This window comes from Onychomys torridus, chromosome 18, assembly GCF_903995425.1.
Source record: "Onychomys torridus chromosome 18, mOncTor1.1, whole genome shotgun sequence".
NCBI lineage: Eukaryota > Metazoa > Chordata > Mammalia > Rodentia > Cricetidae > Onychomys > Onychomys torridus.
In genome coordinates, this window is record NC_050460.1 from 57,326,666 (window position 1) to 57,459,339 (window position 132,674).

At 45.6% G+C, this 132,674-nt stretch overlaps 6 protein-coding genes across 10 annotated transcripts; 4 read left to right on the top strand and 2 right to left on the bottom strand.

Moving 5' to 3' along the window:
• Positions 1–1,234: 1,234 nt before the first annotated feature.
• Mmp11 (matrix metallopeptidase 11) lies at positions 1,235–10,587 on the bottom strand. Of its 2 annotated transcripts, XM_036168435.1 has the most exons (8): positions 10,430–10,587; positions 6,520–6,749; positions 5,294–5,437; positions 5,073–5,206; positions 4,707–4,948; positions 4,391–4,607; positions 3,401–3,658; positions 1,235–2,142 (listed from the first exon to the last, which is right to left on the bottom strand). In XM_036168435.1, the coding sequence occupies exons 1-8, from the start codon at positions 10,550–10,552 to the stop codon at positions 2,009–2,011; spliced, it is 1,482 nt and encodes a 493-aa protein (XP_036024328.1). In that variant the 5' UTR covers positions 10,553–10,587; the 3' UTR covers positions 1,235–2,008. The 2 variants fall into 2 exon arrangements, with proteins under 2 accessions (XP_036024328.1, XP_036024329.1); XM_036168436.1 differs by lacking the exon at positions 5,294–5,437.
• Positions 10,588–14,522: 3,935 nt separating this feature from the next.
• Chchd10 (coiled-coil-helix-coiled-coil-helix domain containing 10) lies at positions 14,523–16,311 on the top strand. The gene is made up of 4 exons (XM_036167998.1): positions 14,523–14,673; positions 14,871–15,078; positions 15,923–16,070; positions 16,169–16,311. The coding sequence occupies exons 1-4, from the start codon at positions 14,633–14,635 to the stop codon at positions 16,186–16,188; spliced, it is 417 nt and encodes a 138-aa protein (XP_036023891.1). The 5' UTR covers positions 14,523–14,632; the 3' UTR covers positions 16,189–16,311.
• Positions 16,312–16,496: 185 nt separating this feature from the next.
• C18H22orf15 (chromosome 18 C22orf15 homolog) lies at positions 16,497–18,783 on the bottom strand. Of its 2 annotated transcripts, XM_036168464.1 has the most exons (7): positions 18,681–18,783; positions 18,509–18,535; positions 18,033–18,119; positions 17,819–17,944; positions 17,522–17,596; positions 17,289–17,444; positions 16,497–16,963 (listed from the first exon to the last, which is right to left on the bottom strand). In XM_036168464.1, exons 2-6 carry the CDS (start codon positions 18,531–18,533, stop codon positions 17,305–17,307), a joined length of 453 nt encoding a protein of 150 aa, XP_036024357.1. In that variant the 5' UTR covers positions 18,534–18,535; positions 18,681–18,783; the 3' UTR covers positions 16,497–16,963; positions 17,289–17,304. The 2 variants fall into 2 exon arrangements, with proteins under 2 accessions (XP_036024357.1, XP_036024358.1); XM_036168465.1 differs by lacking the exon at positions 18,681–18,783 and having other exon boundaries at positions 16,497–16,960; positions 18,509–18,619.
• Positions 18,784–23,466: 4,683 nt separating this feature from the next.
• Vpreb3 (V-set pre-B cell surrogate light chain 3) lies at positions 23,467–24,365 on the top strand. Of its 2 annotated transcripts, none has more exons than XM_036167271.1 (2): positions 23,467–23,518; positions 24,046–24,365. In XM_036167271.1, exons 1-2 carry the CDS (start codon positions 23,467–23,469, stop codon positions 24,363–24,365), a joined length of 372 nt encoding a protein of 123 aa, XP_036023164.1. The 2 variants fall into 2 exon arrangements, with proteins under 2 accessions (XP_036023164.1, XP_036023165.1); XM_036167272.1 differs by having other exon boundaries at positions 23,467–23,516; positions 24,083–24,365.
• Positions 24,366–34,692: 10,327 nt separating this feature from the next.
• LOC118569447 (sodium/glucose cotransporter 1-like) lies at positions 34,693–88,375 on the top strand. Its single transcript, XM_036167194.1, has 14 exons — positions 34,693–34,821; positions 40,433–40,537; positions 41,022–41,081; positions 47,954–48,055; positions 49,259–49,364; positions 50,521–50,601; positions 57,462–57,682; positions 66,318–66,453; positions 68,449–68,556; positions 72,001–72,151; positions 77,978–78,146; positions 82,805–83,020; positions 84,858–84,960; positions 88,050–88,375. The coding sequence occupies exons 1-14, from the start codon at positions 34,693–34,695 to the stop codon at positions 88,373–88,375; spliced, it is 2,013 nt and encodes a 670-aa protein (XP_036023087.1).
• A 24,673-nt stretch (positions 88,376–113,048) lies between these two features.
• Positions 113,049–129,363, top strand: LOC118569714 (zinc finger protein 280B-like). Of its 2 annotated transcripts, XM_036167908.1 has the most exons (3): positions 113,049–113,167; positions 114,110–114,169; positions 127,559–129,363. In XM_036167908.1, the coding sequence occupies exon 3, from the start codon at positions 127,626–127,628 to the stop codon at positions 129,216–129,218; it is 1,593 nt and encodes a 530-aa protein (XP_036023801.1). In that variant the 5' UTR covers positions 113,049–113,167; positions 114,110–114,169; positions 127,559–127,625; the 3' UTR covers positions 129,219–129,363. The 2 variants fall into 2 exon arrangements, with proteins under 2 accessions (XP_036023801.1, XP_036023802.1); XM_036167909.1 differs by lacking the exon at positions 114,110–114,169.
• The last annotated feature ends 3,311 nt before the right edge of the window (positions 129,364–132,674 follow it).

The window sequence follows — 132,674 nt, forward strand, 5'->3', positions numbered from 1 at the left end:
CCAGCCCTGCTCGGTGCCTGCCTCTGTCCCTTGGGCCTTAACAGCCCTGAGGGAAGACAGTTCCGCTGGAAGATAGCCATGCAATCCAGCATCTGTTGAGCAGAGCAGTGACTCGAATTTGTTTGAGCAATGTTTATTGTAGCACATTACAAGAGCTAAGTTATAGCCCAGCCTAGGTAGCTATTCAGCAATAGAAGAATGGAAAAGAGAATGTGGTATAGGCCAGGCGTGGTGGTACAGGCCTTTTAGGCCCAGCACTTGGGAGGCAGAGGCAGGTCTACATAGTGAGCTCCAAGGACAGCCAGGACTATGTAGAGAAACAGTGTCTCAGAAAACAAAACAAAATAAACAAACAAAAACAGAAAAAGAAAGTGATACGTGGTGTGGACACGATGGAATTTTTTTTTTTCAGCCACAGAAACGAAATTATATTGCTTGCAGGAAAATGGACGCAACTGGAGATAATCATATTAAACAAATTAAGCCAATCTCAGAAAGACAAGTATGTTTTCCCTCACTTGCGGTTTCTAGATTTTATATAGAGCTGTAAATGATGTATTCCACAGAACATGAAAGTAAAAGTGACTGTGTAGGCGAGCAAAGGGGCCGAGAGGAGCTGGAGGGGAGGTCAGGGGAGGTCGGGAGCTTGGGGGAGTGTGCAAAACATAAATGCTTCTATGAACGTTGAAAAACCAACAGTGGCCAGTTGTCACACTAGTGACTGTTTCATAAGGGTCAGTCTGACGAGATTGCAGTTGTGACCGATCACTATGAAGGAGATGCCAAAGAGCTGGGAAGGGCCATGGCAACCATGAGTTTTGGCCACTGTCCCCACAGCCATGGGAACCAGAGTTTTAAGTTAAGGGCCAGGCCTGGTGGCTCCCACCTTTAATCCTAACACTCCAAAATTCCAGAGTCATAGGCAGATCTCTGAGCTCTTGGACAGCCAGGGATATATATATGAGATCATGCTCCCACTCCCCCCAAAAAAGGTGGGAGTAGTTAGGCGTGATCAGATAAAATGGCCACTGCTTTGAGGATGACGTAAGGAGCAACTGAGAACACAGGCAGCCAGCTGAAAAGCCACTGCAGATGCCCTCCCTCTCTACTTGTGCACCAGTGGAGTAGGAGAAATCCTCAACATTGGGCCTAGCCCCAGGAAACAGTCCTGGGTGAAGAAGGCTTTGACTTTAGCTCCCAAATCCTGACTACAATTGCAAAGAGAAACCAGACAGACGCGTAGAAAACACTCACGTTTAATGACAGGCTTTTTAAAAAAGGCTTTATACACTGTATACACATTTACATGGCTTTGGAAGGTACCTGTGCTAGGAAGAGCCCCACCCCGCCCCACCCCAAGAAGAAATGGCCCGAGGCAAGGCTGTGAGGTATGTGGGGCCTCTGAGGTTCAGTGTCTTCGGGAGGAAGCAACTGCCTCCCTGGCTGGCTGGCTGGCTGGCTGGCTGTGTACCTTTTGGCCAGGAAACACATCTCTGACTCACCTACCAGAAGATAATCAGTCCCACATCTCCCCAGAGCTGTCTTATCAGGAAGATACTGCCCCGAGGCCCAGTTGCTTGGCTGGTGCAGAATGGTACCCTGGGCATCTCATCACTAACACCACTACCCACAGGAACCCCTTACAAGAATCGAATAATGACACTGTGGGTCCCGAATTCGTGTGGGGGTTCTGCTTTGAGGGTCAGAGATAGAGGCGTTGGGCAGTCAGGTAGACTGTAATCTACGTAAGTGGGATAATGTTGGCCCAAGACCTCCCTTATTTTTAAGTAATGCCAAAGCCTTGGCCCAGTTTGAGGCAGTTGCTGACAGGTGACCATGACCAGCATGGCCCTCCCTGCAAATGGTGCCATACCCCAACTCACTCCCCTGAGGAGACATAGGCTCTATCTGTCCCATGCCTGAAGCCCAGAGCCACAAAGATGGCTGTGGGTCTCTTTAATAAGTGGCCTGGCAGGGGTCAGTACCCCTGAACGCTTCCAAGGTGTTGTCAGCGGAAAGTATTAGCAGGCTCTGCACAGTCAAAGAAGTCAGGACCTATAAGGCGAGGGAAGCCCTCCAGAACCTTCACCTTCACAGGGTCAAACTTCCAGTAGAGATGGCCACGCAGGAAGTAGGCATAGCCTGAAGAGAGAAGGAAGTCAGGTTGGGTAAGCGGACAGTGGCCTCTGCACCTGCCTATCAGGCTAGGTCTAAGGACATACACTGCTGAGTGAGCAGGCCAGGGCCACTGCTGAATTCTTCGAAGTCTGCACAGCTGGATCCAGTGGCTTTCATGTCTGTACTTACTGCACTCAGGAGGTACAGGCAGGAGGATAGAGTTCAAAGGCATCCTTGGCTACGTAGCAAGTTTGAAGCCAGCCTGGGCTAAGCTACATTTATTTACTTCTTTTGCCTTCAAAATAAGTAAATCTGCAGATTCCAGAGCTGGCTTACCAGAACCTCCTTTCCCTTCAGGGAACCCTTCTGCCTGCCCCCAGGGTCTGGTTCAGTGGGTACTGGGAACCTCAGCTTGTCTGACCTTTCAGGAAAGCAAGTACTGCCATGTTACCAAGCTCCCCCTTACTTCCACACCTACCCACTGACCACAGAAGGCAATACCAGAGGTCTAAAGCTTGAAGCTACTCAAAGTAATCCTCCTAGTGAGTCCCAGTGTGGGCGGGCACAACCTCTAAGGAGAGGAGTGAGCAACCACTGGTCTTGGCTCCACTTCTCGGCACTTAGGGGGAAGCCCCGGGATCCAGTGGTTACAAGCAGTGGCTGATGGGAGTTCTGGTATGGTTCGTGACCTCACTGCCCGTTCCTCTGTTTGCCCCTCTGGCACTATGCTAGTAAGAACTGTTATGGTCAGACATGGTGGGGCACTCTCTATATACCGGCATTTGGAGGCAGCGGCAGGCAGACTTCTGTGAGTTCAAGCCCAGCCTGGTCTATAAGGCAAGTCCCAGGTTAGCCCAGGATACATAGTAGGACCCTGCCTCAAAACCAACCCACCAACAGCTGTTGTGATGTCAGAAGGCTGTTCCAAGGGTCGTTTGAGACATATAAGGACTTGATGCTGTGCCTAAAGCATTGTCTGCCCTTGGTAAGTACCGGCTGTGGCCAAGGGACCTGGGCAAGTCCTTGTACCTCTCTGGCCTTCTATCTCATTTGCAACATGGGGCGTAACACTGGTTGGCCACGAGGAGGGGAGATGACGCTAGACAAAGGACCTGTGAGGATGAGCTGGGCCTCATGAAGTTGGGGTGTGTATGTGTGTACGGGGGAGGAGGGGAACGACACGTGATGTCAACACACAGGATGACAACCACTGCTGTGTAGAAGTGTGAGGGCTACTACACTCGCCCCACCCCCACCCCCAGCTACCTCACCCACAGCTCACCCTCAGCGTCCTGGAAGGCAGCATCGATCTCAGAAGGTACCCCTCGCCAGTCAGTGGCACGTCGGGGCACAGGATTGTCCACACGTTGGGTTCTGGGGTGGAAACGCCAATAGTCTCCACCTCGGAAGAAGTAGATCTTGTTCTTCTCAGGACCCCAGACCAGGGCAGCATGGACCGGAGACCCCTGCAGGCCCAGCTCGGAAAGTGGTGCAGGGCCTAGGACTGGCTTCTCACCATCATATACCCAGTACTGAGCACCTGCCAGAGAGGAGATGGTGCCAGGAGCTGGCAAGCCACCACAGCCATGCCCAGCCACTGTGGATCTGCTTGGCCACCGTCAGGGACTCTCCCAGCCTGTTTCTTTTGATTGCAAAACACTGCTGGCCAATAGTGCCTTCTCAGCAACCCTGCCCCACAAGGGATGTTAGAACCAGCTGGGATGAGTTGAGTTGAGAAGAAAGATAAGCTTGGGTTCAATAAGCCCAAGTTAAGGTTATTCTGGTCAACAGAGGGCTGCCCATTTCAGATGTTTGTTGACCACCCTGGGTCCCAGCCCACCTTGGCTACCTTGAAATGCACCTACAGGGTTCCCATGCCTCACCTGTGTTTATGAAGTCCTGCCACCTGGAACGTTCTAGGTTGTCATCTCTGCTAGATGAGAGTTGAAATCACAGGCTCCAGGGTCACTATGCCTAGATCAGTTTCCTGCTCTGCTTTTTTTCCAAGCTTTAGAACCTTATGTGAGTCTTTCTGCCTCATCTCTAAAGCCCCACCCAACATGGTGGCTTTGGGGGTCGAATATATCAGCCCCACAGCTGCAGAATGCAAGACCTTCAGTGCTATTTGGATCTTAAGAGCTGCCACCTCTGGGAGACTCAGCCGTAAGCCCTGCTCTCCCTTGACTCTAAGTCCTCAGGGCACTGTCTCCCTGCCCACTGTGTCCCTGAGCCCTCTGTCACTACTCCTGGCCGACTTCCAATCCCCACTCACCTTGGAAGAACCAAATATGACCCTGGGCATCCTCAAAAGCTGCATCCACAGGGCTCGGCAATCCTTGCCAGTGCCGAGAGGCCAGAGCAGGATACCCGGGCTGCAGCTGCCCACTGCGCAGCCTCCACACAAAGCCTGCCTTGAAGAAGAAGAGCTCGCCTCGGATGGTGGAAACTGCATCAAAGGAAGTCTCACAGACATCCGGCGGGGTTTCCGGCTGGGGTGGGATAGAAGAGGCAGAAAAGGGCACATACTGGAGCCGCCGTAAGGCTAGCAGAGGTCTTAACCTCTGTCTTCCCACCCACCTCATTCTTACCTCCAGAAATGCAATCTCGTTGGTATCTATCCCAGCCTGGGAGCCCAAGGCTGGGGCGTGGGAGGTAGGGGCCAGCCGGGGCCGGCCATAGAGGTGCTGGATGCCTCTTTGGTCATCTGGGCTGAGGCTCAGTGGGTATCGGAAGGTGTAGAAAGGGGACATAAGGGCCTTAGCCGCTGTGGTGTGCTGCAGCCCCAGAACATGGCCAAATTCATGAGCTGCCACTTGTAGCAGGTCTGTGCCTGGAAAGGGGGGTGGTGAGTTAGCAACACTCACCTCCTGCGGCCAGTTGCCAAATTCATCTCTAGATCCCAGCTTAAGTGCTTCCTAGCTGCGTCATCTGGGAGATGGGTCTCTAGCACATACCCTGGTTGTCCCCAATAGTCCAAGTTTCATCATAGTCAAAGTGTACATCTCCTTCTCGGTGGGTCTTAGGGAAGAAAGCATGGGCCAGGATGCCCCCAGGCCCATCAAATGGTAAGTTGTCCCCATGCCAGTACCTGGGGGTGGGGGGTGGGGAAGAACACAGTTAGAGATTGCTGACGGTGGGCTGTGTTCCCAGAAAGGTCCCAGGCCACAGGTTTCACCTGGTGAAGTCAATCATGATGTCAGCGCGTCCCTCATGCACCTCGGTGAAAGTGAGTGGTGTCACCTCACTCCATACCTGGAGGGCCTCTGCCACCGTCTGCCGCACCTGCTCCCTTACAAGCTGCCATGGGAACCGGAGGATCCTGGGGGGAGGCGGAGGGGCCTGGGCATGGGGCAAGGAAGCCCCTGAGGACTGAGGAGTCAAGCTTCCCCTAGAGCTGAGTGTGGTGACTCACGCCTTTCTTCCCAGCACTGAAGAAGCTGAGGCAGGAGGATTTCTGTGAGTTTAGGGCTATGTGGGCGATAATGAGAGATCCTGTCTCACCACCTCCCCACAAGAAAGAAGTGTTTCCTTTGGATAGTTGATAGGCGGTTGCGCTCAGGGCTGCAGTCAGGAGTGTCCTGGGTCTCAGGGTTAGGGAACTGTTTCTGACGTGGGTTCACCTTTCTATGGGTTATGTATATTTAGATATACACACTGAGTGGAAAGGATACAAGATGAGGTGTCCCAAGACCTGTCAGTACAACTCACTGTGAGGAGCCTTGTGCTGGAACTTGGTTCCCCAGCCAGGAAATTCTGTGTCCCTATCCCAGCTCCAATGCCATATGACCCTAGACCATTGTCTCTCAGGCTAAGTCTCGGCTTGCTCACCACCTGCTAAGGGACCTCCTGCATCACTAACAAGTACTTCACCATTACTTGCGTCCACCTACAAAAGGCCTAAGTTGTTATGATAGATTTGAACAATCTACCAGGGCTGTGGCTCTGTCCCATTCACTACCGGTCCCAGGCCTGAGCCTTGTAGGTATCTAATAAAGCTGTCTGAAAGCAGTCAGTGGTGGTGCATGCCTTTAATCCCAGCACTCGGGAGGCCGAGCCAGGCAGATCGCTGTGAGTTCGAGGCCAGCCTGGTCTACAGAGCGAGATCCAGGACAGGCACCAAAACTACATGGAGAAACCCTTTCTTGAAAAACAAAACAAAACAAAAAAGCCTGTCTGAGTGTCAGAAATCTTCCCCCAGGTGCACTGAGATTCTTCTAGACTGCAAGAGGGCACAATCTGCGTGTCTAGACCAAAGTTCCAGGTTATTGGTCCATGAATGGCTGGGGGAGGAAGATCAATGGGCATGCAGGTCTGTGTACTGTGTGAATGTGACCTTGGGCATCTCAGGATGAAGGTATAAGGATAACATGCAATCCTGCTCCCCTGCCCTCTGGTCCCTACCTATAGGTGAGGTCTGTCTTCTCCCAGCGCCCTCCTGACAGTACGAAGCGCTTCTGTCGGTTTCGGGCATTCAGCACATCAGGTGGGTCAGGCACACCACATCGTGGAGGTCTGGAGCTACTAGCAGGACTAGGGGCCCAATGGGAGGCAGGGGCAGATGTCAAGCTATTAGGCAGAGCTGCATGTGGGAGCTGCTGCCCTCTCTTCCCGGGGTGGTGACGATGGCTATCCTGGGCGAGAAAAATGACGCAAGAACCAAGTCAGCTCAGATCCCCAGAGCCTAAGGTTTTAGATGTAGTTCTTTAATGCAGCATGTTTAGCCTACTGAACTGCTGTGCAAATGGAAGAGCTGGAAGGTATGCTGGCGCAGGGCTGGGTCCATTGGCCTTAGGTTGAGCCTCTCATTTCCTGATACTTGCCCAAGGCATCAGGCTCTCTCCTCTTGCTCCTGCCCTGCTGGAAGGCCCTGGGCTATCTGTCACCAGCTCCTATCAACCAGGCTAAGGAGGTCTATATGGGAACACATTGAGACTAGGGGAACATGAGGTTCCCCTAAGCCCTGAGTTCTCCAAACGTACCCAGGAAGTTCCTGAGGACGCTCCTAAGACCCTCCTCCAGCATGGAGGGGCTAAAGCCTGCAGTGTAGTCCTGGGCTTGCTTGCCTAACAAATGAGGATGAGACCCCAATAAGTGTTGCTCGGAGAACACAAGGTGAGGCACATTGAGCACTTAGCACAGGCCTTGGGCATCGGGTAGCTGAGGTCAGAGTTCCCTTTTTGTGGCCTACATGGGGGTGCTGGTAATTAAATTCAGGGCTGACTGTACTTGTGCTCTGCTCCTGAGAGACACCCCATCCCTGCGAGATCCCAGTCTCAGTAGAGACACATTTGCCCACACCCTGCCAGATTTGTGATCACCTGCCCCTTTGATGCAGAAAGGGTAGGACAATCAGTTCCCACTCTGTCAGGGTCTCAGGACACAGATGGTAATTGTGACCAGAGCTGCGTTTCCCCACATTCTTCTTGTATTCTCCCCCGGGGGACGAGATCACAATGATTTTCTTTGGGAAAGTTACAAAGCATCTGCGGGCCTCCCAGGTAATTTGCACAGGTAGTCAATGAAACTCCACCTGGGGACCCCAAAATGTCACAGTGAAGATGGGGTTCTATATGACCAGCCACAAGGGCCTGTCTAACCAGGCTGCGGGAGAGGCAGGTTCCCCTAGCCAGCTCTAACAAGGCGAGCCTAATGACCCTATCAAAGACTGATAGGGTGCTGGCATCCCCCAGGAGGCCCTCCTAGCTCAAAGTCTAGGCTGTCTGCTTGGCCTCTCTTCTTGGCCACCCAGGGAGGCTGGTAGAGCAGCCATGAAAGAACAAAAGGTAAAGGGGACTCACAACCTTCCCGTATCCACCACCTTCAACACCTCCCTCCTCCCTGTGAGGCACCAAGGTCATGGCCAGAAGCTGCGAGCTTCTGAAAGCCAAATTCTACGCACTGGAGACCCCGGCAAGTCACTGGCTTCGCTGAAATTCCACTTCTCTGAAGAAGAAGGAGTGGAGAGGCACCCTGTAAGTCCCGCAGCAGCATCTCACCCGGGAAGGTAGAGCCTTCCCAGACTCTACCCGCTCTGGCCTCTTGCTCCCACAATCTTCTCTTCCCAAATTCTCAGCCCTCCCAGGACTACTGGGATCCAGTGAGCTAGACTGGTAAGCTCAGAGAACCCCTGGCCTCACCTACAGCTCTGGAGAGTTTGGGGAGCAGTCATTAATTTTATCCTAAATGCCCAACATCACAGAGCATGGAACAGAGTCCAGAGAGGTTAAAGACTTGGCCCAAGGTCACACAGCAAGCCAGACAAGAGCTGGGCTCAGACCTGGGGCTTATGCCTCTCCTCAGAACTCACCCGCTCCCCACCAGCTTGGCTCATCTCCAAGACCCACATTCCTAAGAAGAAACATTTCTGTTTCTAGTGTGCTCCTTTCTCAGCTAGCAGCCTTCCTTTGGGCTGCCCTGACTCACTCTGCCCCACCCTCCCCTGGCCTGGCAGCTGCCAATCCACAGCCTCAGACACACTCAAGGGACTCTTGGGTGAGCCAGTCTCCTGGCATAGCTCAGACAATCAAGGTCAGCCCTAGGAGTACGGTCCAATCCAGACCATGAAGGAACCTAGTGGAAAGTAAATAAGACAAGTCCCCAGACTAGGAAGCCACAGGGAAGACCAGGCTGGTGGTGTCCCTTCCCGAATCTCAGTCCGAATTTGAGTTAAGGCGGATGATGCTGGTCAGTAGTAGGCACCCTTGAGAGGAAATCACTTGGTTAGGCTGGGATGAGGCAGGGCAGCATCAGAGAAGGCAAGGGAAGAGCCCCAAGTCATACACTCAGCTGGTACACAGACCTGGGCTTCTGCCTAATCACCCCCTTCCCACCCCTCCCCCGCTGGCTCCAGAAGGGAAGGCAGCTTCCCTGGCCACTAGGTTGTGGGGCTTTCACCAGCTCAGCAAGTTGGGGGCTGGGCTGAATAAATATTTACAGAACTCTTTCGGCCCTGCTGATGGCAGTCTAGGGATTAAAAACACCCGAGGTGATCCTCTCTGTGCATCTATAGAATGACGGATCCTTAGCTCGGATCCCACCCCAGGCTTGCCCCCAGGCGCCTGTACGAGCATCTCAGAGTGAGTACAGCTACAGGGGCACAAGGCTCCTCCAGTGTGCCTGGCCTTGCTTCGTTTTATCCTAAGTGCCCAACAGTAGGTACTGGCGCGCCTGCCTGCTTTGTCCTCTTTAGATCAAGGAGTTTGGGGTGCATTCACTCAAGGTTTCATGGTTCAGACTCAGGCCTCTCCAACTCCCAAATGCATGAGCTCAACCCATGGCGGTGGGGATGGGGTGGGGGTTGTTAGCGACTGTGCTCCAAGTTCTAGAGCGGGAAAACTCCATACTCTGCCTGAGGAGCTCCTGGTCCACGATACCCACCCCCCTTTCCAAACCCTTTTGCTCCGAGGCCAGTGTGGGGGCAAAACTGGCTGATGGACCAGTGCGGCTAGACCGAGGGACCAGTCCCAGGACACCTGCCTGTCACCCCTTTCTCCCATCATTCCTTGAGCTCAGATGGCAGCTGAGGGCAGGGTACCCGGTGGGCATTGTAGATCTCTAGTGGTCCCCGCTCCAGCCCCATTCCACCTTAACTGCTACTGTGACAGGTACCTCAAAGGCCAGCCTGGAAGGATGCAGCCAGTGGAACACGCAGGCTGTGAGCCCCTCAATCCCTCTTCTCGCTCTTTACCTCTTTCTCTGCGCCCCCTTTCCTTTCCTGTGTTTTTGTACCCTGAGTGTCTACAGCACCCAGTTTCAGTGCCCCCTTTTATTCTGACTGCCACCCGATGCTCATATGCACTGTCTCCCAGGTTCAATCTCAATTGGCTCCAAGTCTCCCAAACTTGCCTCCTGCAGGTTGAGGCACCTCTCTCAACGTGAGCCCCATTTTCTCCTTCCCTGGCTCTTCCTTTACTCTTCCTCCACAGTACACACCTTGCCGGGGTGCTCACCGGAGGCTGCCACCCCCGACCCTCGCCTAGACTTGCTTTGCTTCCTTCCTGTGATGAACAAGGGGCCCTGGTACCCACTCCCTCTGCTACCTCTACCAACACGCACTCCAGCATCCCTAGCTGGAGCTGGAGAAGCCGGTCCCCAAGCTGAGTCCAGCGCACAGTCGCGCTTAACCAGCCTCATCGGCTCCACTAGCACACCGCCAGCGACGGGACGCTCATTATCACGGCCAGAGAAACCCAAAAGGCGTTTCAGGGACCGATTGCGCTAGGGTAGCCGGGGCGCTCGGTGGGTCAAGCTCAGCCAGTGGGCCCAGCCCGCGTGCCCAGCCCTCCCTGGGGGAGGAGCGGCGGGCACTCACCGGTGGCCTGGCCCGGGCCATCAGCGGCGGCGGCAGGAGCAGCAGGAGCAGCAGCAGCAGCAGAGGCGGCTGGAGCAGGAGGGCGCGCGAGATCGCGCGGAGGAGACAGGCGGCCCGTGCCATCCGCCCCGGGGCTGCTGGGCCTGCTGGGCCGCGCAGGGCTGCCGCCCCTTATAGCATTCGCCCCGCCCCCCGCCGGCGCCGGGACCGCACCCCCCACCGCCCCGCCTTCCCCTGCCTTTTGTTCTAAACTCAGCCGACGGTCTGCAACCCCGGCCTGGGTTAGGGTGGAGTGCCTGGAGGGGCTGGACCCCTTAGACTGATGATAGCTGGGGAGAGATTATTCCCCTTGCTCTCCAACCCCACCCACTTTCAGAAGTCTCATCCTCTGCCAGTCTCCATAGTGGCTTGACCTCTGTCTGACTTCTTTCAGCCTGGGACAGGTGGTCAAATCCTCCATCCTCACAGCCCTAGCCAATGCACTAGGGATGCGGTACAATAGTTTCTGCAAGAAACCCGTTATTGAAATATGACTTCTGGGGAAACGAAGGTTTATGGCAGAAGGTGGCCAGCCCCTCCCCTTAAACCAGAGACGGGTCTGGAGAGATGGATCAGCCGTTGAGAACACTTGTTGCTCTTTTTTTTTTTTTTTTTTTTGGTTTTTCGAGACAGGGTTTCTCTGTGTAGCTTTGCGCCTTTCCTGGATCTCGCTCTGTAGACCAGGCTGGCCTCGAACTCACAGAGATTCGCCTGGCTCTGCCTCCCGAGTGCTGGGATTACATGCATGCACTAAGGCACTTGTTGCTCTTGCAGAGAACCGGGGTCCCATTCCTAGCACTCCCCACGGTGGCTATCCTAGAACCCGATGCCTTCTTCTGCTCTCCAAGGACACTAGGCACACACTGATGCACATATGTACATACATACACCGACTTCAGACCAGAGACAGTTGCCCAGGATCTTGGAGGGAGGGACCGGACTTCTTGTACTAGCAGACAAATGGGCCAGATGCCTGGGAGGAGAGGAGCATTAAGAGATGTCTGAGTGGGGCACTGGAGCCCAGGTTGTTCCCTGGCTCAGGCCCTGGCCAACGGGCTTTTCTTGACCAGTCAGGCCCAGTCATCTGAGATGTGAAGGAGAGAATCAAAGGTGAGAGTGAGGTCCATATGCTGGAGAGGTTCATCCATTCTCATCTCTGCAGGGTGTGCCCAGCTGTGTAGACAGACTTTCCTTTGGGCCAGCAGCTCACAACTAATGACATGGAGACTTACTATTAATTATGAAAGCTTGCCCTATAGCTTAGGCTTGTTCCTAACTCGCTCTTATAACTTAAATTAACCCATTTGTATTAATCTACGTTCTATTACATCGCGTTACCTCTTCATCTCACACCTCCTGTTTCCTTTCTGTTTTTCCTGGCGACTCCTGTTCACCTAGATTCCTCCTCTTCTTCTTTTCTCTCCCCAGAAATTCCAGCTACACCTCCTGCCTAGCTATTGGCCATTCAACTTCTTATTACACCAATCACAGCAATACACCTTCACACAAATATCCCACAACACAACTGTGCTGTGTACTCTCTTTGATGAGATGTACTCTCTACACTGGAAAATCTCCAAAGCTAAGAATCAGGCAGGCAGACAGGCAGGACCCTGAACTGATGCACGGTTGGGGCCAGAGAGCAGTGCGTTTTACTTGGCTATCTGCGGTCTTTTAAAAAGCCTCACCTTTTAATGGCTGGCACTTTTCATTCTTCCCTCCTCCCTTCCTGTCTGCCCCCCCCCCTCTTTTCTTCCTTCCTTTCTGTCTGTCTGTCTTTCATGATAGAGTCTCCTAAGCATACACAAAGTCCAGGCAGGCCTCCAGCTTCAGATTCTAGTCTTAGCCTATCTGAATACTGGGATTACAAGCACATATCATCATGTCTAGAATTTCAAGGTCTGGTTCAGTCTCATTGTAGCAATGTTGAAATGGCCAGGCGGTGGTGGCTCACGCCTTTAATCCCAGCACTTGGGAGGCAGAAGCAGGTTCATCGCTGTGAATTCGAGGCCAGCCTGGCCTACAGAGTGAGTTCCTGGACACCCAGAGCTACACAAAGAAACCCTGTCTCAAAACAAACAAACAAACAAAACCAAAGCAAAACAAAGAAAGAAATGAAATGGATGAGATATTCATACATTTTCTGATGCATATGAAAGTATAGCACTTTAAAAATAAACTGTTCTCAGGCTGGAGAGATGGCTCAGAAGTTAAGAGCACCAACTGACTGCTCTTCCAGAGGTCCTGAGTTCAATTCCCAGCAACCGCATGGTGGCTCACAACCATCTGTAAGGAGATCTGGTGCCCTCTTCTGGCCTGCAAGGACACATGCAGGCAGAATACTGTATACAAAAAATAAATAAATAAATAAATAAATAAATAAATAAATAAATAAATGAATCTTAAAAAAAAAACTTTTCTCTGGGCGTGGTGATGCACACCTTTAATCCTAATACTTGGGAGACAGAGGCAGGTGGATCTCTGTAAGTCTGAGGCCAGCAGAGTGGGCTTCCAGGATAGCAAGGCTATAGAGGGACCCTGCCTCAACAAAACAGAGCAACCCCCCAAACCCTAAAACATTCATTTGTGCATCACATAAACAGTCGTCGGTGTTGCCAGGGGATGCATGGCCATGTTTAGAGGGACCTACAGCTTATCAGCCAAGGGCTAAGGCATTAACCACCCCTGGAACCGGATCTGGAAGGGCAGATGGGTGCATTTATACAGGTGGACTAGCCACAGATGCCTGCAGAAGAAGTTGAACCTGGAAAGATGTTACCACTTGCCCACTGGATACCAGGTAGGCAGAGACCAGACCTATAAGCCAGTGGTCTGGAGCAGAGCCTGGCATTTCTTTGCGGAAAGAGTGGTTCATCTTTAGCGTCTTGCTTCACTGGGAAAATCCACCCTGCATATAGGTGGGAACCCTACTGAAGAGGGCCGCCTACAGAGACTGTTGATAGAAACAAGGTTTGGGACACAGGAATGGGCATGGACTTCATGTCCAGTGTGCAGTCCTGAATAGTTTTGACTCCCTGTTCCTGAGACTTTTGCTTTTATAGAATGTTTGGTGCCAGGTGATCTCTTCTGTTACAGTAAACACTGACAGAAGAAGGGGAAGAAATTATGGTCCCTCTGTGTCCACCCTACTTTGGCCAGAGGTTACTTTATTATTATTGTGGTGGTGGTGGTGGTTATTACTGTTTTGTGGGCTTTTTTTTTTTTTTTCCTTGATACATGGTTTCCTTGTGTAGCTCTGGCTGTCCTGGAACTCGCTCTATAGGCCAGACCAACCTCAAACCCACCTGCTTCTACCTCCCAAGTGTTGGGATTAAAGCGTGCACCAGCTCTTTTAACTTTTTTTTTTTTTCCCTAGCCAAAAGTCTCTGAGGAAAGACCATAAAAGCCATAAAAAAAGATTTGGCTTGACTTCGGCTGGCAAACACCTCTAGGCACTCAGGTCACCTCTGGGACGGCTTGAATGTTTCCAAAAACACTACCAGTTTCTGGAGCTGTGTCCCAGGATGCCGGGAGCCCCAGTGCCTGTGATATGGTGGTCTCAGGGTTAAGGGCCCTGGGCACACTTGGGACAGGCATAGATCAAGGATGCCAGCGTGCTGTGAGAATTGAAGAAGGAACAGAAAGATCGAGACACCTCCTAGCTCAGATTCTGATAATGCGCCACTGAAGGCCTTTGGGATCTAGTCCTTCGGTGATCCTGGAACTGTTACTGTCAAACCCTATCTTGTGACAGGAGTCAGGGAGAAGAGCCCGGCCTGGAATCTCCCGTTCCCTGTTCCGCTGATGGCCTATGCGTCCCTTCTTCCCTCCAGGGCTCGTGACAAACCCCTTGGGTTCTAGATAGTCGTAACAGAAAGGACTACTTTCGCTGCTCTTGCTTAAGCCTTCGGGTTTATAACTCCGACGCGCGTCTCCTGGACCCTCATAGCTCTTCCCTGCACTAGGATGGCTGGGGGCTTTAATCCAGGAGTTTACTGGAAGGGGGAGGCTTGCCCCGCCCACTCGTGGGCGTGTCCCCCAGGCCCCGCCTCGGATCCCACCCATTTCACCTGACTCGCCGCACGCTGCAGCGTTTGTTCCCGCACGCAGCGGCTGCTACGGTCCTCGCTTCTGACTCTGCTCCTCCTTGGTCCTACCACTGTCATGCCTCGGGGAAGCCGCAGCGCGGCTGCCAGGCCGGCCAGGTGTGAAGGGGACGGGGACCCCGTGGGAAGGGGTGAGGGAAGCGTGGGAACTCTCCCAAGGGCGTCCGCAGAATGACCTTGGAAGCCGCTGCGCCATGTTGGCTTGGGGGAGGACCGGGGGCGCAGAAACACGAGTCTAAGACGAGGGTCGCCCTGGTTCTCGGAGCATTAACCTTGCCTCCCTTTGCTTCCTGCAGCCGCCCAGCCCACCCTCCTGCTCACCCACCACCCTCAGCGCCCGCCCCGGCACCTGCCGCTTCGGGCCAGCCGGGCCTTATGGCTCAGATGGCATCCACCGCTGCTGGCGTGGCTGTGGGCTCAGCTGTAGGGCATGTCATGGGTAATGCCCTGACCAGCGCCTTCAGTGGGGGAAGCTCGGAGCCTGCCCAGCCTGCCGTCCAGCAGGTGAGCAAGAGGATTTAAGAGAAACGGAGGCAGGATTCGCTCAAGGAGACAAAAGGAACCGCTTAAGCGGCCAGCAAGGGGTGACCCAGTGTGTTCAGAGTTTCCCTAGGCCCAGGGCTTTAACCAAAAGAGGGTCCTAACCCTCGTGGTTGTTAAGCCTACTGTCTGTCCCCTAGCTGGAAAGCTCGTCTCAGCCCTCATTTGCGGGCAAAATGTCTGACTGCCAGAGACTGACACCCACTAGTCCTTGAAAGACAGAGGAAAACCCAAGTTCAGATGAGCGCCAAGACTTCTCCAACGACACCTAACCCTAGTGGAGCAGGGAGACATGCAGTATTTTCCAAGCCCTTGTTCTCACCAAAGCCCATCATGGCATCTGTTTCCTGGTGACCTGTGCCCCACTGGGGTTCTTCCACTTGAACCAAATCCAGACGCTAGTTAGCAGCGTGATTCCTGAGTCATGAGATTCAATGTGACTGAGCCAGGAAGGTGCTGTATCTTGGAGTAGGGCATATACTCTGTGTACACATGTAGTGTACAGCTTTTTCTAGAACCTTCCCTTCTCCTTTCTGCATTTGCCCATCGTGTCCATTTTGAGGCAGAGAGAAAACTCTATCTGTCGGGTGACCTATAGAAGGCCGCTGGTTCACCCTGCGCCAGGGATGCCACTGAGGCTGGACTGGGGGCCAGTCTCGTCCTGCTGTCACTCAGCCTGCCTTGAACCATTCTTGGGGGACCAGGGCTAGGGATGTGGGGAGAGGCAGTGAGCCTCTATTTAGCTCTGGTACTTAATTTTGAGCACCCACCTTGGGCTGGCAGTGTTGACTCTTATACTCTCCCCCAGGCCCCTGCCCGTCCTGCCTCTCACCCCCTACAGATGGGGCCCTGCTCCTATGAGATCAAACAGTTCCTGGATTGCTCAACCACTCAGAGTGACCTAACCCTGTGCGAGGGCTTCAGCGAGGCCCTGAAGCAATGTAAATACAATCACGGTGAGCGAGCGGTTGGGCTGAGACGGGTGGGGTCGGGAGGGGCAGACCTCTGGTACCCTGCTGATCACCACCACTCTGTGCTGCGGTTCCTCCCACAGGTCTGAGCTCTCTGCCCTGAGGAGGCCATGGGCCTGCTCTTACCATAACCCCTCACCGACAGCTTGACCAAGACGAGATTGTACCTCGAGACAGATTAACAAAAGACATAAATGTTCAATTAAAGCATTCACTTTAGACCACAGCCTGCAGTGTCCTCACTGACTGCCTTGTCTGCTGGGAGGTGGGATCGGGGGAGGTAGGTGGATGGAGGCATAGTGTGCCAAGTCTCCTTTCTTGCTCCCTCCCTCCCTCCCTTTCCCTCTCCGTGTGTGTGTGTGTGTGTGTGTGTGTGTGTGTGTGTGTGTGTGTGTCTGTGTGTGTAGGGAGAAAGAATATCTCCTGCTGTGTAACCCTGGGCTGTCCTTGAATCTCTAGGGTGGGGTGGGAGGAACCCAGTTATTATCTGCATTGTAACTAGCCAAGGACAGATTCCTCTAGGGATCTCTAAGTAGGGGGAGAGGGCTGAGGCCTTAGTCCCTGGGACCTGAAACCTTGAGAGGATCCTGCTGTCTGCCCCACAGGAACATCGGCCCCTCCTCTCTTCTTGTTTTTGTCCTTGGATCCTTTTCTCTGCGCTCAAATGGGGGGAGCGGAGGGGCTCTCACATCCTGTCTGTGACCTTTCCCTTCTTGCTGATGCAACTTCTTAGTAATGCCAGATTCTGAAAGAGGAGAGTCCTGCTGGACTGCGGTCTGGGTGCAGTTGATCATCATAATGCAGAGGTCAGGGCCAGTCCCTTTGGATCCAAGTCCAGCTGGGCCACTTGACTGTGGGGCGCCAGGTCATAGGACCTGCTAGAACGGAAGCAGACCCTTCAGACCCCAGTGCAGACCGCTTGCTTCATCACACACTTGCTGCTTTCACTGGGTTCAGTCAGCAGCTGTGTGTTGAGCACTTGCGGTGTGCCAGGCTAGAGAAGTGTGTACCAGCCTCCTAAACTCATAGCATGTCTGCCTTTAGGATGTTTATACTCCAGCAGTATAGTGAGACTTATCTCTAGGTACAGTGTGTACTGTCCTGGGTGTGTATATGTGTGAAACCTGTACCCCTCAGCACACGCATCTCTCAGGAAGGGCTCCCCCTTTTGGATCTTCCTGAGTTTCCATAACTCTTCTGTACCTGGCTCAGGCTCCAGCTAGCGGTTTCTAGATGGTAGGGAGGCCACCCTTCGAGACCTTGAAGAAGGGCCTTGTTCCCGGTGGCCACGCCGAATGCCTGGGCGTCTTCTCTGGCTATTGCTTGTAGCTGGAAAGCCGGAGAGCCAGCAGAGCTCCTCTGGAAAGCCCAGGAAATCTTGTTGCTGGGAGCTGGATAGATGCCCTGCCCCCACTCCCACTTATCTTGATACTTACCTGCTAACTCTGGAAACTGGTCATCTAAGTTGTCCAGTAGGGACTCATAGTGGGTGGGAGTCCCATCTTTCCCTCCTGCAGAGTATAGAGAGGGCAAAGGACCCCATCCTACATTTTATTCTGTATCTGTTTCCTGGCCCAGGCAGGGGGTGAGGACAGGCATTGGATAGGGATGATTGGGTATAGGCCCCAGCCCAGGTTGAGGCTGAACAGGATCTTAGCTGATCTGTGGCCTGCTGTCTGTCTGTCCCTTAGAGTCTAACATAGCTGCAAAGGAGAGTCTTGGGCCCCACTTACCAGTGATCTGTACCAGGACATAGGTCCCTTGCTCCTGTAGCAGGGAACAGGCCATGGAGGGGGCCTGGGCGATCCCCTCTTCCAGCTTCACCAGATGCCCATCTTCAGCCAGAAGAGCAATGGTTACTGGGCAGAAATGGGAATAAACTGGGCAGCCAGCACCCTGGCATGGGACCCCCAGTCCTTCCTCCCCAGGCCCCCTACGTCGTCTTACCTTCTGGGGGGACCTGAACTTTCTGTTTCAGATGCGTAATGAAGGTCACCAGGCTGCACCAGGTGTTCACCAGCACCTGACAACCAGCTAAGGGAGGGTATAGCTGAGTGAGTAGGACGTCACAGCCTCCCCCAACTAGGAGCATTTTCACTGGGATACCTAGAGATGCCACTGGGATTATGGGGCTAGTACTGTGCTTCAGGCCTAATACCCTAGGCAAATGCTGCTCGGACTGCACCGGAGACCGTTCCATCCGTCTCTTGCTCTATAGAGGATTGGGGACCACAGCTGAAATCCTCCCAGACTCTGGTTCTGCCCCTTGTCCTGGCATTGCTTTGCCTCCCCCATAAGAACAGCGTTCTCAAATTCCCATTCCCCCCTCCTAGCCTGTGTCTCTCCTTCCTAGGTCTCTAGGGTAGAGGGACGAACAACTCTTAAGTATGGCCCTATGTTCCGGGACAGAGGACCCTGCTTACCTCCAAACATCACAGTGATAAACATGGCTGAAGAAGGAAGGAGACAGACAGATCATGGATCTTTGAACCCTCTCCTCCTGCTTCCTTCCACAGCTCCCACCTGGGAACCGTGTGTATGAGGAATGCTGAGGAGGTGGGCTTGGCTCCTGGCTCGGGTCTGGCCCCTGCTCACCCACTTGCTCAGCTAGTTCAAGACCACTGGTTTCCTTTCTCCTGTGCTGCTTTCTGGGTGTCTGCAGCTCCTTCAGCTCCCCATGGTCACCATGGCAGTGGGAGCTGCCAAGACATCGAGGCAGGAAATGCTTTATCCCCAGTATCCTAGTAACTGGACCTACTAGGGCGGGCCTTCAGGTAGAGCTTCGGTCAGGCCCACAGTGGAGGCTCCAGACTGAGGTCCCTAGGATGCCAGGATACTGTTTCAGAGACCAGGTCTCCTACCAGGGAGAGAGAGTGTGTGCAGGCCACAGGGATGTGAGCACCCTCCCACACTAATCTCTGCAGTCCCCACTAACCCAATGACCTCTTCCTGTGTGGCTTTCTTTTCCTCTCTGCCAGCCTGCCAATTATTTTCTTCTGTTCTTGTTTCCTCTTGTCTTCTGTTAGGCACGTTTATGGAGGTACAATTTATTTCCCCTTTGGAAGGCTTTCAAGTTAGAAAACATTACTTACACTTATTTATTTTGTGTGTGTTTTTGCATGTACCACAGTGAATATGCGTGGTAGTCAGAGGATAACTTGTTCTCTCCTTCCACCTTGTGGGTCCTGGGCATTGAACTCAGGTCGTCCTTACTGACCCATCACTGTTTTGACAAATCTCTGATTACCACAACCAGGATACACCCCTTTCCATAGGTGACTCTTTGGAATGGTGAGGCTAAAAATAGTTCTTAACCGTTGGGCGGTGGTGGCGCACGCCTTTTATCCCAGCACCTGGAAGGCAGAGGCAGATAGATCTCTGAGTTCGAGGCCAGCCTGCTCTACAGAGTGAGATCCAAGGACAGTTGGGGGCTACACAGAGAAACCTTGTCTCGAAAAACCAGAGAGAGAGAGAGAGACACCTTAGCCTCCATCCTCCTACTTCAAGTAACTAAAGCTGCATGACTACTGTTGGGGATTTCATGCATGTATGTCTAATGACAAGAACTAACCACAAAAGACAGCCACAACCACAACTTTGCACAAAGGCCACCACAACCTTACACAGAAACACTCCCGCAAGGCCATCCCGTCCACCCAGCAACTGTGTGTTTAGTCCTGGACTCGGGCCACCCTTGTTATTGATCCTTGTAGCCAAGGATTAGTGTTTCCAAATACCTTACGTAATCCACTTCACCTCTAAACACTTCCCCTTGCTTCAGGCCTCCTCCAGTGGCTCCTAGTGGGCTACAGCATGCTATAGCCCTCCTGCAATGTTGGCCGCTTCATCTTTAGAGGCTTTCTGTCTGTTGTTGAGGTTCCTATCATCAGCCCGAGTCCCTGCCGTCCACGGCTATTTCCTGCACATCTTGTCCATGGTGTCTTGTAAGTGGCCTCAGAGCACACGGCCTGTGGTCTCTTCACTCAACATGACCCAGGCTGTGGGGATCAATAGTTGTTTCCCTCTTAATGCTGAAGAGTGTTCTTGTCATTTGCGTGTCCCGGAGTGGACTCCCTCGCTCACCGGCTGTTGCTTTGGAATTTGGGGAGATGATGAATAAAGCCAGTAGAAACTTCTGGCTACTTGTTCTTGTGGGGGCAGTTCTCATTGCTCTGGTCTAGTGAGTACCACAGGAGGAAATGCAGGTGAATGGTGTTCAACTTTACACGGGCGTGCTTGCGTATTTTCCAATGTGTACTCAGTTTGCGTTACGTCTTGCTTTCTGTCCTTTGGGCCCTGGGCCTCCTAGAACTATAGCAGGCCAGAAGCACCTGCTTGTTATTTCTCCTACTAGTTAGTGTCCCTGCTCACCCCTCCCCACCCCCGCCCCAACACACACTTCTTCTGTATCCAGGGACACAAACGCTAAGTGCTCCACGCTGAGCTATAATCCCGGTTCTCTGAGCAGCTCTGGCTTCCACTCCGCAGGCCTACCTTTGCCTGGCTCTCCTTCTCTTCCTCCTCCCCGTCTCTCTCCTGGGTTCTACATTCTCACACATAGTGTTTGGTTTTGGTTTCCATCTCTGAGGTTATCCTTCAATTGATTTTTTTTTCTTCGAGACAGGGTTTCTCTGTGTAGCTTTGGTGTCTGTCCTGGATCTTGTTCTGTAGACCAGGCTGGCCTCGAACTCACAAAGATCTGCCTGGCTCTGCTTCCTGAGTGCTGGCATTAAAGGCGTGCGCCACCACTGCCCGGCTTGATTTAAAAAAAAAATTATTTATTTAGTATACAGAAGAGGGTACCAGATCTTATTATAGATGGTTGTGAGCCACCATGTGGGTGCTGGGAATTGAACTCAGGACCTCTGGTAGAGCAGTCGGTGCTCTTAACCTCTGAGCCATTTCTCCAGCCCTTAATTGATTTAAAAAAAAAAACAAACTATTCCTCATTCTTTCTTTTTCTTTCTCTCACATGGCTTTCCATCTCTCTGCTTTGGCATGGTGTTCTCTCTCTGAGCCTCCACTAGGACCCTCCAAGCATAGCGTCAGAAGGGTACCTACATGGTCAGGCTGTTTGCTCTGCCTTCTGCAGGCACATTTCTCGATAGGTAAGTTGGGAGAAATCTGGGTCCTCCATCTAGCTCACCACTGACCCATTTTTCCTCTAGACAAACACTTTTCTTTTGTATTAGCCTTACTGTTTCCATTTGTAAAATACACATCAGGACTGAGCAGGCTTGTTGTGACTCTGTGGTTACTGTGGCTTTCACGGTCCTTTTTTGTTGTTATTGTTATTTGAGACAGGGTTTTGTATGTAGCCCAGATGGTCTTGATTCATGATGTTACAGAATTAATCCGCCTTCCCGGTGAGAAATCACTCTACAACTTAGAAATAAATGATGGAAAAACTCTTTAATAATAGTGCACGGCTGGTTCCAGGTAATGCACAAAAGGGAATGAGCCTTGTACAGAAATCCCTTTCTACTTCTATAGTTTCATGGCCCTGAGTTACACTTGGAGCAATTAAACATCTTTTACAGAGACAGAAATCCTAAGGTTTGGTTGTTTGGATGAATGGGGAGATTTCCAATGTAAAATTATTGCCAGAGTTATCACGAGGCAGACCACAGCTGCATTTCCTGGGCATCTGTTAACAAGGATCATCCTGTCTGGCTGGCAGAATGATGCTCTTTCTGATAGAGACACAGGGTTTAATTGATGTTGTCAGCCAGGGTTGTCTCTTACAACTGCCTGGCAGAGGCATGCTCCTTTAGCTAAATTTTAGCTTGATATATAACTTAGTATTTTTGAAGCAAGTTTATTGGTAAATCCCAAGTATAGACATCAATCAGTTTCTTTCTTTCCTCCTTCAGAGTTCTTGCTTCAGCCTGAAAGGTGCTTGGATTAGAGGTGGGTGCCACTGTGCCCATCTTAAATGTTACAACACTTTAAAAGCCATCTCAGGCCTCGGAACAGTACTGTGGAAGCAAGTGGTATTTCCAAAGCTTACTCGCGCATAGGCTCCTTTGTGAGGACTTACGTCCTACAGAACACAACTGAAATGTATATTACCTGTGAAGATGGTGGCACCTAGAGCCACACTCCAGAAGGAAAGGCAGTGTAAGCCTTAAGCTCTGAGAGGTTGCCTTTTTGCCTGTACTGTCGTTTAGGTCTCCTCCCTGTCTCAGAGTCACGTGGCCAACCGATTAAAGGCATGCATCACTGTGCCCTGTCCACGTGGTTGGACAAAAGAAGCGAACATGCAGGCTGGAGAGATGGCTCAGAGGTTAAGAGCACCGACTGCTCTTCCAGAGGACCTGAGTTCAATTCCCAGCAACCACATGATGGCTCACAACCATCTGTAATGAGATCTGGTGCCCGCTTCTGTATACATAATAAATAAATAAATCTTTTAAAAAAAAAAAAGAAGCAAACATGCATACATACATACATACATACTCTACTTAAAGTAGAATTTCTACAGCAAACAAAATGAATCTAATGTCGTAGGAACCAGAACAACTGTTCCTTGGGAGGTTGTATTAATTTCCCATCCCTGTAACAACTATCTGAGATAATCAACTTAGAGAGGAAAGGTTAGTTTTAGCTCATAGGTTTGGAGTTTCAGTCCACAGCACATTGCTTCTGGGCCTGTCATGGTAAGGCAGCATGCCATGGAAGCATCATGGCAGAGGGTGTGGGGTAGAGCAAGGTCATGGCAGGCCCAGTAGCAAGGGAGAAGAATCTTTGGTCCCTCTATACCCTTTAAGGGCATAGTCTTCTTGATCTAAAGACGTCCCACTAGGCCTTTACCCTTAACAGTGTCAAGCTGGGGACATCTGGGCCTTTCTGAGGACACTCTAGAGCAGTGGTCCTCAACCTTCCTAATGCTGCGACCCTTTAACACAGTTCCTCATATTGTGCTGACCCTCAACCATAAAATCATTCCACTGCTACTTCATAACTGTCATTTTGCTACTGTTATGAATCATAATGTAAATATCTGTGTTTTCCGATGGTCTTAGGTGACCTCTGTGAAGGGTAGTTTAACACTCCCAAAGGGGTTCGGACCCACAGGTTGAGAACCCCTGTCCTAGTGGATAGCCACTGTTAAGGACTAGAAAAGAGTATGAGGGGGCTCTCTGGGGAATTCTGACTTGCTGGAACTGGATGTGAAGAACTTCTGATCTCCCACTGGCTCTGTTGTCAGGACATTTGGAAGACAGGGCCTGACACTGGCCCAGACACACACTTCCCTCTTCAATCAGTGGGCTGATTTGCATGCTCTGTTGTGGGCCAGAGGCTTCCCCATCCCTGTGACCACAAGCACCCAGAGCACAGCTCAGCAGAACAACTCTCGGTCAGCCTTCTGCCTCTGGCCATGGCCTGCCCTGGTTGCCTGCCTCTCCTTCTGACCGGAGCCTTCTTGGCAGGTAAGACTCCTCTGGGAGTGAGGTGGGGGTTGGCACTAGCTCAAGAAAACCCACGCAAAGAAGCAAATCAATAGGGTCAGTGGGGTGGATCCTAGGAGGGGCATAGAGGTGGAGAGTGGAGCCTAGGCTCCAGGCAGCTCTGTCCGGGACCAGGGACAACTGTCCTGTGTGGACCTTCATTTCTCCATTTGTGGGTCTCCTGAAAGAGACAACAACTAGTCACCTTGGTTTCTCACAGGGGAAGCAAATATGGACGGTCCCCTTCTCCATAGATCCTTTAAGATCATCCTCGGTGGCCAGAAGCTTGAAACTACAGATGATGGTTATGCATCCTGGAAGGCTCCTGTGGGCAGTTAGCCTGTGGGCAGGGTTTAGAAGAGCTATTAGACCGAGGGGCAAGGGTCCACAGAGTAGGGGTGAGTAGGTACTAGGGGAGCATAGAAGGTTCCATTTCATGCTTGAATACTAGGCTCTCAGCAAGGCAGGAAGGGGCCCAGGCTAGCCCTCAGTGGGTCTGTATCTTTCAGTCTTCCAGCCAATCCTGACCCATCCTGACGCACTGCTGGTCTTCCCGGGCCAAGTGGCTCAACTCGGCTGTACCATCAATTCCCAGCATGCCACCATTGGGGACTTTGGTGTGTCTTGGTATCAGCAGCGCCCAGGCAGTGCTCCCCATCTGCTCTACTACTGCTCAGAAGAGGAACACTATCGGCCCGATGACATTCCGGACAGGTTCTCAGCTACCACGGACGTGGCCCACAATGTCTGTGTGCTGACCATCAGCCCCGTGCAGCCGGAGGACGATGCGGACTACTTTTGTTCCATTGCCTATAACTTCGATCCCTAGGGCTGGGGTATGGGATGAACGTCGTCTGTTCGCCCCCTACTTCTGCCCCTGACCTCCGACCTCTCGTTTTTTTCCTCTCAGTCTTGCTTCCTCCCTTCCTCTGCAATATGAGTTAATTAACATTCAACCCGCCAACCACAGTCACGATGGCCACGAGATCCTGGGAGAAAAAGTGACAAATCAGAGGACGTGGGAGATGAGGTTCTGGGGATTGCTGTCAAGAGGAAACACCTGTGACTCTTAGGGAACAGGCCCAGCCTTGTCCCGATCCCCAGGGGTTTTAGCTTGGTGCCTGACCTTCCAGTGAGCTCAAGAACTGAAGGTAGAGAAAAAGGAACTAATCTTTACCACGGGTCCCCCTTCACCCCCTCATTCCCCCCCGCCTCCAGCTCCGCATGGCTGATTGTGGTCCAACGCTCATTGTTCTTGGGTGGCTGGTCCCCACGGAGTTCCTGCTGGTGGCTTGGGGGAGGGGCAGCCCCTGCTTCTCCCCCTGAAGTCTCTGGACAAGTCTTCCCTGATCCTTGATGGTCAGTGGCAGGTGTTCTCTGAAGGGCCCTGAGGGCCAGGGATGAAGACACTGAAAGCAGGTAACAGATCCTGCAGCATCCCCCCCCACCCGCTCAGAGACAGTGTGTTCTACTGCTTTCCCACAGATGGGTAACCACACCTGAGTAGTCATGGGCCAAGGGGTGGTACAATTAACTGCAGGGCAAATCTTTTTTTTTTTTGAGACAGGGTTTCTCTGTGTAGCTTTGTTGCCTTTCCTGGAACTCGCTCTGTAGACCAGGCTGGCCTCAAACTCACAGAGATCCACCTGGCTCTGCCTCTTGCTGTTAGAAGCTGAACTGAGTGGGATAGGAGCCTTCAAAAAGATTCCTGAGCCAGTGTGGTGGCACGTGGATTTCTGTGACTTAAAGGCCAGCCTGGTCTACATAGGGAGTTCCAGACAGCCAAGGGTAGATATGTGGTGAGACCTTATCTCAAACCAAATTAAAATTCCTGGGCTGGAGGACATATCCAACTTCTTTCCTGTTCCTTGTGTCTCTAAGAAGTGCGCCCCGCCCCCCACGCAGAAGGCATGCAGTTATGGTGCACACCTTTAATCCTTGCACTGGGGAGGCAGTGGCAGGTGGATCTCTGGGAGTTCGAGGCCAGCTTGGTCTTCAGAGAGTTCCAGGACAGCCAGGGGTACACAGAGAAACCCTGTCTCAAAAAACAAAGAAAGAAAGAAGTGCCTCATTTCTGGAGGTGAGCACCTAGATGCAGCGTTTGGGGGCTCCAGAGTCCTAGGAGGGTGCAGTTTACAGTCTTGACTATCTTTGGGCCCTTCAACCTTTAATCTCCCTTCCTCTCATTGCGGTTTTATGTGGGCAGCGAGCGCACCCTCCCGGTGGGTGGGGGGACGACGGGACAAGGCAAGGGTTACCCTTGAAACAAAGGAGCTTCAATCCTAGCCTCAGGGAAGGTGCAGCAGTTAGTTATCTGAGGCTCTAGACGTGCAAAGTTTCCCAACCTCACCGTTTCCTTGTGCAGAACACGGGCTCCACTCTACTCTCCCCACCGCCAGGACGCGGGGACACCCTGCCAACCAGCAGCCTGGCTCAGCAGGAGCACAGATGCTGAGACCTCCGTGAGGCCTAGAGTGGTCCCGGAAGTGCCCACGGGCTCGAGGGAGGATGGGAAGAGGGGCAAAGGGGCAGAGGGGAGGGAGGAGGGGGGAGAAAGAGGAGGAGAGGGAGAAGGAGGGCGGAGGGGAGAGCGAAGGGCGGGTGCAGGGCAGCTGGGTGCAGTTTCACCCCAACCCGGATGCCCCACCCCTCACCCCATCCCAGTCCAGCGGACCCACCTGTCGCTCCGCTGGACCAGGGTGTGGATGCCCCAGTTGGCTTAAAGTCTATGGGGAGCAGTGTCGCCGCCTGGTTTGCGGATGTGTGTCCAACCCTGACCACGCCGAACGTTTGTCCTGTGCCCAGGCCCTGGTGGGCTATGGATTCTCGAGAGAGTTAGAAAGTCTGGGATTCCAAATCTTTGGATTTTTCAGTCTGGCAACATTTAACACATTTGTTGGGGGGACAGGTAAAACACCTTTTGATCATATCAGCCCTCCTTACTTACTCTCCACCAGTTTACCATCTCCAAACTCTCTCATTAAGTGTGGCACGGCCGGGCCTCACTTTCTCAGTATTACTAAATGGTCATTATGACTGGTGGTGCACTGGTGTGTTTAACATCCAACTCAGAGCGTTTGCAGGGCATGGGGAGCCCTAAGCATTTGGGAGGCTGAGACAGGAGGACTGCCACTTGTCCACGAAAGGTAATTTTGGGTAGGGTGTGGTGGTGCTGCCCCAGCAATAGGTAGGCAGAGGCAGGTAGATCTGAGTTCGAGAACATCCTGGTCTAAATAGCAAATTCCAAGCCAGCCAAAGCTACACCGTGAGACCCTATCTAAAAATCCAAATAAATAAATTGATTAAAAATAAAAAGGCAATCTTAGTCTTTTTTTTTCTTTTTATGAGTAGACAGCGCTCCCTGGTGGGGAAACCAAGCAAATTCAGACATGTCCTAGGACGTGGGAAGAGAAAAAGGAATCCCTTATCTCTGCGGGTGTTTCGCTCTTTAAATGTGCCCCTCTTTAAATGTGAAGACTCAGTGCTTGGAGAGAGCCCACAGGTCTCCCTCTACATCAGTGTGGAGTGACCTGGCTCCTGGGTTAGAGTAGGAACCTATATCCTGGAGCAATATTGTCCTTGGCGACTCCCAGGCCGAGTTTCCATAGAGAGCCTCAATCTGAAGCAGTCAGAGACATTTGTTCCATTTGTTCGTGGTCTACTTCTAGGGTCTTGGAAGTTGGCCCCATACTTCAGGGCCTTTCTTTGGAAGGAAGGTTCCCTCCGAGTTCCCACAGAACCTTGGTTTTCCATATCTCAGCCTTTCATATCCCAACCTACCATAAGATAGCTGGGGACTCCATAAAAGCAAAACTATTTCTCTGAGCCCTTGGGTACCAGAATTTCTTTTGGGGCACCAACAGGTTGTGACTTCCAAACATTCTCCCTCCCTTTGAAGGTGTTCACAGAGAAGGCTCCTTCCTCGCCTGGGACTGTTTCCCAGGCCCGGAGGAGGCAGACCTGGGAGAGAGTTAGCGGTTGCTTCCCCAGTACAGCTCCACTGAACCCCCAGGCACCACCTCCCCACACTACAAGCTGCCCTGACATACCTGCTCCAGGCACCCCACCTGTCAGCCGTAAAAGACTACTCTGTGGACCCACCTTCTGGCAATAACCAGCTAGTCCTGTGGATCAGCTCTTTGCTCCCTTCAGCCTGCATGACATCATCAGCTTGACAGAGCCATGTTCTCTCAGTAAAGGCCTGGATCTCAGCTTTGAGGAGCATCCCCCAAGGGGCTTAGTCCTTCACTGGGCAATCTTTCCTCATCATAGGGACTTCTCTTTCAGCTGGCCACTTGTGAGCGTCTTAGAACCTCTTTTATGCTTTTTATACGTGGAAAGCTTTTCACATTTCCCACAAGTTAATAATCCTGAAAAGTTTCCATTTAAGTTGCTGATGGGATTTGTTTCCTGACTGGACTCGGGCTAACATAACAGGGCATCAAAGTGGCCTAGAATAAAGGGGGTGGGGGTTGGGAACAACGCCATACTGCTGCTGTGACTGAGCTAAAACCCAAACCAAAATGAAAACACCTTCTTTTAGAAATGAGTGGGAGATGGGGAATGGGAGGTACCATCGAGGAGGTGTGTCAACATATGGCAGTGCGCTGTGACCCTTTGTAGCCAGATGGGACTTAAATAAGAGAATGGAGGAAAGCAGGGAGAAAATACACATTCATGATATGCCCCTGGTACAAGTAGATATCAATCACCATTAGCTAAACAGGGATTGTTGCATTAAAGTTTCTCTCTCTCCTCTCTTTCTGTTTTTTTGTTTTTGTTTTTTTTTGAGACAGGGTTTCTCTGTGTAGCTTTGCGCTTTTCCTGGATCTCGCTCTGTAGACCAGGCTGGCCCCAAACTCACAGAGATCCGTCTGTCTCTGCCTCCCTAGCTGGGCTTCAAGGCATATGCCACCACCGCCTGGCTCCCACTGCTCTTTATCAAAGATGAAGGAAACTGCCTTCTTGTGGGAATGGAGTGTCCTGCAGTGCTTTGCATCTGGCTTTCTGGGGGCCTTGGGGTTTGCCTTCCCCACTCCATTCCATTTTCTCTAGGTTCTAATAAAAGGGGGCTCCGGGAACTGGTCTTATGGAACACAAACGGGCAGATGTCATGAGTGTTGCTGTCAAATTCCCTAATGCTGGACAGCCCAATGTCAGTGAGAGATAAAACTGAATGATAGCTATCAGCTCGTGTGAACTCGGAGCTCAGGCATATTGATTTGGGTGGAATGCTCTCTCTCTGTCTCTCCCTGTGTCTCCCTCTCTCTGTCTCTGACTCTGTCTCTCTCTCTCTGTCTGCCTGTCTCTCTCTCTGTTTCTGTCTCTGTCTCCGACTCTCTCTGTCTCTCTCTCTGTCTCTCTCTCTCTCTCTCTCTCTCTGTGTGTGTGTGTGTGTGTGTGTGTGTGTGTGTGTGTGTGTGTGTCTCGCTTTCTCCTCTCTTGAAGAAGTGAAACAGAGGACAAAGTCTACTAGGATTAGGAAGATTTAGTCAGGATAGCTGTGTCATAGAAGGCTATTCAGCGGTGTATGGCAGAAACCAAAGATTTCTGGTGGCCATTTAGGATCCAACAAAGACAAATTTGCAAATGCTTCGGATGCAGCTCTAGTAATCCTTGCTGGGCCAAGCACATGCTCGAGAACTGCATAGACTGTGTAGGTTGCTCCGGCTGCATGCTCCAGCTGCATGCTCCGGCTGCATGCTCAGGCTGCATGCTCAGGCTGCACATGGTGCTCAGGCTGCATGCTCAGGCTGCACACGCTGCACATGGTGCTCAGGCTGCCCAGGCTTCACAGGCTGCAAAATAAAGAGTAAAGCTGGAAGCTCAGCTCTCTATCTTTCCAGATAAAAAAAGGAAGAAACCATCACGCCAGCCTGCCATCTTCCCACCCCCTCACGGTGTCCTAGAGAGGCTAGTTTCTGATTTCAGGTGGAGCCCCATACAGATGAGTGCAGACTCTCATCCTCACAGGCCACAAAGCTGTCCTTTTCAAACGTGACCACCATCCCTCATATGTTCTAGGATTTTCACAATCGCACAGAAGATGACAAGGTGGTGGAAGTGTGAGCCTTAGTGATCAAACCAACATTTTAGATAAAACTACTTTTGGGAACATTAAGGAAGTTGGGTACTGTGGACTGGTCATCCAGCTTATTATAATGGACCACTGAGTCCAAGATCACAACCTTCTGACTGACCACCAAGTCAATTATTCTCTCAGATATTGGGCCACAAATCCTGGCAATCTAACCCAGCGACCACTAGCTAGCTAAGTTGTCGGACATCTGCAAGTGGATTGGCCCAACCATTAGATCTGTAGATTGCTTTTGGGAGGATGGTCATTTTCACAGTATTAATCCGAAGGATCCATGAGCAGGTGAGGCATTTCTACCTTCTGGTATCCATTTCAGTTTCTTCAATACTTTAACATTTGTGTGTGTCGTAGGGGGGAGGGGGTTGAGATAGGGTTTGTCTGTGTAGCCCTGGCTGTCCTGGAATTCACTCTACAGACCAAACTGTCCTTAAACTCAGAGATCTGCCGGCCTCTACCTCCTGAATACTGTAATTAAAGGCTCTTAACATTTTCATTGTACAGTCTTTGTTCATTTCCTTGGTTAGATTATTCCAAAAATATTTTTGAGCCTATTGTGAAGGGCATGGTTTCCTTGATTTCCTCTCTGAGACAGGAACTCAATCCTTTTGGCTGAAAACTCAGGGGCATTCAGTCTGAGGATTTGTGGAGACAGGATCTTCCCCTTTCAGCTGAGGAGTTGGTGAGGTGAGACGTGGCTGTGGCTTGTCTCTCTGCTCTTTCAGCATTTACCCCAATATCTGGCTCTGCATTTTTATTATAAGACCAATCAGGATCTCTCTCTCTCTCTCTCTCTCTCTCTCTCTCTCTCTCTCTCTTTCTTCCTGGAAATTTTTGTTGAGAATATTATACATGCATGGCATATATTTTCATCAAATCCAACTCCCAAACTCTTCATCCAATTCTATACCCCCAGCACTAAAAATTCCTAATTTAAGCCGGGCGGTGGTGGCGCACGCCTTTAATCCCAGCACTTGGGAGGCATTGGCAGGCAGATCTCTGTGAGTTTGAGGCCAGCCTAGTCTACAAAGTGAGTTCCAGGAGAGGCATAAAGCTACAGAGAGAAACCCTGTCTCCAGGGGAAAAAAAAATCCCAATTTAATATCGAATCTGGGGTTTGGGGATTTAGCTCAGTGGTAGAGCGCTTGCCTAGCAAGTGCAAGGCCCTGGGTTTGATCCTCAGCTAAAAAATAAAAAATAAATAAATAAAATCTAATTTGTGATTAAAAAACACAATTAAGTAGATTTTTTTTCTTCCAGTATGATCCACTACACAGGTACTCCTGAAAATTTGAAAACATAGTTTATGCTTAGCCAGAAAAAAAAAAAAAAAAGAAATTTTGGGAAAAAGATGCATCCAAGAAATCCCAGAGGCCAGGAAGGAAAAGGCCTTTCCAGGGACCTTTTTACTTGGTGCTGTGGTAGATTGAGATGGCAAGTCATCCAGACACTGCAGACACCAGGTCAGGAATTTATCTTCATTAAGGGTGTCAGGTAGTGTCCTACCAAAGAAAGTCATAGTGAAGCTTCCTGTGGCCAGAGAGCCCAGGTATCCCAGAGCACAAGAGAAAAGAGTGATTGAGACCTTGATGCACAGAATGATGATGTGACCAGGTTGAGGAGGTACATCTGTGTCAACAAAAGAAGGAGCTCTCCTAACATCACAGAGAAGTTAAGTTGGACTACCACACAGATGGGAAGGATGAATTTAGGGTCTCCTGACACCTGTGCATTCCTCATCTTTCTTCTGGAACCAGTGAGCTTGAAAGCCAGAAACACAGCAATGGTTTGGCCAACACGCTGGAAAGAACCACAAAAAACAGAATTTCAAAAGAAGTATTCTGTAAGACACAGGTGACCATGTTGTGATATCCAATATACAGGAGCAGGAGAGAAAGCAGAATGTGAGGGAGAAGAGCAGGATGTAGTTGAGAGTTGTATAATTGGCCTTCATAGCTGGAGTGTCTTTGTGCTTCAACACCCCAGGAACGAGTCCTGTTGCTGAAGAGAAGGACAGGGTCATGCAGCTTAGACCCACCCCAAGGCATTGTCATAAACCAGAAGAGTCACGGTATTGGAAGGCAGTGGTTTTGATCTAACTTGACATACTGGTCCTCTGGATGTTCACACAATCATTTATATCTGATACAGAGAACAAAACAATTATGAGATGTTAGCAGGTGAGAATTTTATTTTATATGAGAATTATGAGAATTTTAACAGAAGACTGAAAAGAGGAAAATGATAAGAATATTTGCCTTCTTACAGCAATACATAACTATCAAATTGTGTTGCAATGTTTTTGTCTTTCATAGATTTTCTCATTTTCTCATGCACTATATCCTGATTACAATTTCCCCTCCCTCTACTCCTCCCACTTTGTCCCCACCTCCCTGCCCATCCGGATCCACTCCCTTTCTGGAGGAGAGACTGTTTCACTGCAGACTTCCTGGTGTTCTGGCTCTTAAAATCTTAATATTTCTAATTACTACCATGTATATAGAAACCCTTGCCATTTGCGCAGTCCTGCGCTTACAGTCTCTGGCTGATGTCTACTGGCCTTGACTAAACAAGTATTCTGTTATTATACATATTAGATACATTTGTACATCATGTGATGGCTAATCGTGGTTGTCAGCTTGGCCACATCTGGAATCAACTAAAACCCAAGCAGCTGGGCACTCCTGTGAGGGATTGTTCTTGATTAGATCATTTGGAATATCTAACCTTAAAACTGGATCTTTTGCGGTATGAAGACTGGTCCTAAATCTAGGTTACAACTTTTGGTGGCAGCCTACTAAACTAAAAGGACATGGAAGAAAGCTTTGCTTTTTTGCCTGCTTGCCCTCACTATCCCTGGCAAGTTCATCCATACTGCTGTGGAGGCATTCCTTCACTGGTATTAGAACCTACTTCTTTAGGATCCCAACATACACTGAAGATCAGCTGAGACATCCAGTCTTGTGGACTAAGCGACTATTGGGTTCTTGGCACTTCTGTTGGGAGAAAACCATTGTTGGACTACCCAGGACACAGCCTATAAGTCACTCTAATACATGCCCCTTTAATATGTGTATAGATATTTGTTCTATAAGTTCTGTTTCTCTTGAGAACCCTGACTCATAAGATGAGTCTGTTCATGGCCCCTTGCACTATTCCCTAATTTTAAGAAGAGGTTGGGGGCTGTTATTTTTGTAGGCCTATGATTGAGGCAAAGACTTTACATTTTGCTTTTATGTTGGTTAGTTTGTGCAGCTCGATGCACACTGGAGTTATCTTGGAGTCTTCATCTCTCTAGGTAGCCAAGGATGACCTTGAATTTCTGATCCTGCTGCATCCACCTCTGGAGTGCTGGGGTTGTACATGTGTGCCAACAGTTCGAGTTTCTGTGGTGCTGGGGACTGAAACCAGGGCTTTGTGTATGCTAAGCAAGCACTCTATCAGTTGAACCACAGCCTGCTCCCACCTTCCCAGTACTTGTCTTGGCCATGCTGAACAAAAGGGGACAATGGAATTCTGCCCAGGATTTTGAAGTAACAGGTTTCTGGTGGCTTTAAAAAGACCTCCCTTACCGCGTCATAGACTCAGACTATTTGATTATTGTGAAAACCAAGGGGATTATTACAGAAAAACTCATAGAAAGGGGTCTGGCACCCAATAATAGATCTATGTCTTAGACATTCTTAGAGTCATTATTATTACTGGTAAGGATTTACTAAAATACATTTTTTTTTTCAATTTTATTAGTTCTTTGAGTTTCATACAATTTGTTTTGTTCCTGTTCACTTCCCTAACTCCTCCCAGGTCTACCTTCCTTTCCTACCCATTCACTTTGTGTCCTCTTCCCCGATCCACTCATCAAGGCTAAAATAACATTTGACAAAGAAATGTACCAAGAAAAATAAAACTGGGCATATTGCTTTGGGATATAGGTTGTGGTAGAGCCCTTGCTTAGCACATACCAGGTCCAGGGTTCCATCCAGTATCCACACACACACAGCATGCACCAGATCTGAGGTTCCATCCCAGTACCTACCCACACAAGCAAAGAAAGAAAAAAATTTTTAAATTGATTCACAAGGGCTGGAGAGGTAGCTCAGTGGTTAAGAGCATTGGCTAATCTTCCAGAGAGCCTCGGTTCCATTCCCAGCACTCACGGGGTGGTTTACAACCGTCTATAATTCCAGCTCTAGGGGATCTGAAGACCATCTCCTGGCCTCTGAGGACACCAGGCATGCCTGTGGTACGAAGGACATAAATGTAGGCAAGATACCCATACAGAGAAAACAATAATTTAAAAATGTTGAATTGTACAAAAAAAACGAGAAGCTGGGATCAACACTACCACCCAGAGCTGTGACCGCAATAAAGGGAAGAATTGCCTTGGCACACAGTTTAGGGAAGTGCCAAAAATAAAATAAAAAAATAAAAAGAAAACCTTGGAAATTAAGGTAGATACCATTTTGATACACCATTTTAATAAAAACTAATGAAAAAAACTACTGTGATCAAAACAGAAACACTGTTTTTGTTTTTTTAAGATAGTGATGCTACTGGTGTCAGTCTCTGCCCCAGAATCCTATATAGCTTGTAAAGACACCATTAATGACCCTCCTTCGGTTGTCCTTGGTTAATCCCACCTGCGCCCAAATTTAGCTGAGGATGATCACGTGTGGCTAATGGAGAGTCGGCACTGGGACCGAGCTGGCAGTCAAAAGGGGTGGGTATCGGTGTTGGTGTCTGTCTGTCTGTTTCTGTCTCTGTTTCTCCTCTTTCTCTCCCTCCTCCTCTTTGTGTGTGTGTGTGTGTGTGTGTGTGTGTGTGTGTGTGTGTGTGTGTGTGTGCGCGTGCGCGTGTGCATGTGTGTGTGTTTATTCAGACCAAGAATAAAAGAAAGGGAAGAAGTCTATGCTTGGGAAGAATTAGGCCCCAGTGACTACTGGGAACCACCAAGGCTGTTTCGTGGCTCTTCCCAGGATGCCTTGCGAACCAGAGCAGAACTGGGTCCAGGACCGTTGCAGTGTTCTGGCTGCAAGAGCTTACCTGGCTCAGAAATGCTGCCATGGACTCCCTGAAAAGCTACCATGGCTTCACCGGGGATCCCCGCACCCTGGACTTAAGTATCCACAGCACCATGGACACACTGGTGATGACTTCGTACTTCTTCTTGGTTCTGTTCTTCGGGATGTGGGTATGACGCGACCCCTGGGCTGGCGTAAACCACTTCCTTCCCGCAGAGACCTGGCCTCCACCTAGCTAGCATCCTGGCGCTTCAGAGTTTATGGCCCTGCCCACCCTTTGCCTAGCCCCTCCCCACCCTTCCTACCAAACCTCAGCTACTTCCGTCAAGAAAACCATTCTGGACCCTTATCCCTTCCTATGTCTTATACCCCCACCCCCCCCCCCACGCCCTCGAAATAATAGTCAAGTAAGTCAAATATGCCTGCCTCTGCTGCCTAGAACCCCAGACCTGAATGGTGTTTTTGAAAGACCTAGTTAGAGTCATGATGATGTCAGCAACTGACACAAATACGCGGCTCTAACACTCGGAACTCTCAGCCAGGCGGTGGTGGCGCACGCCTTTAATCCCAGCACTCTGGAGGCAGAGGCAGGCAGATCTCTGTGAGTTCGAGACCAGCCTTGTCTACAGAGTGAGTTCCAGGAAAGGAGCAAAGCTACATAGAGAAACCCTGTCTCAGAAAACAAAAAACAACAAAACAGCAACAACAACAAGAAAACCACTCTGAACTCTCTCTCCAGGAGTTCCCCATCTGCGGATCTGCCCAATCATGCTGAAAGTATTTGAGATTGTCTTTCATTTGTATTGGATATTTAGGATTATTTACAGTAATTAAGTATTATAACACCTAACCTAGAGGCAATGTAAATCATACAAAAGCATGTACTGAAGGTTGTATCCAAATGTTATATGACTGTTATAAAAAAGATTTGAGCTGAAAGAGCCTCCACACCCAGGCAGGACTCCACTTTGACTTGAACTGAGACACGGAAAGGTTAAGAAAGAAGCAGAAGATGGTGGAGCTCAGATGCAAACCTAGAGCTGCCTGACATGTGATGGACATGAGCATCCTCAAATGTCCTTTTTTTTTTTTTTTTTTTTTTTTTTCCAGACAGGGTTTCTCTGTAGCTTTGGAGCCTGTCCTGGACGAGCTCTGTAGACCAGGCTGACCTCTAACTCACAGAGATCCACCTGCCTCTGCCTCTCGAGTGCTGGGATACAGGCATGTGCCACCACCGCCGGCTGTCGTATTTTTATTTAAAGATTTATTTATTTGTTATGTTTACAGTGTTCTGTCTGCATATATTCCTTCAAGCTAGAAGAGGGCACCAGATCTCATTACAGATGGTTGTGAGCCACCATGTGGTTGGTGGGAATTGAACTCAGGACCTCTGGAAGAGCAGTCAGTGCTCTTAACCTCTGAGCCATCTCTCCAGGCCCAAATGTTATATTCACAAGGGCTCCTTGAACTAATTCTCCACCAACACCAAGGGATGAGAGCACAGGGTCTATTCCAAACAGGAAGGGAAGTCCTGAATGCATATCCATAACACTCAAACAATATCTGTCTTCGCTGGCTTCAGTCATGGACAGTCTGTTTCCAGGGGGCAGGGATTCTTAGTCTTTGAGCATCAATTCTGGGGTTCTTCCTCCAGAGCTATTATTAGGAATCCTCCCTGCAACCCAGATGACTCTTGGCCTAACCCGGGCCCATGTCTGGCCAAGATTTGAGAACCGGGTAACCTATTGTTCCTACTTCTGGGAGATGTAAAACATGTATGGACGTCTGACATGTTTTGACCCCTTCTTTATATTATCTTCATTTTTCTAGACAGGGTCTCACTCTGTAGCTCTGGCTGGCCTGGAACTCACTATGTAGACCAGGTTGGCCTCAAACCCACAGAAATCCACCTGCCTCTGCCCCTAAGTGTTAGGATTAAAGGTGTGTGCCACTACATCCGGCTTTTATTTGTTTTAAATTAAAAAGTCATATACTGTTGTTAATTACCAAATGCTTTACCCTTCAGCGTAACAAGCAAAATGTACATGAAGATTTACATAATAACCCATTTTCTTCCCTCCTCCATCTCATCTTTCTGAGGTAACCAGAGATTGCATCTTTTCTCCATTTTCTCAGTGCTTGGGCAAACATACAGACACATAATGTATATTCTATATGCTCTTTTCATAAAACATGGTCAAATTGCACAGTAGTCTGCAGCGTGCTGTCTTTCCCTACTAAGGTATTTGGAGAGTCCTACACACCAGCTCTTAGCAATCTAGCTTGAAGTTAATTAGCTGCAGACCAGCATATACCATCGGACTCTTCTCTATGAATCGTATCCCACCAGAGTATTTCCGTTTCAGGCTGTACTGTCACAACGACGTGGGACAGTAGAAGACTTCTTCCTGGCTGGCCAAAACCTGCCATGGTGGTTGGTGAGTAAACTTGTATGTGGCTGTTTGCTGGGCTTGTTTTGTTTGTTTTTCAAGACAGGGTTTCTCTGTGTAACAGCCCTGGATGTCCTGGAACTCATTCTTTAGACCAGAGATCCACCTGCCTCTGCCTCTCCAGTGCTAGGACTAAAGGTGTGCACCACCACTACCCAGCCTGTGTTGGCTTGTTTATTATTTTAACTTATATGTCTTAAATCCAAAATAATTTGAAGTTGCTAAATCAGGAATTTCTTTTTTTCTCCCCCCCCCCCTTTTTTAACAGGCACAATTTTGCTATGTAGCCCAGGCTGGCCTTGAACTCACAATCTTCCCACTTTAGCCTCCTGAGTGTTGGGGTAACAATCGGTGTAATAAACCACCAATTACATTTAGTTGATGATTTATTTAATGTCTAAGTATTCTCTTTCCTAACTCTGCCACATGAAAGTGCAGAATGGAAGGTAGGCTGCATCTTAAACATTCTAATGGTGTGTGCACATGTGTGTGCAGGTGTGTAAGTACCTGTGCATGAACATAGGCTGGAGAAGGACCTTAAGTGTCCTGCGTTCTTACTCTTCGCTTTCCTCCCTTGACACAAGGTCTCTCACTGAACCTGGAGCTAGGCTGGCAGCTACTGAGCCCCCAGTAATTCTCCTGTCTCTGCTCCCCGCAGTGCTGGGGGTAGAGATGCACAGCGGCCGTACCTGTTTTTCTAGGCAGGTGGTAAGGTTTGAACTCAGGCCCTCACTTTCGCAGCAAGCACTCTTACCCACTGAGCCACCACCAGTCCGATATTCGTATTTAGACTAGTTATAGTGCATTATAGAAAATAAGTCTTTTGCGAAGTACCCAGGCCAAACAGAGACAAAGCTAAACTTGAACTTATTGGGTATAGCAACACAGAAAAGATCTTTCAGAGGCAGAGTCATGCAAGCGGGATTTGAGGTGGAATATGCCTTTTCCCGGTAGATGGCGTGGGAGGTGTTCTGAGCAGAGGGGACAGCATGTACTGCAGCTTTTGGTGTAGAATAGCTTGGAGCCGGAAGGAAGGAAGAGAGGTAGAAGGTAGAATCATGGTCTGCATCCTAAATAGTGTTTTGCTCACTGTATTTGTTAAGGTTCTCTCTCCAGAAGAACAGAACTGATGATATGCGTGTATGTGTGGTTTATTAGCTAGGCTGACATGAGGTAGCCCAGCAATGGCTGTCTCACTCTGGAGAGGCTGAGAATCCAGGAGCATCTCAGTCCATGAAGCTGGAGGTCTCAGCAGTCCCACTCTGGTGCTGAAGGACAGGAGGACTCCCCGAGAGCTCCTGGTCTTCCGCCTGTGTTGGAATCCCAATGAAGCTGGTTCTAACATCAGTGAAGGAAGGAAGGAAGGCTGTAGCAACAGGCTAGAACTTGCCAGAGTGGGGGAGGGGGAGCAGGCGGTTTCCCTCCAGGTCCTCCTACCTGAGCTGCCACCAAAAGGTGTGTCTCACACTTCCTGCTTTAAATAATCTGATCAAGAAACTCCCTCACAGGAGCGACCAGCTGCTTTCATTTTTGTTGACTCCAGGTTGTCCTAGGGCTCCTATTGTTGTGATGAAATGCCATGACCAAAAGTAAGTTGGGGAGGAAAGGGTTTATTTGGCTGAGACTTCCACATTGTAGTTCATCACTGAAGGACGTCAGGACAGGAACTAAAAGAGGGCAGGAACCTGGAGGCAGGAGCTGGTGCAGAAAGCTTTCTTTTTCTTTTTCAAGACAGGATTTCTCTGTGTAGTTTTGGTGCCTATCCTGGATCTTGTTCTGTAGGCCAGGCTGGCCTCAAGCTCAGAGATCTGCCTGGCTCTGCCTCCTGAGTGCTGGGATTAAAGGTGTGGGCCACCACCGCCTGGTCTCAGTTTGCTTTCTTTTTTTCTTTTCTTTTTTTCTTTTCTTTTTTTTTTTTTTTGAGCTGAGGATCGGACCCAGGGCCTTGCGCTTGCTAGGCAAACGCTCTACCACTGAGCTAAATCCCCAACCCAGTAAAGAACAATTTTTTTTTTTTTTCTAGACAGGGTTTCTCTGTGTAGCTTTTTGCCTTTCTTGGAACTCACTCGGTAGCCCAGGCTGGCCTCAAACTCACAGAGATCTGCCTGGCTCTGCCTCCTGAGTGCTGGGATTAAAGGCGTGCGCCACCACCGCCTGGCCCTCAGTTTGCTTTCTTATAGAACCCAGGGTCACCAGCCCAGGGATGGCACCACCCATAATGAAGTGGGTCCTCAACCATTGATCACTAATTGAAAAATGCCTTACAGCTGGATCTCATGGAAGTCTTTCCTCAACTGAGACTCCTTCCTCTGATGACTCTAGCTTGTGTCAAGTTGACACACAAAACCAGCCAGCACACCTAGCCTGTGCAAACCCAGGTTCTACCCCTACCATCCCATAAAACCTGTGATTTGAGCACTTGGAAGGGGGAAGCAAGAGGATCAGAAGTTCAAGGTCATCCCCAGCTACATAGTAAGTTTGGGTGTAGAAATTCTGCCTAAGGGATATCCCCTCTGCAGAAAATGTCAAAGTCGGTGGATTGCATGTTTTGAACATTACTTATTTGTCTTGAGACAAGGTACCCCATATCCCAGGACGTCCCCAAACTCACTGTGATGCTGGTCTTATTTAACACAGCTGATTTTTCAGCTTCAGCTCACCAGCATCAAGCATCCCAGTAATGCAACCATTTCCCCTCAGTGGGGCTAGTCTGTTGTTCATCCCAGCTGACTCTTCGGCCCCCATTAACCAGACACCACAGACTCTTGGTTCAAAATATCACACACCTGGCTGACTAGACCCCTCAAGGGACACTCTCAAACTTCCCTCTGACACTTCGCAAGCTAGAGTCGTCAGAGAGGCCACAGCCTCAGTTGAGATACTGTCTTTATAAAATCGGGCTTTAAGCAAGCTGGTAGAGCATTTTCTGAATTAGTAATTGATAAGGAAGGACCCAACCTATTGTGGTGGGGCCATGCCTGGGTTGGAAACCCTGGGTTCTATAAGAAAGCAGGCTGAGCAAGCCACGAGGAGCAAGTCAGTAAGCAGCACTCCTCCATGGCCTCTGCACCAGCTCCTGCTCCCAGGTTCCTGCCCTCTTTTAGTTCCTGTCCTGACTTCCTTCAGTGATGAACTACAACGTGGAAGTGTAAGCCAAATAAACCCTCTCCTCCCCAACTTGCTTTGGGTCCTGGTGTTCGGTTGTAGCAATAGAAACCCTAAGACCGTAGGCCAGTGCTCTATGACTGAGTTGCACTCTCAGCCTGTGAACACAAATTTTTGTTACATATGACAATGGTCCCGACACACAGTCTCGTCTTCTGATTTTCAGATGGGCATTTCCATTTATTCTTCTAATACTGGCAGTGGCCACTATATGGGCCTGGCTGGAATCGGTGCAGCTTCAGGAATTGCTGTTGGGGCCCTTGAGTGGAACGTGAGTAGTAACTTCTGAGCAACTGACCACTTGATCATTGTCCGAAGGAGACTCACAAACACGAAAACCAGCTTTTAACCTCGAGTGACTTTTACAGATGTCTTGGAAAGTATAGATGAAAGGAGTCAGGTCTTTGGTTCTTCAAAAGGATTATGCTGGTTTTCATTCCCCTTAGTAAGTCAGGAGACAGAATGCATATATGCTGTGGACCATAGGGAACACAGTGAACCAAGACCTGTTAGATCAGTCAGGTGGTGAGAAGATCATATTACCATTTAAATGTGCATGTGTGCGTGTGTGAGTGTGTGCGTGTGTGCGTGTGTGCGTGCGTGTGTGTGCATGTGTGCGTGTGTGCGTGTGTGTGTGTGCGTGTGTGTGTGTGTGTGTGTGTGTCTATTGACATCTGCAGACAGTAACTGAACCTGCATCTCTTTTAAGTGCTTGACCTACATGGGCCCTGACTTCTGCTTTTTCTTGGTTTCAGACTATATTTATGCTCTTTGTTCTTGGTTGGATATTTGTTCCTATGTATAGCAAGGCTAAGGTAAGTGTCCATTACCGATTATAGTTTATGATATTTAAATAAATATTGCATGTGTAGTAAAAACACCCTGAAGGACAGATTATACTGTCTGTCTTTTGTTCCTGGCACTGACTTTCCTAATCTGACTTTCCTAAAATATACCATTCTCTCTTGGGTAGACAGATCAAGGAGCTATCTGCTTACTTGGGAATTTACAGAAAATATTTCAGAACATTATAAAAATAAGATATAAAGAAATGAAGAGAACAGACATGTTAGTGACTAGACGACTTAGTACCCTAAATGCTATTTCTTCCTAGTTGGCTAAGGAGGGCTCTGTGAGAAACTTGACATGCTTATTCTAAAGTCAAAAGTGTAAGAACAGTGAAGGCCTTGTCAAAGAAAGGCAGAACTGTCTGACTAAACTGACATTTATTAGAAAGCATTAGCAATACCGTATTATATTGATCTAGGGATAAACGTGTTGCTGTGGTTGAGCTCAGTGTCTCCCAGAGATCCAATAAAGGTTTAGTCACCATCTCATGGTGCTACTGGGAGGTGCTAGAAACTTTGAGACAGATGTAGTAGGGAGTCTTTGACCTTGGATGGAACGTTAGGAACCCCAATTCATTCTTCCTTCTCTTTCTTCTGCCCACGAGGTGAATAGCTTCCTCTACTGCACTCTCTTGCTATGATGCTACCACAGGGCCAAAGGAATTGGCCCAACTGGCCCTGGACTATGAGCCAAAATAAGTATAGAGAGTATTTGTTACAGCGGCAGAAAGGTGACTGTAATGCACACACTGACAAGCAGGAAAGGTCAGACACCCAGATCCAATCCCATTTATGGACACTTGACTTAGGACATTGGTGGCACTGTAGATCACTAAGGGAAGACAGACAAGTTGACCATCATGTGAAAAATAAAAATGGATCCACACGCTACACGAAGTGATTTGAGATTGGTTAAAGGCTCAATTGGGAGGTGGGCTGGAGAGATGGCTCTGAGGTTAAGAGCACCCACTGCTCTTCCAGAGGTTCTGAGTTCAATTCCTAGCACCCACATGGTGGCTCACAACCATCTGTAATGAGATCTGGCACCTTCTTCTGTATACATAATACATAAATAAATAAATCTTAAAAAAAAGACTCAATTGGGGAATGCAAACTTGGATAGGAAGGCATAGGATATCTTTATGTCCTTGTAGTAGAGAATGATTTTTAAGTAAGAAAGATGTTAAAGCCTTCAGTCCCTGGCTGATCATTAAGTACACTTGCAGACAAGAGACTCCCTGGAGCCCATCCGGAAAAGGAAAGAGCTCAATCCTGGAAGGACAGGACAGAGCCTGATATGGTGTTTACATTTATTGTTTCACCTCCAACTGAGTATCTTCCTAAACCAGTAGGCAGTAGAAAGCAGAAGTTTTACCAGTTCAAGGTGTCCGAAGATGGTACAGATGACACAAAGAACTTGAAAATGTTGGTAGAAAGCTAAAAAAAAAAAAAAAAAAAAAAAAAAAAAAAAAAAAAAAAAGGCACCAATGATAGGGTTAAATTCCAAATAAGAGTATGAACTACCCAACTCCTTGACTAACTGCTAACTGCACAGGTATGGGGGAAACCTTTAGAAGGTTGGCTAAAAGAACAAAGAAATTTGAGCTGCTGCATGTCACAGGGCAGAGTTGGTGTGTGTGTGTGTGTGTGTGTGTGTGTGTGTGTGTGTGTGTGTTGAATGGTTTTACACCTTGAGCTGAGGGTAGTTAATTGCCTGTGAAAATAAGACACAACAATCCCCAGGACAGTAGGGATTCTAGAGTAGGACATTGCACTATACGCTATAGCCAGTTTTCCTTTAGTAAACATATACTAGATGTACAAATAAGTGGGAAGACAAATGTAAACCACATGCCCGGTAAAATTCCAGTGACTACTTGAGTTGGAATTTTGATGGGGATCGCATTAAATCTGTGGATTGCTTTTGGTAGGATGGTCATTTTCACTGTATTAATCCTATTGATCCATGAGCATGGGAGAGCGTTCCACCTTCTGATGTCTTTTTCTTTCTTCACTGTCTTAAAGTTCTTTTTGTAATACAAGTCTTTTACTTGTTTGGTTAATGTTACTCCAACATAGTTTATTTATTTATTTGAGGTTATTGTGAAAGGTATTATTTCCCTGATTTCTTCCCCAGTCCACTTATCATCTGTGTATAGAAAGGCTATTGATTTTTGTATTCTGATACTTTGCTGAAAGTGTTTATCAGCTGTAGAAGTTTCCTGGTGTAGTTTTGAGGGTTATTTATATTGTATAAAATCACACCATCTGCAGATAAAGAAACCCTGACTCCTTCCTATTTGTATCCCTTGATCTCCTTCAGTTGTCTTACTGCTCTAGCTAAGACTTCCAGTATTATATTAAACAGGTATGGAGAGAGTGGACAACCTTATCTTGTTCCTGGTTTAGTGGAAGTGCTTTGAGTTTCTCTCTGTTTAGGTTGATGTTGGCTGTGGGCTTGCTGTAAATCACCTTTGTTATGTTGGGGTATGTCCCATATATACCTAATCTCTCCAATACTTGTATCATGAAGGGATACTGGATTTTGTCTAAGATCTTTTCTACATCTAATGAGATGATCATGTGGTTTTATTTATTTCAGTCTATTTATGTTGTGGGTTACATTTATTGATTTTTTTCTTTTCTTTTTTCTTTTTCTGTCAGAGCTGAGGATCGAACCCAGGGCCTTATGCTTGCTAGGCAAGCGCTCTACCACTGAGCTAAACCCCCAACCCCCATTTATTGATTTTTGTATGTTGATCCATCCCTGCATCTCTGGGATGAAGCCAACTTGATTGTGTTACATAATTTTTCTTTTTAAAAGTGTTCCTGGGGCTGGAGAGATGGCTCAGCCACTAAAGGCTAGGCTCACAACCAAAATATAAAAGTGTTCCTGGATTTGGTTTGCAAGTATTTATTGAGAAATTTTGCATCTGTGTATTCATAATGGAAATTGCTCTGCAATTTTCTTTCTTTGTTGGGTCTTTGTGTGGCTTAGGTATCAGGGTAACTGTGACCTCATAAAAGAGGCAATGTTCCTTGTGTTTTGCAGAGTAATTTGAGGAGCATTGGTATTAGTTCTCTGAAGATCGGGTAGAATTCTGCACTGAATCCGTTTGGGGTGTTTCGGTGGGGAGACTTTTAATTACCGCTACTGTTTCACGAAAGGTTTGGGGTCTGTTTAAGTTGCTTATATCTGACCTTGATTTAACTTAGGTAAGTCATATATATCAAGATATGTATGCTTTTCTTTTAGGTTTTCCAGTTAGGTGGAGTTCAGATTTTTAAAGTATGTCCTTATGTGTCTCTGGATTCCCTCAGTGTCTGTTGTGATGTCCCCCCTTTCATCTGTAATTTTATTAATTTAGATTTATTAATTTGGATCTTCTCTTTCCATTTTTTTAGTTAATTTGGCTAAGAGCTTGCCAATCTTATTGATTTTTCACAGAGAACTAACTCATCACTTCCTTGATTCTTTGCCTTTTTAAAAAAATTCCATTTTATTGATTTAAGCGCTGAGTTTGATTATTTCTTGCTGTCTACTCCTTTGGGGTTACTCTTTGTGATCTAGAGCTTTCAAATGTGCTGTTAAGTTTCTAATATGAGGTCTCGTCAATTTATATTTTTATTTTTTATATGTAGACGCACTATAAACTTACCTTTAGAAACTCCTTCATTGTGTCCCATAGGTTTGAGTATGTTGTGTGTTCATTTTCTTTTCTTTTTTTATTACATATATGTATGGGTGTTTTGGCTGCATGTATCTATGTGCACCGTGTGTGCTGTGCCCACGGGGGTGAGAAAAAGGTTTAGGGGAGTCACCAAGACTGGAGGTAATGAGGAGCAAGCAGTCTGCTACAGGAGGAGAGTGGAAAGATTGTGACAGAGGACAAGAAGGACAGTGGAGATGGCCTGCCTGATTCCAGCCACACTGACCACATGGATCCGTGTAGCAAGTGTTTCTAGGTATTGGCAGCTGACACAAAGAAACAGGAATGGGCCAGGTGGTGGTGGCGCACGCCTTTAATACCAGCACTTGGGAGGCAGAGGCAGAGGCAGAGGCAGAGGCAGAGGCAGAGGCAGAGGCAGAGGCAGGTGGATCTCTGTGAGTTCAAAGCTAGCCTGGGCTACACAGTAAGTTACAGGACAGGCACCTAAACTACACAGAGAAACCCTGTCTTGAAAACAAAACAAAACAAAACAAAAAAATTAAATAAACAAACAAACAAACAAACAAACAAATAAATGAGAATGGGCTAGAAGGGGCAGTGTGAAGGAGTCCATAGGAAATGAAAATATACTTTTTGAAAGACTCTTAAAACTCCATAATAAAAAGGCTAGAACTAATGTTTCAGAAAAAATACCTCTCCCCAAATAATGCAAATAATCATGGGGAAGGATTTTATCCTTAATAACAACAAATGCTAGCTTAAAACCAAGCACAACTTCAGACTCCTTCTTCTGTTCTCTCATGAGCTGGTCGGTGGGGTTCAGCCACATGAGGAGAAATAGGAGAGACCCAAGAAAACAAGGCATGGTGTATATCCCCTCAGGTCCCAGAGATAGAAGGGGCCAGAGACAATCTTCCACACAAAGCCACGTGGAGAAGACATCAGCATCATCAGGAGGCAGAAGATGGGCATGAGGTCAGGCCTCTGTTGGGGTTCCATGGGGAAGGCAAGGCAGAGCAGAACCAACAGCTTTGGATTGTCTGGTTTGACTAATTCCATCAGGCTTGTGTTGCTGGTTGTCTGGTACCTGGTCTTGAGATGATACTGCAGAGGAGGATTATTGTCTCTGGGGTGCATAGGCTGGGTGGAGGAGGCCAGGCTCTAGACTCAATGCTAATGCTCTAGCCTGGGCCCTCTGTTACCTGTGGGAGTTGCCTAGTTTTGTTTTTGTTTTTGTTTTTTGTTTTGTTTTGTTTTGTTTTGTTTTGTTTTTTGAGACAGGGTTTCTCTGTAGTTTTGGTTCCTGTCCTGGATCTGGCTCTGTAGACCAGGCTGGCCTCGAACTCACAAAGATCTGCCTGGCTCTGCCTCCTGAGTGCTGGGATTAAAGGCATTCACCACCACCGCTTGTCTGGGAATTGCCTAGTCTTGAGGAGGGTGGTCTCTTCCCAACCAGAAAGATTTAAAAACAGTTTTTTATTCATACTTTTGTTTTATGTGTTTGAGTGTTTTGCCTATATGTATGTATACCACATGTGTGCCTGGTGTCCAAAGAGGCCAGAAGAAGGCATTGGATCCCCTGGAACTTGAGTTCCAGAGTGTGTGAGCCACCATGTTGGTGTTGGGAACTGAACCTGAGTCCTCTGTAAGAGCAACAAGTGCTCTCAACCACCGAGCCTTCTCTCTAGTCCCTAGAAAGATTTCTTTTAAAGATGTCAAAACATCATAAAACAGAAAACTAAAGAAAATATCTACAGCAAACACTAGGATAGCTAAGAGGCAAGTAGAAAGTGCATGCTGTGACGCATCCTGTAGAATACTAGACTACTGCATTAGCTCCAGACAGTGCATCTTGGGCAAGTCTACCAGCATGACCTGGACAAATTCTTCCCTCAGGAAGAGGGCAGACCCACTGAAACCTTGAGCGCATAGCCTCTACAACTGAGAGACAATAGTTAAACTGTTGTTTAAGGCACCTAAACCAGTGTTTCTCAACCTGTGGGTTGTGACCCCAGGTGAATGACCCTTTTCACAGGGGTTTCAGAAGACCATCGGAAAACACAGAGATTTACATTATGGTTCATAACAGTAGCAAATTACAATTAAGAAGTAGTAATGAAAGCAATTTTATGGTTGGGGGTACCCACAACATGAAGAACTGTGTTAAAGGGTCACAGTGTTAGGAAGATTGAGAACCGCTGCCCCAAACCATCCTCATTTGTATGGAAGAGCCCAAACAATCAACTTGGAAGTAGCGGTGACACACACCTTTTATCCCAGCACTGGAAGAAGAGCCAGGCGGATCTCTGGGAGTTCGAGGCCAGCCTGGTCTACAGAGTGAGGCCCAGGACAGGCACCAAAACTACACAGAGAAACCGTCTCAAAACACCAAGACCAAACCAAAACAAACCAAGAAAAGAAATAAAGAAATAGCTTGGAAAGTTTAGAACTTTGCTGGGAGGATGATTGACATATGGCAGAGTGTGACTTGGAGTCAAGGAAAGGCTAAGAGAATAAAAGCTATGGTACTTAGACAAGGGCCTCTGGTCCTGTGAGGAGCTGTCTGTGAAGTAGGTGGAGTCTGAGTTGGAGCTCACGATAGACATATGTAGGGAGGGAGACCAGAGCATATACATTAGCCAGAACAGTAGCCTCTTAGTGATTCACTTCCTTTGAGCCAGGAGCTGTTAGGGTTAAAGGGCATTGTGAACACTGAGGGCTCAGGTCCCTGTGCTCATAGCGCACACTGCCCAAGATGCTGTAGAAAACAGGATCCTTTGAGACACTGCCATCTGACTGGAGTGTTCCCAGAGGTGGCCGAGCACTGACGTCAGCGTCAGGTTCTGTCTCCTGCCAGCCATGTTTGACAAAGCGCTCCCCTTTGTCCCATAATGAGTAACCTATCATTATTGCTCACTTTCAATGAACTGGGTTTCTTTCTGCATTCCTAAGATCGGGCAGAGCCTGAGATCTAAGCCGCCAGAAGATAGCTGTCCTGTGTCTCCCTCCTTAGCGTCCCCATCTTGACTGGGGCCGAAGGCAGTGACCCACATCTTATATTCCTGGGCTGTCTCCATCATCCGGCAGCATCTCTGTGACACCAACAGGGGAGGAAGGGTCATCTGGTGACCTGCTCTCTGACGGTGACTTGCTCTGTGGCTTATGCAGGTGGTAACATTGCCAGAATATTTGAGGAAGAGGTTTGGCAGCCTCCGGATCCAGTTCTTCTCAGTCTGCTTCTTTATCCTCTACATCTTCAGCAGGATCTCAGTGAGTGCTTGCACGCGGAGTAGAGACCGACCCAGGCATGTCTTTGGAATGCCTCTCCAAAGAGGTGACCTTCCTCCTCCAAGGAAGGATGGGGAGGGAGTGTCATCTAAGCAAAACTGGGCCGATGCATTCCAAGGCCCAGCTGTCTCTACTACGTGTCTCTGTTATTTTCTTTATAGTAAGTACCACCATGTGAAACCATTTTTTTGGTGTACTTGCTTAATATGTGTCTTCTCTACTTCCAGTCAAGAGACCTGAGACCATGAGTCTTTCCCGGTGTGTTGACTACACTCCCCCTGAGCCTAGAACGTGTTTTGTACATATGGCACTGTGCAGATGGTTTTCACTAACCAGATGAATGGCATTTACCACAAAGCATGAAAGTGCCCATGTGGTGTCTTTATTCAACAGAGGCTCAGTGACGACAGAAGCTGGGCTTTGGCGGTCTTAATGTCTTCGGAATAGTGCAGCGCCTACAGCGTTGTGGGGCCGCAGTCATTGTTTGGGGGAATAAATGGTTGGATGAATCTCTGCCCATTTTATCCCTGACTTGGGGAGCCGAATAATAAAGAAAAAGGTCAGCCAGGTACATTATGTGCGGGTGCTTCAAAGTTAGTGTCAGCTCAGCCAGGGGTCGACAGATCCAGTCAGCAGGCCAGGTTTTGTACAGCCCTTGAGCTGAGACTGATTTTCACACCTAATTTAAAGGGTTGTAAAATCTAGAGGTAGTGTGGCGTACAGCCCTCAAAACCTATAATATTTATCATGTAGTCTTGTGCAAAAAGTTGGCCAATCCCAGAGCTTGTTAAATATGTGGGTTCAAGTGAATTTGGTAGTAATCTAGAAGTACATAGAACTGAAATTAGAAAGATAATGCAAAAGGTGTTTTCTGGAACAAATGCTTACAGGAAAAAAAAAAAAAGCCCATGGTCTTTTCCTAGTTGTAGAACCACATGCCACAACTGTTCTGGGTATAATCCCCACTCCAAGGCTCTGGAGCGGAGTAGGCTATGTTGTGTTAACTGGACAGCTTGGGTTAGTTAATCCACACCCTGGAAGGTGCTAACTTTGGTTGAACTCAGAGGGCACAAAATTCGGGTAGATCTCTCAGGGCCCATTGGTGGTGGGGTGCTGCCCAAAGGCCACCTCTTGTTGATTCTGCTGGAAAGGAAGGTTCAGCTGCTAACCTTATGCCCATTTCAGATGGAGATCAGCTTTGGTGCCATGTACTTGAAAATGGTTTGGAACACAGATATTTACCAGACAGTGCTGATTGTGCTGACCATTACTGGCCTTTATACCATCACAGGTGAGGTAGTTCTAACCACACATGAGTTTATACTGACACAAACACTCAATGGAGTCCCAGGAGCTACTGAATTTTCCCAATGTCTGTAGATCTCAGGAAGTATGATGGAGGCAGAGGTACAACCAGGGGTCATATTGGGTTGGAAAAATCTCTTCGAAGAGTGATTGATAAGTCAGCAGCGATCATGTTTATGGGAAAATGGGGCATGCTGCTGTGGGTTACCAGGTAACAGAGTGGGCGCACACAAAGTGAATGAGGGGAAAATGAGGTAGGGTCCTAAGGAGGCCTCCTGGGCAAGCCTTCAGAGAGGATCTTTTGGAAAGGCGGTTCTCGTGTATTCAGCCTCTGCCGAGGGGGGGACTCCCGTCACTCATTGTCTTTACTTAGAGTGTGACAGAGAAAACCAGGGGGACAGAAAGTAGCCAATAAGTTGTTCACAGTGGTGAGGAGTCTAAATTGGACTTTTCTCCCTGTGCATGTTTGGTGATGCTTGGAGACAGTTTGGTTGTTAAAACTAGGTGAGGACTCAGGGAAAGTCTGTCTAGCTGGTAGCTACCAGGGGCAATACTAATGGTTGCTTCCAAGCTGAGTTTCTGGGATGAAAGGTGCACGCATTTGATTAGGAAAATGGTCAGATTTTAATTTGTCCAGAAAAGCATGGAGAGTAAAGAAAAACTGGGACATAGAAAGTCAAAACACTCTCCTGCTTTGCTGTGTCTTCTCTTGTTGTCTGAGGATGGCTAATATCATGTGAACATATAAAGAAGGAAAAAACACACCTGAAATAAATGGACATGTATTAACATGTTAGCAATCCATAACTGCATTTTATGACATCTTAAAAGTCTATTTATAGGTATAGAACAATGTGTTTTCTTAAACAGTATTATGTTTATAACTTCAGAATTGATTCCATTGTTATTGGAGTTTTATTGATTCAACAAAATTGGCAAAACTGAAAAAAAAAAAATCCTATAAAAGTCCGTGAGGAATGGTAGAGAAAACAGGATGTGTTAGATAAAGCAGATGGAAATGAATGAGAGGTCGAGTGGGGGAAGGGCATACCGAGCCGGTGACTGTGGGGGCGGGGCATGCAGAGAGGTTGCCGTAAGCAGAAGTACACATGTTTTCCATTTCCTTTCTTCTTCCTCTTCAGGTGGCCTGGCAGCTGTGGCTTATGTTGAGGCCTTACAAGCTGGTATTATGCTTTTGGGCTCAGCCTTGTTGGTGGCTTATGGTGAGTAAGTGGGCCATAGAGGTGAGTCTAGGGTTACATGGGGCCGTCAGCTGCCTCATCTTACAGAGGAAGTGACTGGTCATGGTTAAAGGTCATGCTGAAGGTTCTGAAGGCCACCTCACTGCGGGAGCAAGAGGCGTCAGGGGTGGGTAGAATGCTGGTGAAAGGCTCCAGGGCTGCGGTCCAGCGTGCCCCTCCCCAGCCCATGTCTTGTCCTTGTTCTCCAATTGGAAACCCCTTCCATTTGCCCACCGGCCTCTGCCCGTCAAGGTCGGCAGAAGATCCATTCCCGGCAGTGTGATCCTACACACTCAAATGGCCACCGCGCAGCAAGCAGTCCATGCAGTACCGTCGATCTCAATGATTGCTTCACCAATGAACCACACACACCCCATCCGAAAGTTCTGGCCCTCACACAAAGTGTCCCGTAGAGAAAGTGCAGCCTGAAGAATTAAATACTTACTAAATAAGAAGTGGAGATAATAGCTGGCCTGTAGGGTACAGTAGACAGAAGATGACAGGCATCCTTGTCTTACCTCCAGCCTCAGAGAGAAGACATTGACCATTTCCCTATTTAATAGTAGCTGTAAGTTGTTTATAGATGCACAACCTTTTGCAATCTTTGTTGCTCCTACTTTGCTCATGCTGTTTATCATAAGTGACCTTTGAGTTGTAACGAGTTCTTTTCCCCCCATACCTACAGAGATGATTTGTTGTGGAATATTATTTTAAGCTGTGTTACTTTTGTTTCTGTTGCATTTGTTGAACTCTGTGAAGCTGTGCTACTGTGTCTGTGTAAAACACCTGATGGTCTAATAAAGAGCTGAACGGCCAATAGCAAGGCAGGAGAGAGAAATAGGTGGGACTGGCAGGCTGAGAGAATATATAGAAGGAGAAATCTGGGAAAAGGAAGAATAAAAAAAAGATGGAGGAGGGGGCTGGAGAGATGGCTTGGAGATTAAGAGCGCTGGTGTTCTTTCAGAGGTTCTGAGTTCAATTCCCAGCAAAAAAGATGGAGGAGTGAAGAAGGAAGGAGCCAGAGGAGGAGGATGACTCCAGGGGCCAGCCACCCAGCCACCCAGCCACCCAGCCACAGCAAGCCACAGAGTAAGAGTAAACTCACATTAGAAAAGGGAAAAGCCCAGAGGCAAAAGGTAGAGGGGATAAACCAGGCAGTGGTGGTGGCGGCGCACGCCTGTAATCCCAGCACTGGGAGGCAGAGGCAGGCGGATCTCTGTGAGTTCAAGGCCAGCCTGGTCTACAGAGTGAGTTCCAGGACGACACAGAGAAATCCTGTCTGGGGTGGGGGGACACAAAAAGAACCCTCATCAAAAGGTAGACAGAATAATTTAAGTTAAGGAAAGCTGGCAAGAAAAAAGCCAAGGCCAGGCATTCATAATTAAGAATAAGCTTCTCTGTGTGATTTATTTGGGAGCTGGGTGGTAGGCCCCCCCAGAAGAGCCAATACACAACCAACAGTGATTGTATTAGTCTTCTCTGTTTTTCATATTAACACTGTGAAAGGCACTGATTTGGTTTAGAATGCTAGTTCATCCTTATGTTCTTGATATGACCACAGCTTAGATAAGATAGATAGCCCAAGTGTCTGCACTAACTTACAATCTCAGTGCTGTGTGCGACTGGATTTCTTAACCCTGTTCCAGCCAGTGAGTGATGTTGAGGGTTTCGGTCATTTGATAGGCTAAAAGAGTGTCTCATTTCTCAGTGTTGTTTTACTTTTTTAGTTTCCAGATATGGTAAGATTGAGCACTTTTCAGTTAATTTAGTTTTTCTTTCTTTCTTTCTTTCTTTCTTTCTTTCTTTCTTTCTTTCTTTCTTTCTTTCTTTCTTTCTTTCTTTCTTTCAGTGAATTACTGGTTTGTTCTTCTACTTCTTTCCAGAGCTTTCTTTTGTCCACTGATGTATAGGAGTGCTGTAGGAATGACGCGAATGTATTCTTTCAAGCTGAGAGCAGCCATCTCTATGTGGTATGTGCGCATGTGCGCATGTGCATGGGTGTGAGGAGAAGCTGGAGGGGATGTCTGTTGTTTCGCTCTCTCACTTTCGGCTTTTTCCTTGAGGTAGGATTCCCAACTCTAACTCCCCCCACCCTAGGCTGTCTAGACAGCGAGCCCCAGAAATCCTCTCATCTACACACCTTATGGTGTTGGGGGTCACACGGCCACACCTGGCTCTTGAAACTTTTATTTACTGTTTTGTTTTTGGAGAATTTCATGCGTGAGCACTGTATTCATCATCTCTTCCTTCTCTCTAGTCCTCCAATTCCCACTGGGTCCCCTGCCATCCCTTCTCAAGTTCATGCCCTCTTACTCTTTAATTTTTATTCTTACATCTGTGCATATGTAGATGTATAAACATTTGAGTGTTGTCATATGCATATGTGTTTAAGGCTGACTGGATAGCCTATCAGGGAGCTTGTGCTTGAAGTAGACTGGTTGTCCCCTTTCAGTATCCATTAATTGCCTGTAGCCCTTCATCTGGATGTAGGACTTTGGCCTTTGAAACTGAAAAATCAAACAAAATTGAGAAATGAGATTATCTTTTAGCCTATTAGATGAACAAAATTCTTTTGTTATTATTATTAAATATGTTTATTTATTAATTTTTTTTTCCATTTTACGTACCAACCCCAGTTCCCCCTTCCTCCCCTTCTCCTGCCTCCTCACCTCCCTCCCACTCTATCCCCATCCACCCCTCAGAGTGGGTAAGGCCTCCCATGGTAGTCAACAAAGTCTGGCATACCAAGTTGAAGGAGAGCCTAGCCCCTCCCCATTGTATCAAGGCTGAGCAAGGTATCCCACTGCAGAGAATGGGCTCCAAAAAGCCAGTTCATGCACCTGGGATAAGTCCTGGTCCTGCTGCCAGGGACCCCACTGTAGCAGAATTGTTAGAAGGTCTTATTAATAAAATCAAATCTGAGGCAGGTTATTGGGGTGAATGCTGGAAGATCAGAGAAGCAGAACAAGCCACAGTTTCCTCACCTCGCCAATTCCTCAGCTGGTCTTGTTTCCTCAGACTGCAAGCTTCTGAGTCCTCATCCCAATGAGTCTCAGCTGAACTGTGCTGCTCCAAAGCCTGAACATTAAACCAGCCAAATGCTTAACTAACTCTGGTGCCTGGTTTTCACGTCTTATTTATCTTTCTACTTTCTGCATCACTCCCTGGGATTAAAGGCTGTGTCACCATGCTTAGCTGTTTCTAAAGTGGCCTTGAACTCAGAGATCCGGCTAGCTCTGCCTCCCAAGTGCTGGGATTAAAGGCGTGCACCACCACCGCCCAACTTCTGCTATGGCTTGCTCTGACCCATTTTCTAGCCACCATTTCTGGCTCTTTTCTAGTGGCTGTCTGTTCTCTGACCCCAGATAAATTTATTTTGGGGAACATAAAATACTTCGGGGGAACACAATACCACATTTCCCCCTTTTTGTCTAAAATTTAAAAAAGGTTATAACTAATACAAGAAAAACCATATCCAATAAGTATATACAATATACATAGTCAAGATTTACTTTAATGATGTCTAGTCCATTAACATTTGACAGATTCAGATAAACTCCATTAATATATAACAATGTCCAGTCCAGTAACATTTGATAAACTCAGACAAAAAAATTTTCATTACTTATCCTATTTAAAACAAGTAGTTCCTTTTTAAAAGTAGATTCCATAATCTCTCTTTTTATCTTATCATATCCACCCCACAAACAGATCGAGCCACACAACTGTCACTCACATTCAGTGGGCCTAGTTCAGTCCCATGCAGGTTCCCGAGCTGTCAGTCCAGAGTCAGTGAGCTCCAATTAGCACTGTCAGCTGTCTCTGTGGGTTTCCCCATCATGTTCTTGACCCCATCTTCTTCTTCTTCTTTTTTAAAATGTCGAATGTCATTTATTGAAGGAGGGAGGAGGTCAAAATTCTTAAAGTCTTAGAACATTGAGTAACCCTGGCTCGAGCAAGCAGGGTTAGGGAATAAATTCGCCTCATTTCCCACATCCTCATGGGCATGCCAACTGTGTTGGCATTGTGCAGGCCTTGTTTAGGTGGCCATACTGTTGAGATTTCATGGGTGGGTGCAGCTTCCTTGCCATATATAGAAGACATTATGTCACAGAAGATATTCGGGTCTTTGGGTTCTTTCAATCTTTCTTCCCCTTCTTCTGAGATGTTCCTTGAGCCATAGGTTTAGGTCTGTTGAGAGCATAGATCAATGTCCTTGCACCCACAGATCTTCAGAGAAACCAGGAATGTTAAGCACATAGGACTGTCTTTCCATTGGGAAAGTCGAACAACCTGTTCTTCCATCCAGAAAGCTTAGAACTGAGCAATAAACAGTCTGGTGGTCTATGCTATCTGTTGGGCCAGGCCAGATCAAGCTCCTACAAGCAGGACTGGAGGTGGCTAGTAATCTAAATGACCCTTCTAGCCAGAGGCTCCCTGAAGCTCCCACAGCCAGGACCACGGGTAGCTAATATCCCAAATGACATCTGAGAGCAGGCCATTCCCTTAGCTAGTTCAGGCAGCCTATCTCTAGAACCCATCTTCCTGGAGAAAATGACGTGTACCCTGAGTTGAGTTTCAGTGTAGTTTTGGAGCCTGTCCTGGATCTAGCTCTGTAGACCAGGCTGGCCTTAAACTCCCAGAGTTCCGCCTGCCTCTGCCTCCCGAGTGCTGGAATTAAAGGTGTGCGCCACCAAGGCCCGGCTATAATTCTACTTTCTTGTTCACTGGAGATTGTATTACACCAGTAAACATTTCCCCAAACTATCCTGGGCTTAAATCTCAACACTGGGAATAAACCACTTGTTATTAGACTCCCCAAGTCTGAACTGTATCTGGTCCAAGAACGGTTGTTTGAGTTCAGACAAACATGATCAGAAAAACATGTAAATAAACGTCAGTAAGCACATTTAACAGGGCAGCCCTTTCCAGAACTCTCTCAGAACAGATCAATTTAAACACAATTGCCTGGCACGTACTGTAGATTATATCTGGGGAAGCATGGAAGCAAGACAGAAAGCCGTACCCAGATTCTGGGTACACTGACCAGATTGAGGACTATGGCTATGTTCTGACATCCAACAAGAATAAACATATCCTATTAATTGAATGTAAATGTTTGTCACAGCCCAAGAGCAATCCTGGAAACAAAATGCTCCTGAGGTAGAAGGCCCTCTGCCTTTCTTCCTGGAGCATCTCTCATGGTTCCCCAAGGCGTTGTTCACCATGAGTCATTCTTTTGACCGAGTTCTGACACTGCCCAGCTGTAACGCGTATGAGTCACAGCAATGACAAGAATGGCAAGATACCCCCAAAACTGCAATAGTGGCACTATTATCTTGAGGGGAACCAACAGAGACCTAGTTGGACTTAAGGCCCACCCAGTGGGAGGGGACTCACACCAGTACTGTAAACCTAGCCCACTACCTGTGTCTGGGGAGGCCATGGACCCTAGAGAAGAACCTTTTGCTGCCACTGCCTCAAAGCAGTATAATTTCTAACTATATTCTCAATACTTATCCTTCCACCCAGAGAGAAGGATAGCTCTTATCCTTCATCAAAGCTTCTTTTTGAGGCAGATGGAAGCCATCACAGAAAGCTACAACCAGTCAAAATACAGAGAGGTACAAAGCTGGCTTCGTAGGTGGGTGCCGGGACTCTGCACCCAGCTCCCCATGCATGCTCCAGAAGCACTCTTATCCACTGAGCTGTCTCCTTAGCCCTCGGTCTAAGGAATTTTAATGTACTTTATATTGTAAATTTCAAATTTTGAGTTCAAATTTATCTCTTTTTGTTTCTTCTCATACCTTGTTATAAATGTTTTTAAATTATCCAATGTTCATAAAGATATTCTCTTGTTATAGTTTTGTATTTATTTTTTGTTATTGGACACGAGTTTACTTTTTGTAAATGCCATAGTATGATATATCTTTCATTAATTTTATACTCTTTCATTGACTAATCTTATTTATAGATAGATCTTAATTCATATAAAAACTGAGTCTGTTTCAATGGAGCATGTTTTTACATGCCAAGATAAAATGAAACATAGTTAAAACACAGTAGATATTTTAGTAGATATAAAATGCTACTTTAATGTTAAGACTTTATACTGCCTAGGATACTGGGAAGAATATCATGAGTTCTGAAGGAAAGTTTAACTAGAGTGCATAACATTCTGTTGGCATCTAAGGAAAAAGAATATTAATCTACTTTTTAAAAAAAAATCAAGGTTCTTTAGATAATTTATGATAGAATTTTAGTTAAAAATTGGTATGAAATAAGTACTTTTAGCTTCTATGGATAAAAATTTTAGGAGCATATTACTTTCAGGTATGGCTGGATTGAGGGTTATGAATGGACCAGGTAGACAAGAGACCTCCAAGACATTGCACTTAGAGGAGCCCAGTGGAAGGGAATAAGTACTTCCAATATAGAATATATTCTGTGCAGTTCAGGAGGGGGCTCATGTATATTCCTCACTTCTGGTTGTTGATCAGGAGACAGGGAATGTCAGTAAGCCAGGGTCCCCCAGAAGACTGGAAAGGGGATCATTTGACTCCTTCTACATAAAGCACACACACTTTGGAGAGAGGGGTTCTGAAACCAGATAAAGGAGGTGGGGTTCCAGGCACCCAACTCAATGCCCACTGCGTTTCTTCTCCCTAGAAGAGCTAGCCTTTTCTTGCACACACGGGGTACTGATTGTGTATGACTGTGTTGCATTTATAGTGTGAGCCAGCAGGCCACACTGGGTCTTATTTCCAGTCTTCATTCTTTAGTTGTGTTGTTTACCCTTCGAGGAATTGATAAATATCGTGATGTTTGTTTGTTTTTAAAAGCTGTTCAGGAAGTAGGAGGATATCAGGGGCTAGTGAAGAAGTACTTCCAAGCCATCCCAAATGTGACCCATCAGGGGAACTGGACTGCCAAGCCACAGTGCTATATGCCTCGCCAAGATGCTTTCCACATCTTCCGAAGCAGTGTCTCTGGAGACATCCCCTGGCCTGCACTCATCTTGGGTGCCACTACTGTTTCTCTGTTTTATGGGTGTGCTGATCAGGTAATTAAATGCAAGGTCAATGACGTGATTGTCCTTTAATGTCCCTGTAGACACAGGCCACTATGGCTTGCCTGCTTGTCTCCTAATTTATATTTGTTGCCTCAATAATGTCAGAAATAGTTTTTTTCCAGTTGATATAAACAGTGAAATTTATCCTTATTTAAATGTTTATAATACTGTAGCCCTGGTAATACCTTTTTGAGCTATTCTCTAGCTTTTATGATTTGGAGACTGTCCAGATCATGACCAGTCTCTAGTATGAACATCTGTCTTAGTTAGGGTTTCTATTGCTGTGAAGAGACACACCATGACCACAGCAACTCTTTTTTTTTTTTTTAATATTTATTTATTTATTTATTATATATACAGTATTCTGTCTGCACATATCCCTGCAGGCCAGAAGAGGGCACCAGATCTCATTACAGATGGTTGTGAGCCATCATGTGGTTGCTGGGAATTGAACTCAGAACCTCTGGAAGAGCAGTCAGTGCTCTTAACCTCTGAGCCATCTCTCCAGTGTGCCCCCCCCCCCAGCAACTCTTATAAAGGTAAACATTTAATTGGGGTGGCTTCCAGTTCAGAGGTTCAGTTCATTACCATCATGGTGGGCCATGGCAGCATGCAGGCAGACATGGTGCTGGAGAGGTGGCTGAGAGTCTTACATGTTGCAGGCAACAGGAAGTGGTCTGTGACACTAGGTGGCATCTGTAGCATAGGAGACCTCAAAGCTGGCCCCCACAGTGACAGACTTCATCCAACAAGGCCACACCTCCTAATAGTGCCATTCTTTTGGGGGGCCATTTTCTTTCAAACCTCCACAGAGACTTTAGCTTTATATGAAATTTCCATGTATTTGAAAGATTGGGAGAATTTCTTTTTTATAGATTACTGATATCTTTCATGCACAATGTTTTTTTGAGAGTTTTATACATAAGTACTGTATCTGACATCATTTCCACCCCTCCCTGACTCCCCTTCCCACTCCTCCTATGGCCCCCACCTCCCCCTCTTTTCATGACCTTTCATTATTACTGTTACACACTTACACACATATACACATACGTAGATATAAATATAATTCCAATGTTGCTCACATGTGTGTGTATTTTGTGTTGACCACTTGGGATTAGATAGTTTATTAGGACTGAAGAATGATTCTCTCAAAAGCCATTGATTGCTTATAGCCCTTCATCTAGGGGCGGGGCCTCTTGAAATTCCCCCCATCTACAGTGGCATGTCATCTGGTGGCACCATTCTACAGGCTAATCTTAACTATATGGTTGAGGTTTTGTGGGTGCAGCTTTCTTGTCGTGTGTAGAAGAAACTATTTAAGCCAGGCGGTGGTGGTGCATGCCTTTAATCCCAGTACTCAGGAGGCAGAGGCAGGCGCGCATCTCTGTGAGTTCGAGGCCAGCCCAGTCTACAGAGTGAGTTCCAGGACAGCCAAGGCTACACAGAGAAACCCTGTCTTGAAAAACAAACAAAACAAAAAAGAAGGCACTATTTAAAAGCAGAAGATGTGCTAATCCTCTGGCTCTTACAATATTTCTACCCTGTCTTCTCCAGTGTTCCCTGAGCCTTGGGTGTAGGGATTGCATTGCAGATGGATCTGTTGGGGATGGACACCTGTGGTGGTTTGAAGAAGAATGCCCCCCCCCATAGGCTCGTATATTTGAATACTTGGTTACCAAGGAGTGGCACTACTTGAGAAGGCTTATTGGAGGAAGTATGTCCCTAGGGGTGGGCTTTGAGATTTCGAAAGCCCAAACCCGGTTCCGTGTCTTCCTGCTGCCTTTGGATCCACATGTAGAACTCTCAGCTCCTTCTCCAGCACCATGTCTGCCTGCATGCCACCATGCATGATAATGGAGTAAACCCCAGAAATGGTAAGCCAGCCCCAATTAAATGCTTTCTCTCATGAGAGTTGCCTTGTTGATGGTGTCTCTTCACAGCAATAGAACATGACTGAGACAGGATTTGTAATGGTCTCCATCTGCTGCAAAAAGAAGCTTCTTTGATTAGGGGTGGGAACTACATTTGTCTGTGGTTGTAAGAATGAGTAGCCTCTCCCAGGGATGCAGAGTAGCCAGCCTTGAAACCATACTACACCAACAATAAAAATAGACTCAGCAGGCTGTATGTACATATATCTGTGCATACACATAACATGTGTATTTAACAACAATAAAGAAAAAGGCTATCAACTTGAGAGACATGGGAGGGGCTAGAGGGAGGGTAGCTGGGGAGGGACTGGAGAGGGGAAACGAGGGGGAAGGTAATGTAATTCTTAGGAGGCACAGCTTAGAGGAAGCCTTAGAGGAACCAGAACTGTTAAACACACAGGCCTTTCTTTTACAAGAGAAGAAAATGGTTGATACTAGGTCACCTGGAAGGCTGGGATGGATGTTGTCTAACCACCTAGTGATCTTTCACTATTCTGTGGAGCCAGCCTTCCTGAATCCCCCAAATCCTGAACATTGTTTAGGCTCTTATCTTCAGTCCCTTAGTGAATAGAACCCATCCTTATGAGAAAGGTCCCATGCACTTTGCATCAGTAAAGTCTATTCCTATGCTTATTACAAATCCTCCCTCCCTACACCCTTACCCTGAGCACTGTTTATCAGTCAACAGAACTCATTTTGATGGGGGCCAGGGGTTGGTGGTTGAGACAGAGTTTCTCTATGTAGCCCTGGCTGTCCTGGAACTCACTCTGTAGACCAGGCTGGCTTTGAACTTGGAGATCCACCTACCTCTGCCTCCCGAGTGCTGGGATTAAAGGCATGTGCCACCACTGCCAGGCATAGAACTCATTCTTATTGTAAAGGTCACAGGTGCTTTGCTATAGAGATGTACTTTGCAAGCGAGTTTCAATCCCTGAAGCTTTGTTGTGATAATTGTCATGTAGATGGAGACTTTCCCCAAAGTTTCACTGTGCTTAAATATGTAAGGAAAAGAAACTGTGAGGTCAGTTGCTGGGAGTCTTTGACTCCCAGTGGTGTTGACCCGAGTTTCACTCTTCACCTTGCACGGATCGCTTCCTTGCCAACTTGCAAGGACCTTGGCATAATTCTATTTTAATTAAAAATACATAAAAGATATAAAAATATAAAAATGAATATGTATTTAGAATATAGTTAGAAATTAAAACTGGCTGGAGAGATGACTCAGAGGTTAAGAGCACTGTCTGCTCTTCCAGGGGTCCTGAGTTCAATTCCCGGCAACCACATGGTGGCTCACAACCATCTGTAGTGAGATCTGGTGCCCTCTTCTGGCCTGCAGGGACACATGCAGGCAGAACACTGTGTACATAACGAATGAACAAATCTTAAAGAAAACACTGACTTAAGAAAGTGGTAGGAGTAGATTCCTCTAGGGTCTGTGATCTCATCAGCCAGGAGTAGCTGGCTAGGTTTGCAGTACCAGGCACGGTTCCTTCCAACTGAGTGGGCCTTGGGGGCGGCTAGACAGCTGCTGCTTATCCTGAGATAGAAGTGCCGCTATTGCACCGTGGAGGACATCTTGCTATGCTGCTTATCGCTGTGATGTCTAGGCTCCAGAGCTTGGTGTGGTGACATTGTGGCCCCCAATATATTGTCACCTTAATAAACTATCTGGGGTCAGAGAACAGAACAGCCGCTAGACAGACACAGAGGCCAGAAAATGGTGGCGCACACACACCTTTAATCCTAGCATTCTGGAGGCAGAGAGAGATCCACCCGGCTCTCTGTGAGTTCAAAGCCACACTGGAAACAGCCAGGCATGGTGACACACGCCTTTAATGCCAGGAAGTGATGGCGGGAAAGCAGAAAGGTATATAAGGTGCGAAAACCAGAAAGTAGCGTCTGTTAAGCTTTTGGGCTTTTGAGCAGCAGTTCAGCTGAGATCCATTCGGATGAGGACACAGAGGCTTCCCGTTTGAGGAAACGAGATCAGCTGAGGAACTGGCGAGGTGAGGTTAGCTGTACTGGTTCTGTCTCTCTGATCTTTCAGCGTTCACCCCAATACCTGACTCCGGGTTTGTTTTTTATTAGTAAGACCTTTTAAGATTTGTGTTACAGCTTGGTAGGACTATTGATTGTTTTTTTTTTCCCTTGGCAGCTTGTATAACACCTTCTGGTCACATGCTTTTAGGGCAGTTCCAGGTCAATTCCTCTACGTCCTACGTCTGAAGTATGAGATGTCTTCAGCAATAGTATCTTACCTTCAGATTATGGGAGGAAACCAAGGATGATGGTATAGCATATATTGTTTCGGGAATCTCTTGGATTCTTGTGATGAAAAGCTTGAAGGGTGGTTTTTCATGCCTGGCACAGAAGATTTTATTAGATAGTTCTACTACTTTTCTGTTACCATAAAAACAAAACAAAAACACCATGGCCAAAATAAAAAGAAAAGAGCTTATTTTGGCATAGTTGCAGAGTAATAACAGTTCATCATGGCAGGAAAGAGGCTTGGCAACAAGAGGCAGGCATGGCAGGAGCTGATTGCTCACATCTTCAAACACAAGCAGAGAGAGCAAACTGACATCCGGCTTTCTTCAGCAAGGGCACACGTCCTAAACCTCCTCAAAGATGGCCACTAACCTGGGATCAAGTGTTCAAATATCTGAGCTGATGGGTGTGGGGGGGGAATTCTCATTCAAACCACTACCTACCAGGCCTCCATAAGCTCACGGCTGTTTTATAATTCAAAATGCATTCAGTCCAAGTTTAAAAGTCCCCAAGGTCTTTTCAACAGTTCCGAAGTCCAAAGTCTTTTTTGAGGCAATCTCTTCATTATAAACCTCTGTAAAATAAAAAAGCAAATTACATACTTCCAACATACAGAGCTGGAGTATACATTACCATTTCAAAAGAGAACATTGGGAGTGTAGTGAGGAAACTCTGGACCAAAAGACGATCAGGACCTAGCAGAGCAAACACCAAATCCTGTGACTTTCTGTGTCAAAGGGCTTAGATGTTTGTGCCTCACCAGCCTTGCAGCCTGCAAAGTACATCTGTCTTTGGGCTGGTTCAATCCCTGGATGGTCCAATCCCTGTATCTCTTTGGCAGATATTCCCTGGCTCTGGCACCTCTGATACTCTGGCATCTTGGGCTCTTCACTGAAACCCAGGATTCACTTTCATAGTGTCCTATAATGGCCTCTCAGGGCTGTACCATTAAGTTTCCTAGTGTTCTTTTCTCCCTCCAAACTGCACATTTTTGTATTTATTTCTGTCCAACTTGCTCTTTTTCATTTTAAACCTGCACATGCACTACTAATAACAGTCATGCTACAGGTCGAATGTTATGCTGTCTTGAAACTTCCTCCACCAAAGAAATGAGTCCATTGCTTTTCAATTTAGCCTCAGGTAAATCATTGGAATATGGGCAGAAGGCAGCCAGTTTCTCTAATAGCCTCTAGCACAGTGCTAAAGATTGCTCCTGTCCGAAACCTCTTGTTCCAGGCCTCCATAGTCCACATCGCTCTCTGCACTACAATCTTTCAGGCTCCTACTAGAATGGTCCTGTAAATTCTGTCTAGAGCTGGGGGTGGGAGCACATGCCTTTAATCTCAGCACTCAGGAGGCAGAGGCAGGAGCATCTCTTTCTTTGAGGCTAGCCCAATCTACAGAGGGACTTCTAGGACAGCCAGGGCTACTCAGAGAAACCCTGTCTTAATCAAAACAACAATAACAACAACAACAACAACAACAACAACAACAACAACAACTAAACTCTACTTACAGCATTCAACTGCTTTTCTAATCCAATGTTCTAAAGTCTTCCACATTCCTCCAAAGACTAACATGGCCAGGTTCTCCACAGTAACGGCTCGCTCTCTGTACCAACTTCTGTATTCATTACTCTTACATGGCTCTGATAATATGATCCAAAGCAACCTATATTGGCTCATGTTATCAGAGGGATAAGAATCCAACAGGATAGAGAGGAGGCATGGTGGCTTACTTATATGTTATGCATTTTGTTTTTTGAGACAGGGTTTCTCTATGTAGCCCTGGCTGATATGGAATGCACTCTATAGACCAGACTGGCCTTAAATTCAGAGATCTGCCTGCCTCTTCCTCCTGAGTACTGGGATGGAAGGTGTGTGCCACCACGCCCGGCTTTATTTTGAGATAATCATAAAATAATGTTTTTCCATGGCTTTTTCAAATATCCTAAGTGTTGTTGATCTCTCCTCCCTCCTTCTGCCTCTGTTTTTTTTCGTGTTGACTTTCTTTCATCCACATTATTGATTTTCACAATTTTTTGAGTTTTATTTTCTATGTTTTGACCTATCAAGCCAGCCAAAAGCCAACCAAAATTCCTGTATGAATGAGGGAGGAACTCATGAGTCCCTATTCCTAACTGAGGAGCTATCTGCAGTTGCTAGATTCTGAGAGAGGGAGAATTATTGTTTGTGGAGGTATGGCCACAGTAGGTTGCTCATGCTTGAGGGAGTGGCCTCACACTCATGTACATATAGGTGGCAATAGCAGGATTTAGTGAGTTATTATAAACAAACAAACAAACAAAAAAGATGACACAGACTTGGGAGGGAGATATGTTAGTGGGATCCATAGGAAGTTGAAGGGGGCCAATGTGGAATGGATATGATCATATTTTATTGCATACATGTGTGAAAGTCTCAAAGATTAAAAAAAAAAAGATCTTATCCAATAAAGCCAAGGGCCAGGGATGTACTTCAGCAATAGAATCTTCATTTAGCATTCAGGTCCTGAATTTGGTCCCAATCACTATAATCATCATCGTTTTTGTTATCACCACCACCACCATCATCATCATAACCACCATCATCATCACCACCACCACCACCCATCATCATCATCACCATCACCACCATCATCATCACCATCATTACCACCACCACCACCACCACCACCACCACCACCACCATCATCACCATCATCACCACCACCACCACCATCACCACCATCATCATCACCATAACCACCATCATCATCACCACCACCACCACCACCATCATCATCATAACCACCACCACCATCACCACCACCACCATCATCACCACCACCACCACCATCACCACCACCATCATCATCATAACCACCACCACTACCACCACCACCCATCATTAATACAAGATAAAACTGAAATAAGCTTGACACTACAGATTGTAGTTAATCTGTCTAAAGACATTGAATTATGCAGAAGAATATTTACTTTATGTTGTTTCCATGTTGAAAAATATAAGGCTACTCATTAAAAGCACAGGAGTAGAATCCATAACTGCCTAAATTATGAAGGAAATTATTTAAGAAAAAGCAAAATTGTGGTGCTGGGGTTGGAATCCAGGATCTTAAGTGATGTAGGTATAACTTAATGTTCTGAGTTATACCCCATGCTCTAATTGATTTTTTGTTTTGTTTTGTTTTTTGAGACAGGGTTTTTTCCTTGTAGCCCTGGCCGTCCTGGAACTCACTCTGTAGACCAGGTTGGTCTCAAACTCAGAGAGTCACTTGCCTCTGTCTCCTGAGTGCTGGGATTAAAGGCATGCACCACCACTGCCCAGAATTCTAATAAAAATTTTTAATTTTTATTAAAATTGAAAGGCAAACAGATTTCTGGGTTCGAGGCCAGCCTGGGCTACAGAGTGAGTTCCATGACAGCCAGGGCCACATAGAGAAACCCTGTCTCAAACCAAAACTGAACCAAAACAAAACAAAAATTTAATTAGAGAAAAGTGACAGAAAACTGTCAACAGTTTGGCTTCCCAGCATTTTAAAATGACTTTTCCCTCAGTTACAGTTGACAGAACACTGATGTGCTTAGGCCTCCCTGCGGAGGGGTTTAATGTGGTCACCCTCAGCATAGGGATCACATTTCTGGCCCTGCACTGTCACTCCATAGGAGACCAGCTGTTCTGTGCCCTGTTTTGTTTAGGATTCACCGTGACTGCTCGATCTGAAGATTCTCCCTTCTTCAGGAACTCTCAGCTCTCTTTCCTCTTGCATGCCATCCTCTTTCCTTCTGCAAATTCAAGACGATGCGCTGTCATTTCACTTGTGGTTTCATGTCAGTATTTCTTCTACACAATGTCAATTCCGGTACTTTCCATGGGGGACCAGCTGTTCTGTGGCCAGGAATGGCAGCCTGTGTCCCCTCCATATGCTCGCCATTGGCACCTCTCCACCCTGAGGCCAGAAGCAGCTGCCTGTAGATCCCTCAAGAGTCAGTTTCTGTCACATGGGACCGTATCACAATTCCATTCTTCCCCAATGATTAAACTAATGTACTTTGAAAATAAAGAAAATGTAAAGAAAGCAACAAACAACAAAAGTCTTATCTGCTAAATCGCATTATCACACTGATTCATTCTTGTGGATTTTTTTTTCTAGACTCAATATCACAGTATATACACTATTTTGTATCCAGTGCCTTTAAGTCACCACGGGCATATTTTACCACTATTTGAATATTCTCTAAGAGTGTAACATTCAGTACATTATTTGGATGCACGTTGGCCATTTTGGTAAACCCACCAGAATGTATTTCCTGCTGTTGCAACAGATACAAGTATCCTACCTGAGCAGAGGGAGCTGGGCCCTTATGTGCCACTAACTCCACCCACTACACCATTGACTCCACCCCCTTGTCTTTTCTCTGGCAGATTTCTGTCCAGAGGTTCCTGGCAGGAAAGAGCAAGCTTCATATGAAAGGTGGCTGCCTCTTGTGTGGATACCTGAAGCTACTGCCCATGTTCCTCGTGGTGATGCCAGGGATGATCAGCCGCATCCTGTTCCCAGGTAAATTCTTGATCCTGACATGCTCTTAGAGGTCTCCCATGGTATACTAGTTACTGAATTGCCTCAGGTGCCTCTTTAGAATGTATTTGAGTAGAGGCTCTTGTGATGGACAGCAGTACAGAAACCCCAAAGCGACAAGGAAATGAAGAATGGATCCAAGCACTTCCCCTAATGAGACAGACACGTTCTTACCCCTCCCTCCACCAGAGACCCAGACACAACTTTGGGACAGTCTTTAGGAGTTTGGATTGCTCTGTCACTTCACAGACCTTATGCTGTGTGCATCAGGTGCTGTAGTGGGATCTCTTTGATGTAGTATTTCTCACAGCTCTAGACGGAGCATTCCCAGCACTTGCTGAACTCATGAGACAATTTGGAAGAGGCTGATGTAGGTGTAAAGAAAGACTTGGAGGGGTTGGGGATTTAGCTCAGTGGTAGAGTGCTTGCCTAGCAAGCACAGGCCCTGGGTTCAATCCTCGGCTCCAAAAAAAAAAAGACTTGGAGAAAGGCCTCATTCTTTTTTTGTTTTGTTTTGTTTTGTTTTTGTTTTTTTGTTTTTGTTTTTGTTTTTTTTTGGTTTTTCAAGACAGGGTTTTTCTGTGTAGTTTTGGTGCCTGTCCTGGATCTCGCTCTGTAGACCAGGCTAGCCTCAAACTCAAAGAGATTCTCATGGTTCTGCCTCTTGAGTGCTGGGATTAAAGGCATGTGCTACCACTGCCCAGCTGGCCCTCCTTCTTTCTATTAAAAGCTATTAACTTCTCCTAATGAGTGACCAGAATTCCATAATGTATTTCACTCCCAGTATCAATTGAGTTTGGCTAGCTTGACCTGTCTCTCAGGCAATGTGAGTCTGCTTATTCATTAGGTAAGGGAACATTTACTAGCCTGGTAGGTATAGCTGCAAGAGTAATGTCCTGGTTAAGTTTTGTTGCTGTGATAAAACACCATAGCTAAAAGTAATTTTGGGGGTGGGGGGGATGGGGGGGTAAGGATTTATTGTGACTGTCTGTCACTAAGGGACATCAGGGCAGGGACTCAAGACAGGAATGTAGAGGCAGGATCTGAAGCAGAGGCCATGGAGGAAAGCTACTTACTGTTGCTCCTCATGGCTTGCTCAGCTTGCTTTCTCATATGACCTAGAACCCCCACCCCATTCCCAGGGGTGTCACCACTCACAGTAAGCTGGGTTCTCTCCCATCAATCATTAATTAAGAAAATGCCTCACAGATTTGCCTACGGGCCAATCTGACGGGGACATTTTCTTAATCGAGGTTCTCTCTTTCCAGATGGCCCTAGCTTGGGTTAAATACACAAAAAACTAGCAGCCCAGGTAGAATGAGTGACTTCTAGGACTGCATACTGCTAAATGCTTTTGACAAGGCCCAAGGAATGCAGAACAATTTTTAGTGCTAAGTAACATAAGCAGTGGCCATCTCTCACTCTATTCCACCCTCCAGTCCTGCCTCCAGACATGCTTCTCTCTTCCTGTGCCCATTCCCCCAGCTTTAATAGAGAGGAGTCTCAACATTTCTCCATTTGCTCTTCAGTAATCAAGCAGTGTTGTTAGAGCTCATAGATGTTTCTTTTTGATAAATTAGAAAATTGGCCCCTCTGCTCTCCAAGACTTGGAGTCCAATTTATTATGGTGAATCATGCCCATCTTGGGCGCAAAGGTAATAAGTTTCTGGGCGGTTCCAATGTTAGTACATGGTGGGTGGTTCACAGATTTCCTTAACACTTCATTGAGATCATTGAAAGCCTTGTAGAGGTCTCATGGCTTGGGTCAGTAGAAGGATCAAATCACTTGACTTCTAGGATCCTGAGTCCCAGCTCTTTGTTCCAACGTGTAGAAGGATCATGAACTGGATAAATCTCCACTGGACCAATCTGACATCTACCTTTATACCTGTGGTTCCTGATCTACTTCCCTTCCCCCAGCCCAGGTTTGAGAGCTCTGAACCACGATATTGATGTGACCATTCCTTCTCGCTGCAGATCAAGTGGCATGTGTCGTACCTTCAGAATGTCAGAAGTTCTGTGGCCAACGAACGGGTTGTAGTACCCTAGCTTATCCAGTGCTGGTGCTAAGAGTGATGCCTTCTGGTAAGAAGTGGGCCTTTCCACCAAGAGCTACATGACTCTCCTTGGCGAGACAGGTAGGAGTGAGAATACAGGAGTGGCCCTGACCAGCCAGCCCATCATTCTGCATGTAGAGGCAGTCTGCACATTGGGAGTGGTTAGCACTGGAGCGAACTTGCTTACTCAGGTAGGAGCATAGGCCCTTGCCTTCCTTCCAACACTGGAAGTGTACATCCTCATGGAGGCCCAATCTGCCCTTTTTTTTTTTCTTCAGAAAATCCATTCCTTGCAGTGTAAGGCATTGTTATAAGCCCCAGAGAACAAACACCAGCAAGAAGAGTGATGTCCTCAAATTGCTTATTATACAGTAGAATTAGTTAAAGAGCCAGGCAATTACCTAGCAGTCAGATAATGCTCATTATTAGGTGGACCATGAGCCTTTGTATTTATCTCCTTGTTTTGCAGATTCTGGTAAAATGATCAAATAAATATTTTTAAAGACAACAATATCTGTGTCAGCTCTTGAGAGCAACGTTTCCATAAACTTCAATACTGACCATGCTGCAGTCTAGGAAGGGAGCTGTCTGACTCTGACTCTGAGCCTGGGGAAGTGCCCTGTGCTGGTGCAGCCAGGGCTTTGACTGGGAGGAGTGCTTGAAGGAGAGCCAATTCTAGAATCCCAGTCTGTGTCTTCCAGCCTTGAAGGGCCTATTAAAGTCAGTTATGGTACTTTCGTGGGGGGTCTCCAGGTGAGGTCCTGGTTATCTTCAGATATCTTTAGATATTGTGCTATCTCCTGATAGCACAAAGAAATTTTCAAACAGAGCCATCCCTGAAACACTATCCTAATTAGTCTCATTCAATAAAAACCCAGAGTCAGATGTTAGGGTGGAAGCTGAAAGATCAGAGAAGCAAAGGAGCAGCCACAGCCACTTCTTACCTCTATGAATCCTCTGACCAAATGGGGCCAAGATCCTGTCTCCACCCACCTTATATTCCTGTCTCTACCTCCCTAGTGCTGGGATTAAAGGCATGCACCACCACCGTCTGGCTCTGTTTCTATTTTAGATTGGTTCAACCTAACGTAGTCCAGAGTGGCCTTCACTCTGATCTTTCTGCTTCCTTCCCCCAAGTGCTGGGATTAAAGGTGTGTGCTACCACTACCTGGCCTCTGTGATTAACTAGTGGCTAGCTCTGCCCTCTGATCTCCAGGCAAGCTTTGTTTGTCAGAACAGAAACAAAATATCACACATTTCTCCCTTTTTGTCAAAACAAAAAGCAAAGGTTTTAACTAAAATAGAAAAACTGTTATACATTAAGTACAATAACTATATACAAATATATAAGGCAATAATTATATTAACAATGTATAATCCATTAGCATTTGGCAAATTCAGAGAAAACACTCCATTGTCTATCCTATCTTGGTGAGTTCAAAGTGTTGTAACTAATTCACTTTCTATCCTAACTTGTATTATCACATTTCTAAACCCCCTTTTCTTTTTACCATGAGATCCCTGAATCTAATCTCCTTTGTTCAGCTTTTTCCTTGACCATTACCAATACCAACTTGTACCCAACTCTTCTTATATGATAATAAATATCCATAACCCATCTTTTGGAAATGTGGGTGTAGTTCTCTAGACTAGTTCCTGCTGTTTGGGGACACTGGTAATCTTTGTGAGACCCTGGGAAAATTCAGGATTATGGTCAAGTCCTGACTGGAGAATTCTGCGAGGCTGATCACCTCAGCAGCCTTGAAGCTGTTCTGGATGTAGAACTCAGAGGAAACTGCAATAGAGGTGTTCTGAAACGTTGGATCACCTGGGCCATCTGCTCCCATTGGAGATTTTTCAGGGGGTCTTCCTTAATCAAACTTGACTTTTCTTAACCCAGAATGAGTCCAGAGCCTCTCATTTCCTGTGGAAATAAAAGCAGAACCTCTTTCCCAAAGCAATATATCTTTTGACTTAAAATTTCAAGATATTTTAAAAATACATAGGTTGGTTTAATTTAGTAGAATGTCTCTCATCAGTTATTTTCCCATTAACAGTCAAAAATCCAAAGACAACACAATAAAATAGAGTCCAGACTCTCTGTGTATTTTCCATCTTTACTTGGCTTATCATATTTTTATTCTATTCCCCTTTTAAGGACTTCACTATTATTTTTAATCACTTTTAAAAATCTATGACTGTTTCTACCCTTTCTCTTCTCTCTCTCCCAAGTCTATGCACATTTTCCAAACAAACTGTAAACCATTTAGAGATTGTTTTCTGTCTTTATTGCATATCTCTATCTTTTTCTGACCACATGAGCCTTGAAACTGCTAAGTGGTGAGGATAGGACCTCTACCTCTGCCCTGCCTGGTTCTCTAAGAGCTTCTGGGTCCATGCTGCCATTAGTAGCCCACTACTCACTGCTCACAAACCCCATCAAGTATTTGGTAGCAGGTCCCCTTAAAAGAGCCATGCAGTTTTTGTTGATAGCTCTAAGTCAGGAATTTTTCTCTTAAAGGAGCCATGCCTCTGCTTGCCACTAGCAAACAGAGCCTACCCAAGAAAAAGCAGTTATCAAGAAGCCGAGTTTTGACTCTGTTTTTGTGTGTTTAAAATCCTTTTTAAAGCCTTTTCAGGCTTTACATGGAAATTCTTGCTGAACATTTGGGTGCCATATGAAGCCCAATCCTAATTAGTCTTATTCAATAAAAACCTGGAGTCAGATGAAAGCTGAAAGATCAGAGAAGCAAAGGAGCTGCCACATTCACTTCCTACCTCTACGAATCCTCTGACCAAATGGGGCCAAGATCCTGTCTCCACCCACCTTATATTCCTGTCTCCACCCACCTTATAGTCCAGTCTCCACCTTCCTAGTGCTGGGATTAAAGGTGTGTGCTACCACTGCCTGACCTCTAAGGTTAACTATTGGCTAGCTCCACCCTCTGATCTCCAGGCAAGCTCTATTTGTCAGAACACAAACAAAATATCACACAACATATCCCCCTCACCAGGCAGCCTCCCAGGTAGTGGTACCAAGTTGTTACATTTCTATAGTGTTGGGCGAATGCTTTCTCTTTGGGCATTGTGTGAACTCACCTGCTTACTCTGTCTGCTCCTTAATAGCCTCATGGTAGGTACCATATGCCCACTTCACCGATGAAGAGTCCAATATTTTATATAGCAAGAACTTCTCCAAGCTGGGGGATAAGCAATGGCATCCATCACACGGGGCTGTAGTAAGGATGATAAAGCCTGACACAGACCCCCCCCCAAGAAAGAATGGCTCCCACTGTTCTGTAACTCAGCAGGAACCATGGATAGATGTAGCACAACGTCTTAGAGGGAATTCCACTCTGGGTAAAAGCTGCATCTTTTAAAGTTGGGTTGGAAGTGTTCCTTAGGAGGTCAAGGCCTTCTCTGGCCTGGTCAGAGAGCTGGCAGTCCAGGAAGTATTTTCTCTTTCTTCTAGGCCTAAAAGGCTTTATGATGTCCACAGTCTGTGCCTCCATCATGTCCTCCCTGACGTCCATCTTCAACAGTTCCAGTGCCCTGTTCACCCTGAACATTTACACCAGGATTCGGCCCACAGCCACTGAAAAGGAGATCATGGTAGCTGGAAGGTGAAGTGTTCTGGTCACATTAGTCAGTAATGTCAACGATTGCCTGAAAAATAGGCTGAATTATTTGACGTAGAAATATCCCTCCCCCCTTTTTTTTTGTCTTCATGGCTGGAGGGTTACTTTTACATGAAGTTTTGCAATGATAATGTAATGCTTTATCACACAGAATACTGTTTCCACATGGTAAAAAGAAAACAATTCTCATAATGATAATAAAAATGAGCATAGTTTGATGTACCTCTCCTAAATATTCCATCAAGGGATATTTATATAAGCTGACCCATTATCTCACTTGATCCTCATGAAAACTGTTAAAGGGAACTTGTAGTAGCAGGAATCTTAAAAGGTTCTTATTAATAAAATCAAACCTGAGGCCAGTTATTGGGGTGAATGCTGGAAGATCAGAGAAGCAGAACAAGCCACAGCTTCCTTACCTCACCAGTTCCTCAGCTGGTCCTGTTTCCTCAGACTGGAAGCCTCTGAGTCCTCATCCAGAATGAATCCCAGCTGAACTGCTGCTCAAAGCTTAAAAGCTTAACCAGCCAAATGCTGAACCAGTCAGAATGCTGCTAGTTTCTGGTCTTCACGCCTTATATATCTTTCTCTTTCTGCCAGTCACTCCCTGGGATTAAAGGCGTATGTCTCCATGCTGGCTGTATCCTTGAACACATGGGTTTCTGCCTCTAGAAAGCTAGGATTAAAGGCGTGTGCTACCACTGCCTATCCTCTATGTTAAATATTGTAGTTGTTCTGTCTCTGACCCCAGATAAGTTTATTAGGGTCACACAATATTTTGGGGAACACAATAACACCACAGAAACTTTCACTTTTCTTTCTTTTTAATTGAAAAAAGTTTTTCATTCAATATATATATTCTGATCACACTTTTATCCTCCTCCAACTCCTTCCAGATTCCCTCCATCTCTCTACCCACCAACTCTGTGGCCTTTCTTTCTCTTTTTTAAAAAACAAGCAGACAAAAAAAACCAACCCAACCAAACCAAACCAAAAAACAAGAAACACGCGCGCGCGTGCGCACACACACACACACACACACACACACACACAAACAAACACCCCACAGAAACTAAAAAAGGAAACAAAAATATACAAGCAAAAGAAAAATAAGACAGGCGGGTCGGCAGTGGCACAGGCCTTTAATCCCAGCACTCGGAAAGCAGAGCCAGGTGGATCTCTGTGAGTTTGAGGCCAGCCTAGTCTACAAAGTGAGTTCTAGGAAAGGCACCAAAATTACACAGAGAAACCCTGTCTTGACCCCCCCCCCCCAAAAAAAAAAAAGACAAAAAATGCTCAAACAAAGAAAATGAAACAAAAAGTCTAAAAAATACCACTGAGTTCCTGTGGTGTTGGCCATCTGCTGCTGGGTCCAGGGCTGACTCTAAATATAGTTAATCTACCCAGTGAGACTCAAATGGAGAAAACTCGTTTTCCTTTGCAAGCAGGTGTCAAATGCAGACAGCTTTTTGGTTAGGCATGGAAACCAATGTCTACTTCCCCCTCTCAATGCTGGAACCCCATCTGGATTGAGCTTGTGTAGACTTTGTGCACATGGCCACAGTCTCTCTTCCGCCTCTTCCACATAGACCCCTGAACCCTGAGGGGAGGGATTGATGAAGGCATGCCATTCGGGACCGAGTGCTCCAAAATCTCCCACTCTCTCTATATTGTCCAGCTGTGGGTCTTGGTGAGTTAAAGCCCATTTCTCACCTTCAGTTCTATCAGATTCAGGGTGTCTGGTCTCACATTTGGGTCCTCGATGCATTTGGAGTTGAGTTTTGTACAGTGTGAGAAGTATGGATCTATTTGTATTCTTCTGCATGTAGCATCTAGTCTGAGGAGAAGCATTTGTTGGAGATTGCTGTCTTTCCTACACTGTGTATTTCTGGCTTCTTTGTAAAAAATCAGGTGTTTTTGCATGTGTGTGTTTGCTCACACACAAGTGAGGCTGATACTGTTAGTCTTCAGTCTCTCTTACTGTGTCTATTGAAGCAGGAGCTCGCATGGAAGGAACACAGAGCTCACCCTTCTGGCTAGTCTGGTTAGTCAGTTCGATCCAGGAATTCCCCGTTCCCCTCCCCCACACACTGAGATTACAGATGGATTGCTTTGCCTATGACTTTTTTTTTGTGGGTTCTGGGAATCTCGACTGGAGCCTCCACATTCCTGTGGCAGGTGCTCTACTCATGGAATCCTCTTCCCAGCCCAAGATTTCAGTTTCATATTGCTAAATAACATGTGAGAACCTGAGGAGGGGCTAAATGAAACGTAAGTGTCCTAAGGTTCTAGACAGAGATACTAGAGATATGATAAAGGTAAAACTTGGGCCAGAGTATACCAATAATGCATTTAGTTCTCAACTAGGCAATAAGAGAGGAGTTCAAGAATGTTTAGCAAGTTAATAGAAAGAAAATAGAGACTAATAAAATATGTGAGTAGTTAAAATTAAACCCCAAAAAGGATGAGAAGAAAACAGCAGGTGGGCTAAGTTAAAAAATTAATGGGGTGGCACATATCAAACCAAATTTATAAAAGTTATCTTATGAATTGTTCATAGACTAAATATTTGAGTTAAATAGCTAGGATTTTATGATTATAAACATTTATTTAAACCATTTGCATGTTCCTTGAAGTGATTTCCTTTTCAATATAAGACAAATGGGGGCTGGGGATTTAGCTCAGTGGTAGAGTGCTTGCCTAGCAAGCACAAGGCCCTGGGTTCGATCCTCAGCTCAAAAAACACAAAAAACAAAAAACAAACAAACAACAACAACAACAAAAAACAAACAAACCAAACCAAAAAAAACAAAAACAAAAACAAAAACAAAAAATAAAAACAAAGACAAATGGTTTGGTAATTAAAAACCTCTCAGCACTTACTTGAGATGTTATTTTAAACAGACTCCTCCTGGGTTGGTGGAATGGCAGCCCTGGACTCTTTGTAAGCCACATCCTCAGGAAACCAAGAACAAGGTTCATAATACTAAGTGCTGCAACTTGGCCAGCAGGATTCCTTTGGACTGTGGGGAAGAAATGTTGAGTCAGGACCACATATACTCAGGTTCCAAGCAGCACACCTGCTCAGAGTTGTGACTCATCTATGACCTGACCCATGAGTCTACTTATGGGACCAGCATCTGTGTGTGACAGGCGTTTCTGAGAGCTTAAGGAGGGATGCCAAGAGATGTGAGACTGTGCCCCAAATAATGGTGGCCCAGAGGAAAGTGACACCTCAATTGTACAATGATCTAGGCCTTCTTAAACACTGTAAACATTTCTATTGAAAGAATATGTGATTGAACGTTGTGACTTAGTTCCATATGCACAAGGATTGACATAAAAATGTAAGAAACATGCAAAAGCAAGGCAATATGATTCCTCCCAAAAAATCATTAAGCCTCTGGTGAGCATGAATTAGATGAAATTCCAAATAAAGGATTCAAAAGAATGATTATATTCAAAGAACTCGAAGAGGACACACATTCTTGAATGAACTTCAGGAAAACACAAATAGCTGAATGAAGTCAGGAAGTCAGTCCTCCCCATGTTGTATTATAGTTAAAACACTAACTATAGGACAAAGACAGTATATTGAAAGTTGTAAGACAGAAACACCAAGTCACATACAAAGGCAGACACATCAGAACAACAGCACACTTATCAACAGAATCTTTAAAAACAAGGAGGGCTTGGAATGAGGTATTTCAAGTCCTGAAAGACAAAACTACCAACCTAGACCACTATACCCACCAAAACTACCTGCTATAATTGAAGGAGAAAGAAAAACCTCCCCGTGATAAAAACGGGTTACAGGAACTTATGACAATTAATCCAGCTCTACATAAGATATTTGAAGAAATCCTTTGGACTGAAGAGAAAGAAAAACACATCTACGAGGCTATAAGGAAGAATAAAGCATATTAGAACATCAGGTAAGCACATGAGAATTAAGGAAATATGATACACTGTAGCTCAGTAAAGGGTACTTAACATTTCAACAATAACTCTAAACGTTAATGGTACTGATTCTGTAATAGAGAGATACAGACTGGCAGATTGGTGTGTGTGTGTGTGTGTGTGTGTGTGTGTGTATGTGTGTGTGTGTATGTGTGTGTGTGTTTGTGTGTGTGTATATGTGTGTGTGTGTGTTCAAACATCACAGCCAGCAGAGTGTCAGTCTGTGGGAAGCAAGAAGGAAGTCTGGTTCAACATAGCTCAGTAGCCAGTGTTGGTTCAAACTTCTTTAGTCTAACACTAGGCAGTATGTTTTAGACATATTTAAGTACAGCACAATTTTGAGGAAAAAATTCCTGGTGACAACTCAATTATGTATGCACAATAAAGCTCAAAGCATGACTGCATCAAAACTTTTTGCAAAGTCCATGTGACCTCTTCCATAAAGATGGGTGTCTTAGGTTTTCTATTGCTATGACGAAACACCATGACCAAAAGACAAGTTGGGGAGGAAAGGGTTATCTGGCTTACACTTCCCTATCACAGTTCATCACTGAAGGAAGTCAGGACAGGGACTCAAGGAGGACAGGATCCTGGAGGCAGGAGCTGATGCAGAGGCCATGGAGAGGTGCTGCTTACTGGCTTGCTCAGTATACTTTCTTATAGAACCCAGGACCACCAGCCCAGGGAAGGCACCACCCACCATGGGCTGTCCCTGCACCCCCATTCATCACTAATTGAGAAAATGCCTTACAACTGGATCTCATGGAGGCATTTCCTCAACTGAGGCTTCTTCCTCTCTGATGATTCTAGTTTGTGTCAAGTTGAGACACAAAGACAGCCAGCACAATGTGTTCAATAGATTGACTACCTGTGACATCTTAAGGGTCTGGGGAGGATCTGGTGTGGTCTTGGTTATACAGATAGTGCAAAAGTTACCAGGCTATTAACCACCTCCACTTCCATGTGCAGATATGTGATATCTCCCATATTGATGTGTTCTATTGACCGAGAAACGATGTTCAGGAAGAGAGTCTAGAGAGGATGTCTGAGATAAACAGAAGGGTCTGGGGGAGCCAAGTGTGGTCTGGCCCTACAGACAGCACAGAGGTCACCAGGTTGTTAACCACACCCATTCCCAGCCTTCTGGGCAGAAGACAGGCTACACATCTCTTCCTTTGAAGAGGCAACCCTGTGTGCTTAACATTCCTGGGTTCCCGAGTGTGGGAACAAGGACCTAGTGCCCTCAACAGATTGAGTTAAAAATCTCAATGGGACCTATCTCTTTATTGCCTAAAAAATGTACTTTACCACCAAAATAGATACCAGGTTATGTGAAAGGCTGGGAAAAGGCATTCCAAGCAATTGGAACTAGAAAATAAGAAGGTCTTAGTATTCAAACAAAATAGACTTGAAACCAAAACTAATCCAAAGGGATGAAGAGGATCATTTCATCAAGAGATGAAGGCTGCTGAGCTCAACTTCCTAAAACAAACACCACTAGATGTAAAGAAACAGACTAGTCCTAACTTAAAAGTGTGGGTGACTTCAATAGTCCAGTCTCTCCACAGACAGTTCATTCTAACAAAAAATAAACTGAGAACATCTGATTTAAATGACATCCTAGATCAAATAGGTCTACTAGACATTTATAGTACATTTCTTCCAAACACTGAAGAATATAAATTCTCAGCAGGTCATGAAACTTTCCCTAAAATAGACCGTAATTATAACAGTAGTAGTAATAATAATAAACATAAGCAACTAAGGAAAAGCTACTGGTTAGGATTTGTAGGTTTTTTTGCAGGAGAAAAAAATCTTCAAATTATCACTGAGTGTTGGTTTCATTCACAGGTTTTTTGTTATAATCTTACTTGCTGTCACCATTGTCTGGATCCCCACTATGGAAATAGCATCCAGTGAGACACTTTTTGAGTACATGCTGATTTTTAAGAGCTGCCTGACACCGAGTGTGACTGCCGTCTTTCTGCTGGCTGTATTTTGCAAGAGAGTCAATGAGCAGGTGGGTACTCATGTGGAATGATGTGAGGGGCTGTCTTCACACTGTGGATGTCTTTATAAGGACTGCTTTAGGGAGGTCTCTTAGGTATCAAGAGTTCACTTGAGGACATCATTTGGTTAAAGGGAGCTCCCCACCCCAGGGTTTCTCTGTGTAGCTTTGCGCCTTTCCTGGAACTCATTCTGTAGCCCAGGCTGTCCTGGAACTCATAGAGATCTACCTGCCTCTACCTCCCAAGTGCTGGGATTAAAGGCATGGGCCACCACTGCCTGGAAGGGAGGGCTTTTAATATAGATATGAGAGAGAACAGAGAGAGAGAGAGAGAGAGAGAGAGAGAGAGAGAGAGAGAGAGAGAGAGAAGAGAGAAGAGAGAAGAAGAAGAAGAAGAAGAAGAAGAAGAAGAAGAAGAAGAAGAAGAAGAAGAAGAGAAACATTGTAAGAATAGCAGGGTTATAAAGAGAATGAGTAGCTGGGAGAAGGAAACCCAGGAACTGGGGGGAGTTTAGGGTAAGAAAGGAGGTGAGAAGGGTTAACATGCTAGCCTGGACTCTGAAAGTGTAACCGGTACTTGTGATACCGAGGGAGTCTGGAGACCAGTGTGAGCTTTGACATGTAATAGCCATATGCTCTTTCAGCCAACCATAAGGGAGATGACTCCTTTTGATAGCATCCTTTTGGGAGAGAGGAATCAGCTTTACAAGTTCCTGAGTAAATTTAAAAAAAAAAAAAAAAAAGGAAATACCAAATAAAGGACATGACTGCTCCTAGATATGGTGGAGGAGAAAGTTTATGGTAGATAAAAGGGGGAGCACGGACAGAGTGAGAGACAGCTTGGAGAGACCAGAGTGGGCATGATCAGCTTGAGCTGGGCCATGTGAGGATGTGAGGAGAGGGAGAAAGGGAAGGGAGAGAGGGGAACCAGGTGCTGCAGCCAGCAGGACCAAAGAAGAGGGGTAACCAACACGGCTGGATTAGATAGGGAAGGGCAGCCCAGCCCCCTGGACTGCAGAGTTCAGGATAGGGAGCAGGGTATGCTAGTCATACCCTGTAACAGGTAGGGACTGAGGGATGCTGGAAGAACCTGACTGCCTGGTCTGATCTGATATGTTAGATAGACACCTCAGCCATTTGTCCTGGGTTTGAGACTTCACACTGAGGCATGCTGGCTTTTATCTAGCCGCCAGAAATCCTCCTACAGTCTAGGTTGAGCCCATTTCTGGAAATTTAGACTACCTTTTGAGGTGTGGGGAATTGGACCTGACACTTTGAAGGCACAATTAGCCAAGTTCTCATGTTTTTTATTGTCTTTAAAATTTTTTGAATCATGTCTTAAACGTTCTTGTTACCCTGGACAGAAATGAGTAGTGTGGCCTTGCACAAATTCCCATATACATACCCAAGGCCATTTGTGATCTGGCCCTACACACTTGTCAGACCCTGCCCATTCCATGCACAGCCTACAGGTCCAGGCTGCTCAAACTGGTGATTGCTGAAGTATCTTCTACCCGCTTCATGGATTGCTTTGCCAGGAATGTATTTTGGCTGCTCCATCTGGCTGAGACTTTCTCCAAGGCTCATCTCAGGTGCTCGGTCCCTTAGAATACATGCCAGTGCTACCAGTGCACCCAGCTCACAAAGACTTAATTTTTAAGATTTATTTATTTATTTATTATTATTATGTATACAGAAGTGGACGCCAGATCTCATTACAGATGGTTGTGAGCCACCATGTGGTTGCTGGGAATTGAACTCAGGACCTCTGGAAGAGCAGTCGGTGCTTTTAACCTCTGAGCCATGTCTCCAGCCCTACAAAGACTTAATTTAGTAGCATCAATGTCAGAGGAGTAAGTTGGTCCCCAGAGTTGCTTCACTTTGCTCTCCTTGGAAAAGGATGGGCAGGGAGGGGAGGCAGTCATGGAAGTTTGCCTCTTTTTGATGACAATGACCTGGGGATATTGGGCATCCCCAAAGCTCTCCTGCTCAAGAGATTCTGGCTCAGTATATACTTCCAATACCTCTATTAACCTAAAGCATTTTTCCAGGCCCTGTCTTACATCCACCCCAGCTTGAAACAGTCTCTAGATATAACTCTCGAGCCAAGATCTAGTCCTTACTCTGAAAAAGAGGACAGTCTGACTGGGGGAGACAGATAACACCAAAGAAGCAGGTAAATCTTTGTGATGGTAACACAGAGTATTTAAAAGAATGTGGCCGGGCAGTGGTGGTGCACGCCTGTAATCCCAGCACTCGGGAGACAGAGACAGGTGGATCTTTGTGAGTTTGAGGCCAGCCTCGTCTACAGAGCTAGTCTAGGACAGGCTCCAAAACTACAGAGAAACCCTGTCTTGAAAAACCAAAAAAATAAAAAAATAAAAAATAAAAGAATGTGAGGTGGGTTGGGGTAGGGTGGGGTGAGAGAGATAGCTTCACTTGTTAAGAGCATTTGTATTGTTCGATGTTCCCCACAGTAGAGAGAGAAGCTCTCCAAGATGTTAAGTCTTTGCTTTCTGAATGAGCAGGGGTTCAGCCTTCTTAGAAAAGACTGACACCCAACTAGCTCACTCCAGGTACTTTATTCAAACATATACAAGGTTAATAGGGGCTGGGAAAGGTTCCAACTACCAAAGTCATCTTGTTCCTGCTGTCTGTGAGAGCAGACAACACACATAAATCTCAGTCCCTTCTGATTATGGCCATAATCAAAAACAAGAACTCCAGGTTTGCCAGGAGCGTCTTAGGACCAAGGTCATTGCAGCTGCAAGCTCTCACATAGCACCAAGTGCGGATTCTCCAGAAAAACAACATTTCTTCAAGGTTCAAACAGTCCAAAACAATTTCTCAGCCTCTACTGATTAACCCAAACATAGCAAAGGCTTTGCTGAAACATTTCTCTCAAAGCCAGACACAAAGGCTTTACCATACACTTCCCTTAAAGCTAGACATAAAGACTTTTACTTTACATATCACTACACATTTATTAATTTTATGTCAACTTGACAGGGCTAGAGTCATCAGAGAGGAGGGAGCCTCAATTGAGAAAATGCCTCCATAAGATGGGGCTGTAGGCAAGTCTGTATGTAGGGCATTTTCTTAATTAGTGGTTGATGGAGGAGGGCCCAGATCATTGTGGGTGGGGGCTATACCTGGGCTGGTGGTCCTGGGCTCTATAAGAAAGCATGCTGAACAAGTCACGAAGAGCAAGCCAGTAAGCAGCACTCCTCCATGGCCTCTGCATCAGCTCCTGACTCCAAGTTCCTGCCCTGTGTGAGTTCCTGTCTTGCCTTCCTTTAATGATGGACTATGATGTGGAAGTGTTAGCCAAACAAACCCTTTCCTCCCCAACTTGCTTTGGGTCATGGTGTTTCATCACAGCAATAGTGACCCTGAATAAGACAGACACATACACATAATTAAAAGTAATAAAAATAAATATTTTAAAAAGAAGATTGGACAGATGGCTTAGTGGGTAAGAGCACTGGCTGCTTTTCTGGAGGTCCTGAGTTCAATTCCTAGCGATCACATGATGGCTCACAGCCATCTAAAATGGGATCTGATACCCTCTTCTGGCATGCAGGTATATATACATAAAATACATAAATAAATAATCTTCAATATTTTAAAATAATTATAAAAGATGAAGGAGGTTGCAGAGTGGACTGTGAGTGTGGGACAAACAGGGACACAGCTCAGCAGGAGAAGACCTCTGCTAAGGAAGTGACCTGGAATCAAATCAAAGCCAGAAATACCAATATGTGGGGGGAATTCTAAGCAGAAAAAAGGGCAAGTGCAAGAACTCAAGCCAGAAGCAAAGTGGGCAGCCTGTGGAGGCAGAAGCAGGCCAAGAAGGAAGGAATGGAGTGACCGAGTGGGGAGTAATGGAGCTAGGTGAGGTCAGCCAGGATGCAGGGGTGAGGCTTGATCCTGATGGCAGGTACTGAGAAGTCACTGGAGGGTCCAGGAAAAGGCATTCTCTAGTAGAAGATCCTGCAGAGCCAGTGGACAGTTAGGAACAAGGTGGATCCCTCCCCCCCCAATGAGACAAGATGAGGGTCATGGTAAGGGACTGGATTCTGGACACACGTGGAAGCAGAGGCCAACAGGATTTGCTGAGGGATAGTGGTAGAACAACATGGAAGGGAAGAGCTGGAGGTGGCTCCTGGGTTTGACTTGAGCATCTTGGGGGTGGGCTCCCACTTAGGGAAACAAGGAAGATGAAGCTCATTTTAGGACACAGTTTGAGATGTCTATTCATGGTCTCAGTTAAAAGTGTTTTCAGCCAGGCGGTGGCAGTGGCGCACGTCTTTAATTCCAGTACTTGGGAGGTAGAGGCAGGTGGGTCTCTGAGTTTGAGGCCAGCCTGATCTTCAATGAGAGTTCCAGGACAGCCAGGGCTACACAGAGAAACCCTGTCAACAAACAAACAAAGAAACAAACAAACAAACAAACAGTGTTTCCAATTTTTCCCAAGTCCCCTGTTTGATGTAAGAGACAGTGCCAGGGGCTGGCATTCCCTCCCTTGCTCAGATTCTCTACTGTAAGGTATCAGTGCCCTTGTTATAACAAATTTAACTCTAGAGCCCAGCTCATCAGCAAGGGGAGGAGGATGCCACTCTGTCTTAACTTCTTCTGCCCATGTAACTCCTGTCTGGCTTCTTTGGCAGGGTGCCTTCTGGGGGCTGACTTTGGGAACTGCAATTGGTGTCTTTCGACTGCTGGCTGAGTTTCTCTATGGACCCTTGACCTGCGAGGGAGGCCACAAGTGCCCCAAATTCATCTGTGGCCTTCATTACCTCTATTTTGGCTTTCTCCTTTTCTTCATCACTATTCTCATCATACTGGCCATCTCCTTATCCACAAAACCAATTCAGGATGAATATGTAAGTACCACTGTTAAGATGCTCTGGGAAGAGTCCCAGGGAATGGTAAATCACAGTTAAGCTAGATTCCTGGAAACAGGAGGACTGTGGATGGAGCGGATCAGAAATAGGCAAGGTGCCGCAGAAAGGATCCTGCCTTAAAAACATGAGAGGCAGGGGGTTGGGGATTTAACTCAGTGGTAGAGCACTTGTCTAGCAAGCACAAGGCCCTGGGTTTGATCCTCAGCTCTGGCAAAAAACAAACAAACAAACAAAACAAAAAAACAAAAACAAAACAAAACAAAACAAAATGAGAGGCGCCCTGGGCAGGTGGTGGCACACGCCTTTAATCCCAGCACTCGGGAGGCAGAGCCAGGAGGATCTCTGTGAGTTCGAGTCCAGCCTGGTCTACAAAGTGAGATCCAGGACAGGCTCCAAAACTACACAGAGAAACCCTGTCTCGAAAAACAACAACAACAACAACAACTATATATATATATATATAATAGGCAAAAGCTGTTTAATGATCCATCAGCTACAAACTCACTTAGTTTGAGAAACTTACAAAAGGCTTGTTTTTCTTGGAGCATTTTGTTCACTCATTTCAATATAGACGCCAGGGCAGTCCGCACAGAAGGGCAGGGGACAGGATTACAGGCCCCAGAAACACCTCTTAACCCTTCCCTTCACAAGCCATTTCCTCCTGCTCCCCAGGAGGCAAGTGTTAGTCATTCGTTTTATATATTTATTAGAAAGCTTGGGCTCAGAGAAGTCAAATAAACTTGTCCAAGGTGTCCTCTTCCTTCCAACCCACATCCATTCCCCAGTTTGTCAGCTTAGTATGCTCTGAGTGTCTCTTCTGTCTGCCCCAGTTCTTACTGAACTCTGTTAAAGACAAAGGAGCTGTCCAGTGGGGAGGGAGCTGAGAGGGCCAGTAAGGATGGGGCCAGCTTTCGCCCGCACCCTCCCAATACAGTACCTCTAACCATATAACCTGGAGAGATGACACCATCCCTCAACTCACACAAGCTCAGGAGCCCAAAGATACTGCACAGTATTGAACACGAGCCTCCACACATCCAGAACCTCATTCAGGAGAGGGGAGGCGGTAAAATATGCATATACGGTGTCATCAGGTCACCGTGCCAAATCTTTATGTGGTGCTGGGGATCAAACCCAGGGCTTTGTGCATGCTAAGCAAGCAGTCTTAACAACGGAGCTACCCCTCTAGCCCACCAAAAATATTCTTCAGAGAAATGGTTAGGAAAGAGGAGGGAGTGCCCCTTGGGCTTGTGAAGACATTCTAAATGTGTGAGCAGGTGAGCTCGTTCCTGCAGCCAGGCAGGGGACTCCACCTAGTCTAGCGTGTGTTACTACTCTCTAATGTCCCATGGAGGGCTCCTGGGATGAGAGCAGCTCTGATCTTTTATGATGTCCTGCTCAGCAAGACACCAGCTCCCCCCGCCCCCCCACAGTTAGAAGAGGTAGAACAGAAGTGGTAGGTAGTTTCTATCCTGCAGGGAGTGTGAGAAATGCATGTTCCTGGCCTCTCCAAACGGGAAGAGCCCTGAACTCAATGTCTCCAACTTTTGGCTTTCGGTTGAAGAACACTGACAGGTTGTGCTATCATGCTAAGGTCATACAATCACATATGACCTGAGCCAAAGCATAAACCCAGGTTTCCCCGATTCCTTTATCTCCCCTCTACCCTAAACTCCACCTTCTGTTAATATCTAAAAAGCAATCTCCCTCCTCAGCCTACTGGGACATCGCTCCTACCCTGTAGGCTGTGGTGATATATGGCTGTAGGCTAAGGTCCCATGGTGACACCCTCCCACCCTGCTTTCTCCCAACCCAGCTCCATGGTCTCTGCTGGAGTTTACGTAACAGCCGACAGAGGAGGTTGCCTTTAAACAAAGAGATGAGGTGGAAGATCTTCCCCAGCTCCATATCCCAGCAAGGTAATGAAGAACAGACTCAGGAAGCAGTCCTGTGTGGACCCTGAAGCTGGCTCAGCTACCCCACGCACCTCTTACCCCACCATACTACCCTCAGAAACATTATTTCAGACAAAATGCTTGCTTTCTTCCCCTTAAAATGCTTCCTGGGGTTCTTGGCACACATGAGCCTATGAGGCCAGATGGGTCCTAGAGGGAAAAGAAGAGATTAGGCCAAAGTGGCGGGAAAGGCAGGTGATGAGGAGGCATAAATGAGGGGGAAGGGATCCAAGGATGTCTGGTGTTCTGGAACATTCCACTGCAAGGGCTGATGGGTGAAGGTGAAGTCTAGGACCGTGGCGTACCTCCAACAGAGCAATGGGCGTGTGGTACCGAGCGGGGGAATAAACCTGTGTAAAAGGAGGGCAATTTTACAGAATTCCAAACCAGAGGCTCCTGAGAAGGGACAGGGAGGGAGGGAGGGAGGAAGGGAGCACTTCCCCCACCTGGATATAGACCTGGGGTCAGGGGAGAACTAAGTTTCAGTCCCAGGAAGAAAGGAGAGAGTGTCCCTGGTGGGGGGAGAGGGTGTTAAGGAGAAAAAGTCTGTAGGTCCACAGGACCCAGGGAGTGAGTGCGATGATTTGCACTTCTTAAAGCCCCTGCCACAAACAGGGGTGCCGATGTGATGAGGTTAGTCTTGAGTTTGGGGCAGAGACTGGCTACAGGCTATGAGCTTGGGGGAGTGAAGGAAGAAGCAGCAGGCCTAGCTGGGAAGAGGTAGAGTTCTCTGGTCCTCTGCACATTCCTGCTGGGAGCTGCAGAGTCCTGAGAGGCCTGGTGTGTCCTCCCAATACTTGCAAGATGTGCACCCTGGTAGGGAGGGCCTACCCTTCTGTGGGGTGGCAGTCAGTTGTCCTGGGCACAGGGCCCCGTGTTCCAAGATCCTCCCCGCTCCTGCTGATGGCTTTTCTTCTCTTAAGGAACTGAAACTGGCCTCAGTGGCAGATTTCATCAAAATACACTTATATGGGGCAGGTGTACTTGTCATCCCTGTTGTAACCGACTCCAGCTGTCCCCTTGCTGCAACCCAGAGCCACCTGGGAAGAGAGAGCCTCAACTGAGGAATTTCCTAGATCAGATTGGCCTATGTGCACGTCTCTGGGGGCAGTTTTTTGGACTGTTGATTGATATGGGAAGGCCAAAGTCATTGTTGGGCAGCATCACCCCTGGGCTGGTAGTCCTGGGTTGGGTAAGGTAGCTGAATACCAGCCTGGGAGCAAACAAGTAGGCAGCATTCCTCTACAGTCCCTGATTGATGCTCCTGCCTTGAATTGCTTCCTCGACTCCCCTCAATAAGGGACTGTAACCTATAAGCTGGAGTAAACCCTTTTCTCCCCCAAGTTCCTTTCTTTTTTCTTTTCCTTTCTTTGTTTCTTTCTTTGTTTCTTTCTTTGTTTCTTTCTTTGTTTCTTTCTTTCTTTCTTTCTTTCTTTCTCTCTCTCTCTCTTCCTTCCTTCCTTTCCTTCCTTCTCTTCCTTCCTTCCTTCTTTTCTCTTTCTTTCTTTTCTTTCTTTCTTCCTTCCTTCCTTCCTTCCTTCCTTCCTTCCTTTCCTTTCCTTTCTTTTCTTTTCTTTTCTTTTTTTTCCAAGACAGTGTTTCTCCATGTAGTTTTGGTGCCTGTCCTGGATCTCACTTTGTAGAATAGGCTGGCCTCGAACTCACAGAGATCCACCTGGCTCTGCCTTCTGAGTGCTGGGATTAAAGGCGTGTGCCACCACCGCCCAGGCTCCTCCAAGTGTCTATTGGTCAGTATTTTGTCATAGCAACAGAGAAAGCAAACTAGAATAAACCCCATTTTAGAACTAGAGAGAGATGACACTTGGCAGTCAGGAAACGAGTCAATGAGAGAGCCCGGATGCACATTGCCTCAAAATGTGCACTCTCAGCCCCTGAGACAGCCGGACGCTTGCCATCCAGCCTCACCTGTTAGGTACCTTGGGCTGTGGTTGAATCAGTAGTTGACTTTTCCACACATCTCCAGCACCTCTCTCTGTAGCCTGTGTGCTCCTGGACACTGCCTGATGGAGTAATATCATGGTCGCTTAAGAGCAGACGCCACAGCATGGCTGGTGATCAGGACTCTCCACCAAAGTACGAGATAACCATGTCACTGACTGGTCCTCCCTGGCTACAAGTGTCCTTCACCTTGTAATGGAGGCTATTCTGTCTCTGGCTGATAGTTCCACCATCCCTGAGGCTTCTCCAGCCTCAGCTGCAGGGACAGGAGGCAGGAGACATGGGTGATTCAGAGACTGTTCAATGGATGAAACATCAGATGTCACAGCACAACTAACTGCTGGAATCCAGCTCTGACTGAAATGGAGCTGCCCTATCCTCAGGAGTGGCTGGGAGGTCACATTCTAGGCAGTGGTGGGCCCCCAGTAGTGGGATACAGCTTAACATGGTGCTGATCCTGGTCAGCACAGGCTCTGAGGGGCCAGCCTGCACCACCAGTGCAGATAGACGCTTGGGTAATAATGTACAGCTTCGCTTAGGAGTCCTTCTGAAGTTACTGGGCTCCCCTTCTGGACAGTGGTAGGATGTTCCTCCCGGGGCCCAGGTGTCTGCAGATGCTCTGCTGGCCAAGCAGAGGACTAGAGCTTTCTGGAGAAGAAGACAGCGTCTGTTTCCAGGACTCACAGGGTTTCCTCTGTCCTCCAAAGCATAATGACCTCATTGGGGGGTGGGGGGAGAGATACACGCAGAGGAGCGGTGCGGCTACCACTTGCCCTAGACCTGCAGCAGTAGAGAATGGCATCGTATGCATCATAGGGAGTTACATTTCTGTAACACTTACTGGGGCTGCCTAAGCAAGAGGATCTGGGCACAACGCTGGGCTTTCAGCCCCCTCAACACTTCCTCAGCCCCCTTTCCCACCCTCTGTTTGCTTTAGCTGTTTTCTCTGAGAACTTTCCTTGGATAGGCTGACAATGGGCTTTCATGTAAGAGGCCCAAGGCACTTGGTTCTGCTGGGACAGGCCTCCCTTCCAAGTCCTACCTTCTGAACTAAAGCCTGCTTGTCCCCTGACCTTCTGCTCCCTCTCTTCCAGGTATGTTTGGGGAGGCCTCGACCTGCTTCTGGAAGCTCTGGGACTTGTTTTGTGGTCTTGACACCCAGTCAGGCTCCGAGATAGGCCCTGGGAATAGCATGGAGGAGAAGATAAAGGCCATCTGGGAGCAGATGGAGTCCAGTGACACGTCATCAGGCTTAGAGGCTCTGGCCAGGAGAATGGCGGCCGGAAAGAGAGAGGAACACAAAGAGAGGATGAAGGACTGGAGTGACGAATTGGAGAGCCCCTTCTGGAAGAGAGTCGTGAATGTCAGCGGGATCCTTCTCTTTGTGCTGCTGATGGCTGCTCACATCTTCTACGCTTGATGACTCAGGAGTTGCGGCCTTTCCCCAGACCGCCTCATCATGAAGGAATACAGTATTTCCTTTAGAGAGACCCAGCAGTATGGGGCGGAAGACCACACCAATGAAAGCAGTCTCCCAGGGGCTGCCTCAGGCACTAGCAGCTGCGGTGCAGGCTTGGACCAGAGACAGAGGGCGGATGTCCCCGCGTTGACGCACTGTGTCCGTGAGAACGTCTGTTCCTCCCAGAGGCGAGTCCTTTCCTCCAAATGACTGCACTGCCCAAGCACTGGATTTCCTTTTAAACTTAATGTTGACTTTTTATCTCTGTTATTTTGGGGTTTTAATACACACACACACACACACACACACACACACACACTTCGCTTGTGTCAAACTCCCAGCACCTCTTTCCTATCCCCACTCAGTATCACTTTACAGTCTACTCGTCTCGAAGGCATGGCCCCGCTGAAATGACGCCCTTGGTGCAAGTCCAGCCCCGCCCTTGCCCGTGGGCATTCGACCACAGGTGTTGGGCCAATGTTGATGACTCCTCAGGCCAAGGAGCAACAGCTGCCTCCTTTAGCTGGTCAAGGGCTGCTCTAAAAGAACTGGTCTCGTACCGTTCACCACCAATTGGCTTCTGCTGCGCTGAGCCCTCGAGGGCAGGGGGAGGGCACACTCTTTCCCTAAGAGCTCTTTCTAGCCACACCCCAAGTCTGACAGTAAAAGAGGGGCCTATGGGTAAGGTTGTTTTTAACCAACACTTCTGGGCTATGTCGCTATGGGAATGTCCTATACCTCTCTTTCCTCTTTCTTCTTATTGGACCATAATAAATAATCTGTGTCTTTAGCCAAACTTTCAGGTGTCTTGAAGTGACCTCGGGGAGGCCCGCTCAGAACTTTGAAAATAACACTCTGAAAGTATACGCATGCACCCTGTCCCTGATTCCTTAATTCTTTAGCTGACGGTTCTGATTGCTCGTTATGTTCCCCAATATGTTGTGTCCTGTTAGAAACGGGCATGGGGTCCTAAGAAAATGACCACACAATCTGAAGTATTTCTACAGGGCAAAAGTTCTATCTCTGTAGAAGGCTGCACAGACATACTTCAGCAAGAAGGCCACCGAGCAGGGGTCCTGGGCTACACTCCGAGTGGTCAGAACCTGGCCTCACATTCATCACGTAACTCACAAAGTCAAAACAGCAGAGCTGATCAGCAAAGTGCAACTTTTGAGAGTACAATTCACCATCGAGCACATGCTTTGATTAAAAAAAAAAAAATGGAAACTCAGGGAGGGATTTTTGCTGGCTGGTGTCTTTACAAACTTCTTTAAAGAGAGATCTTCCTTTGTCTACATTTAATCCTTTGGTAGAAAAGATAGTACATTTCATTACCATTTCCTATAATGCCGCCTTTGTAACATAATTGTTTTTTTAAAATTTATTTTGTATTTTAAGAAACACCTCTTCAGGGGCTGGAGAGATGGGTTAGCAGTTAAAATCACTGACTGCTCTTCCAGAGGACCTGGGTTCAATTCCCAGCACCCACATGGCAGGTAACAACTGTAACTTGAGGATATGCCAGAATACCCTCAGACATATATGCAGGCAAAACACCAATACATATAAAATAAAAATTATGAGAAGTTCATAATATATTTTGAGCTATCTCTGATATATTCACCTAACTCCTCCAAGATGTACTATAGCTTCCTACCCACACAACTTTGGACCCTCATTTTAGCTTTTAAAACCATCAAGTCCAATATGTCCTGCTTATAGTCTTGGAGGTGGGTGGTCCACTCACCAGGAGACATAACCTAAGCATTACATCTAGGATGGAAAGGGATCCTGGCAATCGGGAGCCAAGGAATAACACAAAGTCACCTTCAGCCTAGCAGCTTACAGCCCTGGTCCAGGGAAAGGTTTCCCAGTGTAACAACTCTTTCCCAGTGAAGTTGTTACAGTGCTGCCCAGCTCCCGCTGGAGTGTAACAATACTGTCTGTCTAGGGGAAGGAAGGTTTACCCAGCCAAAGGGTTTCAGTTCTGCCTTTTCTCTCCGGCTACCGAGAAAAGTTGTTACTTCTCTGCTCCGCTCCATTCCTGTGAAAGGTCTCATCCAAACCTCATTCAAGAGATTTATTGGAAGGGAAGAATCCAGAAGTATGGCTGCCTCTTCCAGGGTGGAAAAAGGCAGCTCCCAACTGAACGGGTACAGGACTTACATAGGGCTTCTTAGGGGTGGAGGTTTTCCAGGGTGAAGATTTTCAGGGTGGGAATTGGTCAGATTTCAATCCCTGAGATTGGACAAGTTCAGAGATTGGCTGGATTTCGTGCTCAGTGATTGGTTGTCTTCCCTACTCAGGGATTGGTAGTTTTGTTTGTTTGTTGTTGAGTTGGTCGGGGCAAAGTGTGTTTCTTTCACTGGCTCTGGTTTCAGGGCCCAAGTGTTTCTTGGCCTTGGTTTCAGGGACAGAGTATGTTTCTTTGGCTGGCCTGTTTACCCTACAATAACCTTAAAGAAAATTGACTCTTCTTCTCCCAGAAACCATTAATTGCCAATAGCTCCTCAGCTAGGGGTGGGATTCTGTACTCATTTCCTCCCTCCATGCTAAGATCTTGTCTGGCTTGAGGTTGTACAGGTCTTGTACATATTGTTACAACTTCCATGATTACATGTGTTCAACTGTCCCGAAAATAGTATTTCGTGCTAGTTATCACTGCCTCTGGCTCTTAGAATTTTTCCACTCCCTCTTCTACAATGATCCCTGAGCCTTGGAAGGAGAGGGTATGATGTAAATGTCCCATTTAGAGTGAGGCATCCTGTAGGGTCTTATTCTCTGCACCTCAACCATCTGGTCTCTTTGTTAATCATCATCTATTGCAAAAAAAAAAAAAAAAAAGCTTCCTTGATGAGCGTTAAGAGATGCAATCAATGAGCGTTTACCATTCTATAGGTATTGGGATCTGGGAGAAGGGAGCCTAAAAATGAGGAAGACTAAAGTCTCATGCAATAGTCAACTTTATTCAGAGCATCGGACAATTTATCCTCTGAGGGTGAGGAGGGGTCATATCAGTAAAGTGTACAATCACAAGGACAAGCCAAATATGGCAAAAACATGTTTTTCCATAGAGGCATATAAACAAATAACAATAGCCAGTTGTAATAAATAATCTGAAGTAAACTCACTCTTATCTGCTACACTTGGGAGGGGCAGAAAACACATTCCAAGAATAATTTCATGTTTTTGAAGAAACTGAGGAAATAAGACTCAAGTCTTGTTTTCTTAGAATTTCCTCACAAGCACTCCAAATTCTCACACTACTTCTTTTGCCAACATATGGGTATAGCTGGCAAATCATTAGGAGTCAGTTGAATAGTATGTCCATTTAGCAGCATAATAATGGCAGGTTCTCCCTTATGGCCAATGCCCTTCCTCTCCATAGTTTCTTAGCCTGATCATGATGCCAGGTATGGGTTTCATCTTGTAAAGCAAGCCTTAACTCAGAAAATGCCTGGTTATGTCCATGATGTTTGTGCCACGATTGCACCAGTGAACATATCTTGTCAGACAGGTCAGTATGGTAGCTCTCAGGGTTCACAGATGGATAGGACTGATGATTACGTTTTTCCTCTTCTAGTTGGCATAGCATCTTAGAGCACCATGAAAGCTAGCCAGTAGGGATGTGCCCCGGCCAGCGGGGTCCTCAACAGGGACCTGAAGGGAGGGCCAGCGAATGAGAGGGACAAGAGACACAAAGAATGAGAGCAAGACAGGACGTCTGATCAAGCTCCAAAATTTTATTTTCCTCTTTAGGCGTATATAGGCAGCGGCAAAGGGGGGTACAGCAGGGAGGAGACTTTAATCATGGGTTGTTCAGCTAGCAGGGAATATTGCTCTGGGGGTTATCTATCTACTCTTGCCTAACTGCCTAATTGCCTAACTGCAGCTTGCTCACCTGATTTCTGAGAAAAGGTTCTGGTGCTATGGAGACTTAAGCTAGGCCTAGATCTAAGAAAAGAGGAGAGAAGTCCAAATATGGCGGCATGTGTGTCAAGGGTCACTTAGGCGTATGGCTTCTGTCAGGGATGAAGTTTCCAGACCAGCACAAGGTGATTTCTCCATGTTCTCTGACTCAAGTGTGGTATCTTTAGCAATAGGGTCTTACTGTCAAGTTCTGGAAGATAATCAAATGTCAGGGACCAAGATGTCAGCGACCAAACATAAACCATGGAAAAGTACTAGCTAGGCCAGAGAACAAGTCATACATCCACTGCTCTTTCCCAGAGCAGTAACACCTGTTTACTAACCGGAGCCTCCCAAAGATAAGAAGACATTCCACAGTCAGGTGCCGTGACAACTGAATGTAAAGAACATTCCATGGTCAGGTAGCCTAGCAACAGAACAAATGGGTCCTGACCAGTGACTTTAGCCAACATCCTACAGTTACACGTTCTGCACGTCTCCCACGTCCTGCACCCCTTCTACATTCATTCTGCACGTCTCTTCCCCCTTCCCTCCTTCCTGCCCCTTCCCCCTCTTGTGCTATATAAGCCTTGCTGAGGAAAATAAAATTTGCAGCTTGATCAGAATCCTGTCTTGCTGTCCTCCTTTGTCTCTTCCATCCCTTTCATTCTCTCCTGCAGGTGGGTTGCCCCTGTTGATACCCTGCTGGCCAGGGCAATCAAAAGCATTGGCAACAGCCTGTCATGTTGAGGGTCTGTGGGACCTCACTAGACAATAATTCCAAAAGACAATAATACCCCATCCCTGGCTATGATGTCTATAGTCTAAGTACTGTGTAGGGGACCAGTCCCCACACTTATTTACCCCAGGAACTCTTGAGGAATGGGGGATAAGAGACTTAGTTAGAAACGGAGGGGAGAGAAACAGAGAGAAAACACAGCATAGACTTGAGTGGGCCTGAATCCTTATCCACCCACCCAGAACTTTATTCCTAAGGTCTATTTATAACAATGCCAAGGGGTGGAGCAAAAGACCTCCTCCTTGCTAGTTACAGTCCCCTGGTGCCCAGGCCCGTGGTCCGATCAAAATCTTATGCGGTGCTGCTGGGTACAGCCACTACGAAACCTAGTGGGCTCCAACAGTATTGTTGCCCCATACAGGGTAACTCAATTTAAATTGCTTTTATATACACATATGTCTATATTTTTAGGAAGCTTCCGTAGGAGTAGGTTTGCATGTGACTTTTTCTAAAGGTCTTAGGTTTTGTTACCCCTCTCCATAGTTCCTCTTCTACAACTTCATTCCCTTTTTTCAAATTCACTTAACATGGTTTGAGTTTCCTGTCCTGAGGTCAAATGTAGGAATTTTGCCAGTTACGGTTTCAATCAATTGCAATCATAACTCCTAGAATGACTATAGAAAGGAACCATGACGTTTCCCCATTCTCACCGGATGAAGTCACTAAAGAGCTTTTGTAATAGTTCCACCAGAAACTCCCTTTTATTGAGAATGAAAGTCCAACACTGTCTATTAAACATGATGCAAACATCTCTGTTTTCTGCTAGTGATGCATGATCCTAATTAGTCTTAACAATAAAAACCTGGAGTCAGATATTAAGGTGAAAGCTGAAAGATCAGAGAAGCAGCCACTAGAGACTTCTTACCTCTACGAATCCTCAGACCGAATGGGTGGATGAGAACCTGTCTCTACCCACCTATATTCTTGTCTCCACCTACCCAGTGCTGGGATCAAAGGTGCGCACCACCACCGCTGGGCTCTGTTTCTATTTTAGACTGGTTCAAGGTCTTGTAGCCCAGGATAGCCTTGAACTCCTAATCTTCCTGCTTCCTCCTCCCAAGTGCTGGGATTAAAGATGTGTGCCACTACTGCCTGGCCTCTATGGTTAACTAGTGGCTAGCTTCGCCCTCTGATCTCCAGGCAAGGTTTATTTGTCAGAATACAAACAAAATATTGCATAACATGCTAGCATCATATCAAATGCAGTTTTGTTCTCCAAAGCTTATTTGGCTAGTAGCATCAGATGTATAGATACTCCTTAAGGGTAGCCCTGGAATATTTGACAAGTTTTTGCTGATTATTTTATATTCTGGTTCATTGTTATCCACCAGAATATAGTTGATATCAATCTTTCAGCTGTTTGATTCATAGCCTTAAATTCATCTGAAACTCTCTTGAAAACTTCTGTAAGGTCATGGTAGGCATCATAAGACCAAGCCATTGGCCCCTTTGCCCTCAAATTAGTTTTGCTAAGAGGAGGAGAATTGAAGGCCTGGGTTAAGGATGTGGCAAACTGAACCAGTACTCAGGTCCTGAATTAATTATATAGGTAGGCTTGTATGAAACTTCCTTTGTCTATAGATCTACCACATGCCAGCTCCAAAGATACAATGAGTGCAGAGTAATTGCTATTTGTCTGATTTCAAAGTATTTGGCATAAGGTTTTGTAATGGTTAAAGTTATGCTTTACTGTGCTTAAGAGATCAATAAAACAAAAATGCCTCTAAATCTGTAAGCCCCTCTTGTCCAAGGACAGATAACTTCCTGGATTTCTGGAGGCTGTTTATGTAAGACAACAAGCCAAATGTTTTCACTTCTGCAAACAAGGTTGGTTGCCCCAACTGCATGTGATGTGCTTGATCACACGTAGGCAGGAGGTTTGTAGGTTTTGCCTTTATAAGCCCCTGACTAACATAATTTGGCAACATATTCTGGGAATCCCAGGTTTGGACCTGGTCAGTAGCCATGGTCCTCGCCAGTATTTAATGAAACTTGCTTCAAATTTGGCTCAAAAATTATGGTAGTGGTCTTATTTGTGCCTGGTGGGATTAATACTTTTGGAGGCCCCAGAAAGTACGGGCCAACTACTCAAATTCTAAAGCCTGACCTTCACTCTGGGATTCCAGGGCTGAAGGTGTAGCAGAATTGTTAGAAGTTCTTATTAATAAAATCAAACCAGAGGCCAGTTATTGGGGTGAACGCTGGAAGATCAGAGAAGCAGAATAAGCCACAGTTTCCTCACCTCAATAACTAGCCTCGGGTTTGATTTTATTAATAAGAACTTCTAACAATTCTGCTACATCTGGCGCCCAACGTGGGGCAAGAGTTTCCACCTAAAACCTGTCAAAAAAGATTCTAAAACAGAGCTAAAAACAGCTTCCTAGTTGTCTTAAGTTAGCAGCAGCCTGCTGATTTGAGCTGCTATGGCGGGTTCCTGGCGTGTGCGTCTGGCCTGCAGTGTGGCAGGAATGAGGAGTCTACAAGCAGCACTTTACTCTGCTGTGTGGTGGATTTAGCCTTTGCTAGTTAAATTTAAAAAAAAAAAAATAGGGTTTCTGGGCTATGTTCTGCTTTGATAGAACTGCTTCTGATAGTTGATGGTACACATGGCTCCAGACCCAGAGCTGGTGGTAAACTGCACCACCACCGCCCAGCTTCTGCTATGGCTTGCTTTGACCCCAAGGCAACTTTATTAACAAACAAATAAAATCACATTTTACAAATATAGTATCACCACATGAAGGGCCACCTGAGTAGGTGTGCACCTTGAGATGTTCCAAGGCTCCAAGGCATGCTTTCTGTTTTGTGGACTATCAGAGTAATTTGCCATGCTGAGAAAAGCAGCAGCATCTACAGAGGCCTCCCCTGTGTAAGTCACAGTAACTTTCTGTGACATCTGGTTCTGCTGGGATCCTGATCTGGGATGAAGAGGGATCCAATGGGACCCAATACTCTCCCATCCAGGGCAAAAAGCAAGACATCTAACTGCCCTCAGAGGTTCTTGGTCTGGTTTTGTGTCTCGTTTGTCTTGTCTTTAGTGTTGTTTTTACTGTCCCCGTCTCTTGTCCTTTGTTCTGTGTTTATGGGTTTTATTTTTGCCGTATCACTGCCAGCTGCCTGCCACCACTGCCACTGCTTGCCCAGGCTGCTTCAATGGCCAGGGCTCAGAATTTTCTGCCTCTGAGCTTTCTGATCACTGGATCCAGTTTAGCAGGGATTCAGATGTCTGTCGGGTGTGAATGATATTAAAGCTGTTGTGTGCTGTTCCACTTGGTTGAAAGTTCTGGTTGTGGTTCTCCCTTCCCTAGACCCAAGCATGCATATTTTAAAAGTTCCCTCTCTGTTCTGTGTCAGGTGATCCACCTGATTTTGTGGAGGAGAAAAGAGAGCAAAGTAAAACAGCCAAAAAAAATTTAGACTGGGGTTGAGGATTTAGCTCAGTGGTAGAGCACTTGCCTAGCAAGTGCAAGGCCCTGGGTTCGGTCCTCAACTATGGCAAAAAAAAAAAAAATTAGACTACTAGTTTCATTTAACTGCCTAAAACTTTTGCTAAGATATAAACCTTATCTCTAGATTTGTAAGGCCATTATGTGAACTTTTTGTACCTCAGGATTTGTGAGTTTATTGGGTATGTTAAAAATCTGTAATAAAAAGTTAACTTAAAACTTGTAACACTGGGAGTGGGGGTGGTGAGTGTGGGGGGGGTGATGGTGGCGGCAGGAGTGTGTGTGTTGATAATTAAAAATCTCGACATAGGTAATCTTAAAGAAACTATGTGGCATGGCACTGTCTTAGCTGATGATCCCATCAGGATGTAAGCAACATGGCTTGCCACTAATCTTAGCTGATGGCCCTCATTGGGATGGATGCATATACATGGCTGGCAGCCATCTTTACTAAGGTTATAGAGGATAAATGCCATGTGACTTCACCACCATCTTGATTAAAGATGACTATATGGTGTAAACCAACCAAAGAGGCAACAACAGGTATGGTGATAATTTGTTTGTGCTCTAACAAATAAAACTTGCCTGGAGATCAGAGTTCGGAACTAGCCACTAGAGGCCAGGCAGTGGTGGCACACACCTTTAAACCCAGCTCTTGGTATCTCACGCCTTTAATCCCAGCACTTGGGAGGAGGAAACAGGAAGTGATACGGTAGGGCAGAGAGAAGAAGTGGTAAGGCGGGGTGGAGACAGGAGCTTGGCCCTTTCAGTCTAAGGATTCCTAGAGGTAAGAAGTCTTTCTAGTGGCTGGCTGCTCTGCTTCTCTGATCTTTCAGCTTTCACCCTGATATCTGACTCCAGGTTTTTATTATTAAGACCAACTAGAATTGGAGCTACAAACAGGTCTCCAAAATACTTTGGATTAGGATGGCTTTTTATATGATAATTCTTGTCCTGAAAACAAAGTCATTAAGAATAAAGTTTATGCCGGTCGGTGGTGGCATATGCCTTTAATCCCAGCACTTGGGAGGCAGAGGCAGGCGTATCTCTGTGAATTTGAGGACAGCCTGGGCTACCAAGTGAGTTCCAGGAAAGGCTCAAAGCTACACAGAGAAACCCTGTCTTGAAAAACAAACCAAAACCAAAACCAAAACAAAACAAAAAAAGAATACGGTTTATAAAAGATGGGATTTAAAAATAGTGCTTGCTCAATAAGGTTTTAAAGCTGCACTCCTGTAGATGTAACAGTCTTATTAAATAAGAAACACAGAGCCAAATGCAGAGTTAAAAGCCCAAGAGGTCAGAGGAGTAGCTAAGAGATGAGACTTAAAACCGTCTTCTTACCCTTCCTGAAGCTGCTGTCTTTCCCCTCAGAAAGAGGCCTACTTCCTGTGTGTCTGTCTTTTTATTGACTTTCTGTTCTGCCTTCTTACTGGTTGTAAACCCAACCACATGACCTCCTCCTCACTGCCTGTGTAGTCACAGACCTCTAGGTCTCTATGGTTGGTATTGAGATTAAAGGCGTGTGTCTCCATGCTGGCTGTATCCTTGAACACACAGAGATCTGCCTGTTATGTGATCAGGATTAAAGGTGTATGCCACCACTGCCCAGTTTCTGCTATGGCTTGCTATTAGCTCTGACCCCCAGGGAACTTTATTTATTAACATACAAATAAAATCACATTTCAGCACAAATAAAATATCACCATACACTCCCATGTGTTCATAGGCAAGACTGTACCTGGTGCTGGCAGCTGAACATTGTAATGCAAGAGTCACCCAGGTGGTACTGGTTTTAAAGGCATGAAGGGGGGTCATGGAGAACAGCTGAAGCTTGGCACTGTGTGACAGGGCTGGAGTTCCTAAATCAAGCTCAGGAGAGGCTGTTGGTGAAAATGCGTAGTTGCAATGGGAGAATCCCAGCAGTTTTGGAGATGCTGGTGCGGTATGATGGCCACCAGGAAGAACAGCTCCAATGGAAGGGAGCCAGCTGGGGTCTAGAAGACAGACTGTTGTATGCACTGCTAAGGGCAGAACCAGAGAGGTGACCGGTGACCCTTGGGGAAACCCAGAGAACTGTGAACAAATCACAGATATTAAACACTGAGTTGTTTGTACTGTCAGAGTTTGATTTTCCCCTTGTCCAAATTGTGGTTGTGCTCTGTTTCTTCCCTCTTGAAGTTAAAAAAAAAAAAAAGGGTCTTAGTTTATTTTTTGATATTGTAGGAGCCCCCCAGTTCAGATTTTAAACCTTTTTTAAAAGGAAATTTTAGAGTTTTACAAAGAATTTACATTTAAAAAAACCTGAATATCTTCTTTAAATATTTAAATTTATAAGGCTATGTTTTATAAACATTTAAAGCTTATAAAAAGTTCTATACCATGATTGTTAGTTATTTGGCACTCTTACTCTGTGAGGAAACATCCCGAAACACGACAAATCCACAGAAGAGTTTTTATTAAGATGGGAGAGAAAGAGACAGACGTGAACAGGCCTGTGGGAAACACACGTGGTCAAGAGGGAAAGGAGAGAGAGAGAAGAGAAGAGACCGGTGCAAAAATGGCGTGGGCTTATAAAGGGTTGGCCACGCATGCATGCATACAGGAACTCACGTGACTACTCCACGCATGCGCGCAGATCACATGGCTGCGTGCGTGCTTTATGCAACCATGCAAAGCCAAGGAGTCCTAGTCACACGAGATGTTTTGACCCGGGAAGTGGCTATTTTGAACCGGAAATAACTAGGCAGAAGTGTCTAGGTCCGCTGGGCATGCCCAACCGTGTGGGCATGTTGTGACTTCATATCAATGATGTCTTTATTAATATGTAGTCTTAAAAAAGTAATAAAAAGCTAAAGAGTCGGGGCCATAGCTACGAGCACCAAACACTGAACACTAGAAATGGGATGTTCCATCTTATGATGTAGCAGGACAAGGACCTAAGCAGTCTGGCAAAGGGTCTCTGCTCACCTAAGGTCTGTTCAGGCTAACAGAGGCTGACTTAAAAATGTTTGCCTAGCCTCCTTGTCTTTAAGGCTAAACCTAACAGGGATAAAAATGCAAATCCTGCAGGGCGGTGGTGGCACACGCCTTTAATCCCAGCACTCGGGAGGCAGAGCCAGGCAGATCTCTGTGAGTTCGAGGCCAGCCCGGTCTACAGAGCAAGATCCAGGACAGGCACAAAAACTACACAGAGAAACCGTGTCTCAGAAAAAAAAAATGCAAATCCTAATCTTATAAAAGCATTTTATTGCCAGGTGTTGTGTGCATGCCTTTAATCCCAGCACACTGAAGGCAGAGACAGGTGGATCTCTGTAAATTCAAGGCCAGTCTGGTCTACAGAGTGAGTTCCAGGACAGCCAGGGCTACACAGCCGAAGCTTTGTCTCAAAAAACAAAACAATAACAAACAAACAAAAAACAAACAAAAGAAAGCAACTTATTGTAAACTATTAGCGATAATTCAGACATGAAAGTTAATGGCCAGTCACCTTATAAATGAAACAAATTCTTTTTTTTTTAAAAAAGATGGATTGACATTATATATACAGTGTTCTACCTGTATGTATGCCTACATGCCAGAAGAGGACACCAGATCTTGTTATAGATGGTTGTGAGTCACCATGTGGTGGCTTGGAATTGAAATCAGGACCTCTGAAAGAGCAGCCAGTGCTCTTAACCTCTGAGCCATCTCTCCAGCCCCCAAATTCATCAATGTATTCAATGTGGGGCCCAGGGCAGCTTGGCTACACTGCTGCCATGACATGCTCAATAGAAACCAGCTAAAGAATAGACCTAAGTTTCGGTTTACTCTAAGGCAACACCTGGTTCCAGGAAAAGCCTTTAACCGGCACCAGCCCAGAATAGGCCAATCAGCATCTAAGGGGTAAATACCTAACATTGCCATCCTGGGAAAAATGCCTAACATCCCAACCAGATGTCTCTTAACCAGGCATACACCTATCCCCTTTCGCCAAGATACCCCTAGACAAATGTCAGCTAATCAGGGTCCTGAACCCTGGAAATCCCCTCATACCAACCTCTGCTCTGATTATAAAAAAAAAAAAAAAAGAAAGAAACCCTACCCTTATTGTGCTAGGGGCTCTCTGCTCTCACCATTATGTTGGACAGATGGAGACCCCAAGCTCGAGCTTAAATAAAGGTTCTTTGTTTTTGCATATGGATTTGGTCTAGGTCTCCATGGTTGTCTTTGAGGGGGTCTGTTGGTTAAGCAGTGGAGGAGAGTGCTGGAGGAGAGTCACGAGCCATGGTTACCTTTCTAGAGTTTTATTGGGAGAGAGAGAGGGAGAGAGAGGGGGGGGGGAGAGGGAGAGAGAGAGACAGAGAGAGAGGCAGAGATAGAGAGACACCTCGCTCAGAGGCGGGAGAATACGGAAGGAGAGAAGCAATAAGGAAAGAGAGAACACACAGAGGGTACGCCTGCTTTTTAGGCTGGGACACCGTTGCAGGCTGGTGATGTAATTAAGGACATAATCCCTACAGGGTCTCCACAATCTGGGCATAACATTCAAAACTATGCTTGTAGTCATGCTAGGTTCAAATGTAATTCATTATGGGAATAAGCTTTATTTAGCTTCCGGTACATGTTTTCAAGGATAAGCCTAAAGCAAATAATTAAAAACAAGTAAAATTTATTTAAAATCAGGTATACTTAATAGATGGCTCTCAAAACTTTTCAGAGATTTGTTGAATGTGGCATTTGAAATGTTTAATGGAAAAACCTTCCTGTGATAGACAGAAATGCCAGCTCCTGGCAATGGCCCTAAGGTCTCCAAAGAAGATACATGGGGCCTAGATTGTGGTGATGCTAACCACTGGGAAAAAAACTGTCCCTACCTCACCTGCTGCCAGGGCCCTGCACAAACTGTGGACACTATTGCGTTGACTGCCTAAGTCAAGGTAGGCCATTTTTCCAAGTTCCTCATCCACAAGAAAATCTCTCAGGTCTGGCAACTGAAGGCCTGTGCTGTTTTTCTGTGATGGACAAAGACAAAGACAGCTATGCCCAGATAGTGGGGACCCTCAAAAGACCACCATGGAGACCAAATCACGTATGTAAAAGCAAAGAGCCTTTATTTTCATGTTCAGAGCTTGGACTCTGTCTAGATAAAGCTGTGAGAGCAGAAAGCCCAGAGCCCAGGCAGGGTGGGGTTTTTAATCATAGCAGAGGTTGGAATGAGGGGAATTTCAGGGTTTGGGACCCTGATTGTCTGACTTTTGTCTAGGGGTATAGGGAATGTTTGGAATGTCAGGTATTTCCCCTTAGATGCAGGCCCTCCCTGGGTAAGGTCAGCTAATGGCTTTTCCTAGGGTCAGGTATTGCCTGCCAGAAGCCTGTCATGGCAGCTGTGTGGTCAAGCTATTTTGTACACACAACACACACAACATCTGTCCCCTAGTGAAGCCATCGAGAGCACAGGAGCCGACTAGTGTAACCATCCAGGTAGCTGGTAAGTCTCTGTCATTTTAAATGATGCAGAGGCCATTGGGTTTATACTTCCTGCTATAATTAATCCTCAGAAATCTGATGGTATTGATGGATAACTGACTTTGTCAGTTTGGCAGCAGCAGGCAACCAGCTCCTTCCCCAAGGCGGCAACTACCTTGTTAGTTCATTTCATATATAAACATCAGGTCTTGCTTTTTCTAGAGCTACTAGGTCTCCTGCTGAGAAAGGCAGACAGGCTTCATGAAGATAATCAGGTTTCAGATTTAACATTTTACTGATATGAAGTCACAACATGCCCACACAGTTGGGCTTGCCCGGCAGACCGCCTAGTTATTTCCGGTTCAAAATAGCCATTCCCAGGTCAAAACATCTTGCGTGACTAGGACTCCGTGGCTTTGCATGGTTGCGTAAAGCACGCTGGCGGCCATGTAATCTATACGCTTGCGTGGAGTAGCCACATGTGTTCCTGTACGCATGTGCGGCCCACTCTTTAAAAAGCTGGTGCCATTTTGCTCAGGTCTCTTCCCTTCCTCTTCTTGTCCTCTTAATCACATGTGTTTCACACAGGCCTGTCACGTCTTCTATCCTCTCTCGATAAAAACTCTTCTGTGGTTTTGTCATGTTTCGGGATGTGTTCCTTGCGGGGTAAGAGCGCCAAATAACTAGCATTTACTATTCCTAATGTAAAGGAATTTGATTGGCGATGGCTGTCAGTAGCCAACCACTTGTGTCTTATGGCAAATGATTGGATAGAAAGAAAAGGTTTAAAGCTTATGTAAGTTACAATGGTCTAAGGAAGTGACTGAAGGTATGTGAAAAACGAGAGATAGTTTCAGATTTCTTTCCCCTTCTAGGTTCAGAGTTTTAACATTGATTAATGGAGTTCTGATAAGCTGGCAAGGTACCGATTACTATTATCAGTCATAAACTCAAGATCTTAAATGTCTTTTGGTTGTCTTCTAAGTATAGACCTGAAAGTGATTATCATTGTTCTATAAACAGCTCTGTCTAGTCTATATATCCAGCCCTTCAAACAGAAAAAAGAATGTTCATGTTTTTTAACCCAAAGCCATAGCTTTTGCTATGACTCAAAGGGGTGAATCTACTCCAGCCGTATTACAGATGTCTGTTACCCACTTTTTCTACAATGTGGATTTTAATACAAATTACAAAAAGTGTGTGACGTCTATTGTTGGTTGTCAACTTGACTCTGTCTGAATGAACTGCAACCCAGAAATGAAGGGCACACTTGTGATTGATCTGGATCTTGAAGCTGGAAGACACATACCTTTAATTCAGATCTTTTTTAGTTTTTTGAGACAAGGTTTCTCTGTGTAGCTTTGGAGCCTGTCCTGGAACTCACTCTGTAGCCCAGGCTGGCCTCGAACTCACAGAGATCCACCTGGCTCTGCCTCCCGAGTGCTGGGATTACAGGTGTGTGCCACCACTGCCTGGCTTTAATCCAGATCTGTGGTAGGGAGACACACACACACCTTAATCCAGACGTTGAGGCCGGGAAGACACATCTTTAATCTGGGCCACACCTTCTGCTAGAAGCCTATATAAGGACAATGGAGAATGATGGGTATGTTCTTTGTCTGCTTGCCCTCACCTCGCTAGAACATCCATTGGAGCCGACTTCTTTGGGATTCCAGCATATACAGAAGACCAGCTGAGACACTCAGCCTTGTGAGACTGAGCAACTACTAGATTCTTGGACTTTCCATTCACAGCTGGCCATTGTTGGATTAGTTGGACTGCAGCCTGTAAGTCATTTCCAATAAATTTAGATCTACAAAACAAAAATGCTCTAACCTGTAAGCCCCACTTGCCCAAGGACAGATAACTTCCTGGAATGGATGTGCTTTATCAAACATAGGCAGGAGGTACTTAAGCAAGACATACCTCAGGATGTATGCTTGCCCCAAATTGGACAAAGATGGGAAGTACCTAGCATTGTGGGTTGTGCCTTTATAAGCTCCTGACTAATATAATTTGGGCACCATACTCTGGGAATCCCAGAGCATTTTTGTTTTATAGATCTAAATTAGGTATGGACCTAATCAGTGTTTTAAAACTTGCTTCAAGTTTGACTAAAAAATTGTGGTAGTGATTTTATTCTCACCCAGTGGATTAATAGTATCTGGTTTGCTTGCTCTGAAAGCATTTTGGTCTGTACATTTGCCCTTCCTTCCTTCCTCCCTCCCTCCCTCCGTCCCTCCCTTCCTTCCTTCCTTCCTTCCTTCCTTCCTTTCTATCTTCTTTCCTTCCTTCTTCCCTTCCCCTCCCCTCCCCTCCCCTCCTCTCCCTTCCCTTTCCCCTCCTCTCCCTTCCTCTCTTCCTCTCTTCCTCTCTTTCCTTCCTTCCTTCGTTCCTTCTTTCTTTCTTTCTTTCTTTCTTATCTTTAGAAAGTTTAGATTCTGGCTGTTTAGGCTGTTATCAGTATTTTGTTATTTTCTGAACCTTGAAGGCATTTCTGTTTTGTCTTGGTTTTCATTGTCTATAAACTGAGCATGGTGGCGCACATCTTTAATCCCAGTATTTGAGAGGCAGAGACAGGCAGATCTCTGTGAGTTCGAGGCCAGCCTGGTCTATAAAGTGAGTTCCAAGACAGCTAGGGCTACACAGAGAAACCCCGTCTTGAAAAACAAAAACAACAACAAAAAGAGGCATTTGTTCCTTCTCAGTCAGGAGTGTGGAGGTGTCGGGGGAATACCTCATGACATTGAACCTCCTCATAGAGAAACACAGCAAAAATACCCCATTCCTGACTCATAAGGAACTGTATTCGCTCCCCTGGGAAGACACATATGAGGGATCTGTTCATCCAGCATATTGAGACCCCCTGCATTTGCATAAACATGTGGGATAAGCAGAGACCCAATATGTCTTTTCAGGTGAAAGCTGATAAAGTTGATCTGACCCAAAATACACATTCCCTAGTTAGCACTGACAAGCAACTTTTCAAGAGAAACAAATTTGTTTCAGGAGAAGCAAATATATATATATATGGGAAACAAAATTCCCAAAAGGAAGAAATGTTTAGAGATAATTGCCCTGAGTAGTCTATTGGCTTTATGTGTGATAATCATTAACCTGTACTCTAGCTGGCTTTATGTGTGATAATCTTTAACCTGTACTCTAGCTGGCTTTATGTGTGATAATCTTTAACCTGTACTCTAGCTGGCTTTATGTATGATATTCATTAACTTGTTTGGGAAAAACTAGGGAGATCTAGATATAACTATCTTCAAACTTGTTTACCCTGAGTGCTTAATAAAGTCCTAGGCAATAAAATTTTTCCCCCTAATTCACAGATAGCTTGCTTTAATTAAAATGTAAAGTATCTGTGGAAAAAACAAGCACAAACTAATAAATTTGGTAATGCATAATAAAAAACTCTTCAGCCAGGTGGTGGTGGCGGCACATGCCTTTAATCCCAGCACTTGGAGGCAGAGCCAGGTGGATCTCTGTGAGTTTGAGGCCAGCCTGGTCTACAGAGTGAGTTCCAGGAAAGGCACCAAAACTACACAGAGAAACCCTGTCTCAAAAAAAAAAAAAAAAAAAATCAAATAAATAAATAACTCTTAAAAAAAAACTATATGTGAGTTAAATTGGAGACTAAACTAAAACATTGATTTTAGAGTTTATCAAACCAAGGTAAAGTCTAAAATGCCTCCCAACTCTTCTCTTTCTCTCATCTTGCTTCTTTAGCTTTGATTTTCAGTTTTCCTTGGGCAGGTGTTTTTCTTCTGACTGTTGTTATTTATTTATGGCACTTTTCACCACGTGAGAGAAGACACGAGGTACAGTAAAATCCACTCTAAGAGTTTTTATTAGGGGAGGGTAAAGAGGGATTGCGCAACACAATAGGCCTACTAGAAGCCAACGGTGTTGGAAAAGGGGCGGGGAAACGGTGGAATTGGCTTTTATAGGTCCCCCAGCGCATTCACACATTGGCTTACTATGTAGCCATGCCACGCAAGCGCATAGATTGCATGATTGCCCTGTGTGCGGATTACATGATCACATAACACACCGATTATGTAGGACATAAGGCCCTGGGATGATTAAGCATTCTGCCTGACTGATGGTCAGCACATGCGTGGTCATGTAGCTGGGGGTGGCTGGGAATTATAATAACTGTGCTTAAGGTAAAAATGTCTTCGTTATACAAGCTAGTCATAAAATTCCTTTCAGTCTTACAGCAAAAAAAAAAAAAAAGTGGGGGGAGAGACAGAGATAGATAGATAGATAGATAGATAGATAGATAGAGCTCAGCTTGACCTGCATTTATATTTCTGAGGTTTAAGGGAACTTCTGCAAACTGTTAAAGATAATCAAATGAAGCTAAGTCTGTGTCCTCAACTCCCCACATTCCTGGGATTTTTGCTGAGATCCATCTTCAAGCAGTTAAGTTATTTATTTAACTGTTCCTTTGTTACTGTTGTTACCCTTCCACCAACACACACACACACACACACACACACACACACCAACAAGAAGCCCACCGAATGCTTTAGTAACAATAACATCAATAAAAAAATAAACATTTTCCCAGACCCATCCATAGGCTGCTCTTGGGTCATCTATACTGACACATTGTTATGGGGGAACCCACCAGAGATGATTATTCAGACACCATTTATAGCCAACTGAAAGTCTTTATTCCAGCTGGCTGAGACCACGTTCAAGCATTAGGGACCTAAGTGTAGCCCTGGATGTCCCGCACAGGGATTTTGAAGCAGAAACCATATTTCTGGCCTCTCACTTGGCAGCTATAGGTTTTGCAATCAAGCAGTTTGACAGAAGCTAAGATGAGCAGTTAGCTGGAGGGGATTCTGCACAAGCAAGCAGTTAACAGAATCTAGGGAATTTGACCTTGGACTCTGTGGTGGTTGGAATGAAAAGGGCTCTGTAGGCCCATAGGGAGTGGCTCTATTAGGAGGTGTGGCCTTTTGGAGTTGGTGTGGCTTTGTTAGAGGATGTATGTCACTAGGGGGTGAACTTTGAGGTCTCAGAACCTTAAGCCTGGCCAGTGTGTCACTGTCACTTCCCGCTGTCTTCGGATCTAGATGCGGAACTCTCGGCTATGTTTCCATGCTCTTTCACACCATGATAATAATGGACTAAACCTCTGAACAGTAAGCCAGCCCCAAGTAAATGTTTTCCTTTATAAGATTTCCCTTGGTCATGGTGTCTCTTCACAGCAATAGAACCCTAACTAAGACAGGATCCTAGAATAGAGTTGAGTAATTTTCCCATAGGATTCTCCATCAAGGAGATCAGATTCTAGTTAAACCTGAAATGGCCTCAGCAAGTACACATGATGGAAGAACGTCCGCACTGCCTTTCCCTGTCACAGTGGGCAGGAAGACTGTTCACCATTTCCCTTCTTGGCCTTTCCTCTTTCCAGAGTTGATTTACCCTGTTTGTGCTGCTGCTGATTCTTTTGGTAATATAAACTCCAGCAATTTCAGGCCTCCATCATTGACTAAAGGCCAGCAGCTCTCAAGAACCCTCCAGGTTTTCAGTACTCTATTGGGACTGCTTAGTAACCAGCCTCATGGATGGAGCAACTACCTGGTTTTCAGCCTCTCAGATATGACAGCTGTTGTTATTATTTCAACATAATCATCTTGGGGTACCCACCAGAGAAGACTGCTCAGACATGGGTTTAAGCCTTACAAAGTCTTCATTAGCTGGCCAGTATCTATATTGTGTAGCACCAAGCCTTTCTCAGGATGAACTTCTTTTTTTCTTTTTTCTTTTTGGTTTTTCGAGACAGGGTTTCTCTGTGTAGCTTTGGAGCCTTTCCTAGAACTCACTCTGTAGACCAGGCTGGCCTGGAACTCACAAAGATCCACCTGGCTCTGCCTCCCAAGTGCTGGGATTAAAGGCGTGTGCCACCACCGCCCAGCCTCTCAGGATGAACTAAGCATAAAAACCATGTTCTGGGTGGACACACTTCAGTTAGCATGAACATTTAGCCAGAAGCGGAACTACAGGAGCCTGAAAGCAAGGAACGCACATTTAGAGACTTTCCCAGAACTATCGACTTTGATGGATTAGGTTTGTATTTTCATTATGTGCTGAGTTTTATGGCCTGAATGGTACTTCCATCATGGAGTCAGTTGTGTTATGGCCTGGGGGCCAATAAGGATTGGGGCCCTGTTACATATATTCATTCTATCAGTTCAGTTCTGTTCCTCTATAGAACCCCAATTAATGCAGAAATCATATCTGAACTTGGTTTGCAGATTTTTTTTTTCTTCTTTGAATCAAAGTTCCCAGAAAAACAGCCACACCTACTTGAAGGATTCTCCAAGGCTGACTGACTGATTAGAAGGTCTGTGATTGTGGAGAGCTGGAATGTTACCTTCATCTGTCTTTAGCATCATAATAGTCACTCATTGTTGGGACTCTGGGCTTGACCTAATACGGCTACTAATAACACTTTTGGATTGAGTAAACAAACCCCTATCTTCCACCAGCCCAGAGGCAAAGAATGCCTCAACTAACATCTGAGGCCTATAAAAGAAACTTGTTCATTTTGCTCTAATGCTTTCACCAGTTTAAATTCAAAATACCTGACTTATGACTTTGTTTGCTTTGTTACTATAGGAAATTCTTTCAACTGTTATTGTATTGGAACATGATCTTTGGGATAGCTTGAATCTGTGCTCTCAGGCTACGTTCACCCACATTCAGCTCCAGAACATAACATTTCTTACTACCTTGAGATGAGAGTTGTATTTTTGCATTAAGACTTCAAAAATTTTTGTGAGAGAAATGGTGTTTGCATTTTCAAATTGTGTGTGATGATATTTTGTTTGTACACTAACAAATGAAGCTTGCTTGGAGCTAGCCACTGGGTAACCATAGAGGCCAGACAGTGGTGGCATATACCTTTAATCCTAGCACTTGGGATCTCAGGCCTTTGATCCCAGTACTTGGGAGGCCTGTGCCTTTAATCCCAGCAGTCAGGAGGCAGAGGCAGATGGATCTCTGTGAGTTCAGGGCCACCCTGGGCTACTTGAGATTAATCTAGTCTAAAAGACAAACAGCCATTTTTTTTTTTTTTTTTGAGGTTGAGACGGGAAGTAATATGGCTGGGCAGAGAAAGCAATATAAGGCCAGAGGAGATAGGAACTGGCTCTCTTTCAGCTGAGGAGTTATTGAAGGTGAGAACTGAAAATCCACCTGTCTTTCAAGTGCTCAAAGTCCAGGCCTATGCTACCTCACCTGGTTAACATCAGCCCTAGATATCCTTGCAAAAGGGATTTTGGAAATCATGTTTGTGTTAAGGCCTTTGGGCATTTCCCCAGCCTGATCTCTTGCTTAGGAACTATCTGGATTTCTGAACATGAAGAGGATACCTACTGTTGGTTATGGAGGAGCTGCTCATGGCTGGCCGCCGCCCACAGTGGCTGTGCTGACAGGAAGAGAGTGCTGGAGGAGATTCACCAGCCATAGTTACCTTTTTAGAGCTTTATTGAGAGAGAGAGGGAGAGAGGGAGAGACGGGGAAGGGGCAGGGGAAGGGGAGAGAGAGAGAGAGAGAGAGAGAGAGAGAGAGAGAGAGAGAGAGAACCAGAGAAACAGAGAGACCATGCGGAGGGAAGAGAGCAGAAAGAGAAAAGGAAGGCACAGAGGGCCTGCCCGCTTTTTAGGCTGGGACACGGTCACAGGCTGATGACATAATTAAGGACATAGTCCTTACACCTACCCTGTGGTGGTTTGAAAGTGAATGACCCCCATAGGCTCATGTATTTGAATATTTGGTCCCTAGTTTGGAAGGATTTGGAGGTTTGGCTTTGTTGGACAAGGTGTGTCACTGGGGTAGGCTTTGATATTTCAAAACCCATGCCATTCTTAGTGTCGACCTACCTCTCTGACTCCTGCTTGTGGATCAGCGTTAAGCTCTCAATTACTGCTCTAGTGCTATGCCTGCTTGCCTGCCTGCCTGCTGTCATGCATACTGCCATGATGGTCATGGACTTACTCTCTGAAACTGTAAGCTCCAATAAACTCTTCTATAAATTGTCTTAGTCATGGTGTCTATTATAGCAATAGAAAAGTAATCAATCCACTCCCTTAAACAGAATGCTATCTAGTACACTCTTAGCAAAGACTTACACATTCAACTTCTGTGTATTTATCTCCCTCGTTTCAAGATGCCAATAATACCACAGCTCTCATCTCTTAGATGTCAGGTCTCTGAGCCTATCAGAACTGTTTGCTTTAAAATTTAACCACTATCACCTGACCCCTCCTCAGTCCACATTTCTACATTTTATTATCTCAAGTTAATTTCTCTCTGAAATCTCGGTTCTTTGGCAAGAAAAATCTTTTACCCCCAGGGAGAGGGAAGATTGAATTGCCAGGTGATTCTAGCAGGTGTCTTCTTGAGCCAACCCCTTCCTCCCCACACTTTTCTGAGGCAGGTTGTTTTGTTGCTGTTTGGTTAAGCTCTGGTGACTGAACCTAGAGCCTCATGCATGCTGGGCAAATGTTCTACCTCGGAGAGCTATATTCCAAGCTCTTAAAAAGTTTTCTTTCATTTCTTTAACATTGTGAATCAATTTCCACCAAATTGCCCAGGAGGCCTGAATTTTTAATCCCTTTACTTCATCTACCTGAGTAGGTGGGATTACAGGCTGGTACCATCAGGGTCAGTTAAAGACATAGTTTTGATATTCAGCCCAGGCTAGTCTCATACTCCTAAACTCAAGGAATCCTCCAGCCTCAGACTTATGCTTTCATCCTGTAATTTCTAAAGTCCACTTTGGTCAAAGTCTTTGGATTATACCAAACAAAATAATTCAGCTTGAGTTGCATAACCCACTTATCTCATTCCAAAGGCCCAGACCTCCCCTGCCCAATACCACTCAGCTCTGACAAACACACAGTTGTAATTTTAACTCATCTTGGAAGCGTTTGATTTTTCAACTTCTAGAAGATGGACCACCCCTTATTTGGACTTCTCTCTCTAAATTAATAGAGATGAATCATTTTGTTGGTTAAAAAACATAAATCATAAGTCACAATGCAATACTTTCAGACTTTCCTTTGTTTTTTTACTCCCATTTATGATAACATGAGGCTGAGCCAGGATCAGGAGGTAGACAGCAGTCTAGGCTACTTAGTGAGACCGTCTCTCAAATAATCCACACCACTCAATCCCATTGAAGTTCATCCTATAACTGTCTAAACATTTTTTTTTTTTTTTCAGAGCTGAGGACCGAACCCAGGGCCTTGCGCTTGCTAGGCAAGCGCTCTACCACTGAGCTAAATCCCCAACCCCCTGTCTAAAGATTTTTATCAGATATGCTAACTTCTACATCAAAGTAGTTTACCAAGGGCACTGTATAGATTAGGTGTGGGACCGTTTTGCCTACTCTGTCTTAACCTGTGCATTCTGACATTTTAGGCTGGGTGATGTCTTGTGGGAAGGAACTATCCTGTGCCTTTTAGGATGTTTTATAAAATCTTTTGCCTTCTGCCTGCTAGTGGTTAATGTGACAAGATAATCAAAATTAGCCAGGCGGTGGTGGTGCACGCTTTTAATCCCAGCACTCGAGAAGGCAGAGCCAGGCAGATCTCTGTGAGTTCGAGGCTAGCCTGGGCTACAGAGTAAGTTTTAGGACAGACAGGACTGTTTCACAGGGAAACCCTGTCTCAAAAAACCAAAAAAAAAAAAAAAAAAAAAAATCAAAATTACCTCCATCCATTTCTAATATCTCCTGTGGGCAAAATAATAAGAAAAAGTGTTGCACGAATCCTAATTGGTGTTGGAATAAAAACCTGGAGCCAGATATTGGTGTAAATACTGAAAGATCAGAGAGACAAAGGAACAAGCCACTAGAGAAACCTTACCATTCCCGAATCCTCAGGATGATAGAAAGGTGAGATCCTGCCTCCACAAATCCTCTGAAAGCCTCTGAGTCCTCAGCTGCATGATGTCTAGTTCCTGTCTCCTCATGCCTTGTATGCATTTCTCCGCCCAGCCATTTTACTTCCTTCCTAGTACTGGGATTAAAGGTGTGTGCCACCACTGCCTGGCTCTGTTTCTCTCCTAGACTGAATCAATCTCATGTAGTCCAGGGCGGCTTTGGACTCACAGAGATCTAGACAGATCTCTGTCTCCTGAGTGCTAGGATTAAAGGTGTGGCCACCACTGCCTGGCTTCTGTGTTTAATCTAGTGGCTTGTTCTGTCCTCCGATCCTCAGGCAAGCTTTATTTGATACACCAATATATCATCACCACAACAAAGGTCAGCCTCAGTTCCATTCACGATTTCATTTGTTCTGAATGAAAACGCCGAGAAACATAAAAGTCCATGGGAACAGTGTTTTGTTAGAGTAATGCTGCTCATGCTTTTGGGTTCCTCTGAGATGGATGCTAAAAATAATAATGGTTATCGTTCAGCCATTTGAGGTGCATTCCTGGTCTCAATATCTTTCAAACTGTCCCACTGTTTAGTGCCCTTGGTATACCCCGGGCCGAGCACTGTAAAAAGAGCCGTAAAAATGGAAAAAGGAGAGACTTTCTCCTGTCAAAGGAAGTGAGTAGAGGAACTGTCATCTAAACCACTAGCCCTTTCTCAGGTGGAAGCTATGTGGCCATTTAGACTCTGGAAAGATGGAGTGCACTGGCTAGTGGTGTCTCTAAAACTCCCAGGGTAATTCTAAAGTAGAGCAGGGTCTCGCTATGCAGCCACGTCTAATTTGCAATCCTCCTGCCTCAGCCGCCTTCAGGGCTGCAATGAAAGAGGCAGCTTTGTTTGGCTTTCAAATCTTGCAGGGGTGCGGAGAAGAGCTCAGGGGTGTCTCCTCTCGGCCTTGTTCATCTCAGTTTGGCGCCTTCGCCCGCTGTTAGCCACTAGGGGTGCCAGAGTAGGCGAACGCTCCCAGGAGCCTTGGGACCAATCAGATCGGCGCTAGGCCCGGAGCCGAGCGACTGACCTCGCGTCCTCCCTTGGCAGCCAATCACAGGTCGCCGTGGGCGAGTGTGCGAGCCAGGCCGAGCGGCCTGGGCTTTGCGGGCGGTGCGGCGGGCCCGGCAGGTCGGGGTGCGCGGCATTCCCGCGCAGCGCCTCGCGGGCCAAGGCGTTCCGGGGGGGCTCAGGTATGCGGGGGAGGGCAGCGCAGGGGTGTGGCCCTGCTGATCTCTGCGGGGGCGACCGGGAGGGGCCGGCCAGCAGATCCCGGGGTGGGACGCCGGGTGAGGGCCTTCTGCGAGCCCGGGGGAAGGAAGCGCCGGTAGGCCGGGCTCTGGGGATCCCGCCTGCCGCCCCCTCCCCACCCTCCGGGCACACACGTGCGTACCCCCTCCTACGGCCTCCCCCGACCCCCCCTAGGGCCGGGCCTGCTCCCCCTAAATGCCTTCCCCATCGCGGAGGGCCCTCCCTGGTGGCGCCTACGGGTACCTAAAGTCCTGAAGCCTGGAGACCTGCTACAGGGCGCGGTGGCGCCCGCCTGTAATCCCGGCCACTAGGGAGGCGGTGGAAGGACCACCTAGGGAGACCTATTCAAAAAAACCAACTGTGAGCCAGTTTTGTAAATGGAGCCCCACTCCCAATTTGGAGACCCGTTGAGGCTTCTAAAGCCTTTTAAAATCCGTGCGTTTGTCTGTCCGCATACAGCACTGTCTTGTTTGTGGATTCTGTCGACTACGTGCCTCCTTGAACTCCAGGGCAGCTCTCGGGGCTCCTAATATATTCTCCTAGATGGCTAATTTTGATTGGAGCAGGGCTGAAGTGAGATTTTTGTTTGTTTGTTTGTTTATGGAGGTATGGTATTTTGGATGGTAGCCTGTAAGATGCTTGTAAAAAACCATCCAAATGACAAGGTTGGGGGTGGGCAAGCTTAGTTGCTAGAGTGCTGGGCTCGATTCCCACCCAGAACTTGACAAAGTGGTTGTAATGGGCTCACCCAGTACTTAGTAAGTAGAGCCTGGAGGGTTAGACATGTTTTGTATCAAAGCAAACGAAACAACTGGTAGGTAGTGGAGTAAAATCTTTTAACATATAAAAATGTATATATTTTTTTGTTTTTCTGATTACTTCAGGCATGTGACTTTCACCCTTGGACTCTTTCAAGGTATTAAAAGTTACAGTGTGTATCTGAGGTAAGAAGGGTCTTTTCTCTTTCGTTTTCTGTCTCCTATTCGCTCGCACGGCTTTAATCCCAGCTCTCCGGGAGGCAGAGGCAGGCGCATCTCAGAATTTGAAGACAGCCAGGACTATATAGTGAGACCCTGTCTCAAAAAACAAACAAACAAATTATTGTTTAGAATTTCCTGAGGGAATTTTAATGTGTGTGTGTGTGTGTGTATGTATATATATATATATATATATATATATATATATATATATATATATATATATATATATATATATATATATATATTTTATGTAAGTATTTGAAGTAAGTAATTCCGGAACTTTAAGTTGCTTCCTCAAACAGGAAGAAGTGGTAGATGTGCTCCTTTCACCCGGAATCTTGAAAAAGAAAAAGAAAGTAAACACTATGGCTGTTCTGTGAAGCGACTGATTTTTATCATAGTAGGAGGCAAAGTGAGTTGATACAGATAGTTTAAGAGTCAGCTAATGCAAGTAAACTATTAAATTGGATTAGTCTCTACCCTGGTTTTTGAGAAAGGGTCTCATATATCTTAGACTGGTTTATGTAGCTGAGAATTACCTTCAACTCCTGATTTTAGTCCTCCCTTCCCAAGGGCTGTGGTTATAGGTATGCACAAGCCTGACTTCTGGATTTTTAAAAAAAGTTTTTGAAACCCCCCCCCCCCCCACACACACTCAGGAATTTTAAGGCATCAGTATTACCTTAGGGTCAGTTTGCTCTATCAAGAAATAATAGCAGGAAACAAAGTGGCTTGCTTTTAACTTTCTGCAAAATTTCTTTTTTAAAATGTTTTTTTATTTTTTGAGATTATAATATAATTATGTCATTTCCTCCTCCTTCCTCTCTCCAAGCCCTCCCCTGTACCTCCCTTGCTCATGACCTCTGTTTCTTTATTGTTTCATATATATATATATATTATACACACAGAGAGACACACGTAAATATATAAATACAACCTGCTTAGTCTATAAATGCTACATATATGTTTTCAGGTCTGACCATTTGGTGTTCTTCTCTGGGGAAGATTCTTTAGTTGACTGTAGTTCTTTGTGTAGGTTTATTGTCTCAAGGAGCTCTTCCTCTCTCTTTCAGTGTGTCTTTTGTGTTGTCCTTGTTGAGATCATGTTGAAGTGGTTAGGGAGCCATATTGGTGAGACCTCATGGATGTTTGAGTAATATTGCCATTAATTCTTTGAAAGTCTGGTGGTTTAAAAAGAAAAGAAAAGACAAGAAAAGGAAGTCTGGTAGAGGTCTGCATTGAACCATTCTGGGGCCTGGACTTTTTTTTTGATTGGGAGACTTTCAGTTTCTATTTCTCTGGGGTTTATCTGTCTATGTACAATATTTTCTTTCTTTCTTTTTCTTTTTTTTTTTTGGTTTTTCAAGACAGGGTTTCTCTGTGTAGCTTTGTCTCTTTCCTGGAACTCACTCTGTAGCCCAGGCTGGCCTCCAACTCATAGATTGGCTCTGCCTCCTGAGTGCTGGGATTAAAGGTGCACCACCACCGCTCGGCTTATAATATTTTCATTATCCATTTATCACATGGCTGAGCAAGTATCTGTTAAGTAGGCTATCCTTTGGGCATATGCCAAAGAGTGGTATATCTGGGTCATATGGTAGATTTATTCTTAGCTTTTTGAGAGTTTTTCACACTGATTTCCAGAGTGGCTCAGTTAGCTTCCAATCCTACCAACAGAGAATGAGGGTTCCCTTTCCCCCACATACTCTCCAGAAGTTGTTGTTGGCTGTTTGGTGATCCTTACCATTCTGACCGTGATAAAGTAAAATTCCACAGTTGTTTTTGTTTGCGGTTTCCTAGTAGCTAGAGACAGTGAACTTTTTTTTTTTTTTTTTTTTTTTTTTTTGAGACATTTCTTAGCTGTTTTTATTTTGTTGAGAATTCTCTGTTCAGGTCCTAAGCCCATTTTTTGAATTTTTTTTTTTTTTTTTTTTTTTTTTTTACTTAATGCTTTTTGAGTTCTCTGTATATCCTGAATGAGTCCTCTGTCACATGTATAGCTGGTGGCAAAGATTCTTCCCCATTGTGTGGGCTTCTTCTTCACCTGATTGTTTCTTTAGCTGTGCAAAAGCTACTTAGTTTTCCCGCTTGTCAATTATTGGCTTTATTCTGGACAAATGAAAGTCCTGTTCAAAATGTCCTTTCCGACACCTGAATCATGTAGGATACTGCCTGTTTTTTTCTACAGTTTCAGTGTTTCATATTTAGAGCTTTGTCTGTTTGAAGTCCACTGAAGTTAGTTTTTGTGCGGGGTTTAGATATGGATCTAATTTCATTCTTTGCCTATGGATATCCAATTTCCCAAGCACTCTTTGTTCAAGTTGCTTGCTTTTCTTCAGCTTATGTTTTTGTCAAATATTACGTGGCTGAAGTTACATATACTCATTTGGGAATTCAGTTTTGTTCCACAGGTCTGTGTGTCCGTTTTTGTGCCAATACCATATTGTTTTCATTGCTATGGCTCTATAATATATATGTATATATTTACTCTAAAAATATATATTAATTTTAGAATAGTTTTTCTATTTTTGTGAAGAGTGAAATGGGAACTTTGAGATTGCATTGACTCTGTAAATGGCTTTGGCAGAATAGTCATTTTCAGGATATTAATTCAGAATTGTTAATTCATGAGTATGGGATGTCTTTCCATTCTGTTTTCTAGTGTTCTTATCTCAGTTTTCAGAGGTTTAAATTTTTCATCGCAGACGTCTTTCATTTCCTTGTTTAGGTTTATTATGTATTTTATTTTCTTTGAGCCTATTATTGATGGGAGTGTACCCATGATGTGACAGGGCAAGGCAGTGCAGAGGCTCCTCCATCTTGTGTTCTGGCAGAGGCCATTTTAGATTTGACTAGAATTTAGTCTCCTCAATGGAAAGCCCCGTGTAAAATTATCCAACTCTGTTCTACGAAGCCAAGGTCAAGATGCCCCAGCTAACTTACCTTGACTTCTGTTAAACTGCCTGCTTGTGTAAAATCTCCCCTTTAGCTAACTGCTTATTTTAGCTTTTGTTAAATGCTTGCTTGCACAAAACCTCCCCCTGCAGCTGCGGACAGATAACAGAATATCATTTTTTGTTTTTTGTTTTTTTCCTTTAAAAGCCCCTTACTCTAAATGTCCAGTGCTCTACTTGGGTCCCAAATACATGAGTGTAGTCCCAGCTGGCAGGAATAAAGACTTTCAATTGGCTATAAACTGTGTTTGAGTGGTCTTCTGTGGTGGGCTTCCTGTAACAATCTCCTCTGTGTTTGTTCTTGGTTATTAAAAAAGTATTGATTTTTAACCAGGTGGTGGTGGCACACTCCTTTAATCCCAGCACTTGGGAGGCAGGCATGTGGAGTTCGAGGCCAGCCTGGTCTGCAGAGTTAGTTAGTTCCAGGACAGGCTCCAAAGCTACACAGAGAAACCCTGTCTTGAAAAACAACAACAACAACAAAAAACCAAAGAAAAAAAAGAAAAAAAGAAGAAAAAAGAAAGTATTGATTTTTTTTTTTTTCTTTACAAGTTAATTCTGCATCTTGTCACAGTGCTGCAATTGTTTATTGCTTCTAGCATTTTCTAGACTTTTTGGGATTTTTACGTATAATATTATGTTATCTGCTAATAGCAATTGTTTAACTGCAGGGCGGTTACCCACCAACCCCACAGCTCCCCAGGGTTGTCTTGAGTGTGAGCAGCAGGAAATATTAGATAGAAGGATTTATAATGCGAAGATAAACAGATAGAAAATACAGGATAGCCTTGAGAGGGCCGGGAACCTTTTCCAAGGGGCCCTGACTGTCTCTGCCCCAGGGTATTTATAGAAATTCCAAGGAGTGGAGCAAAAGACCTCCCCCACCCCCCAGAACAGCTGACTGCAGACCATTTCAGACACCTGCACTCAGGCCCGTGGTCCTAACCATCCTTTCTATGCAGACCTGCAGGGTAAAGCCACGGGGAACCTGAAAACGGGCTCCCACAGGTTCCCCTTTCTTACTATGTAAAGAATAACTCATTATTAAGAGCTCACAGCAGTCTCCATAGCGGTTACACCTCCCAGTATGGAAGAAGAGGATGATAAAGATGGCATTTCTTTTTTGGATTGTGTCCAAGATCACTACAGCTGTCTTTAGCTGTATCCGGCCCTTTCTAAACAACAACAAAAAAAAAAACTCTTAATGTAGTTGCAAACCTAAAGAATCCCTTAGTTTCATCATTCCCATTAACAGGTTAACATAAATATTGCTATACCTAGTTACAATTCTCCCAATTTTACATCTCAAAGCAAACTCTTTACAGAACCATTTGAATTATCATAAATGGTGCTGTATACAGTTAACAATTTTCTCAGTCCTACATCTTTAACTCTTAATAGAACCATTTGAATTTTCTTGCTAAGAGACGTAGGAAAAACTTCTGATGTATTCACATCAAACTTAAATATTTCCTTAACTTCACAAAACCAGGGTGCATTAATATCAATAGGTTAACAATTTCTGCAAACATACATTTAACATTAATTCACTCATAATTCCTCCTTTTCTTTATAATTTTTTTAAACAAAATCTCAAACCTAGTTAGAAAAAACCAAATTTAGACAATTCCTACAAACCCATATTGAAAAGCAATGTTCTCAATCTAATCATTAACACTTTGAAAACTTAGTAAAACATTCAAAAATAATTTCTTAATAAAACTCTTTATACTTTAAAGTAATCTGTTACTATACCCATTTACATTTCTTACTAATGAAACATAACATTAATCCACTCAAATAACAAGAAAATATTTTTTAAATGAAATAGACTAAGGAATATTACCCCCCCCCCACCCCCCTCCTTTTTTTCCCCCTTGAGACAGGGTTTCTCTGTGTAGCTTTGCGCCTTTCCTGGAACTCACTCTGTAGCCCAGATTGGCCTTGAACTGTATCCTTGTGGTATGATTGAACATTCCTTAGGTATGACTGGGTCTTGAGGTAGATTGATTCCCAATTTTCTGAGAAACTGCCATACCAAAAACTTTTTTCAGTTAACAATTTTAGTTCAAACAAGCATCTCTGTAACTTTCATTCTCAAACCAGAGAGGTTATTAGTTATAGTAATATTTTAAACTGCACTGTTTTTGCTGTTAGCTCAGGTATTTTTGTGTTGCGTTGATTTTCCACGGATCTCAGCTGTGGATGCCTTGTTGTGCTGGTTCGGGTGTCCACCATTGTTAGCTTCTTAGTGGTTTCTGGAGCTTTTGAAACCACTCAGACTGCCTGTTTTGCAGTCTATTAGGACACTACCTTCTGTTTCTCAGGTTCCTTCACCATATACATTAAGTATAGACTCACACTCAAAATTTACACCCTTTTTTTTTTTACAAACTCACATATAACATATACTTATTTATATACTTCTTATTTACTTATATCCTTAAGGAAACTCTAAGACTACCTTAGCAAATATATTTATTTCCTTCTTAAAGTCATCTTATATTCTTATTTAAATTTACAATTACAACTAGCATCTTTACTTCTTACAAGCTTATTATTACATGTCTTAGGACTACCCTAGATTCTTCTTGGAAGCTTATATATATATTTTTAAAGATTTATTTATTTATTATGTATACAGTATTCTGCCTGCATGTGTGCCTGCAGGCCAGAAGAGGGCACCAGATCTCATTCCAAGTGGTTATGAGCCACCATGTGGTTGCTAGAAATTGAAACTCAGGACCTCTGGAAGAGCAGTTGGTGTGGTGCTCTTAACCTCTGAGCCATCTCTCTAGTCCCCTGCAAGCTTATATTCTTTTTTTTTTTCCTTTTCAAGAAGGGGTTTCTCGGCTTGGGGATTTAGCTCAGTGGTAGAGTGCTTGCCTAGCAAGCACAAGGCCCTGGGTTTGATCCTCAGCTCCACAAAAAAAAAAAAAAAAAAAAAAAGACAGGGTTTCTCTGTGTAGCTTTGCGCCTTTCCTGGTGAAGGAACTCACTCTGTAGTCCACGCTGGCCTCAAACTCACAGAGATCCGCTTGGCTCTGCCTCTCAAGTGCTGGGATTAAAGGCGTGTGCCACTGCCACCACCGCCTGGCGCTACGCTTATATTCTTAAAGTAACTCTATAGATCTATTTTACAAACTTATATAGGGCTACCATTAGCATATATCTAACTTAGCAAACACCTTTAACATTCTCTAACAAGACAGAATAACTTTCTACTTTTTTTGTTTGTTTTTTGGAACTCACAGAGATCTGCCTGTCTCTGCCTCCTGGGTGCTGGGATTAAAGGTGTGCACTACCACTGCCTGGCAATTTTCTACTTCTTAATCCCTTAGAGCTAATCACAGGTGATTCCCATACTAATATCTTCAGGTGATTCTAATTTTTGTCCTTCTGAGAGAGAAAGTTCTGAAAGGTTTTAGTTTTTAAGTTTTTTTTAAGAAAGCTTTTATTTTTGAGAAAGATTAAGGCTTTTTAGAGAGAGATTTTACCAAATTTTCCAAGAAAAGCTTTTATTTTAAGAGAAAGATTATTTTTTCCCTGAGAGAGAAAGACCAACTTTTCCCAAAACTTCTGAACTTTAAACTTTTTGGCTTCTTACACCCGAATTTTTGCCTCAGGGAGAAATCACTTTCTCCTGCCACTTGGACTTAGTATTTTAGCTGTCACCAGGCCAAAAGCTTCCATAGGAATCCTTTTTTCTGCCCAATAAGCTGGGGAAAAAAAGGTTTTTTTCTACCCGTAAAACTGAAAGATTTTTTTCCCCCAGTTTGCGTTCATAGCCCCCAAAGTTAGATTGAAGACTTAGTTTTTCTGTCTAGTTGTCTAACTTATCTTAGGTAAATTTTTCTACACTACTTTACACTTCTTAGTTTTTCTTACAGTATATTACTACTACACTATACCTTATACTTTCTTTTCACAGATAGAAATTGCAAAAGAGATAGAAGATAGAAATTTTGGTAGGGGAGATTTTTGCACTGCAGCATCAGACATCCTTTCAGTCTGTTTTTCCTTTTCTCTCAAGGATAAAACCCCCTGCCCTTACTAATTTCTCTATTTTGACTTCAACACTGGACCAGCCACTTCAACTGGCAGGACCTTATTCTCACTTTCACCAAAAACTCTGCAATAAAACTAATTATTATTATTACTATTTTCCTTTGTCTTTAGCCCTGTTCATGGTGCCATTCTGTGGGGTGTTCACTCACCTACCCCACAGCTCCCCAGAGTTCTCTTGAGTGAGAGCAGCAGGAAATATTAGATAGAAGGACTTATAGTGTAGAGATAAACAGATAGAAAATAAAGGATAGCCTCCAGAGGGCCTGGACCTTTTCCAGTGGCCCCCGACTGTCTCTGCCCCAGGGTATTTATAGAAACGCCAAGGGGTGGAGCAAAAGACCTCCCCCGCAGCACAGCCAAGTGAGACCATCTCAGACACCTGCACTCAGGCCCATGGTCCTAATCATCCTCTCTATGCAGACCTGCATGGTAAAACCATGAGGAACCTGAAAATGGGCTTTCACGTTTGACTTCCTCTTTTCCTATTTATATCTCTTCTGTTTTCTTCTTATGCATTATTGCTCCAGCTAGTGCTTCAAGCACAATATTGAGAAGGATTGGAAGTAGTGATCATCCCCACCTTATTCCTGACTTCAATGGTATTGCTTCAACTTTTCTCCATTTAGGATGGTGTTGGCTGTGGGTTTTCCACATACAGATATCTTTTATTATGTTGCGGTATATTCCCTCTAGTCCTACTTTGTTTAAAGGACTTTTATCTTGAAGGAATGTGTGTCTTGTCAAGGAAGCCATGATGGCAAGAGGGAAGCATCTGGTTACATTGTATCTACTGCCAGGAAGGTTGTTTATTCTGGTGCCATTTTAAGCAATGTGATCATCTTGAGAGATGTAGAAAAACTGTCTGTCTCTTTAAGACTTTTTCATTTCTTCTGCATGTATACCTAGATGTTGGACTGCTGAATCATGTGACAGTTCTTTGAAACTTTTTTTTTTTTTTCAGGAACTTCCATACCTTTTCCCATAGCAGTTGTATCATGTTACAGTTCAACAGCTTGAGGATTCCAATTGACCCATGTCCTGGCCAAGAGTTACTGCCTGCTTTTAAATTTGTAATAGCTATTCTAATTGATGTGAGATGATACCTAATAATTTTAATTTGCATTTCTCTGATTTGTGATGTTGTACATAGTTTTATATACTTCTTGACTATTTGTACATCATCATTGGAGAAATGTCTGTTAAAATCTTTTGCCCAATTTTTAAAATTTTTATGGCTGTGTAAGGGTGTTGGATCCTCTAGACCTGGAGTTACAGACAGTTGTGAGCCGCCATGTGGGTGCTGGGAATTGAACCCAGGTCCTCTGGAAGAGCAGCCGGTGCTCTTAAGCACTGAGCCACCCCTCCAGCCCCCTTTTGCCCACTTTTTAATTGGGTTGTTGTATTAGTTTTTGTTGTTGCTATGACAAAATACCCGACAAAGCACCGTAAGGTCTGTTTTGGCTTACAGTTTGAAGGTGCAGTTTGAAAATTTTCAGGAAAATAGATAGAACTGAAAAATATACTGAGTGAGGCAACCCAGACCCAGAAAGAGAGTCACCACTCCTTTCTCCCATTGATGGATCCTAGCTTTGAACTTTGTGCATTTAATTTGAAGTCATCAGGGCTACAGAGAACACGTGAGGGGGGGGGGGGGAGCCTTTAGCCAGTGGTTGAGGTGGGGTAGTAGAGCAAATATGTTATACAAGGAGAGGGGCACAGACCGAGACTTAAAAGTTTAAGGAAGGTATTGGTAGGGTGCAGAGTGGAAGGTGTGGCAGGGATGTTAATTAAAACTAAGGACATATGGAAAAGCCTTGTGGAAACCCACTGCTCTGTAAGCTAATTAAAAAATATGCATTTGGGAGAGGTCAGAGATGACTCAGAGGTTAAGTGCACAGGCTTCTCTTCCAGAGGTCCTGAGTTCAATTCTCAGCACTCACATGGAGGCTCACGGCCATTTAGAGTGAGATCTGGTGCCCTCTTCTGGCCTGCAGGCACACATGCAGACAGAACATTACATATGTAATAAATTAATGCACCTTTTTAATATACATATGTAGGTTTAGTTTAAGTTTAAACAGAGGTACCCTACTACACAGGTACAACCTCTAGAAAACATGGGTTATTAAATGAAAAACCTGAGTCCTAGGTGTAGGAACAGCTCCATGTAATTGATGTGGGAAGCCCCCAGGGCTCCCCAACAACACAGGCTACTGCTGGTGCTCGACTGTTTGCCGTAGCTACATGGAAAGACCTACTGCTGAAGCCCCCCCACAGTCTGGTAGCAGGATATACACAAATCATGCTGGAATTGACCTAGAAACCTCCCCTCTGACGGCAGGCTTTCAGTGCTGGAAGGTGCTGCTCTACAGGCCACTGGAGGAGAAGTCATTCTAGATTTGTCTAGTGGAGGACTTTGCATGCTACATTGCTAACTTGACGGAAGTGCCTGCTGGTTCATTGGTAGAATGGTATATTACAAAGACATACCATTGGATTTGAGGCCTATTCACAAGATATAATTCATGCCTGGAATTTTGAACCTGGTCAAAAGCCCATGGTTGGAGAGGTCACAGGTGCTAGGACGCAAACCTCCTGTTGCCCCACCTTCCAAGTGTTTTGTTTGTCTTTATAGCTGAATAAAATTCCATTGATGTGTATGGCATAGTTTCATTATTCATCAGTTGGTTGATGTCTAGGCTGGTCCATTTTCATGCTGTTGTGGACAGAGCAGCAATGAACGTGGATGTACAAATGTCCCTGTGGTAGGGTACAGTACTCAGGGATGATAAAGCTGGGTCATATCTATTTTAGTTTTCTTTGGGTTGCTGTTGTAAATACCATATCCAAAAGCAACTTGGATAGAAAAGGGTTTGTTTTATCTTAGACTTCCAGGTTACAACCATCATTGAGGGAAGGAACTCAAATAGGAGGTGGAATAGAAGCCGTGGAGGAATGGTATTTCCTGGCACCCGGGGCTTACACTTAGCCAGTTAGCTTTCTTACACAACCCAGGACCACCTGCCCAAGAATAGCCCCAGCCACTGTGCTGTTACCAGGTTAGTCTGACCTTGGCATGCTCACTTGAGACTCTCTCTTACCAGGTGTCTCTTGGTTGTGTTGTTGATTGTAAGTAACAGGGACGTTATGGAATTTCTGTCTTTAGCTCTTCAGCTTTATGCTGATTTCCATAATGGCTGCACCAATTAACACTCCCCAGCAGTAGATAAGTGTTTCTCTGACCTACATTCTTACCAGCATCTGTTGTCACTTTCTTTTTATGACTGGGGTGAAATGGGACCTCAAAGTGGTTTTAATTTATATTTCTCTGATGGCCAATGATGTTGAATATTAAAAAAAAATGTTTATTAGCCATGTGTATTGTGTGTGTGTGTGAGTGTGTGTGTGAACTTTCTGATCAGTCCTATAGTCTAAGATTTGATTGTGTTGTTGATGTTTAGTTTCTTGGGTTCTTTATGTAGTTTAGATATTAATCCTGTCAAATATATAGCCAGCAGAGATTTTCTTCCATTCATTCAACTGACAAGTTCTTCTGCTGTATAAAAGCCCTTTAGTTCCATGAAATCCAATTTGTCAGTTATTGGTCTTATTTTGCTTGCGATTTGAGTCTTATTTAGAAAGTTATTACCTACGTTTCCTGTTCAGGCCTGGTAGGTAGGTGCCCTCACTTGAAGTGCTCAGAAGAGAAAGGTATCCTGACTGTTGGGAGCCAGGCTATACCGATAGCTGTGAAGGTAAGGTATCCTGGATACCTACAGGTATCTCTTAAAAGACATAAAGGCAGTGGTAGTGCATGCCTTTAATCCCAGCACTTGGGAGGCAGAGCCAGGTAGGTGGATCTCTGAGTTCGAGGCCAGCCTGGGCTACCAAGTGAGTTCCAGGTAAAGGCGCAAAGCTGCACAAAGAAACCCTGTCTCGAAAAACAAAAAACAAACAAACAAGACATAAAACTGACTTATGAGCTGAAATCAGGTGTTCAGACATAAACATACCATATTCAGAAAGTTCTACCTGCATCTTAAAGGAACTCAGTGCATTTTCCTCTGGGAGTTTCAGGTCTCGCGTCCTTGGTCTACTTGGACTTTTTGTGCACGGTGCAAGATAAGAATCTAGTTTTACTCTTCTGCACACACCTCCAGTTTTCTCATACCGTTCGTTTATCGAAGATGCTGTCTTTTCTCCAGTGTGCTTTTGACAGCTTTGTCAAAAGTCAGGTGGTGGAAGTTCTGTGGCCTTGTGTCTGTGTGCTCTGTGTTATTCCGTTGATCTAGCCTGAGTTTGTGCCAGTAACATGCTATTCTTATCACTCTGGCTTTGTAGTACAGCTTGAAATCAGGTATGGTGACACCTTTACAAGTATTGTTTTTGCTCAGGGTTACTTCATCTCTCTGGGTCTTACGATACTTAAGATTACTTTTCTGTGTCTGTGAAGAATTGCTGGGGTTTTGATGGAGATTACATTGAACTGTAGATTGGTTGGACGGACGTTTTCATGGTACTGACTTTTCTGACCCATGATCATGAGAGGTTCGTCTATTTTCTAGTGTCTTCTTCAATTTCTTCAGTGTTTTAAAATGTTCATTGTTTAGAGTTTGTGCACTTCCTTGATTAAGTTTATTCCAAGGTTTTGGTTCATTTGGAGGCTATTGTGAACAAGATTGTTTCCTTGTTTGTTTGTTTTCTTCCTCAGTGTTTGTCATTGGTATAGAGGAAGCATACTGTTTTTTTTTGTTTTTGTTTTTGTTTTTGTTTTTGTTTTTTCCTTGTGTCAGAGTTTCTCTGTGTAGCCTTGGCTGTCCTGGAACTTGCTTTGTAGACCAGGCTGGCCTCAGATTCACAGAGATCCTCCTGCCTCTGCCTCCCAAGTGCTGGGATTAAAGATATGTACCACTAAGCCTGGGCATTGAGCAGCTTATTTTAAAAAAAATTTTTTTTGTTACTTTTTATCTTATTGTGTCAGGATCTTATCTTGCTGGCCTGGAACCTGTGCTGGACCCTTGTGTTGGAATTATAAATATTTACCCATGCCTTGTGCAGTGATTGTTTATGTGTACTGTGTATAGTAAGGGCTTCCTATAACTTACTATACATCATTTTGGTTGAAAATATTATAAAATGCCCACTGCTGCAGATCATTTCTTAGTCTCCAGAATTCCTGTTTTGGACAGAGTTCTTCAAATTAAGTCTGTAGAAAATGTGGAATTACTGGCCCATAATCTGTTTTACAAATCAGGCAGATTATGACCTGGGAGTTGTAAGATGAAGTCAACCCTTTCCTTCCCCAGGTTCATCTTAGGTATGGTGTCTGTCACAGCAGCAGAATATAGATTACCACCACATACTTGGGAAATAGGACCTGTTGAAGCTGAGCTAGAACTGACTTGGATGCCTCCTCCCCAAGGATAAGCTCTCAGGGCATCAGAGGGGTTTTCTTATTTCTGTCCTCTTTAAGTTCATTGGGGTGTTTGCTTGTGGCCTCTTTGGATTTTTTGAATCCTTTGATTGTTTACAATTGTTCCTTAAAATCTGTGTCCTGAGTTTAGTCTTGGCAATTCCTTTTGGCGACATTTCTGTAGGAAATGTCTGGTAGTCTTTAAGAGGCGCGTGTTGTCTCAATCTCCCATACTGTTTGTTTTCTAGTAGGGCTGTGGGAGTTTATCTCTTTGTATCTGATGTGAGATTCTAACTTGCATATGTGGAGTAGAAGTTTGACTCTGTTTTTGCTTTCATCTGAGCTTGATTGATTTCAAGACAAGTAGGAGTGAGCATGTTAGTCCTTGAGTTACCCAGCATTGGCTATTGGAGAGATTGGGGAAACTCCAGTTCACTGTTAACCAGTGTGATGCTTGAGTGAAGTCCAGAAAAGTCCTCTAGTGTGATTCCTGGCTGGGGCTGGGCCTGGAGGGCAGGCTCGGGTTCAGGGACTTGGTCAACCTCAGCAAGAGAGCACACAGAGGGCCTGGGCTAAGATAGCTTGAAGATGTGGGCCCCACCTGGACCTGGGTGGGTGGCATGTGGTCTGGAGAATTTGGGACTGTGAGAGGAGGCAGCTGGGGGTGAGAGGACTTACTTAAGAGACCTTGCAGATGGGGCTCCTGCCTGGGTCTGGAGGGTGCTTAGATAGGTGCTGAGTGAGAGTCTCAGGCAAAAGAGCCCATGGATGTGCCTCCTGCCCAGGTCTGAGCCTGAAAGGTTGAGGTAGAGTGGTACTGGATGAGTGCCCTTAATGTTTATAATCATCTCAGAGTCTTTGATGAGAAAAATAAATCCTTTTTCTGTGCTTACTGGTGTGTGATGTGTTTGTACTCAGGTGGCAGTGTGAACAGAGGAAGTACTGGGACCTGTGAACACACCTGTCAGGAACCAAAACGTTAGAAATGGAGCAGCAGTTCATGTTGTGCAGTGAAGAGCAGGAACCCAGTCGAGCCCACGATGAGGATGCCGAGCTGATCTTTGTAGGGGTTGAGCATGTAAATGAAGACGCTGAACTGATATTTGTTGGAAAGACTTCAAATTCAAAACCTGCTAATTCGAACATTTTGAACAGAGTCACCCCAGGTTCACGTTTAAAAAGAAAGCGAAACAGCCTTAGAAAAGTGACTACTGAAAGGCTACAGCCCTCAAGCCCTGCAGCCCCCGCATCAGAGACAGTGATTGTCTTGCCGGCATCTCCTGCCGAGTCAAGATCGACAGATAGTCCTATTATTATTGAGCCTTTGTCTGAACCTGATTATAGAAGTAATTCACCACAAGTTGTGCCTGGTAGCTCTTCAAAGGGTTCCCCTTTGGTTACAATCTCAAGTTCAAAGCATAGTCCAGTAAGAGCAGCACTTTCTGTAGGAGGTTGGAACGAAAGTTCTTCTGCATTGAAGCGCCATTCCACTTCTGAGGTGACTGTCATTAACCCGCAGAAGCCTGATTTTATTATAGAAATTGTAGAAGAACATTCTTCAGCATCGTCCTCTTCTGGTACTTTCCATACCTCAAATCCTCAACCGAGTGCACCCTCCAGTGATGTTCCCAAATCAGTAAACCGTGTTGTGAATGGAGCACCTCTCTCAGAGAACTCTATCTACATCAGCCCTACAAGTGTACACCCTCGCTATGAAAATGGGTTGGTGAAAGTGGGCTTTTCAAGTCCAGCGAGTCAAGGGACCTTTGATCCCAAGAAAGGAAGTTTGACTTTGTCACTTAGTGACTTTTATTATGGTCAGCATAAAGGAGATGGGCAGCCAGAACAGAAGACTCACACAATCTTCAAATGCCCCAACTGTTTGAAAGCTCTCAAAAATGTCAAATTTATGAACCACACCAAGCATCATTTGGAATTTGAGAGGCAGGGGAATGACGGCTGGGAGAACCATACCACCTGCCAGCACTGCCATCGGCAGTTCGCCTCTCCCATCCAGCTGGAGTTCCACGTCGACCGTGTGCACATCGCCCCTGACCCCACCATGGTCTGCAAAATCTGTGAATTGTCGTTTGAAACAGATCAAGTTCTTCTAGAGCACATGAAGGACAATCATAAGCCCGGGGAAATGCCCTATGTGTGCCAGATCTGTAACTACAGGTCGTCTGTCTTTGCTGATGTGGAAACACATTTTAGAAAGTGCCATGTCAACACTAAGAACCTACTGTGTCCATTTTGTCTTAAAATTTTCAAAACCGGAACACCGTACATGTGTCACTATAGGGGGCACTGGGAAAGGAACGGTCACCAGTGTTCCAAATGTCGGCTACAGTTTTTAACTTTCAAGGAAAAAATGGAGCATAAGACCCGGTGTCACCAAATGTTTAAGAAACCTAAGCCGCTAGAAGGGTTGCCTCCCGAGACGAAGGTTGTTATCCAGGTCTCGGTGGATCCTGTTCAGTCAGAATCTGGGAAAGTAGCATCGGTCACTGTGAGCACAACTGACTGGGAACCGCCTTCCCCCCGATCTCAAGGTAAACCTTCAAAAAGGTCCCATTAATTCAAATCTAAGTCAGAACCCAGAACCCTTCAGAGAGATGAGAGGACAGACTATACATTTCTTATTCGTCAGGACCCAAGACTGATGAAGAAATGGACTCTTTTTTCTTTAATTTTGTGATAATGCAGGGTTTTTGTTTGTTCGTTTGTTTTTATTTTGTGAGGGTTTGTTTTGTTCTGTTTAAGTTCTGGGGCTGGAGTCAAGGCCTCACAAATAATAAGCAAGTACTCTACTACCCCATTCTCTGACCTACAGTGTTTTCTGAATGAATAGTGAGTGTTATTTAAAATATATCTGCTTTCATATTAAGTGTTTGGCTCAATCCAAGGAAGGTGCTTGTGCCTGTATCCTTGTGAATGGAAAACAGAAGTTACACCTATTTATTAGTATTTTATGTAACTCCTAAGCTTGAGAGCTCTTCTACATAAAAGTTTGGAGTTGGATGGGGCTCACAAGGCCCCATCTCTCCAGGAAGATCTAGAGGTAGTTAATGCTTGCTACAGGAGGGAGGGAGCTGTCTTCTTAAATGGTTTAGCACGGGTAAGTGGACAGGCACACATTCATTCCAGTCTTGGAGCCAAAGAGTGAGTACTGCCTAAATGTCTTTACCCAAAAGAAGATCCAAGGAGGCCAAGCCATTCTTGTAAAATGTCCACGTTTTATGAAGGGCCCCTACAAGCATTAAAAGCACAGCTGTGTATCCTTAGTGCCACGTAAAGCAGCAGCAATAATTAGTAGAGTGGGAGCTAGTGTCCGTGGACTTCCTATCACTTGATGCGTAGGGTAGTTGGACTTAGGCACTCTTCTCCCCCTTTAGGCTAGCTGTGTTTGAAGAATGAACTGGCCACATCCTTATGGGCCACAGCAGTAAAGTGCATTGTCTTTTCTTGGGGCAAGAAGCCTCGGCATTTGTAGTTTGAAGTTTATTGAACTTTAGTTTTAATTGAAAAGGTTCAGAAAAATGGCATCTGTCTAGTTTATGGCCTGGGCTGATTTAGTTCTACTTTTATGATGTAATAGGGACTTGCCCAATGATATTGGACATAGCACAAAAAAATAACCCAGGGCCCACGATGGAGCCTTTTTACTTTTTTTTTTTTTTTTTTTTTTTTTAGTGTATGTGTATCTTATGGTTATTGAATATGTGAAGCTTGCAATTTGGTGATGTGGTGCTTCCCCCAACCCCACTTGGTGCTAGGGATTAAGCCCAGGGCCTTACATGTACCAGGCAAGGGCTTTGCCACTGAACTATATCCCTAGTCACAATTTGTATCTTGCCTCATATTTGAGTGATTATAATGAATAGCTCTCTCATTGTTGTATGTATAATTTCTCAGTTGATCACACTAATATTGCTTGGGTCTTACTTGAAGCACTTTAGTGTGCAAGCTATGTCCTAAATGAAGACTTGCTTTCTCCCATTAATATATCATACTACTTAGCTGGTCACTAGGAGGAACAACTCTTTGTAGGACTAGGGCACCCCCTGAGGATTAGTCCTCAGCAACCTCAGTAGCATTAGCTGTTTCTGTAAAAGTTTCCAGGCCTGTCTCCTTGAGCCTGGTCCAGTGCCACCGCCTGTTCCTTCATGTTTAGCCCAGGTGCCCAGCTGCTTCTGTTTATATTCAAGGAGTCTAGATGCATGCTAGTTATAAACATGGTCTGGAAAAAATCTCCTAGTTTCCTGTTCTTTCTTTAAAGGTACTTTATCTTGCTGGGTGTGGTAGCACACACTGGTAATAAGTGCTCTTGGGAGCCTGGGGCAGAAGGGTCTAGAGTTCAGGGTCAGTCTGGGCTGCTTAATGAGTTCCTTGCCAAACTAACTACACAGTAAGACCCTGTCTCTTATAACCAAAAAGAAGAAAGGGGTAGTGGGGGTGGGTCCCTTAAGATGTCCCTATCCATTTTTCCTTCCTCAGTCTAGTGAAGTTTCCTTAGATTTCATGAAAACCTGGGAAGAGGTCATCAGGCCGTGGCCTCTGTTAAGACTGAGGGAGATGAGAGGTTGCTAGTATCTTTTGTTGTATTTACTTGCTCTGTGCTTGATCCATTGATTGTGATCTGATCTGTTTTGATAGGCCTTTTCAATGAGGTTTCTTGGGCCAAGGCACACCTAACTTTTTACCCTGTACCTTTCCTTTAGATGTGGAAAATGTTGTTTGTCTCACTTCTCTGGTGGGAAAGTCCTACTGTGTATGAAATGAACCATACATGTACTGCAGACTTGTGTACTGTCTATGGTAAAAATAAGAACCACCTTAGACCTGTGTTTAGCAAGTGCTTAGTCTCTCCAGCACCGCTGCTGTACTTTGCTATTTCATAAAAGCATGCTCCTAAGGAGTACGGATTGTTGTTTACTGCTAAGGGAGGCCCCAGGGCTCTGGCTCCTGCCTACCTACGCCTCTCATCGCTGCCACATCCCAGTGTCTCCCTGCTGCTGCACTATTCCAACCTATTGTATTGGCCTTGTTCCTCAAGTAAATTCCTGTTTCTTCCTGGTGCACAGGCTGCACAGGCTGCCCCTTCCTCACCATGCTTTCCCTAAGCCTGCATGGCTCGCTACCTCACACGTGGTTTATTACGCTTGTCGAGACTTTTAGAGTGACTAGAAACTCCCCTGCTTTTAAAGTCCTATTTGTTCCTTCTCCTGGAAGGCAGTTTACCTCTGGCTGCACCTTTCTCCCCCCTGCTGAGTTTCTTAGTCACAGAACTTCAGGAAGAAATCATTAGCAAGAGCTTTGGTTCTGTCTTAGCAGTGAGCTAGCTTACGTCCATTTCTGTGCCTATAACACAAAGAAACATAGTGAGCTTTCTGTTTTATATTGATAGCTCTATTTTTAAAGCAGTGTCACTTTGTTTTGTTTACACATGTATTAAATATCTGTCAAGATTACTATTTTGTTACTCTGTGAAGTCTGTTGCTTTTTCAAATAAAAGTTATTATTTTATTAATGTTGCCAAAGTTATTTATAACAAATAGCAATTAGAGAAATAAAGCATTTTGTGAAAACCTTTTGCTCTATTGTTCTTTTTAAACTTTGAACATTATGTATTTTAGCTTAATTTTTATTTTCTATCTTCCACAGTTGGGTTTTGAAATAAGTGGTGCTGGTTACTGCGCAGAAAGGTCACGGTAACGACAGAACCCAGTATCCGTTTTAGAGCTTTATTAGGAGGAAGGGGGGAGACAAAAGAACCAGGCCTGGGAAAGGAGCACGTGCAGAGAGGGAAAGATGGTGGGGGGAAGAGACGGAACAGAACAGAGAGAGAGAGGGTGGGTCTGAGTCATGGCTCTTTAAGGTACAAGTGGGCCTACAGAGCTACACCATGTATGTACTGACTGCATGACCATGCCATGAGCACATAGTCACCAGCACGCTGAACTCTTGAACTCATGTGGAGTCATGCAGCTGGAGTGAGGGCAGAGTTCTAACATTCTAGACTTTTTGATTATAT

Bases quoted from the DNA above. Each gene is read 5' to 3' on its own strand.
- Mmp11 (XM_036168435.1), bottom strand. From the start codon at position 10,552: ATGGCACGGGCCGCCTGTCTCCTCCGCGCGATCTCGCGCGCCCTCCTG. The intron at 4,949-5,072 runs GTATGTGCTAGA...CCCCCTTTCCAG, and splicing joins GACTATTGGGGACAACCAGG to GCACAGACCTGCTACAAGTG. The intron at 4,608-4,706 runs GTAAGAATGAGG...ATCCCACCCCAG, and splicing joins ACGAGATTGCATTTCTGGAG to CCGGAAACCCCGCCGGATGT.
- Chchd10 (XM_036167998.1), top strand. From the start codon at position 14,633: ATGCCTCGGGGAAGCCGCAGCGCGGCTGCCAGGCCGGCCAG. The intron at 14,674-14,870 runs GTGTGAAGGGGA...TGCTTCCTGCAG, and splicing joins GCGGCTGCCAGGCCGGCCAG to CCGCCCAGCCCACCCTCCTG. The intron at 16,071-16,168 runs GTGAGCGAGCGG...TTCCTCCCACAG, and splicing joins GCAATGTAAATACAATCACG to GTCTGAGCTCTCTGCCCTGA.
- C18H22orf15 (XM_036168464.1), bottom strand. From the start codon at position 18,533: ATGTTTATCACTGTGATGTTTGGAG. The intron at 18,120-18,508 runs GTAAGCAGGGTC...ACCCTCCCTTAG, and splicing joins TATCACTGTGATGTTTGGAG to CTGGTTGTCAGGTGCTGGTG. The intron at 17,945-18,032 runs GTAAGACGACGT...ATTTCTGCCCAG, and splicing joins AGTTCAGGTCCCCCCAGAAG to TAACCATTGCTCTTCTGGCT.
- Vpreb3 (XM_036167271.1), top strand. From the start codon at position 23,467: ATGGCCTGCCCTGGTTGCCTGCCTCTCCTTCTGACCGGAGCCTTCTTG. The intron at 23,519-24,045 runs GTAAGACTCCTC...TGTATCTTTCAG, and splicing joins GACCGGAGCCTTCTTGGCAG to TCTTCCAGCCAATCCTGACC.
- LOC118569447 (XM_036167194.1), top strand. From the start codon at position 34,693: ATGGACTCCCTGAAAAGCTACCATGGCTTCACCGGGGATCCCCGCACC. The intron at 41,082-47,953 runs GTAAGTGTCCAT...TGGCTTATGCAG, and splicing joins CTATGTATAGCAAGGCTAAG to GTGGTAACATTGCCAGAATA. The intron at 49,365-50,520 runs GTGAGGTAGTTC...CTTCCTCTTCAG, and splicing joins TGGCCTTTATACCATCACAG to GTGGCCTGGCAGCTGTGGCT.
- LOC118569714 (XM_036167908.1), top strand. From the start codon at position 127,626: ATGGAGCAGCAGTTCATGTTGTGCAGTGAAGAGCAGGAACCCAGTCGA.